General features: G+C 37.4%; 9 protein-coding genes and 5 long non-coding RNA genes across 15 annotated transcripts; 4 read left to right on the top strand and 10 right to left on the bottom strand.

The window, feature by feature from the left end:
• Positions 1 to 9695: 9695 nt before the first annotated feature.
• Positions 9696 to 10926, bottom strand: LOC136250259 (uncharacterized). Its single transcript, XR_010698472.1, has 3 exons — positions 10825 to 10926; positions 10497 to 10602; positions 9696 to 9817 (listed from the first exon to the last, which is right to left on the bottom strand). It is a non-coding gene; the product is annotated as an uncharacterized lncRNA (long non-coding RNA).
• Positions 10927 to 11048: 122 nt separating this feature from the next.
• On the bottom strand, positions 11049 to 12132 carry LOC136264557 (contactin-5-like). The gene is made up of 2 exons (XM_066059327.1): positions 11954 to 12132; positions 11049 to 11855 (listed from the first exon to the last, which is right to left on the bottom strand). The coding sequence occupies exons 1-2, from the start codon at positions 12090 to 12092 to the stop codon at positions 11533 to 11535; spliced, it is 462 nt and encodes a 153-aa protein (XP_065915399.1). The 5' UTR covers positions 12093 to 12132; the 3' UTR covers positions 11049 to 11532.
• Positions 12133 to 12135: 3 nt separating this feature from the next.
• On the bottom strand, positions 12136 to 13696 carry LOC136264565 (uncharacterized). The gene is made up of 3 exons (XR_010705198.1): positions 13571 to 13696; positions 13384 to 13510; positions 12136 to 12177 (listed from the first exon to the last, which is right to left on the bottom strand). It is a non-coding gene; the product is annotated as an uncharacterized lncRNA (long non-coding RNA).
• A 9791-nt stretch (positions 13697 to 23487) lies between these two features.
• LOC136241910 (uncharacterized) lies at positions 23488 to 28410 on the bottom strand. The gene is made up of 6 exons (XM_066033302.1): positions 28265 to 28410; positions 25135 to 25240; positions 24753 to 25078; positions 24463 to 24610; positions 24014 to 24218; positions 23488 to 23955 (listed from the first exon to the last, which is right to left on the bottom strand). Exons 1-6 carry the CDS (start codon positions 28408 to 28410, stop codon positions 23633 to 23635), a joined length of 1254 nt encoding a protein of 417 aa, XP_065889374.1. The 3' UTR covers positions 23488 to 23632.
• A 1647-nt stretch (positions 28411 to 30057) lies between these two features.
• Positions 30058 to 32430, bottom strand: LOC136250253 (uncharacterized). The gene is made up of 3 exons (XR_010698467.1): positions 32326 to 32430; positions 30308 to 30402; positions 30058 to 30245 (listed from the first exon to the last, which is right to left on the bottom strand). It is a non-coding gene; the product is annotated as an uncharacterized lncRNA (long non-coding RNA).
• Positions 32431 to 32705: 275 nt separating this feature from the next.
• On the bottom strand, positions 32706 to 37730 carry LOC136264516 (uncharacterized). 2 transcript variants are annotated; one of them, XM_066059287.1, is made up of 3 exons: positions 36702 to 37730; positions 33348 to 33870; positions 32706 to 33252 (listed from the first exon to the last, which is right to left on the bottom strand). In XM_066059287.1, the coding sequence occupies exons 2-3, from the start codon at positions 33823 to 33825 to the stop codon at positions 32780 to 32782; spliced, it is 951 nt and encodes a 316-aa protein (XP_065915359.1). In that variant the 5' UTR covers positions 33826 to 33870; positions 36702 to 37730; the 3' UTR covers positions 32706 to 32779. The 2 variants fall into 2 exon arrangements, with proteins under 2 accessions (XP_065915359.1, XP_065915351.1); XM_066059279.1 differs by lacking the exon at positions 36702 to 37730 and adding an exon at positions 34916 to 35371.
• On the top strand, positions 35137 to 39283 carry LOC136264533 (uncharacterized). Its single transcript, XR_010705163.1, has 3 exons — positions 35137 to 35306; positions 38685 to 38771; positions 39245 to 39283. It is a non-coding gene; the product is annotated as an uncharacterized lncRNA (long non-coding RNA).
• Positions 39284 to 40606: 1323 nt separating this feature from the next.
• On the top strand, positions 40607 to 41582 carry LOC136250245 (uncharacterized). Its single transcript, XR_010698465.1, has 4 exons — positions 40607 to 40643; positions 41137 to 41198; positions 41256 to 41347; positions 41405 to 41582. It is a non-coding gene; the product is annotated as an uncharacterized lncRNA (long non-coding RNA).
• A 16162-nt stretch (positions 41583 to 57744) lies between these two features.
• Positions 57745 to 87661, bottom strand: LOC136264508 (uncharacterized). The gene is made up of 18 exons (XM_066059271.1): positions 87609 to 87661; positions 87372 to 87543; positions 86351 to 86494; positions 85844 to 85882; positions 84576 to 85793; positions 84268 to 84522; positions 83489 to 83604; positions 80755 to 80877; positions 78681 to 78965; positions 71902 to 72127; positions 70746 to 70903; positions 60935 to 61082; positions 60710 to 60879; positions 60525 to 60651; positions 59458 to 59655; positions 58970 to 59359; positions 58334 to 58460; positions 57745 to 58116 (listed from the first exon to the last, which is right to left on the bottom strand). Exons 5-18 carry the CDS (start codon positions 85771 to 85773, stop codon positions 57903 to 57905), a joined length of 3735 nt encoding a protein of 1244 aa, XP_065915343.1. The 5' UTR covers positions 85774 to 85793; positions 85844 to 85882; positions 86351 to 86494; positions 87372 to 87543; positions 87609 to 87661; the 3' UTR covers positions 57745 to 57902.
• LOC136246709 (leishmanolysin-like peptidase) lies at positions 86403 to 112034 on the bottom strand. Its single transcript, XM_066038265.1, has 13 exons — positions 111983 to 112034; positions 96460 to 96537; positions 93936 to 94395; positions 91160 to 91260; positions 90811 to 90908; positions 90670 to 90757; positions 90528 to 90613; positions 90417 to 90473; positions 90251 to 90366; positions 87760 to 87869; positions 87609 to 87701; positions 87372 to 87543; positions 86403 to 86494 (listed from the first exon to the last, which is right to left on the bottom strand). The coding sequence occupies exons 1-13, from the start codon at positions 112007 to 112009 to the stop codon at positions 86403 to 86405; spliced, it is 1578 nt and encodes a 525-aa protein (XP_065894337.1). The 5' UTR covers positions 112010 to 112034.
• A 183-nt stretch (positions 112035 to 112217) lies between these two features.
• On the top strand, positions 112218 to 113207 carry LOC136246703 (uncharacterized). The gene has a single exon (XM_066038255.1). The coding sequence runs from the start codon at positions 112218 to 112220 to the stop codon at positions 113205 to 113207; it is 990 nt and encodes a 329-aa protein (XP_065894327.1).
• Positions 113208 to 113408: 201 nt separating this feature from the next.
• On the bottom strand, positions 113409 to 114481 carry LOC136246695 (uncharacterized). Its single transcript, XM_066038245.1, has 2 exons — positions 113753 to 114481; positions 113409 to 113704 (listed from the first exon to the last, which is right to left on the bottom strand). The coding sequence occupies exons 1-2, from the start codon at positions 114444 to 114446 to the stop codon at positions 113409 to 113411; spliced, it is 990 nt and encodes a 329-aa protein (XP_065894317.1). The 5' UTR covers positions 114447 to 114481.
• Positions 114482 to 118507: 4026 nt separating this feature from the next.
• LOC136246690 (uncharacterized) lies at positions 118508 to 122585 on the top strand. Its single transcript, XM_066038232.1, has 3 exons — positions 118508 to 118637; positions 119916 to 120113; positions 120958 to 122585. The coding sequence occupies exons 1-3, from the start codon at positions 118508 to 118510 to the stop codon at positions 122583 to 122585; spliced, it is 1956 nt and encodes a 651-aa protein (XP_065894304.1).
• Positions 122586 to 133825: 11240 nt separating this feature from the next.
• Positions 133826 to 135973, bottom strand: LOC136250235 (solute carrier family 53 member 1-like). The gene has a single exon (XM_066042418.1). The coding sequence runs from the start codon at positions 135942 to 135944 to the stop codon at positions 133905 to 133907; it is 2040 nt and encodes a 679-aa protein (XP_065898490.1). The 5' UTR covers positions 135945 to 135973; the 3' UTR covers positions 133826 to 133904.
• Positions 135974 to 137088: the final 1115 nt, after the last annotated feature.

The following is a 137088-nucleotide window of genomic DNA, read 5'->3' as shown; positions in this document are numbered from 1 at the left end:
AATACCGAGTCGATATTTTTGCGTACATTTTCTGATGCCGAAGCATTTTTTTGCATGTCTCAAAAAACCCGAGTCGATTTTTATGCATTTTATAAAAAAACCGAGTCAATTTTTTCAAATCTACCCATCAAGAGACATAATTTTGAAACAAACGGCACACCAAACGTATGAGTTGGGTTTTTGCAGAAAATTAGCCCATTAAAAAATAGGCATAATTTTGAAACAAACTGCACACCAAGCAAATGAGTCAGTTTTTGCAGAAAATCGACCCATCAAAATAGGCATAAATTTGAAACAAACAGCACACCATAAGCATGTACCAGACTGCCTGGGTAAGAGAGGTTCCACTGAACAGGGAAAAACAAAATTAATGTATAAAGTTAGTACATAAGAGTGTTTACAAAACATGAAAACCTTTCAACAGATTTAATGTTACAAATTATTGTACGTGTAATTGTGCAATGCATTCAGCAAAAAATGACCAGGAAGGGAACCAGAAACATATAATTAACTTTCAGTTGCTGCTGCAACACTGCTTTCTTATCAACTCCTCAAAAGGGTCACTAAAGCACTCTACTTCAGAGTGCTATGCACTTATGGGCTGCAACACTGGTTTCTTATCAACACTTCAAAAGGGTCAATACAGCACTCTGCTATTTACAGCATCCAAAATGTGAGTAATGGGTGATAAAATTACTATAATTATACTATAAAATGGCCCATATGCACCTATGCACCACAACAATGCTGATACTATGCAAATCTCACAGAAGATCTTGCAATTGCTATAGTGAACCTTGGTATAATATATTTTATGGTCACCAATAAAGGAATACAGGTAAACTCACTATTACTTTACTAACCTGTAGCTAGACTAAAATTGTGTTCGCTATGTACCAATACTTTTATCATACCCAGAGTACTGTATACTATGAGTCAACATATACCATGAAATACTGTACACAACCAGGAAGCCTTATCAACAAAACGTAATTGCTGATAGGACTTTTCGACCATGATCTTTGTAGTGGCTGGCCTCGTCAGCTGGTTTCCACTGTCACTAATCTAAAAATATGCATCATTGTATTTTAACAGCATACTGTATAATAAGTACACAAAGTTTTGATTAGTCTTCAAACTTGTAAAGTCACTAGCAAAAGGGAATTTTTACTTTGTTACATGGCGCAGGATATGCAATGAATCTAATTGACCTGAAATGAATAATAGAAAGCCTGAAACCAGTAAACAGACATCTGCCAAATTTCTTGTGTACAACTAAAGAAGATAACTTATGTTTCTATTTGTAACATACTGTAAATGTTAGTAGAACTGCTTGAAGACATATTCAGTTGTTATTTTATTCCATGTCAATAGGACTCAGTAATTAATTTGTCAAGTATGTGTGCTTAGAAAGTTTGATATTTGATAACAGTATAGTTTTCATAATACTGGTAGATGTACACAGAAGTCCAGTCACTGGAATTGGACTGGAGCCAGACTGCTTTTCAGTTTTCACTGGTGTTCTGCTAAATACTGTGGACCGCTTGAATGTGATCTTTGATCCTCAGAATGCCATGCACATACTGATTATATAACTGATCTGTTCTCTTCAACTTCAGTGCTTGTGTGGAGCCGTTAAAAGACTACCAAAGCCCCACCACCTACGATTTTAACTATGTATATAGCACCATTTGCCCCTCCATGTGTTTGTGCTTGTCATGTAATTGTGATTATACACTCAAGACTGGCTATGGTTATGCTTATCAACCCCCACAAACTATATAGCAACACACATGATATTACACATGAGATTTTGGCGCTAATTGATATTTAAATTGGTGAGAGCCGGAGAAGAAGAGTAACAGTATGGTAGTGAAGCAATTTGATGAAAAAGAGCACTCAAGTTGAGGGCTGTACACGATGAGTTTGTGTCGTAGCTGCAATAATGAGTTAATCACTGCCAGGCAGAGTTGAGAGATAAGGAACCGCAGGACGTCAAGAGGACTAATTACAAAAGGCAGCGGAAAGGGGGGAGGGGGCTAGGGGGCTGAAGTCCCTCCTCAGAATGATATGCTGAAATTATCCTTCTTGGAGTAGGGTGGCTGAAAACCATGATAAAGATCGAAATACTCTAATAGAGCAGTCACTCTAATAAATCAGTCACAGTATTAGAGCAGCTTGTAGCAAGCTGTGTAAGGATTTTTATGTAGTTATCAGCTATAAATGCTTAGCTGGTGAGGTGGGCAGCTATTGTCAGCTGGCTGTGACCTTTTTTTTTTTTTGGTCTCACCTTAAAGACAATGTAGTACCTCAGTTCATTTGACCATAAATCTGGATCCACCCCTTGTCAGCCCCCCTCATATCAACTACTTCCTCCACCACTGCTAGCTACACATAGCTACGTATATCTAAAAGTCGTGATACAAGTATACTGCTTTTCCGTCAGCACTTGTTTGCCATAAAATTGTACCGTGCTGTACTATAGCAAACCAAGCTAACGATATGGCCGGCTAGCTAACTAGATAGCTAACTAGCTACCAACAAATTTGTCCGAAGCCCTGCCAGCTAGCTAGCTCAGTGTATATATAGATTATAACAACGATCACAGGTAAGGAGGGTTATTATTGCTGAACTCAAGTGCAGTTCATGCAAAGTGTTTACAGGTTCACCAGCTGTTGATGTAAACCACAAGTAGCTATATCATTGCAAAGACTTCTTCAGGTCAGTAATATAATTGTCATGAACTTGAGAATGTTTTTTTTAACACTTGTTGGAACTACATACCTATGTGTATAATTTTCCCTTGAAAATCTTAGTTATGCTTTAGAAGCCATATCTATATAAATCAGTTCATTGGATTCTCGTGATCAGTTATCTAAAAGCTGCATATTATCAAAAAGCATAAAATTATAAATATGTCGAATGAATACCATTTGTAATAGTAACTACGTAATCAAAACTTCACTTCACAGCATACAAATTTAGTGTATGTATCATCATCTTTGTTGTTTTTTTGCAGATTGCTTTTGTTAATTTCCTTTCTCATGGATGAAATACGTGGACACATATAGAAAGTGACAGTCACAATTAAGTTATCATTACTGTTATTTTACAGTTTTTCTGGAATGTGTTGTACATTGTGAATAGAACTGAATATCATATGTAAATGTACCAGTGCTCTTAAACATTGAACTCAACACCTAAATAGTGTTGTATGAACACCCAAGAGGGATTTCAAGTGTTATGGAACACTTGATGGAGTGCTGCAGATACACCTTTATAACACCCTAAGGGAAAATTTAAGTGCTATGAAACACTGGTTAGAGTGCTGCAGGTACACCTTAACAACATCCTAAAGAATAAAGAAATCTTAAGTGCTACAAAACACCTGATAGAGCACCTTTAGAGTGCTGTAGGTATAGTGTATGTTTACATGTAGCTACAATAACTTTATATCATTTTTATCTGGCCCTAATGGTACTCCCACACTCATGGTTCTATTTATACTAGGTTATTTTAAGGCTATGTGCAAAAACACATTCCAGGCTCAGTCATTCTATGCAATGAATAATCAGTCAAATAAACAAGATCATGTAAGTATGGCAATTACTGTGCTTTGAAGGCATATGTAACAGATGTTCCCTTGTCATATTCATTATTTTCTGTGGTAAATATTTGTGCTATGGGCGTATTGTCATTGTGGCTATATGGTCAATATTGAAAAGACATGAATCACTTTTTCCTTTAGTAAGATCAGTCCCTGATCAAAGGGTATTCTATACTGTTCAGACCATTATCTAATATATATTTTATTACATCAAAGTGCTTATGATATAATGCAATGGTTTGGATGTCTAGTTGTAAAGCACTAGCTACATCGACATAATATTGTTGTAGTTCTTTAGTCATGTGTGTCATATGCCACTGTGCAAATTCTGTTGGTTGTCATGATCAGATTAGTGAAATAATTATCATGAATCCTATTGAGTGTTTCCAAGAAAAGTGTATATACCTTGAATGACTACTTGTGGTGTCCTTTTCATAACTCTGACCAATTTGTATATTCACAATGTGCACACCTGGTTATCTGGTAAACTCCCACTATCACACTAAGGATTGATGTCTCCACTTCTGATATGAATTTTAACCACCAAAACAGTCTCTCAGAAATAATAATATTGTACAGATCCATTTGTGTCTAGACAGCTGTTGTTCAGTAGATAGCTAAAGAAATATATTTTTTGTCAACAGTATCCATTCTAGTAGGGTAGCTTAGCATCAAATTTTGAAGAAATCAATACTTTTATTTCATTTTATTTTCATTAAGGCTTTACAGTATAAGTGCTGAAGGTCTGTAGGACACCTGGTCCTACAGCCTGTTTAAAGTTGTTACATAAAGTGTGTTTGAAAAGGTGGAGAAAGGAGAAAAAATCCATGACTAGACCTGGGCAGCCTTGAACCTGCAGCCATCCGATCAACGCTTGAACGCCTACAGGAGTCTGCCAGGCGGTCAGGATGTTTTCTCCTTTTCAAGTATAATATTATATATTATTATATCCATAGGAACTCTAGAGAGTGACTTATTACAGTGGAACCTGTCTATAATGGTCACCTTGGCACCAAATATATCTGGCCTTTATATACAGGTGGCTGTTATAGAGAAAACCTGTATAAGGTGGTCAGCCGCATTTGAGTGGCTATGGCCGTTATAAATGAGTGATTATTATTAAGAGGCTCGCGCCAACCGCAATGCAGTAATATTTTTAGTGCAGAAAGGACAAAGTGAGCTTGTTATGCATGTTGGTTATAGCTATTGAATACGTTTAAGCAATGAAGCCTGATAGATTATATAGTATTCATTGAAAGGCGATAATTGTGCATTAATTGAAGCGGTGCCGTGGTGCCAGACAGTTGGCTTAACAAGCCACCATAAAAGGTAGCGACCGCTATATGAAGGAGAAAGTTATGTATGCAGTGATTCATAGGCGAATTCTTGGTTGGCCGGTATACACGTTAGACAGGTGACCGCTTAATGCAGACAACAATGCATACATTTGTATGGGAAAATATTTGGGACCTCCTGTCCATGGTCGTTATGCAGAGGTGACCGCTTAATCCAGGCGACCGTAACACAGGTTCCACTGTACTTCCAACTAACATTAATATGTGACATAATTAAGTTGATGATCTAGAAACCCATCATGCTGGGGAGTCTAGTTTGTTTGAGTTTGTAAAAGTACATTCAGCTACTCCATATCATGGATAGTGTTGAAATTAGTTACAACCTCCTGGAGTTGGTCCACTCTGTTATGACTACACAGAATGCAATTTTACCACCATGCAATTTTAGACGAAACAATAGACTGTCACATGAATAGACAACACACTTAGAAAAATACAATATATCTCAGCAAAGAAATCTACACACCTGGTTGTAATGGAGGTACCTGAAATACAAAGCAGAAAACGGACTGGATTGTCCATGTGATTAATTCAGAGCTTATGATCCTCCTTGCAAACTAGTTTACTACTAGACATTGTATCAAGGCGATCTATTCTAAGGTGATGGTAGCTCTGTGGTGGCTTAATATGCCACACAGCATGCAGATATCTATACTAGGCATGAGGCTATTATGCTCCAAAAATTGAGCATTATGCTTTTAAGCAGTGCTCAAAAAATCACCTATTGTGCTTTTGAGAATTGCCCATTATTCCCAAATTATGCCACCATTATTGGTTGATAATGCCAGTTTATTGCTGTATCTTACCATTTTCATTGATATTTAAGCTTCAAATAGTCTTGAATTCTTTAGCTGGTTGCTGTATTAGAGTATTTCATTTCAATGTGACTGCTTTATTAGAGTAAATAATAGTCTGTGACTGTTCTATTAGAGTTTCTGACTGCTCTATTAGAGTATCTCGATCTTTTTAACGGAATTGTGCAATCTGCAGATTTTCCTACTGTTAAGGCTTTATATTCACCTCAAATAATTCCTGATTCCCACACATACCTATTATTCCCGAAATTATGCCGGCATAATCGCCGCATCCCTAATCTATACCAGGAAAGTTTGCAAACCCAATGCAAAGCCAATGCTTGTAATACCATAGTCATCTTATCATAGTATAGTGTATCAAATGAGCTATGGCTCAAACATTGATATAATATATTATTAGTTTGTTTAGGCGCTGGTGCTGAATGCATTTTGAACTAGTTTGTCATAAAGACAATACTAAATCTTTCATATTGGTGGAAACTTTAAAGGTGCTGAGAAAGATGTATAAAACCTAATTATGTGTGGGGTGAAAACACAATGACATCAAGTAATCCCATATAGTACACTTACAGTATATCATACACTTGAATATGCAGTGAAATGCCCAATATGTACATACTTGTCAAGTGCATCAGTGTGCTGTAAGTTAACTTTTTCATGTATGCAATTTCAGTAGTCTTCTGTATGGATCTAACATTAACAGTCATTACAAAACTGCATGGTGTGTATTATGAGCTATAGCTTGAGCAAAAATTGTGTATTATTAACTAGTCCAAATGCCTGTTGATGCATTAACCAAAGTGCGGTTATGAACACGCATCTTAAACATTGGTAGTAACTGGTCTAAGAAGATGACTCAATGCTCAAAAGCATAATGGGTAAAATTTTGGGCATAATAGGCCGGAGCCTAGTACTTATGCATGTATGCAATTTGCTCAAAAATTAAGCCTATTATGCTTAAAATTATGCTTTCAATCAAGTTTATGCTCTATAACTGACTGTTTTATTAGAGTATATCAGCCTTTTCTGACTGCTGTATTAGAGTAAGTGACTGCTCTATTAGTCTAAGAGTATCTTGATCTTATTTCTGCAAAGTGTGAATAACCAACAAAGAAACAGTTTAATACATTATATTACATGTTTTTAAATATGACATACACTAATAATACTATTGGCAGTGACTATTTGCTTCCTTTCAGGCATGTGTATTGCACATTTTAATTAATTTTTCAAATATTGTCCCTATTATGCTGGCATTATGCTTGATGCTTTTGGTCACCTATTATGTTTTAAATTATGCCAGCATAATCGACCGGTGCCTAAAAGTACCATTTAATAATTCATTTGACATGTCTGTATATGACGTATTGAATGCAAAATATAATTCAGGAAAACAATATACGTAAGGGTATTTCACTCCATATTCATGTGCATGATATATCGTGAATGTACTATATTGGGGATACTTGATGGCCATTGTTTTCAGCCCACACATAATTAGGTTTGGTGGGCACCCCTTCTAATATTGATAAGTACACCATAAAGAACTTGTATACCAAAAATGGTGCTTTTATCCATCCTGTAACAATAATTTTGCTAAGCTACCTCATTAATTATGTAAAGTATATTGTGTATATAGAACTGAGAATGATTAACTGTCCTATTATGTTGGTGTCCAAAAGTTCGACAAAGTTACACAATATTGTTGCCACCAATTAGGGTATGTGCAATGCACTGTTTTTAGTAGCACTAGTAAATGTTACATATGCATGTCATGGTTATTGGAATTTGCTAGACCATAATTTCTTGTGAAGACATTAAAGGAATACATTTTAACCTAGAAATACAGGCACAGCTATATATTATCAGTAATGTGTTATGTATAATAATTATTATGAATGTGAACCACTCAGCAAAATCTTACTTGTTTGCCTAATTATTTTGCAGTAAAATGCATTGAAATACATTAAGCAAACAAGCAAAAAAATATAAAACTTTTAGCTATGTTGTAATTACTCCATTACCTATACTTAAAAAGGTTAACATATATACCTGTATAGTCTGTTTAGTCTATATACCTGTATATACCTCATATTTGTCTGTTCACAGTAATAAATAAAATTTCACTTTTAACAGTGTAATTGGCTATAATCAAGACACACGTTAGTGTTGTGTGGCCAAGAAGCTGGTACTATACATCACAATAATGTGTTATTGACAGGAAGAACAGTAAAGCAATTTTAATTTCACACATACGTAGCTCTGTGCTGCTTTATGAAACCAATCAATTTTGCTATGAATTATTAGTAGCCTACATACCACAGTGGCGGATCTAGATGGGTTTCTGTCAAACCCCCCTTTTTAAATTTAGCTCAGTGGAAGTCTAAATACATAAACACTGTTGTACTGACAATTTGTCATATCAAACAACTATATACCACTGTATTTCAGTAGCATGCATGCAGCTGCACTTAATTGACCCCATTTATAACTATTAAATCCTCAGCAGTGCTTCACTTTTCATCTCCCACTGCATTAACAGTGATCAAGATACTCTACTAGAGCAGTCAAGTAACTACTCTAATAGAGTGATCAAAGCTACAGCTTGCAATCACCATCTTTGCCCTATAGTTAGCTATAGTATTCACATTGGATTTATTGTAATTACTAAAAGTAGCCTAAATGCAATCTCAGAGTTTCAAAATTTTCTGGAGAAATGTCATCACTTATTAATACCATAATTGATTGTAGTAGGTGAGCACACCCAGTGTATGAAATAACTTTTCAGACATGTGCTGACACACTGTCAGGACAACGTAAAAGTTGAGTGGACATCAAGTGATTTAGTGGACATTTTGACTCTCTCCTTTCCTGCATGTATTTTTTCCAACTTGACTAATTGGATGTTTGTGTACTGTACAATATATTACTACTCAATCACTCACTAACAAACGCAAAATACTGCAGTGTTTTAAATGATGGTTATAATCAGTGGTCACATATAAGGGATTCTACAAAATCAATTATTACTTTGTTACAGGGTCTTTTGTTGGAAAAGAGTCACAGAACTTCTGAACAATTATGTGAACAATTTAATTCTTTTCATTTCATTCTGCTGGTGGTTACTAAAACTATACGCTTATAGTTATCAGTAGCCACACCTCCCTTTCATCCTTCTCCATTATGTCAATTGTCTCCCCAATTAAAGGAAACTAAACTACTGTGCATCCAATTTGCATTTGCAGCCTACAACTAGCTAAGGTCACATAAACTTAATTATTAGTTGTTGTTTTTTTAAAATTATTATTATTATAATTACTATGTACCATTGGTGGCTGAATGCTGCCTTTTAAAGTTGGTAACTAGCTATGAAAATTGTATTCAAAGTTATGAATTCTGCAATCTAGCTAATACAAAATAAAACCCGCTTGCCAGCATTGCTATTTTAAGTATGGATGATGGGAAAGTAATAATTAAGATGTGGTCTAATGTAAGAAAAAACTTACATACAAGGCCACCCAGAGAAATTAAGGGGCCCAGAGCAGAGTTAAAGTGGGGCCCCAGGAGCAAGGAGGTTTCCATTCTGAATCACAACTTCACCCAAGCTGTAGGTTGAAGACGAAAAAAAAAAGGTCATCGCATGCTGACAATGACAATAACCACTCCTCACTGACCATATCTCCTTATTCATAAGCTTGCTACACTGCTCCTCTGAAGAATACTGTGACTGCTCTATTAGAGTATTTAGATCTGACTGCTCTATTAGATTATATCGATCTTTTAAACAGGTATTCAAGGGGCCCTTCGTGGGTCAGGCTGGATCCCAGGGAAAAATTTCCCAATCCCCCCGTGGGCAGCCCTGAAATTTACATACAGTAGCTAACAAAAATCTAACTACTACTACTACTACTACTACTGTTGTCTTTGCTAAAATAGCCCTTACAAAATATCACCTAAAGTCAGTCAAACATGCTATCCTATTTTGTTTATGTCTCTAGTTCCACCATAGAAGTTATTTCACCATGGCTGGTAGCTACAGCCTGTGAAGAAGGTGTACTAATATCACACACACACACACACACACACACACACACACACACACACACACACACACACACACACACACACACACACACACACACACACACACACACACACACACACACACACACACACACACACACACACACACACACACACACACACACACACACACACACACACACACACACACACACACACACACACACACACACACACACACACACACACACACACACACACACACACACACACACACACACACACACACACACACACACACACACACACACACACACACACACACACACACACACACACACACACACACACACACACACACACACACACACACACACACACACACACACACACACACACACACACACACACACACACACACACACACACACACACACACACACACACACACACACACACACACACACACACACACACACACACACACACACACACACACACACACACACACACACACACACACACACACACACACACACACACACACACACACACACACACACACACACACACACACACACACACACACACACACACACACACACACACACACACACACACACACACACACACACACACACACACACACACACACACACACACACACACACACACACACACATCCTTTATGTTGACCTGTTGGTCTTGTCCTTCATCATCATCACTATCATTATCATCATCATCAGTCATTGGAGGGGTGGTCCCATATCCATTAGATGATTGTGACCTTTTTCTCTGTGACCTTGTGTGTATGTACAAAACAATAAAAGTAATAGCTGCTAAAATTCAATCTCAAAAATTTATTGTATAACTAATATTATTACTGGAAAAAAGAAATGCATTTAACATTATATAAAAACTGACTAATTTATGCATCCTGTTCAGGGTTAATTTTGCTATTATTTTGTTCTCAATAATAAGTAATGACACTCATTGCCATGTGTAGAGTACATGTACAACTCACCTACAGTAACACACCACCAGGATTACAACAGTTATCAGAATTACTATAACTACTAGTCCACCAACACCTCCACCAACCAGAACAATAATATTAGTAGTGTCCTAGTGTCCCCATCATCATTAGTGATCAGTGAAACTGTGAAGAGCAAGTTATGATGCAACATAACATTATTGTAATGGAGCAGACCCAAAAAAGAGAGTTGGCCATGGGTAACTTTGGGCAACAAAAGTTATACTGTGTATGGCATAAATATCATTCTGGAATGTCTTGGGGCATGCACCCAGAAAATCAATCAAGTTCTGAGATAGTAATAAATAACTACAGTATTTAACAGATATCAAAATAACCATTCTATTAAAGTAGTTGGCTGCTCTATAAAGCACTCTGTATTAAGGACACTCAATACCAACAAAAAGTGTCCTGATTTTCCAGATCAAAAGGATACTTTGGGACCATTACCAAGTGTCTACATTATGCAGGTGTCCTTATTTTCAAGTGGGGACTCATGGCCCCTCTGCACCTCCCTTCACTCAGTCTCCACTACTACCTCTGGTGTTTAACAGTCTTTTCTTTTACAGGTATATATACTGTAACACTTGTATAACACTTATTAAAGACCTGCAGGTTTATAAGCATGTGTATACACCTTACCATTTAAGGGATGACTATCCATGAAAGAAGATGATCCACCAGTTTTCACTCCAACTGCTACAGAGTACAAGTGTGACTGACCAAGTTAGTGAAGACAGAAAAACTATTATTAGTTATCACAGTGTTAGTATCAAGCTGTCTCCTCTGCTGAGACAATTGAGAGAGTACTACTTTATACTGTGGAAACCCTCGAGCTTCTATAAGACTCAATGGAGTCCAAGTGATGTTAACTCTTGTTGAGCTCAACTGGGTAGCTTGTAAATTCTCTGGTGCTTTAGTTGGTGCTAGTTCGCCACTGAAGAATACCACATACTCACCCAAAACTCCCATACCAACACTTGTGAATGCCACTATTCTCACTTGATAAGGAGTACCTGGGTCTGGAAGGAGACAATAAATAATGCTGACTATGTATACATTCTGTGAAAGTTGCATTAAACCCATACAGTCATATTACTGTACATTTTCATACACTTACCTAAATTCTTAATGGTATAACTCCTATCAATACTCTCCAGCCTAGTGTGTACTGCAGTAGAGTAATCACGTTCATATATTTGATACATCACTTCATATGATGTGATAACTCCATTAGGTTGTAGGGATGGTCTCCACATAACTATCACCTCAGTGTTGTTTAATGTAGTCTGTATGTGAAACTGTTTAATGTAGTCTGTATGTGAAACTGTACTATTCCAGGAGCTACATAATATGAAGAAATGTGTACATTATTATACACAGTACACACAGTGTACACTCTACCTATACTAGTGGTTCTATCAACTATGCATATAACTGAGATGACACCATCAGAAAGGTACCACATATCAGGGGCAGCGGAACCGTGTAGGCAGGGTAGGCAACTACCCAAATTTTAGTGGTAGCTATTGAGCCATGTTCCAAGAAAGCAGTCTGGTCGCTCTGGTTTTCCAGGATCACTTTTGAATATTGTCACTCAAGATACTCTAATAGAACAGTCAGTGATACCCCAATAGAGCAGTCAGTTACTACCAGTATTTATTCCATTAGAGTATATTTTTAGCAGTTAATAGTCATATTATTTTTATAAATGTGAAATTGTCTCCAGATTCAACTCAGAAAACAATCTTTTGAAAAATTTTTTGCTAAGCATGTGCCAAATGTTGCACAACTATGATGCTGGTGCTGGTCATAAAAGTATATGACTATGATCTTACAGTTGCCTATCCACCTTATAGATGCTTCCTCCACCCCTGCATATTAATTTAGCTGCAGAGCTTTACAATTGCAAAGTTAGCTTTTTTAAGTGGTGTAAAATGTTGGCTAACAAATAGTCTGATGAAAGAAATTTTAGAATATTGCCCATTCCAATCCTTGAGTACATATTTCTTATGCTGTAATTTTCACTCCTACTTATCACTGGTCGTCCCTTCCTGATAACTAGCCAAATTATGATACATGTAGGCTTGAACCAATTATGCTTTGAAAATAGCATATTTTGTTCTCAAAAATCCAGCCTAAATAGTATGCTTTCAAAATCAAGATTATGCTCTAGAGGTGGCTGTTTTGTAGAGTTACTGTTTTTTGTAGACTTACTGTATATATATATATCAGCCTTCCTGACTGCTCTATTAGAGTATCTCATTTTCTGGCAAAGTGTGATGGTGCATTCATGTTTTGCTGTATTCTTGGCACACTTTGGACATTTTAAGTAAAATTTTGAAAATCGTTCTATTATGCTGGCATAATGCTTGATGCTTTTGCTAGCCTATTATGCTCGAAATTATGCTGGTATGATTGGTAGGCACATATGCTTGAGGACAACTGTGCAAAATCTTTCAGGGATGTAAACTTGCACCAATACTTTCATGGCCTGTCAACCACAAGCAACCATCAAGCTGCCTACAAACAAGCTTTACCATACAATACCTGCTTCTCTTGTTCTGTTCATCATCGCATTACTGTTCCCACTTGTTCCTCCTCCATCATTAGTAGCAGTGATGGTCACTGTGACTAACTGATATGGAGCCAGTCCAGTAATATCATAAGATTGTACCTATAACACATGTAAAAGGTTTTAACATGATCGTAACAAATAGACTCATTAGAAACTTACCGTTCTACCATTATATTGAACATCAGTTATTACATTACTGCCATGATCAATGTTATATGTGAGAGTGTAACTGATCAATACTCCATTAGGTTGTGTTAGTGCTCCCAGGTTACATGAACTGAATAACTATCAATTGTAGTGACTGATAATAACACTGGAGGATTGGGAGATGTGAGGAATTGTCAGCATTTAGAATTTTGCAGTAGATCAAGTACACATTGTACCTTTATAATCAGTTGTTACAGTGATGGGATCACTCACTGGTCCATCAGATCCACTAACAGCATATATTGTACAAGTGTATGTGGTGTGTGGAGTTAGTCCAGTAACTGTTCCTTGTGTAGCAGTACCAGTGATGTTAGCATGATATTGCTGTATATAAAATTATTGGATAATTTGTTATACAGACATGTGTAGTGCACGCTATGTGTCATATAAGGACTTTGTGTGATACTAGTAACTGTCAACTAATAATTGCAGTTATTCAAATACATAAAATTATTGTATACCTGCAAATATTACAGTAAGAATTATTCTGTAGTTGGTTATGGAAATTACACTTCACCGTGCATGAATAGGATATTAAGCTGAAGCATTGATAATTGGATAGCTAGTGAGTGCTGGTGGGGTTTAATTAGTTTCATATACAATGCTTCATTCAATAAGCAACAAAATCTATATAGCTCAATTTTCAGAGCACTTCCATCATTGTGTTCTATAGTATGTTCACATTGAGCTGATATGCAGCAAAGAAAGAAAAGTGTTATTATTTTTCTCCAGAGAAATGACATTTCAGCCATCTAGATGATTAGTGATGACAAAGAGCAGACATGTCCAGTTTAGCTTCATTAAACATTTGGGAAACTCCTGTACCAGACAATGAATTTTAAGGCTTCCCATTGGTGAAAACTTTGATTGGTCATATACAAAAGGTTAGACATTCAAATGAAATGTATGGAACAGGTCCCATGTTTTGCTTTAGTTTTGTGTAAAAACTATTTTTGTATGATTTTCAGTGAACTAAATTTAAGTTACTGCTTACTAAGGCATCTCGATCTTCTGGTAGGTACAGGTATAGCCATGGTCTCTGAGGCTTAATACATTTTATCTGATAATCAATAGCTACAGTATTAAGACAGCAAGCTTCACAGTTGATGCCTGAAAATTTTGGCCAGTATCTCAAAGATATAACTGCACAGCAAAATCCACTTTTGTATATTTTTGCATCTGAAAATTATTTTACAATAAAAATAAAGCAAAATTTGGTACTACAAATGAAAATCCATCCATTGGTTATTTTTCAAGATCAGCAAAAACCTACCATTATGATATAGGTTATTATGTGTACTTTGAAACATTTCTTACATTTCATGTTTACTTGGCTGTCCATGAAATTTCCATCCATAAAATTGTGCAATTTAGTTATGCCATAATAGCATAAGCAGTATGTGTGTGAGGGGGAGGGATGGTTCCATGACTTTCCTCCATGAGACCTGGATGGTCCTCCTGTGCATTAGTAGTCCTGTCCCAAGAGGATTTGCCTGTACTAGATTCAAGTGTGCACAGACATGCCAGTGCTGGCTCACTGAGCAGCAATACTGTAGCTGTGTTTTGCATGGCTACTTGCTTTGTGTGTATCTCTGTGTGTGCTCACAAATGTGTGGGGGTGTATCCAGGATTTTTCCAAGGGGGAGTGATCATGAGTTATAGGTGCATGAGTCTGGGGCACAGTCCCTAGCCACTGGTGCATTTTGAACCTTAAAAGTTTTCAAATTTCACTAGATTTGTGATTTCGTGGATAGTACACTGTAAATACTATTTTCAATAAATTAAGTTCTTTGCTTGCTTTCATTTAAGTCCTAAAATTATTGTTTTATGGCTGGTGGGGATTTGTAGTGATCCTTCAATTGAAATGAAAATCTCAAGATTTAGCTGCTAAATCATTCTTTAATCACAAGTTAGTCTAACATCTAAATTATTTTTATATCCATTTTAACATTGTGTTCCATTATGTACATTCTATTAGAGTGCTCTATTTCGACTTTTATAAAGAATTTTCAACACATAACCTTAATCCACGTTTTAGGAATCGGTGTGTCCTGTAAGTTTCCTGTCTATGCTGTCCTACCATATTTCTGTACTAAGATAGTCTGGTGTTACTGCTGCAGGCCTACAAATTAAAATTTTATAAGGGGTTTCTGGAACCCCCTAAATACATCCCTGATGTGTGTGCATGGTCGTGTATGTGTGTGTGTGTGTGTGTGTGTGTGTGTGTGTGTGTGTGTGTGTGTGTGTGTGTGTGTGTGTTCCATTTCATTCCTTACCACAAAGCTACTATGTTTCATAACATGTGATGATGTACCATCTTACTACTCCATTAGCTTCCTCGTTACTCAAAGCATTCCACCTGAAATTAACGGATGTTGACTTAATGGAAATAGCTCTGAATCTCCTAGGAGCCACCACTGGAGCTCTCTAAGTGCTAAATAATAGTAGTATAAAATGGCGCATTAATGGAAACATTATGATGTCTGGTATTAATATTTATCTGATTTGTCAAAAAAACAGAATGGCACCAAAGGCAAAGCCTGTACAAATGTGCTTCCCAAAACACAAAACACAACAAAATACAAAATATCAACAGTACAGTTACAGTTACACAAATTACAATTATTGAACAGGTTACGATTACTGAAGTTAACAATGACAAAACAATAGATACACAACAGGACGAAAATAGGGATATGGTAGGGATCACTACATGAATAAGTGATTAAACAAGGAAGATGAAGTGAAAATTTAATCTCTGCTTTAGCCCAAACTAGCTATAATAATAAGCAAAGTGATTAGTTAAATGTGTTCTGCCAATTACACAGAATACGTGAAGCTAGCCTAATGTTTACTTAAATTGCTGGAGACATAGTAATAGTGTATTCTTTGCACCAAAAATATACTATATATACAGCACTATTTAATGTATACGAATACTACACATGGTGTGTTAAGCACCTCGAATAATTACATGGCATCTAAATACATGTACACTCTTTCAGTAAAGTGTTGATACTGATGTTAATGCCTTGTTGTGGTCTCCTGGCATGAAGTAGAAGATGAAAATTTGATTGAAGATAAAAGGAATGGCAAAGCACAGAGGGCAGGCAGGCATTCATACAGTAGGAATCATAAAAGGCACATTCCACCTGAAAGTTTGTTGTAAAATGGTATATAGCTGTGCACTGCTTTATTTGGTCTCCAGCCTTGTGCCTGTAGTCAAACAGTGAGGCAGTGAGGAAGGGACAAAATACATTGTTTTTACCTGGCCATTTTCTTGTTTGAATGCTGTAAGACTATTCTGTAAAGTTATCATCGCATTATTATGGTTTTTAGATGTGGCAATTTTATTGGCATCCATCACTTTAGGGGGAACTCTACTAAACAGCACTACCATACTGTTTGATAACATCATATATGTACCTGTGCTAACTTCAAACATCCACACACCAGGATCACCCACGTGCACATTACTGGTCTCAGTGATACTGAGAATATTTTGATTGAGATAGTGATCCAGGAATGGTGATGAAATTGATACCATCACCAGCATTAATTCCAGCCACAGCTTCACCACCACCCCACTGTAAGTCCTCGTACAGGAATATCACAAAAGATTTAGTTCCACTGGTAGCAAGCACACATTGAAAGGTGTCAACCTACATGTAGTAGTAGTACAATGAAACACAATATCATTTAAAGTGTAGAAAATAGAGCACCTGTGTATGAGAATTTAGAAAATATTAAATGTTGTGAAAAACTTTTTGGTGGAGTGGTAATTGTTCTATTAGGATAGGTCAGAGTATTGGGTATAGCATTTCCAGCACTTTAAATGGTGAAGCTATATTACCCCTAAGACCATTAATGTCATGATATTGACCAGTGATGAACACGAGCTATTTGTATAACAAGTAATACCAGATTCTGATTATTAGGCATATATTGTCAGTTGGGTGTACATGGAAACTTGTGGTATACACCTGTTGTTAAGCATATATAAATATACAGAGGAATCTCTTTTGGATTTCTATTATCAGGGGACCTCCATCGTCTGCACAACCCAAAGTAGTCATGTGGTTAAACATGTGCACTCCTGTGGGTACATATAAGGCACTTCTAGTAACATGAGCTTCAAAATACGGTGTGTTAATTAGAAGGTGGTGATTGATGAGAATCAAAATAAGACTACAGACTAAGAATTAATTGCCATGGATGATGTTTAGCTGAAAGAAGACAGAATGGATGCTACAAATACCATACACTTCAATATGTAGCTGTACTTATATATGTAACAGTAGTCAGTAGTATGTACATGCACTGTAGCTAACTGGTATTAGGTGTTTAATGACGATTCTACTGTTTTTGCCAATTCCACCGTTTCCACCATTCTACTAAATTTCCTTTCCCGAAGCCTAAAGGTTGCTGTTTAACTGTTAGGTGGCTTGTCTATTTTACTATTAATAATCACCACTTAGTTGCTAGGTGATAATACAATTTTACAGCCCAGGGGAGTGACCATGACTACTCAGTAGTAACTTCCTCCTCTGGCCATTAAACTTTATAGCACTAACTGATTGCAATAATAACATTACTTGTATTTAAAACAGTTACTTTAGCTTATCATACAGTATGGTAGTGCTGTATATTAGGGATCATGGAGGTTTGGCCAAAACACCAACTTCACAATACCAACCTGGCACCTCGGAAGTATGGTTTGGTATAACCAAGCCCAAAAGTATCTTCAGTATGACCCTGATAAATTGTTACAAAATTTTAAAGAATTTTATTCAATGGAATTTTCTACTGAATGACTAAATTCTTGCCTGCCAATCTGCCTGCCTATCTGCCTGCCTGCCTATCTGCCTGCCTGCCTGCTTCCTGCATACCTGATGGATGCAGGGATCTTTCCGCCATCCAAATACTATATCTATGCAAAGCATAAAACTTTAGCGCTTGGCGCGCTGCGCGCGCCAAGCGCTAAAGTTTTATGCTTTGCATAGATATAGTATTTGGAAGTTGGAATTAATGAATTCCAATTTGCAAAGTTTATATTTTTAAGTGCTTCCAGCTTTTAATGCGATGGTTACGGTGGTTGCTGTGGCTTATAGGCGATAATTGAAGCCATTGTATACAGACATTACTGTAAGATTTACTCTCTACGATATGGTTTCCTTGTGGCTATTGCTTTAAGGAAGCATGCTAAATGTATTATCTACATTATATATCTATATTATACAGGTAGCCCTTGCTAAAGATCGAACTACCCTAATAGAACAGTCGGTATATTCGTAAATGACCAGTCACTGAGTTTAATGATTTAACTATAACTTGCATGATCTAATTGCAGAAGTGGTCACTAAATGAGGTCTCAGTGTACTGTATAGTAGTGACTCCCTAAAGTAACACCCCACCACCCCCCTTCCAAATGGACATCCCCTTAAAACTACACCATAGAAGCATCTTACAAAATTTTTATCTACAAGCCTCTATATGATCACAACAAGGCTAGAATTTAAACAACACAGTATATGGTCACCGTATTCTGCCTGTGGGATATACCTTCCAGCCCTGCATATATATATTTATAATGCTGAATATTTAGCTTCGGTAACAAAGCCTTACTGTGTTCAATATTAAGATTGCCACTACATTATTTATGCACACGCAGTATGCCTCAGAACTTGTGAATCTTGTATCAACCAGCTAGGAGCAAGATGACCACATCTTTTGATAATCAATTAATGCTTACGCAGCACAATCACAAGTTGACCTCATCTCCTTGGCATTGGTGACTGGTAAGAATAAAGAGACACAGAGAAACCCCACTCCATGTAATGATGTACAGATCAGTTGTGTAAGGTCCACTTGAAATACACTGACAATCAGTCACCCTATTTACCCAATTGCAACAGTCAAGCATGCATAGTATCCTAATAGAACACTCACCATATAGCTATATAAAGAAAGTAAAGAAATTGAAGTAGTATTTTGGTAGTATGTAGGATACAAGTGATAAAAGTTTCTAGTAAAAGCAAGTGATATTCTTGGGACATTCCTTGGACCAAGACAAGTCCGTCACCTCATTTGAACACAGTAACTTATTCATTCCGAATTCTGGGATGAAGACCAGCTTGACTTCCATATCGTACAATGGAGACCAAGAACAATCCAACAGGTCATTCATTTTTTAACATATATTATTATATTAAAGTAGCTACATGTATAAGTTAGGAACTATGACTTTTTATAAACTATTCACGGATGTAATTATCACATTGTATGACCAACTGTTGGTATAATCCATGGACCATACGAACATCCTGAACATCCTTAAATCACTATAGAAGGCAAAATTGTATCTATGAATGTGGCAATGATAAGAGGACTTGAAGAGATAGCTGAATGGACAGTACAGAACCCCTGCCGAAGTGCTGATGATGACAAATACTTGCTAATCCAACTCTCTCTATTCTATTATTTTGTCTACAATAATTGAACTAGGCTCTGTATAAGTATGGGTCACGGCTACTTTTGAGATGATGAGATATGGATTCGAAGCCTGTTAGGCCTACTAAATTCTAATAAAGATGCAAAGATTAAATGCATTTCTATAATTATTCTTTTTTTATAACCTAATCCCGAGTAGTGGGCCCCAAGTGCACAGTGTTCTATTGTTATTTTTATAATACCAATCGTCCATTGTTTTCCCAGTTATTTTCGGTCTAAAAGTAGTTCAGTGTCCCAAGTACAGTTTAGGTTACGTTATGTAGCTAAGGATGTAGAATATTTTGCAGTCAGACCTTCAGTGCTGGCCAATGTAAAGTATACTAACAAACAAATTTTGTTTTCTGGAGGGAGTACACAGAAGGTAGAGCCTGTACGAAGTATTTACCCATAGCCCAGGCGCCTAAGTGAAAATCTTAGAGCTAAATCACTTTAAGTGAAAAGGGACAAATATCTCAGAAGGGGTGTAAAAAAACCAACCAAATCTCCACACCATGCACCCAGAGAATTAATTTGTCTGAAGTACTCTGTATCTTCTGCAATTAGATGCAATTGTACAAGGTAATGACAGATGGTAAATCATTACCGTCCATTATATGCTTCCATATATATAGTACACCAGAATTAAAGGCAGACGCGTATAGTCCATAGAAACACACTGGGGTGTGTTGTTTAAGTATGAATGGAACCATGCATGCAGTTTGATAAGAAGCATTGATTCCTAAATAGTTCTAACAACAGGTGATAATTTAGAATGCCATTTAATGTTTACAAGAATGTAGATATCAGCACTTTTATGTAATTTTTTTTCCGGCCCACCATGTATATACAAACCGTGTTAAACTTTACAAGCTCCATGTAATAGTATGCACAATGTAACCAAACTACACTCAACATTTGCAATACTAGTTGTAGGAACTCTGTAATTAGAACATGAACAATGAAAATCATAGATGCACACACATTTGTAAACGTATTCATATTGTATGTACTTTCACATGATTCATTGATATGCTCTGTGTCGTTCTTACATGATGCTGCAAGCAGGGTAATGTCGTTCATACACTTGTAATCACAGAACTTAATAAAATGACATTGTTGTGATATTGGACCAGCAATCGTCTTTGAATTATGCATGTACACCTTGCAGTTGGATGTTGGCAGTTCATGATTCCCTCCTTAAAACCCCATATATGGCGGACGTCAAATTTATTAAATCACATGTACAGGGGGTCAATATTTATCTAAAGTTTTTAAAGGTGTGAATAACGTCAATATCACTATTGTATTGTACATATGTGTGTATTAATCACACAGCCCTGCATAACCATATTCATGTCATTATAAAGCACACGTACAGTTTCAATTAAGATCACTCCTGCAGGCATTACTATTAAGGCTGTGGGTTGTCACCATCACAATTATAGTATTTCACTATACGTTATGTTCACTATACGTTATGTTCACTATACGTTATATACATACGTTAGTTTGGTACTCCACATATACGTATACTCCATTAAGGTAAATACAGGTATATACTCTCTAATACAACATTCTTACAGATGATGCCACTTTTAATACAATTATCACTAGATGTTAATTTCTGTGACATTCGTTCGGTAACAATCAGTATGTGCATGTGTGTGTGTGTGTGTGAGTGTGTCTTAATACGTCCTTGTGGTCGCAGTTTGTGGAGGAAGAGTAGACATCGCAACTTTTGTGGAGCTACCAATTTGTCACTGCTTCAGGAGGAATCATAGAACTCTGCTATAGCAGTGCACTGTACAGCAGGCAGCTACCAAGTACCAAGTGTCTTAATACGTCCTTGTAACTGCAGACTGCATGCAGTGAGGAATTGCATGGAGGCTTGTTGATCAGATTATGAATCACATCACTCGTGTCACCCTAGCTGAATTAATTCCCACACTTTACTGGCAAATCCATTAGCTGCATGTGTTATTGAGTGTATCATCATTACCCTCTGCATTCCACTTTATGTATGTTATGTTGGTGTGGTTTGTGGTCAAGCTGTTAAAACCCCAAACTTTCCAAAAAAAAATTTATTATATGCCTGTGTATACTGTTCTTTAAAATCCATGTATAGTCATGGCATGCTGCTTTAACATACTACTGTATGTTAATGTTGGACAAGTTTTGCATACCCCATTAGCAACAATATTCCCTATAGTGTATAGGCAATATTATGCGTAAATACATATTCTCACATTCACGAAGGTAGTTTTCACTTTAGCTCTTCTAGATCTAAACTAGAGTTTGATATCCAAGGATTTGTCATTTCAAATCACTAGCTATAGCCTCCCCCTTAATAGTGAAGATAAACACATTACATAACAGAGTGACAGACATGCACAGATGGATGGTCTGATGTTCATGTAATAAAAAAAAGGGGGCACACACTATAACAAAATATCCCATATATATGTGCCTATACCTTTATTTAATATGCCCCCAACCACTCCAATAAAATCATTCCAATACAATATTTATTTTGTCGCGTTCTACACTGTATATACAATTTGTTATTTTGTCAATGTTGGTGAGTTCACAGCAGGGGTTATGCTTTAGCAGTTAGCTATCAACCGTCAATCAATTCACAACACATTTAAATGTAACTGTGACAATAGCTCATCTCATATTGCTTAAAATCAGTACACACCCTCCACCCACTCCCACAACAGACTTTAGAGTACACCAGCACTGTCTGGTCACCAGACTATCTAAATAATATCCAGAGAAGATCAGCTAGGTTTACTGTTAACTGCTACTAGATATACGAGTGTGTTACAAGCATCTTACAACAGCTAGATTGCATTTGGCCCATTTTATATTGAAGAAGAGATAAGATGAAACTGATAATGTTGTACAGAATCATCCATATACTTGCATATAGTCAGCACAATTTACCATTAAACCATAATAACATCTCTCGACGCCATTCATGCAGATTCATTTAGCCAGCTACCAGGCTATAGACTGATACAAATATTAATATTGATTCTCTCTTTCAACCATTCTTACGTGGAATAGCCAGTTACCAAATCAAGCGGCAATACTGTATCATAAACATCCCTCCCATTTATAAGAACAGTTTAAGCGATAATTAAATTAAATTTGTACTTTTATGCTCAATTCTAAGTCTTGTACAGTAACTTCTCATTATATAAATGAAATTATACACCATAATGTTGTATAGTTGGGAACCCAGAAGTAGGATTTATTGTGGAAACTTTGTTATGCTCTTCACCAACATTATTTTGAGGTTTAATCCCTACAACAGAATATTGGTATATCACTTCAAGTGTTTTTTTATGCAAAAAAAAACCTGATAACTAGCCTACTATACAGAGATGGAACCATTTATGCAAGCATCAAACATGCAAAATACAAGTGTCAATAACCATAACATGATATATCTTAGCAACAGATAAATAGAAATGAAGTAAATAAAGTTAACAATAAAATACAATTGCATGTAAAACTCTCTCACAGCTGTGCTGTTAGTTGCATGCTTATATTAATAAAACATAGCAGTCCATCATGGAACATTGTATTGTCACCATTTACAAGTGAATGAAAAATATTGCCAAAGCTTGGCCATTGCTCAGCAAATCGTTCCTTTCTAATGGTTATTAACTCTTGTCTTCCTCTTAAAGGGTCTTGTCCAAACTCATTGAATATAGTTATATGTCCTCCGTTTTCTTCGTACATTCTAACAGCTTCATCTGCTGCTGGAACCAGAGTGTTATCAATTTGCTTGGTCTGATTATTTCGTGCCATCATCACATTCGGGATGCCTTTGTTTGTACCTAAAGTAACGGTGATAAAAATTTCATAAAGTAGCTAGCTATCTATAGTGAAATATACCTGATATGCGATGCTCGTTCCAGGCTGTCACAAACATTGTAGTCCCAACTTGGCTGACGTGTAAAGTGTACCAGGAGACGCAATGTTTAATGTGATCGTCTTCCAGGTTGAAATCGCCATTTTCTTGCATTTCTATTAGAGCGGCCTTTATGGGGTAGTTGACCCTTCCGTTGACCTCTACCCATATCCTTTCGATCACATGATTCTATTACAAGACACCAAAGCAAATCAGTATGAACATCACATGAAATGAAACAACAGTTATTGTATGTGTGTCCCACTCTTATATCATTGTTTTAGAATGTCATCTAGTCAGCATTAATATATTGTTTTTTTTTAATTTGGGGGTTTACCCTGCTTATCCAACTACAATAGCTGCTGCTAAACATCAGTAGTCCACTATAGGTTATTCTTGTTACATCATGATAATGTGACAAATACAATCTCACTTGAGTAGAGGATGTCTGCAGGTGAGGTGGTCCAGAAGGGTTTCGTCTATATCCTGCCAGGTGTTCTTGGATGTACAACATAAGATACCACTCCCTTCCATGGTCAACCCTGATCTGATCCCACATACCATACTGGCATATGGTTTGCCTAAACAATTCAAATGCTAATAATTAAAAGAAATGTGATTCTAACAATACTTCATAGAATTTTAATAATCACTGTTAACGTTATGGATGAATGTGTGGGTAGTAATGCAGTGCTAGTGTAGTTGCTACAAGTAATGAAGTACCTGTACACTGTATCATAAATCACACTGTTGTTTTTAATAGGCATAGTGCTAAATGCCACAATTTTCCGGCTAAAGCCATCCACTGCACACATGTGGGTCACACCAAACATAACATTTTTTTCATTTTGGTCGATGTGTAGTTTGTGACCAAAATAATCTGCCCTGTATGTTGTAGGATTTGTCATCCTGGCAGTGGAGTTTGTACGGGCACGGCAGTACACAGGTGAGACATATCTCAATGATTCGCCAACTCTCTTTTCTCCTGTTCTGATTCCCCTTGATGCCAATACCCCTGTAAATGTTCTGCGTCCATACACAGGACCCACCTATATGTATATAACACATAGTATGGTTTTAAATAAATGGTTATATCATGTTGTACCTCACTGACAGCAGCGGCTACGACCTCATCTAACTCAGGTTTTGTCAGCCGGCTTGTTTTGTGAATGTTCCTTTCACGGCAGAACCTATATATAGGATGAATCAATCTAAGGACTATATTACTTTTGTTTGCTGATTATTCATAAACATATATGCAAACCCTATATGTGACCAGATTTTACAGAACCGATCCAAATCGCACATCAGGCAAAATCAAACTAACACCACCAGTGGATAGCTACACTATCGTACTACAAGTTTTGACCCTCAGCACTACTCAAACTACACGGGGCTGGTTTTTACACACGTCTTTTCTGGGTGGTGTGGAGTGCTCAAATGGCGGTTTCAGGCCTTGTGAAGGACCTGGCTTGGCAAGAGTCAGTGGTTTACTGGTGGACAGCCTTATAATGTTGGCCAGACGTGTTCTCTGTTGATTTTGCTACATATCAGCCACTAAGGAGCCAGCACAGCCCTGTAATCTCGTGTCTGGACTCCAATCGTGGTCTGCCTCCATTTTGAGGTCTAACTTTTGCCCTCCCCGCCACCCCCCAACCTCCACCCCTCAACCTCCACCCCTCAACCTCCACCCCTCAACCTCCACCCCTCAACCTCCACCCCTCAACCTCCACCCCTCAACCTCCACCCCTCAACCTCCACCCCCCAACCTCCACCCCTCAACCTCCACCCCTTTGTGAGCACTTGTGATACTACTTCGCTCGTCCAACTGCTCAGATTTTCTATCTTATTTGGCGGGAAACTGTACAAGCAGCTACAAGTACTGGAAGTGACTTGAAAGGTAACAGATTGATGCATCTTTTGTGTAAATTTCATACGCGTGCTTGCTATCCTTGGAGAGTTATGCTGGCTTCAATTCTTTAAAACCGTTTATCTCGGAACTTCTAATGTGCGATTTGGATCGTTTTTCCAAAATCCAGTCACATATATAGCTACAGTGTAGAGCAGCTCATGTATTTTCGACCCCCATGAGTGTTCGGACGCGATATTTCCTAGACGAACAATGAGAGCCGATCATTTATGGCACTATTATGAAGACCTATCACTATAACCTCCATGTATAAAATTTGAAAGAATTTGGTTATATCGTGTGGCTGCAGTGACCTTCGAAAGCCACTGTCCAAAAAAATGGATGCTCGGACAAAGTAACGTTCGTTCGGACTCCTCCATCTCTACCCTTCCCATGCAGCTTATATGCTATTGTGTGGTAGTGATTGGTAGAGCTATCCTTGAGCTATCCCGTGATATAAGCAGATTAGATATTTATCAGCTACAGTTGCAGCTATCGCCTTTTTCCGAGACGTGGTAACTTGACGAATCGTCGGACACAAAATTGCAATTATAATTCCGGACACAGCAACTTATTGCGATTACTTTGGCATTTTTTGAGTTTAAGTATAGTACTAGCTAAGAAACATTTGAAAACAGCTATTTAGGTACCTGTGTAGAGTGATTTTTTATCAATTCGAGATGGAAATAATAGCTACCTCATTTAGCTACAATACATTAGGTCTAGAATAGCTACATAAAATTGCTCAAACTTAATAATTTTATATATTTGAACTTACTTGAGACAAGGGAGATAAGAAATAAACCACAACAATACACAGGAGGTCACCACTGCTTTATAGCCTTAGTGACTGTTCTATTAGAGTATATTAAATGCTATATTAATTAAACTTCGTTAATTGCATCCATAGTATAATTTTATGCACATGCAGACTATCTAAGGGTGAATTAGTGCGAAAACCAGCTTAAAAACTGCGTTAAATTAATATACTCTAATAGAACAGTCACTAAGGCGATAAAGCAGTAGCGACCTTCTGTGCATTGTTGTGGTTTATTTCTTACCTCCCTTGTCTCAAGTAAGTTCAAATATATAAATTATTCTAAGTTTGAGCATTTTTATGTATCTATTCTAGGCCTAATGTATTGTAGCTAAATGAAGTAGCTACTATTTCCATCTCGAATTGATAAAAAATCACTCTACACAGGTACCTAAATGGCTGCTTTCAAATGTTTCTTAGCTAGTACTATACTTAAACTCAAAAAATGCCAAAGTAATCGCAATAAGTTGCTGTGTCCGGAATTATAATTGCAATTTTGTGTCCGACGATTCGTCAAGCTACCACGTCTCGGGAAAAGGCGATAGCTGCAACTGTAGCTGATAAATATCTAATCTGCTTATATCACGGGATAGCTCAAGGATAGCTCTACCAATCACTACCACACAATAGCATATAAGCTGCATGGGAAGGGTAGAGATGGAGGAGTCCGAAAGAACGTTATTTTGTCCGAGCATCCATTTTTTTGGACAGTGGCTTTCGAAGGTCACTGCAGCCACACGATATAACCAAATCCTTTCAAATTTTATACATGGAGGTTATCGTGATAGGTCTTCATAATAGTGCCATAAATGATCGGCTCTCATTGCTCTTCTAGGAAATATCGCGTCCGAAAACTCATGGGGGTCGAAAATACATGAGCTGCTCTACATTGAATGAAGCCTACATTTGGGTCTCTAAAATTTTGCCATGCATTATATAGCAATGTAGCTATACTATTAAATAAACTGGTAGTGAATTACTACACATATATGATTCTCAGTCTTAAATTACTTAGCCAGTAATAATTGGAATCAGTGCATGTATTAGTTAGACTATTCATGATCATAATAATGGTGATCGTCTGGTCTGGTATACAATATAGTACCTAATGTTTGCGCTTCAATGTGGGGCTAGACTGGTGATATTCACTGTAGAGCATGCATGCATGTATACATACAAGCTACACAAACACATGTGGACAAGTAGGTAAAAAAAAATTACTAGCTACTTACGCGTAATCTAGCTTGTTAGCCCGTCTCAATCAAACATGATGCAATTAATTATTGTTGAAAACTGAATGCACGGACCCTTTATATAGCTAGTTATATTATCTATAGTTATATACCCATAGCTATTACCTACGTATGCAGCACTAGTGAGCTCTTTTTGCAACTGTAAGTAACTATATATATAATACAGTTCTGACTCTGCAACGGGCTTGCAGCTGTTTGTAGCTATATACAGTAGGTTCATGTACCAAGCTACTTAGCTAGCTATATGTATACAAACCTCTCCAATGAGCGAACACTCAGTCCTTTCCTGCTAGGATATTTGTATTGCAGGTGAAGACTCATACGTTTGTGGGTCCATCGCTCCTTCTCTATTTTCTCCCTTATGAACTCTTCCAACTCATCCAGCAAGCGTATCCCAGCCATGGCTATATATTCGAGGCTATATACCTGTAGCTACTTATTTGCATGGTGCCAACCAATTAGCTATTGTTGAACTGCGCCTCTCGCGTCTATACAATGAGTGTAAGCGGCTGGCCCTGAGGCTAACTAAGGCCAATGAAACTTGATTAGCAGTTTCGCGTCACCGCCCACATCCCTTCACTAGCACCCGCATGGAATTTCATTATTGGCAATTTAGATCGAAATACTCTAATAGAGCAGTCACTTTTACTCTAATAAAGAAGTCACTTTATTATAGGCATGCCAGGAGTACTACAGGTTTTTGCAATTGAATTCGTCGCCTTTGCGATTGAATTCGTCCCGTTTGCAATTGAATTCGTCGGTATTGCAATTGAATTCGTCCCGTTTGCAATTGAATTCGTCGGTTTTGCAATTGAATTCGTCGGTTTTGCAGTTGAATTAGTCGGTTTTGCAATGGAATTCGTCGCGTTTGCATTACAATTCGTCATAAACAAAACGGCTCCAAGAAACCAACCCGTTCATTAAGAGATGAACTATTTATGCCTTGGAGAGTTACACTTGAGACACTAGAAGGTAATTGAAGCTGGTAGTACGCGAAGTTGATAGCTGTCTGACAAGTTAATTAACTTGCTCGCGAGTGACCACACCCATCGCGAATGGCGTAGTAGAGTTTGGAATGTTGCTGGATAGGCTGTAGTGGAAGAATTATTGCCTTATAAAGAGTTGTTTACTACCGTTGTACTTGAACAAGTTCTTGTAGCAGCTGCTACATCATGTTTTCGTGTTTGCTCCAGCTGCCATTCTTGTTACGGACGAATTTAACTGCAAAAGCGACGAATTCAATTGCAAAAGCGACGAATTCAATTGCAAACGGGACGAATTCAATTGCAACAGCGACGAACTCAATTACAAACGGGACGGATTCAATTGCAACAGCGACGAATTCAATTGCAAACGGGACGAATTCAATTGCAAAGTCGCCGAATTCAATTGCAAAAACCTGTAATATTCTTTTTATTCAAATGAGAAGTGTTATCCATGCAATTTTACAGCACTTTAGTGACAATATGAAGGTTTCTGATCTCAGCACACCCTGAGTAGGCAATAATGAATAATGAATAAAAACCGCCCGCCCGCATCAAAATTTCAAAAATCTGAGCGAGAAACTAGTAATCAAGTTTCATTGGCCTAACTATCTGTACATTATAATTAGCGCATCCCCTCTAGTTGAGATTAATTAACAAGCAATGATAGCTAGCTAGATAAGATCTAATCTTCACATAACAATAGAGCTAAGTAGCTAATTGCAGTTAGTATAATTATATTGCTAGTGGAGGCCTGCACTGAGCATTTCAATACTTGCTACATCAGTACTGAATCACGTAATCATGCACTGACCTATCAATGTCAATCCCACTCCCACCAAGCCAGTACGGGATATGTGGGGGTTGGGCAGCACAAGTACTTTTTTGTGTCAAATCCCCTTCGTCACATGGTGCATGGGACTATATGTGGGATTTGACCTAATAATTATATAATTCGTCCCAGCTAGGTAGGAGAATTTGACTTTCCACTTCATCAAATCCCCACTATATCCACCCTACTGGGGGTGGGGCTTGACATTTATAGGTGCAACAAAAAATACACTTCAATTAGCTTCTTATGTAGCTACAGTGAAACTGTATACATCTGTACACACACATATGTACACATACACACACATACACACACAACAAAAAAATGGTAATATTTTTAACATCATTAGCTATATATAATTATAACTACAGTTAATTGCATCCATGTGAGTTAATTGTATCCATGTGTTTTAGGCCAGTAGCCTGTAACAACAGCAAGCATAAGCAAATAAAACACAGCCCGTATGCTAATCACTACTACTCACTTTGGTCTCCTTCTGTACAGCTACACTTTAATTTTCTCTTGATACAATGTAAAGCAATCCATGAGCAGGTTGTAATCTTATGGTTAATTAGCTATCTATAAAAAAAATAAAGTAATATTGTTAATTCATCTAGAAGAATAAAACAAATATAATGTAATGTTTAATTATGTCTACAGGGAATCTATAGTTACATGGTGCTATAGAGTATCAGTGCAAAGGCACTCTGGGAATACTGAGTGCCTGGGTCATGTTACATAAACTACCAATGCCTCCTCCCCAATGCCCAGGGTTATAGTCATATTGGCTAGTGAGGTGTCATGTGCCCCTATTATTTGTCTAGCAGCTACATGATCATGATACACACACACACACACACACACACACACACATGCACACACACACACACACACACACACATACACACACACGCACGCACGCACACACACACACACACACACATGATACATGGCACAATCACACTGCAATTGTTAAACAATCGAAATTAAATAAAATATATATGTACCACATGGATTGCAGAATGAAAATAGAAGGGTGGTCATAGTATAGTTCAGTCCAGTGGTTCGATGCACACATATGGTAATCCCAAATGAAACAAAACCACACTGGTTAAATGGTACAATGGTTGGTTGAACAATAGAAGTTATATTTATGTACCACATGGATTGCATAATAGAAAAAGGAGTGGTTTTTTTTGTGTGTGTGTCTGGCTGTTTAATTTAGAAGCCAATGTGGTAGCAATGGTTATAATTAGCACTGGTCACTTCCATTGTTTGAGGCTTGGTCTAATTGTTTTGCATGTCTTCCATCTAAAAAAAAAAGTATCCTGCCTGCTTTAATTTCGACTGAGACAACATGCACGACTTGTACATTTCATCTACACCACAATCTAGCTATCTATATATCAACTGCATGTATTGTTAGCTTGTAGCTGTACCATAACTGTCAAATCGATAAATTTTTTTTTAAACAAAAAAATGAATAAACAAAAATAAATCAACTGGCTAATAACTATATAGCAGACGATATACTGGGGAAGACAAAGGAAAATTATTTTTAAATTAATTAATAAAAGTATCATATAATTGTCATATGGTCTGGCTGTATAGCTACACTGACTACAAGCCTGGCTAGATTTGAAATTGTTTGGACGTATGAAGCGATATGATTGTAAAACGATCATATAATTATAGCCATAAAGTGGTTGTATGCACCTTTTGATGCACTGCACAAACTATATATCCTCTCCTCCACCGGTACTTTACTTGTGCTAGTCATGATTCCCCCCTCCCCCCCCCTTTTTCACACACTCTCCACATGTTTGCCGTACTTGCACGCACACACACACACACACACACACACACACACACACACACACACACACACACACACACACACACATGATACATGGCACTATCACACTGCAATTGTTAAACAATCGAAATAAAATAAAATATATATGTACCACATGGATTGCAGAATGGAAATAGAAGGGTGGTCATAGTATAGTTCAGTCCAGTGGTTCGATGCACACATATGGTAATCCCAAATGAAACAAAACCACACTGGTTAAATGGTACAATGGTTGGTTGAACAATAGAAGTTATATTTATGTACCACATGGATTGCATAATAGAAAAAGGAGTGGTTTTTTGTTGTTGTTGTTGTTGTTCTGGCAATTTATTTTAGAAGTCAATGTGGTAGCACTGGTTATAATTAGCACTGGTCACTTCCATTGTTTGAGGTCTGGTCTAATTGTTTTGAATGTCTTCCATCTAAAATATTTTTTCCACTTGTTTTTTTACTTTACGTAGCCTTTCTCCCTTGACACTAGGGGATTTGACAAATAAATTCACATTTGTACTTAGCTAGCTAGCTATAGATACACATGACACGGCAACTGAGCTCTGCAGCCTTCAGTCCTGGTTGGTTAGCTAGCTACGTAGCTTGGGAACATGCGTGCATGTATATGCATATACTGTAGAATACGGAACACTTACTAGTGTATTTCATAGCCCATGGTCCATGTCTGTTGCAAATCTTCACTGCTTCTTCTCCAGTCATGCCGGATCACTCGTGAAAACCGCTATAATTTTGAATTTGTCACGTGATCGTGAGACTTGGTTGATCATGCGCGTTGCTACGTAACCTGTATTATAAGCACTTTCATGTCAACAGTCATATACAGCCAGATATCATCTAGTTTTATTTTAGTTTCTCTAAACCCCATCCCCATCCTCTCCTTGACTTTCAACTTGTTTGTTTTAAATTTAATGTCAATTTAAAGATTGCATGTGATCACTTACAATACAAATAATAAATAATATGAGCAATGTAGCTAGATAGCTACAATGACTACAATAACAAATATTAATTCAAGTGAAATATACCTGTAATTATAATAATGAAGAAGGTTACAACAAACTACTAGCTAGCTATACAGTTTAACTTTGGTCAACTCTCATCTCCAGCAGTGTCAGTCTCATCTTCTAAGTAACTGCTTACAGCAGTAATCAAGCCATCAAGACCGAGAACTTTGACAGTCTCAAAGTCCGTGTCCCTGCACAGCGGGCAATTTGCTGAATGACTGGTTGCCAGCAACTGCTGAACACATTGTTCACATCCTACGATTGACTTGCAGCACATTGATACAACCATCGGTGGCCTTATCGGGACCACCTGACATATACAACATTTTAATATATCTTTCAATTTGTCCCTTAATGAGATTGGCAATGTCCTTTCAATGATTGATCTTAAGCCTCTAAACTCATCCCTCATATCCCTCAGTTCATTTTTGATCCTTTTGGCAGCACGAGGTGCCAGCTCTTCGTCAATGTCATCGTCAGCATCATCTTGAATCATATTGAGATCCCTCTGTGTCATGACATATAATTTCCTTCTGGGTGCCTTCCAGAAAGCTAACCCTGAAAATGATAAAGTTATACATACGGTAAACCACAAGTCCTGTATTGTTACTGTGTACAGTATATGCACATTGCTTTTACATACAGCTAGCTACCTTGAGTGGCAGATGAATTTTCAATTTTTAGGCCATTATTTGTCACAATAACGTGATCCGATCCCCACTTTTGTTGTATCGCAGCCAATATAAACTCAGTGTGAGCTGTAGATTCTGTGATATTCACAAATATCTGGGCTTTATCATGAAACCTTATTGTCCTGCCGTTCTTTGTTAGCTTGGCTTGCACCAGTTTCACAGTGGAAGATGGTGGAGGACGCCTTGCCACCACCGATCTGAACATAGAGTTAGATGACCCCTGGTAGGGAGTGGACGATGCAAGTACATGTACAGGTGGATTGGTCCCGGGTATACTGCTGTTGCTGCTGTTTAAAGACTGGACATGGAAAGATGGGGTCCCAGTTGGGGTCCTGGTACGGCCCTCTGTCCAGTTCCTGCCTTCCACCAGTAGAGTTGAAAAGGGCATCACACCTTCTTGAGACAGGTTAAAGGTCCCATTCTCACTTGGAAAATACATCGATTCGTCAATACTGTCCTTCAAGAAGACAACTGAAGGGTCAACCTGTATGTGAAAGGAAAAAAATGCAATCTATGAAGTACTTAGCTATAGCTAGTTTAAAACAAAAAAAATATATAAAAAATAAAAAACACCATTATACACTGTACGTATAGCTATGATATAGCTAGCCATAGCAATCCTGCAAGGTAGATCCACGTCCCTCTGTTAGCTAGCTATAGCTAACCTGAAACAAGCGGCGGAGATTTTCAGTAGTCACTTGATGCATGAACACATCAGCTTGCTGTTCTCCCTTCTGCAGGGTAATTCGATCGGATTGAGTAACCCTATCAGCCATATGGTTACGCAAATGCAGTTTATCTGATGCCTGTCACAGCACGTAGGCTATTTATACCTTGTGTGCAGTAGCTACTAGCTACCTCTACTAGACCTCAAACCATACTTTCAAATACAATACACATTATGCTCCTTCTTTGTTCGACCTGCAGCATTCTTTATTAGATACTAGATTTGACACGTAGTTAGCTAGCTACTCTGACATAGAGGTTTAGCTAGGTAATTAAGAACTATATGGCTGCTTGCCAGTTTAGTTCTTTCTTCTAGTACCCACTAACCACAAGTTTCTATACTGTGCCGGAATATATAGCTAAGCATACTTAAGTGTCAAATCCAGTAACTAACAAAGAATGTTACAGGTTGAACAAAGAAGGAGCATAATGTGTATTGTATTTGAAAGTATGGTTTGAGGTCTAGTAGAGGTCTATTAGCTACTGCACACAAGGTATAAATAGCCTACGTGCTGTGACAGGCATCAGATAAACTGCATTTGCTTAACCATATGGCTGATAGGGCTACTGAATCCGATCGAATTACCCTGCAGAGGGCGTTACCGGAAATCCTAGGTCATGAGCTATTTAAAAAAATCGATGGCCAAAGTATAGGCACCCATTGGGGAACTTTCCATACGCGAGGGTTACACCTTTGGGTCTGGGTGTAGGACCTAAAGCACACCGTATATACCATACTTCTGCATAAAGTGTAGCGATTACGAGGGGTTAACACCTGGCTATGAATTTTAAAAAAAACATACCATTTTGGCTTGAAGTTGCTGGTAGATCCACCTGGTGACGTCAAATCTATTCGAGTCTGGGTTTAAACAAATCATTATCACAGCAGAGGTGTTTATCGGTGATTTACTTTCAGCTGACAATGAAACACGACTGGCTTTTCCTTAGTAAAGTTTCAGCATTCTCTCAACGCCATCTTATTTTTGTTCCATCGATCGATTTAAAATGTTTTATCAAACGACAATCCGCCCTTTTTTCATGCCAGGCGCTTACATTGGGGTGTACTTTGTGACAACAGTGGACGAGAGGTTGCTGTCAGAGGAGTATATAGTGGCGAATGGTGATAAGACATGTATTTGCGTACGCTAACGGGAGAAAAGAAGCGCGTGCTACATTTTGACTGGAACGCGAAAGGTATGGGGATGATACACGGCTGTCCTAGCACTGGCAAGCTGGGTAGTCGGTAGTCTATTTAACAATGGGGAGGGATGGCACAGAACACTATGTGATGGTCCCAGAATATGTCTAGCTGACCATTCTTATGAAGAATGTCAATTGTGACCTGCCTAATGTAGCCACCTGCTGAATTAAATGTGTCAATTATACATAAAGTATAAGGTCAGGAAATTTTTTCTTGATTAAATGCTGTACCATCACACTTGAACAGTGCCACAATAGACCGTATTCCAAATGACGTCACAAAATAACATGGCTGTGGCTATTTGGGGTATTCTAACCATTTCGAGTGAGAGTTCCAATGGGGCTTAATAATATTCAAATCGCTATTCAACCCTGGAAGAAGATATTGACCTAAAACTAACAGGTACAATTATAAGGGTATAAAATCTATTCTCTAATGCCAGGTTAAAAATTTTCAGCTGGTTTTCAAAGTTTAGAAGAAAAACTATTGTTTCTTTGCTGTAATAACCAAACCTGGTAATTTCGCCTCGATATCTAGTTTGTTAGCTTCTATATCAATCTTTGAAATCTCGATCGCCATTGGTGATAATACTCGAAAATATAAGAATCCCCCAAATAGAAAATCCGTGTGACATCATTTAGAATACGGTCTATTCATTCTACAATATTACAAGTAACACTACCTTGATATTTTGATCTACTAAAACACCACTGCAAATTAGTGGAGAATACTTATAAATGTTTGAATAACCACTGCATCAAGTGACAGGTAGCTAAGATGCAATATGATGTTTTAAGACAGCACTCTTGTGCTTAACTTGAAAGATAGTGTCACACAGATTTGTTGGAGAGTGTTTTCGTAATACTAAAACACCTTCGTGCCTAGTTATATATATATATAAACAGTGAGGGGGTGCCACACCAACATATCCTGTACTCCTATGTTCATCCTCAGTCAAAGTGGTCAACCTCAAAAAATATGCTTTGACTTCTGACTTTCACTAAAAGTTGCACTTGACTCTTGAATTTAGTACATTTTTGTAAAGTACATTTAAATTGTTCTAAATGTATCAATAGTTGTATATAACTTTTGAGCTGAGAGCTTGTCCTTACTAAGCATACTGTTTAAATGTGTACTGTTAGGTTTTATTGTAAGCATCATCAGGGGCGTAGCCAGGATTTTTTTGAAGGAGGTTCGGATTTAAAGTGGAATGTCTTAAGAGGAAGGCCTGGGTGCTTCCCCTAGACCATGTTACTAAAATAGTGCATACACAAAATATGCCCTTAGGCAGTAAGATTAAAAGGTGCTGTTTGTGCATCTAACTAGCTAAAACCTACACACTGCTGTTTATGCAGCTATAGAAACTATAAGCCTATTGTAAAACTAACTTATCTTTACTTCCAGACAGCATACTGACAGCCAACTTCAATTTCCTAGTGCACGGAAGCCCTCCACACTCGAGTCCCTTAGTTGGCAATACTTTTTTCCAGCTAAACATTATTCTCAGCTCTCAGCTGATCCAGCTGTTGATGGTCAGTAACTTCAGACATGGCTTGTACTCCAGTATGTTGGAGACATCATGTGCCCACAACATTTACCAAATAAACAAATCATTCATCAGGTAAATATACATCAACAATTCACAGTTTGTGCTAACCTGACACATGTATAACACGACCACTCAAGTTCTGCCTTGTAATAAACCATAGAACAGTCCTTCGCCATTTCACTAACGCCATTTCAACCATGCATCACGTACACAATTGATCATGTGATGCAATAGATATGGTTCAGCATTAATGTGATGTGACCCTCAAGAGTAGTACAAAGGAGCACCAGTGGGCAAATAGCTACCGGAGAGCTACAGGGCTGTAAGATTTGGTGTGATTTTTAATTTTTAAGAAATTCTGCTTCTGAAAGGGGGGTTCATCCGAACCCCCCACTGCCTACACCCTTGATCGTAACAAAGTTCTATAGCTTTAGCAATAAATTAATTTTAGCCTTGACAGGCCTATATCAAGGTGGCACTCCAATATATCCTGTACTCTAGTGTTCATCCTTGGTCAAGGCGAAAATCAAAGTGAAGCTAGAATTTTGCAATCAGCCAAAGATAATTGCATTGCAGAAAATGCATTTGCAAACATTATTTGTTGCACTTAAACATGTCTGTTTTGGTGACGATCTGATAGCGATATGCAAAAATGCGGACGATATATGGTTTGCCAATAACCAGTCAGATTTTTTATGTAACACTACTAGTTAAAATAGACACGTTTCACACTGCACTAAATTAATGCCACTTTGCAATGGCCACATAATACATCATAGAAATTTTCTACGGCTTGGCCTAGTGGACATGCATGCAACCATAAAGTACTCAATAAAACACAGTAGTACCATATGATTTTGTGTATATGTCTCCCACCCCTTAGTTGTGAAGCTATGATACCCCTCCCCTCACTATGTTACGCTATTGTATTATTGTGCGTCGTGATGCCCCTCCCCTCACTATGTTACGCTATTGTATTATTGTGCGTCGTGATGCCCCTCCCCTCACTATGTTACACTATTGTATTATTGTGCGTCGTGATGCCCCTACCCTCACTATGTTACACTATTGTATTATTGTGCGTCGTGATGCCCCTACCCTCACTATGTTACACTATTGTATTATTGTCTGTCGTAATGCCCCTACCCTCACTATGTTACACTATTGTATTATTTTGTGTTGTGATGCCCCTGCCCTCACTATGTTACACTATTGTATTATTGTGTGTTGTGATGCCCCTGCCCTCACTATGTTACACTATTGTATTATTGTGTGTTGTGATACACTATTGTATTATTGTCTATTGTATTACTGTGTGTCGTGATGCCCCTACCCTCACTATGTTACACTATTATATTATTGTGTGTCATGATGCCCCTACCCTCACTATGTTACACTATTGTATTATTGTGTTTTGTGATGCCCCTACCCTCACTATGTTACTCTATTGTATTATTGTCTGTCGTGATGCCCCTACCCTCACTATGTTACACTATTGTATTATTGTGTGTCGTGATGCCCCTGCCCTCACTATGTTACACTATTGTATTATTGTGTGTCGTGATGCCCCTACCCTCACTATGTTACAATATTGTATTATTATGTGTTGTGATGCCCCTACCCTCACTATGTTACACTACTGTATTACTGTGTGTTGTGATGCCCCTCCCCTTACTATGTTACACTATCGTAATATTGTGTGTTGTGATGCCCCTACCCTCACTATGTTATTGTGTGTCGTGATGCCCTTCCCCTCACTATATCACACTATTGTGTTATTGTGTGTCAGGATTTCACGTGGCTTTGTCACTCCTTATTACAGATTCATTGCTGTAAAAAAAAATTATCTGATAAATATGTGTATGTCTGACAGTGCTACAATGATTTCAAGCAGCAACTATATTGAAAGGTACATATATTATTGTAACATATAACATACATGTTAGAATACAGTGTATGAGCTATTGTAAAATATAATTTTTGGTACACATTAATATCTAGAGACACTTGCATGTACACATACTACAGACACAAATTCATGCATACATACTGTATACACACTTACATGACCCAACACACACCACACCACATCACACGCACATAACACACACCCAACTAGAAAGACACACATATTACACACACGCACACTATACATGTACATGTACACATACACACTACACACACACACACACACACACACACACACACACACACACACACACACACACACACACACACACACACACATGCACTACACATACCACACTACATTCACGCATGCACACACACACTACACACATGCGCACACATATCTACACACACACAACACACACATGCATACACTCCAGTGGACTATATTATTTATATCTCTTTTACTTACAGATGAGATTCATCACTTAGGGTTGCTTGTTACAAGCATGTCGTTGCTTCTGAATGTATTCCATATACGTAGCAACGAAATGTTGGTATCAACCAAGCCTTTTTTGTATCTACCACTTCTCCATGACACAATGATTGAGTGTGCTATTGAGTGGATGTGCTATCGTACATAGTGAGTCCCTCTTTTACACTTACTTGTTTTACCTAATCCGTTGCACACTAAATAACTTTGAAGTAGTGTCTCTTCGATGGAGGTGTATTGATGCAGTGGTCGTGCCAAGTTTGTCATCACCAGATCTGTTCATTATCAATATTGTGACATAATAGTGTAGTGATGCATAATACATTCGTACGTACTTCTTATAATATTAAGTGATTAAAAAAAAACAGTACGATGTGCATTATAATACTTAATAGTGATCGATCTACTTGTATATATAATAATCACGATGGTTAATCAAATGAAACTATATGGCTTCACATAAGAAACATACCTTTGTAACATACAATATGCTTGGGTAAATTAAGCTATCATTAAGTGCACCACACAACATTCGTTTCTGTATATATATGTGAAAGGTGTAAAAAAATTGTGTAGTTGCCTCATATGGCTTCCCATAGCATCCAAATAAGGTGGACAGGAGGCCAAGTTCTGCTCTGCTCATAACCAAATAGAACATCACTACTTGCAGTACTTGGAAATGCCGATGGTTATGTTTTGTGACCAGAACCACATAGTAACATGTTGTCAGGTAGTTGGTCGGTGTATGGTGTACATATGTGTTGTGGGAGTGTTCTATTAAAAGGTAACTTGATAGAATGGAAGATCTAGCAATTTTTACGGAAATCGATATCTCAAAATGAAACTCCTCCTTGACCACAATTTTTCACGCATGCGTAGACACACAGTACCTTTACCCATTAAATAAGTTTCAAACATCAGAACTGATATCCAGTCGGAAATAATAGCTGTGAAATCTGCTCCCAATTTCAAGTCCATATTCTGACCACAAGACACACCCACATGTTCTGTTACACATTTTAAAGCTCCTTTGTGACATTTACGACATCTCACACCATTTAAACATGAAAACAATGCTTCAAAGGGGAATTACTGTAAAAATTGACGTAAAACCTATTTTCGCGAGGACCCACCCACCAGGCTCAAAAATTTCATAGAAGGTGTTATTCAAGGTACATTATATTTAAATTGACAAATGACCCTTATACATCACATAATGACCGATATATCAAGCTTTTAGTGATAAAATCCTGCAAAAGTGATGAAACCTATATACATTATCTACAGTAGCTATACCCTATCTTACAAGAGTGCACTTTTGTGAAGGAGTTACACTAATACTTTTAAACTAAAGTGAAGGAGTTGAAGGTCACCGCTCAGGTGAGCATGGGAATATGAAAGGATGGTCAATGACCTGGGACCAGAGGAGGTTGAGCATGCATCTTGAGAGCTGCTTTTGAACTAGTGCAACTTTGTCACCTCATGAAGTTCTAAAAGGATACTTTAAATATTCATATCAGTGTGTCTGAAGTCATTATACTTAGTATCCCGAGATACCTGAGTATATCCCAGGATGTCTCATAGCATGGATCCACTAGATCCTACAATACTAAGTATGCCGAGATACCTGAGTACATCCCAGGATGTCTGATAGTGGGAAGCTTCTAGATCCTATAATACTTAGTATCCCAAGATACCTGGGTACATTCTGGATGTCTGATAGCAGGGTGTCTGACAGCAGGGAGCCTCTAGATCTTGCAATACTTAGTATCCCGTAATGTGCATGAGCATGATCCTCCCACACGAAGTTCTTTATATTATGTATGTATAACATCTTGCCACATACAGTATGAAAAATTCTGTTTCGTGTTAGGTATTACAGTTGGCATTTGGCTACACCAATCTATTTTACTATTTCAACAACCACTTCCATCGGTATGTTATAGCAGTGTGTCAGTATGCACTTTGTGGTAATGTCTTTACTGCATTTAGTTTGTACAAGAACCTTATGCCCAAAGAAAGTTCAAACAAGATTTTCATGGTTATGGTGTCGATCTCAGGACAGCAGTATGGATAAAAAGGAGGTAACACATACAGTGACTATTAATTTTGTGAAACACTTGCTATCATAAATACTCTAGACGAACAGTCAAAGTCACTCTGCTGAAACATTTGTAGGATGACATGCCCACTATTCGTCATCAACTCTCTGCTAGTATGTCAAGTGACAAATAAAAGGCAAGTGCGAGGCAGGGGTCAATAAGAGAAGGAGAGGTCAATGAAGAGGAGACACCACAAGTAGTTATGCCTTACATCTGACCAACTAGTATGTGGGTAAGCAACATAAAACAAGTTTTATGTGTATTCTGATCTTAACGTTTAGGTTTAAAAGATGGAAAACCAGATTTTCACTGACAACTAAAATTAAAGTAACACACACATTAGGATAGTCAATGTGATTGTATACATTTAAATGTTGTAATTGCATATGATGTAATCTTCTATTGATGTAAGTGTGTGTAACTGATTTACAATATATTCTGTATGTGTGCCTGTAATATAATATTTAGAATTTGTACATGTTATGGCTCTGTGTTAACTATCTATTCATACATCTTGTTCGTTAACTTAAAATGTAACAAATGGCGAGGAGTAGTTTAGTTGGTTTGCAACAATTGCAAGCGCTTTCGCACAGACCACATTGCTAAAGCTGGCAGAAGCAAAGCTCCTGGAAAGAGGAGGACACAGCAGAGTCACAACAGTCATAAGAAAGAGTCCTCAGAAACAAAGTCTGGCAAATGCAATGGATGGAGTGGATCACATTAACAATGATGACCTCCGACAGCTGAACACTGAGCCTTCAGATGAAGATTCCACTGCCGACATAATCCACGTACATTCAGTCTCATCAACAGTTCCTGAAAGCTACAAAGTGCCTGTTTAATAACTGAATGGCAATCACCTAGTGATGGAACTTGACACAGGAGCAGCAGTATATATCTTTGGTCAGTGAGAAGACATGGTCCAATAAATTGAACAGTCCTACATGTACACTGAAAACTACCTCGCTTAAATTGCATAGTTATCCTGACAGGAAGCTGCAAGTGTTGGGCTACTGCAAGCAATGTAGCGCTGATTAGATGACTAGTCTCTGTCTTCACATCTTGCAATTGCAAGCCTTCATGATCATGCTTCCAAACATATTATTTTGTGGTTATAGCTATAGCCAAATCATTAATCACAATGACTTCATTTTTATGAATAATTGTACTGACTGTTCTATTAGGATAGTTCGACGTTTAGCAGGAGCTAGTGCTGCAGCTCAAAGCCTGTATCTTGTAGCTGTGTAATGTAGATAATGCATTTAGCATGCTTCCTTTAAACAATACCCACACAGAAAACCTAGAAAATCTTACAGTAAGGTCTGTATACAATGGCTTCAATTATCGCCTATAAGCCACAGCAACCACCGTAACCATCGCATTAAAAACTGGAAGCACTTAAAAATATAAACTTTGCAAATTGGAATTCATTAATTCCAACTTCCAAATACTATATCTATGCAAAGCATAAAACTTTAGCGCTTGGCGCGCTGCGCGCGCCAAGCGCTAAAGTTTTATGCTTTGCATAGATATAGTATTTGGATGGCGGAGTGATCCCTGCATCCTGATGCCTTCAGACAAGCATAATTCAATAATGGCTAGACTTCAACATCATTTCGTCTTGAGATGTACCTTTTGGCATACTGAAGTACGTACAATGCATGCATCTTGGACTTACCTTTGTCCTTATTTGTTTCCCATTTCTTTTTGCCGACTGCCCAAGGTGTCAATTCACAGTAGTGTGATGCATGGCTTCTCAACCTTTGTAAATGAGAATCATCCATATTTTCCATGGTGACTGGATTGATTGCAGAGGCACTTCTGATACTGTCCATTATTTGTATCACTGTATAACAGGCTGAAAATAGGTGAAAGCAAAGCGTAATGACCACTTACTTTCCAGTCAGTAGTTGATGGTTTGGGTGCACGAATCATCTGTATATTTGTGGTGACTGGATTTATTGCAGAGGCGCTTCTCCTACTGTTCTTTGTTTGTAGCACTGTGTAACGGACTGAAAATAGCTGAAAGAGAAGCATATTGACTAACTCACTTTTGGGTTAGTAATTGATAGCTGGGGCACGTGTTCAGTATCTCTGGCACCATCTTTTCATAATCATGTTACTTATAGAACCTTGCATGGGTGATATCAATGGAAAAAGTGTACTTTAAATTTCATAAAGTACACTCTAGGGCAAACAGTGCTTTATTGCCCACAAAGAGTGCTTTATTGCACTGCAAAGTGTGCTTTAATCATACAATAAATCACTCTTTGCGGTGCAATAAAGCACTCTTAGTGGGCAATAAATCACAGTTGCCCACATGCTTTAATGCAGGCTAATAGCCCGTGGCACTCCTGCCAGCATGACTAATCACCCAAGCCAGTGAAGGCTGAAGCCCTCACCGTGCTGAGATGTCAATCACCCCAGCCAATACAACGTTCTACCACTGGATTGCTTTTATAGACATAATGTCTAAATGCTTTGATGATGGGTGGTAGAAGGTAACGTTGCTGTTACGTTTGTTAATGTAAATGGACAAGTCCTGGAGATATATCACGGCAATATTTCACCATGTGTCACAATAGAATCAATTGTGGGTTTTGACCAAAACCTGCCAAAATACACAATGAACGTCTACTACATGTATGCCAAACTATGGTGAATTACGCATGAGTTACTTTGTTAAACTAGTTTTGGCTCATCCAGGTTGCTAATAATTCAAGCAATGCGTGTTAATTATGAGTCCTAGCAAGAGTTCATAATAAATATATTTAGGAGAGTATCCAACACTGTACTACCCATTCAAAATGCACTGGTAATGATGTTACACAATAGTCGTTATCGCCAAAGGTGTTAACTTGCTTCAAGAGCTATAAGGGCCTTGAAGTGCTTGCAGGTCTTCGCTTTGGTATATCAACGCCTATCAACAAGTCTTTCAAGGCGAAGCCATGTGTTAGAGTTTACTGAAATTATACTAAAATATTCAGATATGCTACACAATGTTGCACAATTATTACACAGTGCGTTTTGAAGGGGCAATACAGGCGTTGGATACTCTCCTAAATATGTGAAGGGGCATAGGAAAAGGAACCTACGTATAGTGGTTAACATGGAATTTGAGTTATGCTAATCAAAGAATTCTACAACTCACCAGCTATTCATATTTCAAGTCAATGCTCAATTGTTTCACATAGTTATGAAGAATTTAAATGCAAGTGTGATTTCCCAATGTATGTAATTTACTATAATTACCTAATAATAAACGGAAATTTACTGTCTTTTACTCAAAAGTTAAAAAGTCTCTATAGGTACCTTTTCCTATGCCCCCTCACACATATATATTATGAACTCTTGGTCCTAGTGAGCTACATGACTAGAAAGTTCCATAAATCATTCAAAACATTGCCTTGCTTGTGCTATATGAAAATAAAACACTTGGCGCTTGGCCTTGACACTAATAAAGCACTTGGCTTTGCCTCGTGTTTACGTATTACCATCTCAGCTGTGTGCCTCGTGCTTTATTTTTCATATAGCACTCGCGGCAATGCTTTAACATTATTATACAAAAAGGTAAACAAGCAAGTATAAGGAAAAATTTGGAATTTTAAGTTTAGTTAGGGATCACAGAAGGATTGACTGAAGTAGGGATTAAATGTTCACTAGTACATCTGCAGGTGTAGGCAACCTCCCTTGTTTCTCTACTTTTTTATATGATCCCTAATCAAACTTTTAAAAAAAATTCTTATACTTGTTAGCATGTATTTCTTAGTTAAGGACATTTCTGAGATACGGACAGTGCTATGTACCACACTGCCTGGATAAGAGAGGTTCCACTGTATACATAATTATACAAAATTGAATCGATACTGCAACCTAGTGCTATGTAAATAAAATGGCAGAAAAAGACTGATAGAACAAACTATAAGTGTCACAATACACTTGATTCCTTTATGTGTCTAGCAGATGCTACTATATGTAACAACAATCATAAGCACAGGTGCCTAAATAATGTGCATGGTATCAATTTTTTTATTTGATTTCAGAAACTGACCCAAACCGCACGTTAGCAGTTTCAAGGTAAAGATTTCAAGCCATTATCATCACACAGGATAGTAAGCAAAATTTTCACAAAAGACATAAATTTATTACATTTCATATACAATAAAATAATGTCTGTTGAGTTTAAAATGTTGAGAGTAGTGTACTATAATCTGGTCTAATCACAAGAGCTCCCATAAGGGAGGATGAGAAGGGTGTTGAGGCTGGCAAAAATTAGGTTCAAAGGACAATGATTGAAGGCTAGAGATAAATAATGCAGCAAAATCAACATGCCAGCTGTATAAGGCCATCCACCTGCAGACCACTGTTTCCGATCAAGCCAGGTCCTTTCCAAAATCAGAAATCAAGTTTGTCATACTATTCAGAAGGGAAATTCTGTTAAGTTTGAAGAACATTGAGGCATAAAACCAATATGTTGGCACTAGTTAAATTTGTCCAATGTGTATGCAGTTTTATAAAAATCCGGTTATAATTATTTGCTAACCTATTATGGAAATCATGTCTAAAGGTGTATATAAAGACATTAGAGCTGGGCGATATACCGGTATTGTTAGAAATCTGTAATATTTAAGTGATACTGGTTGTGATATCACTTGCTTTTTTAATACCGCTTTACCGTCTGGGCACTATGGCCTCCCTGTGGGCTTGTTTCATCCCATATTTAGAAGGTAACCAGATATGTGGCAAATGTTTGTAGGCAGGTGCTGATGTAGTCAGCTAACCAAACTATGTAAACAAGTTTGTCTGTGGTAATTTGTACCTGAGATTTGCTGAGCTACCATGGGTATTTGGTGCTTCTGTTGAAGTAAAGTGGCAGTTACTTCAATATCAATGGCTTTTACATTGATACCATGATATTTAGTAATACCGTGATACTTTTTATGGAAGGTATATCATTTGCTATTTTTTAATACCGCCCAGTACTAAAAAACATCTTACCTTATTGGTTCCTTCAGGAAAATAACCAACTCTATCCCATGTTGCAACTAATAAGTTTTCAACTGATACAACTTGAGAACTAGGAAAAGCTGTTCTTATTTGTTCAGTTGCTCTAACAAGGAGATCATCATCAGTGGTTTGACGATAGTAAATATCTCCAGTTCCTCTAGTGTCAACATCAGCCCAATATGGTGCAATGATCTTATCAGTTCCAGTCAGTGGTTTGTTTGCAGCTGAATTCTCTACATGATGGTTTCTTTGTAGTTGGACTCTCTACAAGGTAACTTCTTCTAGCTGATCTCTCAACAGGGTGATTTGTTTGTAGCTGAACTCTCTACAGGTGATTTGTTGGTAGCTGAACTCTCTACAAGGCGATACTTCTAGGTGATCTCTCTACAGGATGACTTGTTTCTAACTGAACTCTCAACAGGGTGATCTGTTCATAGCTGAACTTTCTACTGGGTGATTTGTTTGCAGCTGAACTCTCTAAATGGTGATTTGTTTGTAGCTGAACTCTCTACAGGGTGATCTGTTCGTAGCTGAACTCCCTACATAGTAACTTCTTCTAGCTAATCTTTCTACAGGGCGATTTGTTTGTAGTTGAGTTCTCTACAGGGTGATTTGTTTGCAGCTGAACTCTCTACATGGTAGTTTCTTTGTAGCTGAACTCTCTACAAGGTAACTTCTTCTAGCTGATCTTTTTACACTGCATATTTGTTTGTAGCTGAGTTCTCTACAGGGTGATTTGTTTGAAGCTGAACTCTCTGAGGTATGTTCCTGACCCATTGTTGGCAGGTTTTGATAAACCTACTTTTTGCCATTTTTGGCAACTTTCAAAGCTGCCAAAATTGGCAACTTCAGCAGAAGCTGCCAAAATTGGCAACTTCAGAAGCTGCCAAAATTGGCAACTTCAGAAGCTGCCAAAACTGGCAACTTCACAAGCTGCCAAAATTGGTACCTTTCAAAGCTGCCAAAACTGGCAACTTCAGAAGCTGCCAAAATTGGCAACTTCAGAAGCTGCCAAAATTGGCAACTTCAGAAGCTGCCAAAATTGGCAACTTCAGAAGCTGCCAAAATTGGCAACTTCAGAAGCTGCCAAAAGTGGCAACTTCAAAAGCTGCCAAAACTGGCAACTTCATAAGCTGCCAAAACTGGTAACTTTTAGAGCTGCTTCAAAAATGTATCACTAGCAGCTCTATGATATTTCCAAAAGTGGCATAAATTCCATGTCCTTTTATAGTTGCAAAGGTATTGTTTAATTGTGAGATTGAATTTCAGTTTGGGGTTTCAAAATTGGAAGCTTTTATAGCTACCAAAGTTGGCAAGATTATAAATGTAAGCTTATAAAATATCCAAAATGGGCAAGTTCTGTAATAACCAAAATTGGCAAGTTTGAATTTCCAAAATTGGCAAGTTTGAATTTCCAAAATTGGCAAGTTTGAATATCCAAAATTGGCAAGTTTGAATTTCCAAAATTGGCAAGTTTGATTTTCCAAAATTGGCAAGTTAGAATTTCCAAGATTCCATTATTGGCATGAAGTAGGCATGTACTTGGCAATAAAAAAACATCTTATTTCTTGCCAAAAATGGAAACTCAAACCCACAATCAATGATTACACACAGCACTATATAAGTAAAACCTGATACCTTCCAATTTTGGAATAACTGTTAAGATGCTTGTGAGAGAAATTGAAGCACTTACTGGTTCCATGACAAAGTGGTGTATACTCTCCTTAGCTTGCCAAGGAAAATATGTTGCTCTATTGTTTTGCAATAATTCAGATCCCACATAATGCCAATGTTGGCAATAATGGGGGGTCACAAATTATTGCCAAATTTGACAAAAATGGTCCTGCCAAATTTGGGCTTAAAAGAGCCAGTTTTGGAAGCTCAGTAACTTTTACATTAATTATGTTGTTGTCACTACTTTGAAGTTGCATTTCGTAAATTGCCAACAATGGCAAAATAAAATTCTTTACATTGCCAGACTTTGCTTTTAAGGCTGTTCCAACTTTGGCAATAACCCAATAGCTGCAAAATATGGAACCCAATAGATTGACAAAAATGGCAACATGTTGGATCTACATTTGGCAAAGTATGGACAATGCTGAATTTGCCAACATCTGGGATAAACCTAATTATGCCACAATTGGCAAAAATATGATACTGAATGTTGCCAAAACTGGCAAAAAGCAGGTTTATCAAAACCTGCCAAAATTGGCTGTTGAACATACCTGACTCTCTACATGGGAGTTTCATTGTAGCTGAACTCTCTACAATGTGACTTCTTCTAGCTGAACTCTCTACAGGGTGACTTGTTTTTAGCTGATCTCTCTACAGGGTGACTTGTTTCTAGCTGAACTCTCTACAGGTAATTTGTTTGCAGCTGAACTCTCTACATGGTGGTTTCTTTGTAGCTGAACACTCTACAAGGTAACTTCTTCTAGCTGATCTTTCTACAGGATGATTTGTTTGTAGCTGAATTCTCTACAGGTTGATTTATTTGCAGCTGAACTCTCTACAAGGTGACTTCTTCTAGCTGAACTCTCTACAGAGTGATTGATTTTTTTGCAGCTGAACTCTCTACATGGTGGTTTCTTTGTAACTGAACTCTCTACAGGGTGATTTGTTTGTAGCTGAACTCTCTACAGGGTGATCTGTTCGTAGCTGAACTCCCTACATAGTAACTTCTTCTAGCTAATCTTTCTACAGGGCGATTTGTTTGTAGTTGAATTCTCTACAGGGTGATTTGTTTGCAGCTGAACTCTCTACATGGTAGTTTCTTTGTAGCTGAACTCTCTACAATGTGATTTCTTCTAGCTGAACTCTCTACAAGGTGACTTGTTTCTAGCTGATCTCTCTACAGGGTGACTTGTTTCTAGCTGAACTCTCTACAGGTGATTTGTTTGCAGCTGAACTCTCTACATGGTGGTTTCTTTGTAACTGAACTCCCTGCAAGGTGACTTCTTCTAGCTGATCTCTCTACAGGACGATTTGTTTGTAGCTGAACTCTCTACATGATGGTTTCTTTGTAGCTGAACTCTCTACAAGGTGATTTCTTCAATAGCTGATCTTTCTACAGGGTGATTTGTTTGTAGCTGAACTCTCTACATGATGGTTTCTTTGTAGCTGAACTCTCTACAAGCTGATTTCTTCTATAGCTGATCTTTCTACAGGGTGATTTGTTTGTAGCTGAACTCTCTGCATGATGGTTTCTTTGTAGTTGAACTCTCTACAAGGTAACTTCTTCTAGCTGATCTCTTTACAGGGTGAATTGTTTGTAGCTGAACTCTCTACACGTGATTTGTTTGCAGCTGAATTCTCTACATGATGGTTTCTTTGTAGCTGAACTCTCTACAAGGAAACCTCTTTTAACTGAGCTCTGTACAGGGTGAATTGTTTGTAGCTGAACTATCTACAAGGTAACTTCTTCTAGCTGATCTCTCTACAGGATGATTTGTTTGTAGCTGAACTATCTACAAGGCAACTTCTTCTAGCTGATCTCTCTACAGGGTGATTTGTTTGTAGCTGAATTCTGTATAGGTGATTTGTTTGCAGCTGAGCTCTTTACAGAATGGTTTCTTTGTAGCTGAACTCTCTACAAGGTAACTTCTTCTAGCTGATGTATCTACAGGGTCACTAGTTTGTAGCTGAATTCTCTACATGGTGGTTTCTTTGTAACTGAACTATCTACAAGGTGACATCTTCTAGCTGATCTTTCAACAGGGTGATTTGTTTGTAACTGAACTCTCTACAAGAAAACTTCTTCTAACTGATGTCTGAACAGGGTGAATTGTTTGTAGCTGAACTCTCTACAGGGTAACTTGTTTGTAGCTGATCTCTATACAGGTTACTTATTTCTAAGTGATCTCTTGAATTCTGTTCAGGGTGACTGCTCTATTAGGATGACTGCTCTATTAGAGTATCTCGATCTCGCACTTGCTACACCAAGTTGGATTTCGTGTTATAACTCCGTGGCTTTAAGTCTGATTCTTCTACACCATTGAAGAGCTTTTCTAAGATGATTACTCCATCTGTACAGTGAATTTCAAAGCATTACCCCAAGCGGTTTATCTGGTAGGCGTGGCAAGTATTCGTTTTTTATTAGCTAATCTTGATTGCATAATTGTTACACACTGTTGGTTTTGTTGTTGTATCTTCCTGGTTTTTAGCTCGATTTCTTTCAAACCACAAAAGGTTTGAGGTTCAATAGTTAACCTATTCTCCCTCCAATTTTCAGCTTCTTCCCATACGCGGTTTACCCTGTAGGCGTGACAACATATTGGTGTTATTTTTCGTGCATAATCGCTCATAACTCTTTGCCTGTTTATGGTATTCCAGCCAAAGTTGGTACCGAGATGCGCCTTTATACCCCCCTTCTGTGTGCCAAATTGCAAGGCAATCGGATAACGCGTTCGCGTTTTATAGCAGTTTTTGTAAGTGTGCGAAAAGAGGAAGAAAAATAAGAAGAAAAAAAAAAAAACGAAGAAACTAAGCCAATTTTTGAAGTCGCATATCTCAGGAATGCCTGAAGCGATTTCGCTCAAATTTGGAATGTGGAGTACTGAAGTTGGAGGGAATGTACACAGCAAAATTTGTCTTGTTTCATCAAGGCAGCACAGAGCTACGGAGGTGCGAAAATTGCGTTTTCTTTCTTCCTGTCAATATACTCAAGGGGTTGCGCGCCGGCTTCTTGGGCCGCACGACACACTACCATGTGTCTTGATTAGGAGTGAGGTCACGATGTACTATTGGAGGGTTCCTGCTGTGGAGGTACCTTAGACCAAGACATACATCATCCAAAATTGACAACTTAACATTAACTGGTATACCAGCATGCTCCTCTACTAAACCCCTCAAGCTGCACTTCATCTTCTCCATCACCATAACAGGTAGGATATTTTGATCTTGATAGTACACACCTGCAAATATAGCAAATAATATAAGTAGCTACAGCTGTAGACATTTAGATAAGGCAAAAGAATAATGTGACACATGTACAATTCCAGGCAGGTGTAGCTAGGTCATAAATCATACTACAGTACGATAGTAGCGTATAGTAGGGACCACAAAGAAGTAGGCATGGCCCACGAAATAAAATCCCCCCAAAAAGCCTCAATTTTCCCTGACAACGATGAGGCAGTATTGATTAGGTAAAACTAAGCCCAAAAAAGCTTTCAGATCGACCCAAAACGCTTTCAACAAGTTACTACAGAATTTAAAAAATTGTTTATTTAATGGAATTTTCTAGTGACTGACTGACCGCTTGATACCTTCAGACAAGTGTAACTCGATAACGGCTAAGACTACAGGCTTGATTTTTTCACTGTTCGACATCGCTTCGGCCCGAGAGGTGCCTTTTGGCATACCGCAGTACGTACAATGCATTCTTCATGGACTTTCCAGTGTCCTCCTTTGTGTCCCATTCATCTTGCTGACAGCGAAAAGTGTCAATTTTGCAGTAGCACATGATGGCTTCCCTTAGTAATGGAAATTGTCCGTACTTTTCAAAGTGGCTATTTTGATTGCAGAAGTGCTTTTCGAACAGTTCTTGATTCGAACTGCTGTGTAATGGGTTGAAAATAGCCAACAATGAAGCGTAATGGATACTCACTTTTCAGATGATAATTGATATAACTGTGGCGCGCGGCACCATTTCTTCTTTAGCTATGCATGGATTGCAGGGGCGCTTTTCGAACAGTTCTTGATCCAAAATGCTGTGTAATGGGTTCAACTTAGGATCATAGCTGACAACAAAGCATAATGGTTCTCAGACAATAATTTATATAGCTGGGGTGCGTGGCCTCATTTCAGATGCGGTATGTGTGGGTTCACCAGTCATAATAATTATTTACAAAAAAGGTTAACAAACAAGTACACAGAAAATTTTTGAATTTATAACTAGAGTAGGGACCATAGCACATTGATAAAAAGTACTGAAACAAGCTGGAGTAGTGTACGATATTAAATCACAGTAAAACAATAATGCACCTATCAATGTATTGCCCCACCACCCCCCACCCCCTCAGGCATTTGTGGGGATATGACACAGCCAAATGCCCCATAGTAGGGCAAACCTATTGTGTCAAATCCCCACTGTTGGCCCCAGTTGCAACACAGGGATTTACTCGGGATTTGACTTACCATAGAAAGTTACAACAAAAAAAATACTTGGGCAATTAATGAACGACTGCCAAATGCCCCATAGTGGGGCAGCAGTTTCATGTCAATTTCCCCTGTAAAGCCCCACTTACGCCCGAGGGGATGGGGGGAGGAGGGATGGTGGGGCAACACACTGTTAGGTGCATAGTTAAGACTTGAACTGTTATATCCCTACTGTGCCAAGATACCATCATGGAAATGCACAGTAGGGATTACACTTCTTATTATTTTACTGTGATTTAATATCGTGCACTACTCCAGCTTGTTTCAGTACTTTTTGTCGATGTGCTATGGTCCCTACTCTAGTTGAAAATTCCAAATTTTTCTGTGTACTGGTTATTAATGTCTCACCTAGAAACTGAACAATGTATAGGGGTGGCGAATGGTACTCCATATTTGGCATTCATTGAGAAAGTCGGTTATGATCTTGTGCAGTTCGTCGCCTTGTGAATATTGCAACAATAGTGCGTGTACCTCTTTGGCAGCACACAGTGTTCCTTGATAGTCGACTTCAAAGACTCTCCCATAAGCACCGCGACCAATATCGCCATTTGCGGTTGGATTCACATCTTTGAGAATAAGGTTATCGGATATTGTGCCAGCCATGTCTGTGTTTGTTTGCACTCTTACAATGCGTAGGGGTAGCTATCGGGAGGCATGGGAGGGGAGGGGAAAACCGAGACTATACTAGGAACCAGAGATCACGCGATTTCCGGAGAATGATAATCAGATCTATCATGAAGCAGCTGCAAAGGTAGTTTAATAGCAGTAGACTGTACAAATGAAACACAACAATTTACACAGCAACAAATCAATACATTCACCTCTCAAAGATGGATCTACGTAGTAGGAATGAGCCTTATGCATGAAAATGATGTGATTTGGGTTGAGGCTTTTATTATGTATAGATTGAGAACATAGGCGATTTTAAGGGGGCCATGCTGAAAAATAACTTTTAAAAAGCTTCTGCATGGGGTGGTTGCAGTATAGATTGGCATTGTTTTCTTTGATGTTTCAATAAGATTAATACGTGAAATTATCACAATTAATAATTACTCTAATAGAGCATTCTATAAGGATCGAAATACCCTACAGAATAGAACATTCCAACATGCAGACCATATTGATAGATTACTTAATTTGGGTTTGCATGATAAACCCTAAATGCAAGCAGTTAGCTATAAATCACAAGAAATCATGAAGTGATTCTAGTACCCGCAATGTACCTATGTAGTTGTCTAGTCGTTTGCCAGGAGGAACAGGAGTTATAACTATTAGACTTTAGCTACTATACAGTGTATAATTTTTCATCAAATGTACAATCTGTTGAACTTTAGACCAAAAAACATTTAAGTGACCATGCATTTGTATATCTCAGCACTGTTGTTACATGGTGAAATCCTGGCTACACCCTTGTATAACTATGTCTAAGTCTGTCACACAATAGGGAAATATACTGTAGTTTGCATGGAGCATGCATGTGACTGTACACATGTACTCAACTGTAAAACTGAAATTGCTCTTGTAATATAATTATAGCAATATATGATTATAAGCCAATAAAATGTTTGGCTCAAATTTGAATTTGGTTTAAATCACAGTTACGTATCATGCACCAATGAATTAATTAGCAGATCAATTAAATCAGTGTAAAAAAGTTACATTTCTCGAGGTAGGATATATGATCTGTAATACTATTGGGTTATCTGTCACACCAAATAAAGCAGTTACAGAATTTCTTTAGGAAATTTCATAATTCCCGTACACACCATTCAATCTCGGCTACTGACAATGTCATAATTCCTATATACCTGACAGAGCAACTTTCCATCACAGCAAGAAAGATTGTTGCAGGAAACACCATACAGGTCACACTATTTAGTTTAGGCCTGTGTCAAGTATATAATAAATTATGCCAGCTTAAAAAAGCACAATAGACTGGAGTGCTATATGTTAGGTGGAATTTCAAACTATGAATAATTCCATAAAATAAATTGATACACTTCCTAATAGAGCAGTCAGTTCAGACTGCAATAGAGCACTGTAATTCATTAGATTGATACTCTCTAATAGAACAGTCACTTTGTAGTGAAATACTCTACACTGATTAAAGTGTTCCAAGATGATTATTAGAATGCTGCTAACCTAGGAGCATAATGTGAACATAATGGGAACACCTGAAGAACATATTATAATTATATTATAAATATATAGGTGAATTTTGAGAAGTATTGTGAAACTTTTGAGCATAATTGACTCAGCTTAGTTTATTCTACTGAAAATATCATAATATTATGTATGTATGTACTATATATAGCCTATCCATTATAATAGAACAACAATTTTTTGGCATATGTAGCAAGACTGTTGTAGGAAACATCACATTCTCTGTTTTACAGGTCATATATATACCATTTGATTTATTCTACAGGAAGTATCAATATGTCTTACAGTGAAACCTGTGACACCTTGGGACTGACTAAAAGTGTCCTGATTATCAAGTACATAGGTCTGAGTCAAATATGCTCAAAGGTAATCTTTGTCCAAAATACTTTCAGGAATGTTCCAAAATTTTCTCCTATTATGCTCTTCATTGTTCCCATTGTGCTTGTATTATGTTCCTAGGTTAGCAACATTTCTTACTATGGGTTGGAACATTTTAATCAGTGAATGCTCTATTAGAGTATTTCACTACAAAGCTACTGTTCTATTAAGAGTTTCCACTGACTGCTCTATTAGGTAGTATTGATTTATTTTCATGGAAGTAAACTCCATAGTTTGAATTATCCACCCTAATAAGCTAGCATTATGCTGGCATAACACTCCAGCCTATTATTCTTTTTACTGTATGCTGGCATATTTGATGCAGGCCTATTATAAAGGTGTCCTGACTTTCCAGGTTGGTTTTGCACTAAGAGATAATTTAAGACCATTACCAAGTGTCCAGGTGTTCTCATTTTCAAGCATCCTGATTAACAGATTCTACTAAGCCATTAAGACACACCGACACAGCAGTTTTCCAGCATAGCAAGACTGTTGTAGTAAACACCATAATTATATATTCTCAGGTCATACTGCTTGATCTATTCTGCAGTTAATTATGTCTTATAGCATGTTCTTCATAATAGGACACATGCAATGTTCTGCATAGCAACACGTGTACAGTTACAGGAAGCACCATATTCTGCGGAATTACTGGCCAGGAATAGGACACAGCAACATGCCAGCATAGGTATATTTTATATGCATAAACACCATTATTATTGTGTTATTGACCAGTTTACCAAAATCAATTTGCCAGTCATGTATGAACATCAAAACAAGTAGCTATGTCACAATTGAAATTAGCTGTTATATAGAATGCATTGTAAAAATAAAGTCATGATTCCTATACATATACCTGGAAAATGAGTAGGATTACATCACCAACACAACTTTGGTGATCCATTGTTTTTATTCACATCTACATTCAGTATAGCTATTACAATATTTTATGATTCTCATGCAGTCAATTAATTGTGTGCATATATAGTATGTAAATTTCAAAGATACAAACAAGAGGACAACAATGTGATAATTTTAATATATAGAGAACATGCATGCTATGCAATAAACCAAGTCATGTGTTAGAGGTGCTGAATTGAGCATACTCAGCAATGATAATGGATGTTTGTACATAAAATGCAGTGGCAGATCCAGCCCCCCTTCCTTAAAAAAATAACACACAAGATCGAGATACTCTAATAGAGCAGTCAATCACTCCAATAAAGCAGTCCAGTGCTCATGAGGCAATGTAGCTTAACTATGAAGCTGTGAATAAGGATCTGAATAAGAATTTTTATATACTTTATAGTATATACATTTGGTAAAGGACAGCCATTATTGCTGTGACCTTTTTTTTTTTGGTCTTTAACTTTTTTCAGCAAAGTGCATCCCCCCCATTCAAACTCTGGATCCGCCCCTGGAATAGTTACTGTGTGAATTATGCTTGATGTTTCAGGGACCTTTTAAGCTCAACAATTAAATTAGTATATAGGATGGTACCGAACTGGTCAAAGCAGCCGCAACAGCCAGGATCTGGAACACCTCAGTATTAGCACAAGTTGCTGTCAGACCTTCAATGCTGGTCACTTTAAGTGTTAATAATAATAATAACAAAGAGCACTGAATTCTTACGGTTTGATAATAAATGCCATTCCACCACCCAGTGACTGTGAGAAAGTTTATGAAGCTGGCTAGTGAGTTGATAACAAAACTCAAAATCTTTCCATTTATAGCTATGTTATATGTAGAAATGATGTGGAACTCTTTCTGCATAATATACCCTAAGCAACATCATGTAAACAAAGAATTTTATTATCCATTGTACAATTACAGAACCAGGACATCCTTTTAAATAAGCATAGCATTATACTATAACTGACTGTAGTAGGTGCAACAGGTCAAGAATGCACCCAGTGTGCAAAGTAACTTTTCAGACATGTGCTGTCAGGACAGTGTGAAACTTGAGTAAATATCAAGTAATTTAGCCGGACAGTTTACCTATCTCCTTTCCTGCATGTATTTTTTGCCAACTTGATAACTGGATGTTTGATTCAAGCATTATAAGATCATGTACTTTACAATAGATCACTACTCACTAATGAATACAAAATACTGCAAAGTTTTAAATGGTGGTTATACTCAGTAGTCACATAATTTTAAGGGATTCTATATAATAATATGAAATCAATTATAATTGTTCTGTTACAGAGTCTTTTGTTGGAAAGAGTTACAGAACTTCTGTCAAGCTTTTTATGAAATTAGACCTTATCTTAGTAGTAGCTATGTGAACAATTCAATTCTTTTCATTTCATTCTGCTGGAATGGTCACAATTGTTACTAAAACTATACACATACAGTTATCAGTAGCCACACCTCACTTTCACCCTTCTCCATTATGTCGATTGTCTCCCTCCCAATTGATTGCAACTAAAATAAATGCTAGCTTGTGTGTATCCAATTTGCAATTAGCAGTCTACAACTAGCAGTCTACAACTAGCTAAGGTTACATAAACTTACTTATCAGTTGCCTTCATTACCATTGGTTTTTCAAATTAATTATATTATTATTATGTACCATTGGTAACTAGTTATGAAAATTGTATTCAAAGCTATGAATTCTGCAATCTAGCTAATAAAAATAAAATCCGCTTGCCAGTATTGCTACTTTGAGTATGAAGGATGGGAAGCTAATAATTAAGATGTGACCTAACGTAAGAAAAAAATTACATACAATAGCTAACTGAAATCAAACTACTACTACTGTTGTCTTGCTAAAATACTCCTCACTAAATATCACCTATAATCAGTCAAACATGCTATTGACCTATTTTGATTATGTCTCTAGTTCCACCATAGAAGCTATTTCACTATGGCTGGTAGCTACAGGCTGTGAAGAAGGTGTACTAATATCACACACATCCTTCATGTTGACCTGTTGGTCTTGTCCTTCATCATCATCATCATCATCACTATCATTATCATCATCATCAGTCATGAGAGGGGTGGTCCCATATCCATTAGATGATTGTGACCTTTTTCTCTGTGACCTTGTGTGTATGTACAAAATAATACAAGTAATAGCTGCCAAAGTTCAATCTCAAAACTTATTGTATAACAAATATTCTTACTGAAAAAAAGAAATGCATTTAACATTATATGTAAAAGCTAACAAATTTATCCTATTCAGGTTCATTTTGCTATATTTTGTTCTCAATAATATGTAATGACACTCAATGCCATGTGTAGAGTACATGTACAACTCACCTACAGTAACACACCATCAGGATTATAACAGTTATCAGAATTACTATAACTACTAGTCCACCAACACCTCCACCAACTAGTACAATAATATTAGTAGTGTCACCATCATCATTAGTGATCAGCGAAACTGTGAAGAGCAAGTTATGATGCAACATAACATTATTGCAATGGAGCAGGCCCAACAAAGAGAGTTGGGTAACTTTGGCAACAAAAGTTATACTGTGTATGACATAAATATCATCCAGGAATGCCTTGGGGCATGCACCCAGAAAATCAATCAAGCTCTGAGATAGTAATAAGTAACTACAGTATTTAACAGATATAAAAATAACCATTCTATTAAAGTAGTTGGCTGCTCTATAAAGCACTCTGTATTAAGGACACTTAATACCAACAAAAGGTGTCCTGATTTTCCAGATCAAAAGGATACTTTGGGACCATTACCAAGTGTCTACATTATGCAGGTGTCCTTATTTTCAAGTGGGGACTCATGGCCCCTCTGCACCTCGCTTCACTCAGTCTCCACTACTACCTCTGGTGTTTAACAGTCTTTTCTTATACAGGTATATATACTGTAACACTTGTACAACACTTATTAAAGACCTGCAGGTTTATAAGCATGTATATACAACTTACCATTTAAGGGATGACTATCCATGAAAGAAGATGATCCACCAGTTTTCACTCCAACTACTACAGAGTACAAAGTGTGACTGACCAAGTTAGTGAAGACAGAAAAACTATTATTAGTTATCACAGTGTTAGTATCAAGCTGTCTCCTCTGCTGACTATATGTAGACAATTGAGAGAGTACTACTTTATACTGTGGAAATCCTTGAGCTTCTATAAGACTCAATGGAGTCCAAGTGATGTTAACTCTTGTTGAGCTCAACTGGGTAGCTTGTAAATTCTCTGGTGGTTTAGTTGGTGCTAGTTCTTCACTGAAGAATACCACATACTCACCCAAAACTCCCATACCAATGCTTGTGAATGCCACTACTCTCACTTGATAAGGAGTACCTGGGTCTGTAAGGAGACAATAAATAATGCTGACTATGTATACATTCTGTGAAAGTTACATTAAACCCATACAGTCATATTACTGTACATTTTCATACACTTACCTAAATTCTTAATGGTATAACTCCTATCAGTACTCTCCAGCCTAGTGTGTACTGCAGTAGTGTAATCATGTTCATATATTTGATACATCACTTCATATGATGTGATAACTCCATTAGGTTGTAGGGGTGGTCTCCACATAACTATCACCTCAGTGTTGTTTAATGTAGTCTGTATGTGAAACTGTACTATTCCAGGAGCTACATAATATGAAGAAATGTGTACATTATTATACACAGTACACACAGTGTACACTCTACCTATACTAGTGGTTCTATCAACTATGCATATAACTGAGATGACACCATCAGAAAGGTACCACATAATTGAGCATATTCATTTATTAATGTAGCTGCAGAGCTTTACAATTACAAAGTTAGCTTTTTAAAATGGTGTAAAATGTTGGCTAATAAATAGTCTGATGAGAGAAATTTTAGAATATTGTCCATTCCAATCCTTGAGAACATATTTCTTATGCTGTTATTTTCACTCCTACTGTATTACTGGTTGTCCCTTCCTGATAACTAGCCAAATCATGACACATATAGGCTTGAACCAATTATGCTTTGAAAATAGTCTATTTTGTTCTCAAAAATCCAGCCTATTATGCTCAAAAGTATGCTTTCAAAATCAAGGTTATACTCTAGAGGTGGCATTTTGTAGAGTTACTGTATATATATCAGCCTTCCTGACTGCTGTATTAGAGTAAATGACTGCTCTATTAGAGTATCTCAATTTCTGCGAAGTGTGATGTGTGAATAATCAGCCAAAAAATGTTGAAAATACTCACGAAATGCAGGTGTGGTATGTTCCTGTTTTGCTGTATTCTTGGTGTGCTTTGTGCATTTCAATTAAAATCTTGAAAACTGTCCTATTATGCTGATGTAATGCTTGATGCTTTTGCTGGCCTATTATGCTCAAAATTATGCCGGTATAATTGGTAGGCACATATGCTTGAGGACAACTGTGCAAAAACTTTCAGGGATGTAAACTTGCACCAATACTTTCATGGCCTGTCAACCACATGCAGCCATCAAGCTGCCTACAAACAAGCTGTACCATACAATACCTGCTTCACTTGTTCTGTTCATCTTCACGTTACTGTTCCCACTTGTTCCTCCTCCATCATTAGTAGCAGTGATGGTCACCGTGACTAACTGATATGGAACCAGTCCAGTAATATCATAAGATTGTACCTATAACTCCAAGACACATGTAACACGATCGTAGCAAATAGACTTGTTAGAAACTAACCGTTCTACCATTATATTGAACATCAATTATTACATTACTGCCATGATCAATGTTATATGTGATAGTGTAACTGATCAATACTCCATTAGGTTGTGTTGGTGTTCTCCAGGTTACATGAACTGAATGACTATCAATTGTAGTGACTGATAATAACACTGGAGGATTGAGAGCTGTGAGGAATTGTCAGCATTTAGAATTTCTCAATAGATTAAGTACACATTGTACCTTTATAATCAGTTGTTATAGAGTTGGGATCACTCACTGGTCCATCAGATCCACTAACAGCATATATTGTACAAGTGTATGTGGTGTGTGGAGTTAGTCCAGTAACTGTTCCTTGTGTAGCAGTACCAGTGATGTTAGCATGATATTGCTGTATATAAAATTATTGGATAATTTGTTATACAGACATGTGTAGTGCACAGTATGTGCCATATGAGGACTTTGTGTGATACTAGTAACTGTCAGCTAATAATTACAGTTATTCAAATATGTAAAATTATTGTGTACCTGCAAATATTACAGTAACAATATTCTGTAGTTGATTATGGAAATTACACTTCACCATGCACAAATAGGATATTAAGCTGAAGCATTGATAACTGAATAGCTAGTGAGTTTAATTAGGTGGGGTTTAATTAGTTTCATATACAATGCTTCATTCTTCATTCAATAAGCAACAAAATCTATATATCTCAATTTTCAGAGCACTTCCATCATTGTGTTCTATAGTATGTTCACATTGAGCTGATATGCAGCAAAGAAATAAGTGTTATTATTTCCTCCAGAGAAATGACATTTCAGCCATCTAGGTGATTAGTGATGACAAAGAGCAGACATGTCCAGTTTAGCTTTATTACACATTTGGGAGAATACTGTACCAGACAATGACTTTTAAGGCCATGGTGAAAACTTTGATTGGTCATATACAAAAGGTTAGACATTCAAATGAAATGATTATGGAACAGGTCCCATGTTTTGCTTTAGTCTTGTGTAAAAACTATTTTTGTATGATTTACAGTGAATTAAATTTAAGTTACTGCTTATTAAGGCATCTCGATCTTCTGGTAGGTACAGGTATAGCCATGTTCTCTGAGGCTTAATACATTTTATCTGATAACCAATAGCTACAGTATTAAGACAGCAAGCTTCACATGTACAGTTGATGCCTGAAAATTTTGGCCAGTATCTCAAAGATATAACTGCACAGAGAAATTCATTTTTGTAAAAGTTTTGCATCTGAAAATTATTTAACAATGAAGGTAAAGCAAATAATTATCTAATCCAAAACAGCCAAGCTGTAAAAAAAGAGTGCAGCCCTCAAAAAGGCTATGGTGAAAAAAGATGTGAAATCCAAGGTGGCGGCCAAGAAATGGCTGTGATGGTAGGTTAATGGTAAAAATTTTAATAACGACAATTCAGGTGAATTTTGTGCCAATTGACCAAGCGGCACCAAAATTCACCTGAATTGTTGTTATTAAAATTTTTACCATTAACCTACCATCACAGCCATTTCTTGGCCGCCACCTTGGATTTCACATCTTTTTCACCATAGCCTTTTTGAGGGCCACACTCTTTTTTTACAGCTTGGCTGTTTTGGATTAGATTTCATTTCTTTCTGTATTTGTATACCCGCCGGCTTTGAGACTTTTTTAGCCTATCTTTTTTTCTTTCCACAGGAAGAAGAAAAGATGAAGTAGATGTACTTTAAATATTTTATCAGTAAATGTACAAATTATATATATATATATAATACATATATTGATTACAGAAATGGTTTCTTTGTAACTGAATACTCTACAAGGTGACTTCTTCTAGATGCTCTCTGTACAGGGTGAATTGTTTGTAGCTCAATTCTGTACAAGTGATTTGTCTGCAGCTGAGCTCTTTACAGAATGGTTTCTTTGTAGTTGAACTCTCTACAAGGTAACTTCTTCTAACTGATCTTTCTACAGGGCAATTTGTTTGTGGCTGAATTTTCTACAGGGTGATTTCTTTGCAGCTGAACTCTCTACAAGGTAATTTCTTCTATAGCTGATCTCTCTACGGGGAGATTTGTTTGTAGCTGAACTATCTACTGGGTAAATTCTTCTAGCTGATCTCTCTACAGGGTGATTTGTTCGTAGCTGAATTCTGTACAGGTGATTTGTTTGCAGCTGAGTTCTTTACAAGATGGTTTCTTTGTAGCTGAACTCTCTACAAGGTAACTTCTTCTATCTGATCTTTCTACAGGGAGATTTGTTTGTAGCTGAACTATCTACAAGGTAACTTCTTCTAGCTGATCTCTGATTTGTTTGTAGCTGAATTCTGTGCAGGTGGTTTGTTTGCAGCTGAGCTCTTTACAGAATGGTTTCTTTGTAGCTGAACTCTCTACAAGGTAACTTTTCTAGCTGATGTCTCTACAAGGTCACTAGTTTGTAGCTGAACTGTCTACATGGTGGTTTCTTTGTAACTGAACTTTCTACAAGGTGGCTTCTTCCAGCTGATCTCTCTACAGGGTGATTTGTTAGTAGCTGAATTCTGTGCAGGTGATTTGTTTGCAGCTGAGGTCTTTACAGAATGATTTCTTTGTAGCTGAACTCTCTACAAGGTAACTTCTTCTAACTGATCTTTCTACGGGGCAATTTGTTTGTGGCTGAATTTTCTACAGGGTGATTTCTTTGCAGCTGAACTCTCTACATGGTGGTTTCTTTATAGCTGTACTCTCTACAAGGTAATTTGTTTTAGCTGATCTCTCTACAGGGAGATTTGTTTGTAGCTGAACTCTCTACAGGTGATTTGTTTGCAGCTGAACTCTCTACATGATGGTTTCTTTGTAGCTGAACTCTCTACAGGGTAACTTCTTCTCTATAGGGTGAATTGTTTGTAGCTGAACAATCTACAAGGTAACTTCTTCTAGCTGATCTCTTTACAGGGTGATTTGTTTGTAGCTGAACTATCTACAAGGTAACTTCTTCTAGCTAATCTCTCTACAGGGTGATTTGTTAGTAGCTGAATTGTGTGCAGGTGATTTGTTTGCAGCTGAGGTCTTTACAGAATGGTTTCTTTGTAGCTGAACTCTCTACAAGGTAACTTTTTCTAACTGATCTTTCTACAGGGCAATTTGTTTGTGGCTGAATTTTCTACAGGGTAATTTCTTTGCAGCCTAACTCTCTACATAGTGGTTTCTTTATAGCTGTACTCTCTACAAGGTAATTTCTTTTAGCTGATCTCTCTACAGAAAGATTTGTTTGTAGCTGAACTCTCTACAGGTGATTTGTTTGCAGCTGAACTCTCTACATGATGGTTTCTTTATAGCTGAACTCTCTACAAGGTAATTTCTTCTAGCTGATCTCTCAACAGGGAGATTTCTTTGTAGCTGAACTCTCTACAGGTGATTTGTTTGCAGCTGAACTCTCCACATGATGGTTTCTTTGTAGCTGAACTCTCTACCAGTTAACTTCTTCTAGCTGATCTCTCTACAGGGAGATTTGTTTGTAGCTGAACTCTCTACAAGGTATCTTCTTCTAGTTGATATTTCTACAGGGTGATTTGTTTGTAGCTGAACTCTCTACAAGGTAACTTCTTCTAGCTGATCTCTCTACATGGAGATTTGTTTGTAGCTAAACTCTCTACAGATGATTTACTTGAAGCTGAACTCTCTAAATGATGGTTTCTTTGTAGCTGAACTCTCTACATGTTAACGTTTTCTAGCTGATCTCTCTACAGGATGATTTGTTTGTAGCTGAACTATCTAAAGGTGATTTGCTTGAAGCTGAACTCTCTAAATGATGGCTTCTTTGTAGCTGAACTCTCTACAAGATAACTTCTTCTAGCTGATCTCTCCAAAAGGAGATTTGTTTGTAGCTGAATTCTGTACAGGTGATTTGTTTGCAGATAAACTCTTTACAGAATGGTTTCTTTTTAGCTGAACTCTCTACAAGGTAACTTCTTCTAGTTGATGTCTCTACAGGGTCACTAGTTTGTAGCTGAATTCTCTACATGGTGGTTTCTTTGTAACTGAACTCTCTACAAGGTGACTTCTTCTAGCTGATCTTTCTACAGGGTGATTTGTTTGAAGCTGAACTCTCTACAGGGAAACTTCTTCTTGCTGATCTCTCTACAGGGAGATTTGTTTGTAGCTGAACCCTCTACAGGTGATTTGTTTGTAGCTGAACTCTCTACATGATGGTTTCTTTGTAGCTGAACTCTCTACAAGGTAACTTCTTCTATTGATCTCTCTACAAGGCTATTTATTTGTAGCTGAACTCTACAAGGTGATTTCTTCTAGCTGAACTATCTCTTTCCATAGTTGCATGAACTCCCTACAAGGTAACTTCTTCTAGCTGATCTCTCTACAAGGTGAATTGTTTGTAGCTGATCTCTCTACAGGGTGACTTGTTTGTAGCTGATCTCTATACAGGTTACTTGTTTCCAGCTGATCTCTTGAATTCTCTTCAAAGTGACTGCTCTATTAGGATGACTGCTCTATTAGAGTATCTCGATCTCGCACTTGCTGCACCAAGTTGGATTTCGTGCTATAACTCCGTGGCTTTAAGTAGGGTCCGCAACGCGAAAAATCGATATCCTCCAATCAACTACCTAACTATTGTCATGTGTTAGGCTAAGTGTAACTTGAATAACACCAGCGTGGCAGCCAAGTTTGTCACTTTCTTCTGGTAGAAAACGATACAAATGTCTTAAAATCACGTGAGTTTTCGTTCCAGCAGTTCGTAGGGTTCTTCGTATGCCACGATATTCACTCTCAACATTGTTCAAGTAGTCTATCATCAACTCAAAGTATTGGTGGTTTGATTTTATTGGTCAGTTTCCGGTGGCAGCACGATCTGTGCAGCTTTTTGGCGACAGACAAAATGTTTCTTGCTCTGGAGCACAGGAAGAGCAGAGCAGCAACTGCGCCGTGGGTCAGCAATGACCAGTACTAGGTAAAGTACCTGCATGCGGAGTATGGTTATAATTGAAGCTTGTTAGCCATCTGGCTGAGCAATCTATATGCTGAAATTCGGCCAAAATGACGCGATTTTTACAAACAAATACCAGAATGGTTGATACATCAGTGAGACAGTCTCCAACAACAAGGATACGAAGCTTATAAACACCTAACAATACGGCTATCTCGCCCAGTAAACGCATAGAGCAATCCAATGCATGAAATAGGCACTCACGTGATCTAAATTCAAATCTCGGAAAATACAATCATAATGACATTAAAATCACTTGGAATCAAGTAACAATCAGTTTGTGTGCATTAGGTTCAACATCTCGATTAGCCCAGCAGTCTGAGACTCTCCCTATGATGCCATCACAGCATAAAACACACCCGCACTGGCCCAGATCACGCCTGAGTGAACAATTAACACAAATATTTACAAAAGGAGCACACTGCATGGTTCCTATTCAGAAATGAAAGTGATTTCATCGGTATTTTAGCGATTTGAATGTCGATCACGTGAGAGCCTATTTCATGCATTGGATTGCTCTATGCGTTTACTGGGCGAGATAGCCGTATTGTTAGGTGTTTATAAGCTTCGTATCCTTGCTGCTGGAGACTGTCTCACTGATGTATCAACCATTCTGGTATTTGTTTGCAAAAATCGCGTCATTTTGGCCGAATTTCAGTATATAGATGGCTCAGCCAGATGGCTAACAAGCTCCAATTATAACCATACTCCGCATGCAGGTACTTTACCTAGTACTGGTCATTGCTGACCCACGGCGCAGTTGCTGCTCTGCTTGTCCTGTGCTCCAGAGCAAGAAACATTTTGTCTGTCGCCAAGAAGCTGCACAGATCGTGCTGCCACCGGAAACTGACCAATAAAATCAAACCACCAATACTTTGAGTTGATGATAGACTACTTGAACAATGTTGAGAGTGAATATCGTGGCATACGAAGAACCCTACGAACTGCTGGAACGAAAACTCACGTGATTTTAAGACATTTGTGTCGTTTTCTACCAGAAGAAAGTGACAAACTTGGCTGCCACGCTGGTGTTATTCAAGTTACACTTAGTCTAACACATGACAATAGTTAGATAGTTGATTGGAGGATATCGGTTTTTCGCGTTGCGGACCCTACTTTAAGTCTGATTCTTCTACACCATTGATGAGCCTTTCTAGATGATTACTCCATCTGTACAACGATTTTCAAAGCATTACCCCAAGCGGTTTATCTGGTAGGCGTGGCAAGCAGTCGTTTCTTTATTAGCTAATCTCGATTGCGTAATTGTTACACACTGTTGGTTTTTTCGATGTATCTTCCTGGTTTTAAGTTCGATTTCTTTCAAACCACAAAAGGTTTGAGGTTTAATAGTTAACCTACTCACCCACCGATTTTCAGCTTCTTCCCATGAGCGGTTTACCCTTTAGGCGTGACAATATATTGGTGTTATTTTTCGTGAATGATCGCTCATACCTCTTTGCCTGTTTATCGTGTTCCAGCCAAAGTTGGTACCGAGATGCGCCATTATACCCCCCTTCAGTGTGCCACATTTCAAGGCAATCGGATAAGGCGTTCGCGTTTTATAGCAGTTTTTGTAAGTGTGCGAAAAGAGGAAGAAAAATAAGAAGAAAAAAAACGAAGAAACTAAGCCAATTTTTGAAGTCGCATATCTCGGGAACGCTTGAAGCGATTTCGCTCAAATTTGGAATGTCGAGTTCTGTAGGTGGTGGGCATGTCCACAGCAAAAATCATCTTGTTTCATCAAGGAAGCACAGAGCTACGGAGGTGCGAAAATTGCGTTTTCTTTCTTCCTGTCAATATACTCACGGGTGCTACGCGCCGGCTTCTTGGGCCGCACGACACACTACCGTGTGTCTTGATTGGTACTACAAATGAACCAAATTTCAAGATCTTGTGAAAATCCATCCATTGGTTATTTTTCAAAATCAGCAAAAACCTACCATATAAATTGTTGATGTGTACTTTGAAACATTTCTTACATTTCATGCTTACTTGGCTGTTCATGAAATTTCCATCCATAAAATTGTGCAATTTAGTTATGCCATAATAGCATATGTAACACTTTGAGTGGGCAGATCAAAGGAATTTTGCAGTGTACATATTTGATACTACTCTGCAGCCAGGGAATTATTCTTATAATGCCCTGACCACAGGGCATTTGTATAATGCCCTCACCACAGATAATACACTTTACTATGTTATTAGTGACCAATTGTACTTAAAACCATATCATTGACTAAAAATTGTACTTGTGGGATTAATTTTTTTAAAATGAAATCATATAATTATCCTAAATCAAATGTTATTGTTTTAAAGCAACTACTGTCAATCTTTAATTGTCAAAGACATCATCAATGTTGATATCTGTAAGTGTCTTTTCAAAAATTTTCTGCTCATCAATAGTCTTCAGTGGAGCTTGATTCATTGCTTGCCCAGACAAAGTAACTGAACAGCCAGTAAAAGTACAATTGCTCAATAAAATTGTCACACTGTCATTCTTTGGCACCGGCAGTTGTGGAACACCTAGTTTGGTAGAAGGTTTGTTTGCACTACTTGCATCTTTCTTGACATTGGTACTAGGTAGTTTACCACCATGAGTCATGACATTTGAGATATCTAACAGCTGAGACTCAGAAGTACGTTTGTATTGACGAAGAGCTTCTAGTGATCGGTGACCAGTTTTTTGTTGAATGAGCTTCTCAGGAACATTAGCATGAAACAAAGTAGCGGTTCCGAATACCCGAAGACTGTGATTGATATATCCACCACTAATACCAGCACGCTCACACATTTTCTTAATAGTCACAGCTAGGGTATTTTTTCCAACTGGTGTTCTCTTAAACCAGGGCATAGATGACCCACTGGAAAACTCACTATTTCAATTGGTTGCATATAAAATGCATCATTCTCCAGTGCTGTGTCACGACGCAATACTTCCAAATACTTGTCCAATATCTTTACATGGCATCACTCTGAATCAGTTTCGTACTGTTTAACAGTTTTATTTCTTTGGTTAAGGGACGCAAGCCCTCCTTGGTTATTCTTGGACCCATATTCAGTGTACACATAGCACAAAATTTCTTTCCCATCTATAATATTAGTTTCTCTGGAAAGCTGAGACACCCTTAACTTCCTATGCTCTGCTCCACCTCTTAGGCAAAAGTTTTTGCCATTATAAAAAAACACTGCATTGGACAGACCTGTGGGATTATCCAAACTAAGAATTCCCCTTTCCCAAAGTATATCTTCTTCGTTCTTTGATAACAGTGGAGTAGCTTTTGTGTCCACTCCAATACCTTTGCTGTGCAGCCGTTTGTACACTGCATCACACACATTTCTTAGAGGACGAAATACAATATCTTGCGAAAAATTGATCTCCTCAGTAGGTCGCATCTTTCTTATATGTTGCTGCACTCCTGACAGCAGCAAATATATGCTACGTGGTGTGTATTGGCCCCCATCAGCTTTACGCACTTCGGTAATAAACTTACACAGCCAATTGCATAATTCTTGGTGATCATCACTCGCTAGAAAATTAGCAGGACATTGATCAAACAAATATTTTAGGTTTCTTGCTGCCCTCCATTGTTCAACTGTCCGTACAGCCCATTCAGTATTCTTAGCTGTGTTAGCAGGGCAACTTCCTTCTTTAAATGTATCGAGTTCTTCCAATGTCGTATCAAAATCAAAACGATCTGCGTCGATGTCACCTTTAGAGTTCTCTAGAGATTTAGACTCAGTGGAATCTTTCGTTTTCTTACTTGCTTGTGCCAAATGATCACAATTGGCACAAGGCCGCTTTAGCTTAAGTGACTTTGCCGGTTTATCGTCAGATTTATCCATACAGCAAGGGCACCACTCTGGTAATCCTAGACAAAATCGTTGATTGGGAACGAAAGACTTTGGAGGACGAGCAATGAGAGACTTGCTTACAACTTCCATGCAGTTGCCGACTCATCGCATTCCAAAAAGGCGTCAAAATACCACAACTACAGGTGGTACAGCAACGTAGCCTAAACGTACATGTTTAATGTCACAATCATAAGTCGAGATCTCTCATTTAAATAAAATTGCTGCTACAGCAGTAAGAAGTGTTACTGTAATATTTGTAACATGGACACTTGTGGTCTGCCTGATATGTCTACCTTCAGCCCTCGGGCCTGCATGGCCCTCGGACTTTAGGTAGACATATCAGGCAGACCACTCGTGCCCATGTTACAACTATAAAAAGTAGTATGTGTGTGTGCGTGCTTGGGGGGGAGGGATAGTTCCACGACTTTCCTCCATGAGACCTGGATGATGCTCCTGTGCGTTAGTAGTCCTGTCCCAAGGGGATTTTCCTGCACTAGATTCAAGTGTGCAAGTGCTGGCTCACTGGGCAGCAATAGCTGTGTTTCGCATGGCTACTTGCTTTGTGTGTATCTGTGTGTGTGCTTGCAAATGTGTGGGGGTGTATCCAGGATTTTTCAAAGGAAGGGTGATCATGAGTTATAGGCGCACGAGTCTGGGGCACAGTCCCTAGCTACTAGTGCATTTTGAGCCTTAAACATTTTTAAACTTCACTAGATTTGTGATTTCATGGATAGTACACTATAAATATTGTTTTCAATAAATTAAATTCTTTGCTTGCTTTCATTTAAGTCCTAAAATTATTGTTTTATGGCTGGTGGGGATTTGTAGCGATCCTCCAATTGAAATGAAAATCTCAAGATTTAGCTGCTAAATCATTCTTCAATCACAAGTTAGTCTAACATCTAAATTATTTTTATATCCATTTTAACGTTGTGTTCCATTATGAACATTCTATTAGAGTGCTCTATTTCGATCTTTATAAAGAATTTTCAACACATATCCTAGTTCTCCCTTAATCCACATTTTAGGAATCGGTGTGTCCTGTAAGTTTCCTGTCTAGGCTGTCCTACCATATTTCTGTACTAAGATAGTCTGGTGTTACTGCTGCAGGCCTACAAATTAAATTTTTATAAGGGGGTTTCTGGAACCCCCTAAATACATCCCTGATGTGTGTGCATGGTCGTGTATGTGTGCGTGTGCATGTGTTCCATTTCATTCCTTACCACAAAGCTACGATCTGCTTCATAACATGTGATGATGTACCATCTTACTACTCCATTAGCTTCCTCATTATTCAAAGCATTCCAACTGAAATTAATGGATGTTGACTTAGTGGAAATAGCTCTGAATCTCCTAGGAGCCACCACTGGAGCTCTAAGTGCTAAATAATAGTAGTATAAAATGGAGCATTATTGGAAACATTATGATATCTGGTATTAATATTTATCTGATTTGTCAAAAGACAGAGTGGCACCAAAGGCAAAGCCTGTACAAGGATGCTTCCCAAGACACAAAACACAATAAATACAAAATTATCTAAACATCACCAGTACAGTCACAAAAACAAAAACAAATTACAATTCTTAAACAAATTACAATCACTGAAGTTAACAATGACAAAACAACAGATACACAACAGGATGAAAATAAGGATATGGTAGAGATCACTACATGAATAATTGATTAAATGAGGAAGATGAAGTGAAATTTTAATCTCTGCTTTAGCCCAAACTAGCTATAATAATAAGCAAAGTGATTAGCTACATTTGTTCTGCCAATACACAGAGTACGCAAAGCAGCCTAATGCTTACTTAAATTGTTGGAGGCATAGTGATAGTGTATTCTTTGCACCAAAATATACCATATTATACAGTACTATATACTGTATATGAATACGACACATGGTTTGTTAAGCACCTCGAGTAATTTCATGGCAACTAAATACGTGTACACTCTTTCAGTAAAGTGTTGATACAGATGTTAATGCCTTGTTTTGGTCTCCTGGTATGATGTAGAAGATGAAAATTTGTCAATGATTGAAGATAAAAGGAATGGCAAAGCACAGGCATTCATAGGAATCATAAAAGGCACATTCCACCTGTAAGTTTGTTGTAAAAATATGGTGGCCGTGCACTGCTTTATTTGGTCTCCAGCCTTGTGTCTGTGGTCAAACAGTGAGGCAGTGAGGAAAGCAGAAAGGGACAAAATACATTATTTTTACTGGCCATTTTCTTGTTTGAATGCAGTAAGACTATTCTGTAAAGTTATCATCGCATTATGATGGTTTTTAGATGTGGCAATTTTATTGGCACCCATCACTTAAGGGGGAACTCTACTAAACAGCACTACCCATACTGTTTGATAACATCATATATGTACCTGTGCTAACTTCAAACATCCACACACCAGGATCATCCACATTACTGGTCTCAGTGATACTGAGGATATCTTGAGATAGTGATCCAGGAATGGTGATGAAATTGATACCATCACCAGCATTAATTCCAGCTAGAGCTTCATCACCACCCCACTGTAAGTCCTCATACAGGAATATCACAAACGATTTAGTCCCACTACTTGCTAGTACACACTGAAATGTGTTGACCTACATGTTGTGGTAGAACAATGAAACACAGTATTACAACATTAAAAGTATATTTTAATAGAAAATAGAGCACCCATATAATGAGTGTATGAAGAATTTAGTGAATTACCAAAATATTAAATGTTGTGAGAAACTTTTTGTTGGAGTGGTAATTGTTCTATTAGGATAGGTCAGAGTATTGGGTATAACATTTCCAGCCCTTTGAATAACTGTTACGGTGAAGCTATATTACTCCCAAGACCATTAAAATCCCAATATTGACCGGTATTTATGATGGTGATGAACATGAGCTATTTGTATATATAACAATTAATACCAGATTCTGGTTATTAGGCATATATTGTCAGTTGGGTGTACATGGAAACTTGTGGTAGACACCTGTTGTTAAATACGCATTAAATACAGTGGAACCTCCTTTGGACTTCTATTATCAGGGCACCTCCAGCCCAAAGTAGTCATGTGGCTAAACACGTGATAGGTACTAGTCATGGATACCAAACACGTGATAAGAGTATTCTAGAATGTTCTTTAACTTGTGTGACTGATTACCTCATTTTGAATTACAGAATTGGTGTTGAAATAAATGGCCAGGATTAGTCTTGCGAGGCCAGACACTATTTTCTCTTGGTAGCGTTTGTAGATTTTCAATTATAAGCACCCCTTTGAGTACCTATAAGGTGCTTCTAGTAACATGAGCTTCAAAATACGGTGTGTTAATTGGAAGGTGAGGCTCGAGATAAGACTACAGACTAAGAATTAATTTCCATGGATGATGTTTAGCTGCAAGAAGGCAGAATGGATGCTACAAATACCATACACTTAAATTGTAGTGAGTTTTATGTAGCTGTACTTATATGTGTAACAGTAGTCAGTAGTAGCTAACTGGTATCGGGTGATCATAATCTGTAAAATTAATGACGATTCTACTGTTTTGCCATTTCTACCATTTCACTAAATCTACTTTCCTGGAGCCTAGAGGTTGCTGTTTACCTGTTAGGTGGCTTGTCTATTTTACTAATAATGTAACACTTTGAGTGGGCAGATCAAAGGAATTTTGCAATGTACATATTTGATATTACTCTGCAGCCAGGACATTATTCTTATAATGCCCTGACCACAGGGCATTTGTATAATGCCCTCACCACAGATAATACACTTTACTATGTTATTAGTGACCAATTGTTCTTAAAACCATATCATTGACTAAAAATTGTACTTGTGTGATTAATTTTTTTTTAAATGAAATCATACAATTATCCTAAATCAAATGTTATTGTTTTAAAGCAACTACTGTCAATCTTTAATCGTCAAAGACATCATCAATGTTGATATCTGTAAGTGTCTCTTCAAAGATTTTCTGCTCATCAATAGTCTTCTGTGGAGCTTGATTCATTGCTTGCCCAGACAAAGTAACTGAACAGCCAGTAAAAGTACAATTGCTCAATAAAAGTGTCACACTGTCATTCTTTGGCACCGGCAGTTGTGGAACACCTAGTTTGGTAGAAGGTTTGTTTGCACTACTTGCATCTTTCTTGACATTGGTACTAGGTAGTTTACCACCATGAGTCATGACATTTGAGATATCTAACAGCTGAGACTCAGAAGTACGTTCGTATTGACGAAGAGCTTCTAGTGATCAGTGACCAGTTCTTTGTTGAATGAGCTTCTCAAGAACATTAGCATGAAACAAAGTAGCGGTTCCGAATACCCGAAGACTGTGATTGGTATATCCACCACTAATACCAGCATGCTCACACATTTTTTAATCATCACAGCTAGGGTATTTTTTCCAACTGGTGTTTTCTTAAACTAGGGCACAGATGACCCACTGGAAAACTCACTATTTGGTTGCATATAAAATACATCATTCTCCAGTGCTGTGTTACGACGCAATACTTCCAAATACTTGTCCAATATCTTTACATGGCATCACTCTGAATCAGTTTCGTACTGTTTAACAGTTTTATTTCTTTGGTTAAGGGACGCAAGCCCACCTTGGTTATTCTTGGACCCATATTCAGTGTACACATAGCACAAAATTTCTTTGCCATCTATAATATTAGTTTCTCTGGAAAGCTGAGACACCCTTAACTTCCTATGCTCTGCTCCACCTCTTAGACAAAAGTTTTTGCCATTATAAAAAACACTGCATTGAACAGACCTGTGGGATTATCCAAACTAAGAATTCCCCTTTCCCAAAGTATATCTTCTTCGTTCTTTGATAACAGTGGAGTAGCTTTTGTGTCCACTCCAATACCTTTGCTGTGCAGCCGTTTGTACACTGCATCACACACATTTCTTAGAGGATGAAATCAATATCTTGCGAAAAATTGATCTCCTCAGTAGGTCGCATCTTTCTTATATGTTGCTGCACTCCTGACAGCAGCAAATATATGCTACGTGGTGTGTATTGGCCCCCATCAGCTTTACGCACTTCGGTAATAAACTTACACAGCCAATTGCATATTTCTTGGCAATCATCACTCGCTAGAAAATTAGCAGGACATTGATCAGACGAATATTTTAGGTTTCTTGTTGCCCTCCATTGTTCAACTGTCTGTACAGCCCATTCAGTATTCTTAGCTGTGTTAGCAGGGAAACTTCCTTCTTTAAATGTATTGAGTTCTTCCAATGTCGTATTGAAATCAAAACGATCTGCGTCGATGTCACCTTTAGAGTTCTCTAGAGATTTAGACTGAGTGGAATCTTTCGTTTTCTTACTTGCTTGTGCCAAATGATGACATTTGGCACGAGGCCGCTTTAGCTTAAGTGACTTTGCCGGTTTATCATCAGATTTATCCATACAGCAAGGGCACCACTCTGGTAATCCTAGACAAAATCGTCGATTGGGAACGAAAGACTTCGGAGGACGAGCAATGAAAGACTTACTTACAACTTCCATGCAGTTGCCGACTCATCACATTCCAAAATGGCATCAAAATACCACAACTACAGGTGGTACAGCAAGTACATGTTTAATGTACAATCGAAAGTCGAGATCTCTCATTTAAATAAAATTGCTGCTACAGCAGTTAACCCTTAGCAGCTAGCTAAGAAGTGTTACATAATAGTTGTAACATGGGCACTTGTGGTCTGCCTGAAATGTCTACCTTCAGCCCTCGGGCTTTAGGTAGACATATCAGACAGACCAATCGTTCCCATGTTACAACTATAAAATAACTACCACTTGGTTGCTAAGTGATAATACAATTTTGCAGCCCAGGGGAGTGACCATGACTGCTCTGTAGTAACTTCCTCCTCTGGCCATTAAACTTTATAGTACTGATTGATAGCAATAATAACACTGCCTGTATTTAAAACAGTTACTTTAGCATATCATACAGTACGGTAGTACTGTATATTAGGGATCACGAAAGTTTGGGTCTTTCTGGCCAAAATAAATCACCCAAAAACTAACTTCACAATACCATCCTGGCACCTTGGCAGTATGGTTATGTACAACCAAGCCCAAAAATGTCTTCAGTATGACCCTGATAAATTGTTACAAACCTTTTAAAGAACTTTATTCAATGGAATTTTCTACTGAATGACTAAATGCCTGCCTGCCTATCTGCCTGACTGCCTTCTGCCTGCATACCTGATGCCTTCAGACAAGCATAATTCGATGACAGCAAAGGCTATGGGCTTGATGTTTTCAATGTTTGACGTCACTTCGTCTCGAGACGTGCCTTTTGGCATACGGCAGTACATACAATGCATGCATCTTGGACTGACCTTTGTCCTTTGTTGTGTCCCATTCCTTTTAGCTGAATTCCCAGGGTGTCAACTCACAGTAGCATGACGCATGGCTTCCCAACGTTTGTAAACAGGAATCATCCATATTTTCCATGGTGACTGGATTAATTGCAGAGGCACTTCTGATACTATTCTTCATTTGTATCGCTGCATAACACGCTGAAAATAGGTGAAAGCAAAGCGTAATAGCCACTTACCTGTACTTTCCAGTCAGTAATTGATAGTTGGGGTGCACGAATCATCCGTATATTTGTGGTGACTGGATTCATTGCAGAGGTGCTTCTCCTACTCTTCTTTGTTTGTAGCACTGCGTAATGGGCTGAACATAGCTAAAAGAGAAGCGTATTGACCAGCTCATTTTCGGGTCAGTAATTGATAGCTAGTGCACGTGTTCAGTAACTCTGGCGCCATCTTTTCTTTGATGTGATATGTGCAGGTTCACCAGTCATAATAACATTACAAAAAAAAGTAAACAAGCAAGTATAAGGAAAAATTAGAAATTTTAAGTTTGATTAGGGATCATAGAAGGATTGACTGAAGTAGGGATTAAATGTTCACTAGTATATCTGCAGGTGTAGGCGACCTCCCTTGTTTCTATACTTTTAAAAAAAATATGATCCCTAATCAAACTAAAAAAAATCCTTATACTTGTTAGCATGTATTTCTTAGTTAAGAACATTTCTGAGATACGGACAGTGCTATGTACCAGACTGCCTGGATAAGAGAGGTTCCACTGTATACATATACAAAATTGAAATCAATGCTGCAACCTAGTGCTACATACAAAGATTGGCAGAAAAAGACTGATAGAACAAACCATAAGTGTCACAATACACTATGTGTCTGGCAGATGCTACTATATGTAACAACAATTATAAGCACAGATGCCTAAATAATGTGCATAGTATCAATTTTTATTGGATTTCAGAAACTGACTCAAACCACACATTAGCAGTTTCAAGATAAAAATTTCAAGCCATTATCATCACACAGGATAGTAAGCAAAATTTTCACAAAAGACACATCAATTTATTACATTTCATATACAATAAAATAATATCTGTTGAATTTTAAATATTTGAGAGTGGTGTAGTATACCTTAAAGTCAGGTTGTTAAGCGTATGTGCTTATAATTTTCAGAGAAAACTTTTGTAAAAATCATACTATCTGTTAGGCACATATGCCTAATAAATAATTGTGGTGAGTGTAACACGGAATCACCACGTTGAGAGAGTAGTTAATAGTTGCCATGCCAGTGTGTGAGAATATTTGACTCCATTTCTAGGTGAAATCCTTCATGATAAACAAGATTATCACTATCCAGATGGCTGATTTGCTGTATACATAGCAAAGGGAGACCTCAAGGGAGGCGTAAGCCCTTGAGGAGACATTAATTTTCAGTACTCTCAGCTTGTATTGATGTTTCTTGCTGTGTGTAGCTTTATCGTCCATTTTCCCATGTGCACTTATCATCCATGGTTAATTACAAGAAATGTGTATACGCTTAATAAATAATATGCGCTTAACAGATGCATGCGCTTAACAACCCGACTCTACGGTAATCTGGTCTAATCACAAGAGCTCCCATAAGGGAGGACAGCAAGGGTGTTGAGGCTGGCAAAAATTAGGTGCAAAGGACAATGATTGAAGGCTAAAGATGAAATAATGCAGCAAATTCAACATGCCAGCTGTATAAGGCCATCCACCTGCAGACCACTGTTTCCCATCAAGCCAGGTCCTTTCCAAAACCAGAAATCAAGTTTGCCACACCATCCAGAAGGGAATTTCTGTTACGTTTGAAGAACCTTGGGGCACAAAACCAATGTGTTAGTGCTACTTGGATTTTTCCCATTGCAGGGGCGGATCTAGGATTTAATAAAGGGGGGGTGCTAACTCAAGGTACTAATCTCTTAGATAGAGGTGTGTGAAGCACACTTCCCAGCATGCAAAGCATGCTGGAACTAGGGGGGTCTGGGGGCATGCCCCCCCAGGAAAATTTTGAAAAATAGATGCTAAAATACTGCAATTTGGAGACATTTCCACATAAAATTCATAATATTATCTGCCTGTAGATATTTTATATACTGCCTTTAGATTATAGGTATGGCTCTCTGAAGCATTTTGCTAATCGAAAAGTTTACAGACAACCAAGTACATGATGCACCCCTCTCACAATTGCACAACACTGAATAGGTGCATGTTAGAATAAGAATGTTGAAAGTGGAAAATTTTGAAATTTGAACAATACAAGATTGAATCTGAGAGCATTTTCAATGGAAATTGTGTACCTGAATTAAGTATTGCCATACATATTAACTACACAAGTAGATGAATGAAGACGGACCAATGCACTTCATTGCATGTATAGGTGCAGGCAGATTTGGAAAAATTCCATAACAGAACCAACTACATGTTTCCAGTGAATGTTCTATTAGAGTAGCTAGCTGACTATTCTATTAGAGTATCTCGATCTTGTACACCTCCAATGCTGATCCGGGTCCTTGTTGTATAAACTTTAGCATAAATCCACTGATAATACCTTGGAAAGATGTTTATAAGGTGGTTTTATGAGTATTTGTATTATTAGTGATCATATAATTATGCTAAGACAAAATTTCATTATAATACTCAGCATATTGATCAAGTAAAGCCTAAATATGAAGGGCAGGGCTTCAGCCTCCCTCCCAAATCCACCCCTACATTGTGCATGCAGTTTTATAAAAATCTGGCCATAATATTTACTAACTTCTTAATGGTAATTACAGTATGGCTAAAGATGCATATAAAGACATCTTACCTTATCAGTTCCTTCAGGATAGTAGCCAACTCTATCCCATGTTGCAACTAACAAGTTTTCAACTGATACAACTTGAGAATAAGGAAAAGCTGTTCTTATTTGTTCAGTTGCTCTAGCAAGGAGATCATCATCAGTGGTCTGACGATAGTAAATATCTCCAGTTCCTGTAATATCAACATCAGCCCAGTATGGTGCAATGATCTTATCAGTTCCAGTCAGTGGTAATGGACGTACAACAGAGTCATCAAAGTCACTACTTAAACTAATGACTCCATTAGCATTCACCTGTACAACACATGTATGTACATATATCAACTGCCGTATTTTTATTCTAACTATAATGACCATACGATAGATAAAAATATCAGAAACACCATACAAGCAATCTTTTATTTATTATTAAGGCTTTACAGCATAAGTGCTGAAAGTCTGTAGACACCTGGTCCTATACAGCCTTTATATTAAGTATGCTTGAAAAGGTGCAGAAAGGAGAAAACATTTATGACTGGACCTAGGCTGGAGCCATCCGATTAAAATTACAGGAGTCTGCCTGGTGGCCAGGGTGTTTTCTCCTTGTCAATTTCATGTATTTGTATCATACATCGCAATAGTACTGTATAGTAGGGACCACAAAGTGTAGGTGTAGCCCATGAAAAACATTACTCAAACACCAGCCTCACTTTCCCTGACAATGATGCAGATGCCTTCAGGCAAGCATAACTCAATAATGGCTAAGGTCATGGGCTTGATTTTTCACTGTTTGATGTCACTTCAGCCTTTAGGCGTACCACAGGGTGTACCGCAGGGTGTACTGCAGGGTGTACCGCAGGGTGTACAATGCATTCTTCATGGACTTACCAGTGTCCTCCTTTGTGTCCCATTCATCTTTGCTGACAGCCCAAAAGGTATCAATTTAGTAGTAACGTGTGATGCATGGCTTCCCTTCGTAATGGAAATCGTTTGTATTTTTCATAGTAGCTACTTTGATTGCAGAGGTGCTGTTTGAACAGTTCTTGATTTGTAATGCTGTGTAATGGGTTAAGCATAGCTGACAACAAAGCGTAATGGATACTTCACTTTTCAGATGACAATTGATAGCTGGATTGTGCAACACCATTTCTTTCTTTTAAAGTGGTATGCATGGGTTCACCACATAATAATTTTGTTTTACAAAAATAGTTAACAAACAAGTACACAAAAAAATTGGAATTTTCAACTAGAGTAGGGACCATAGCACATAAATAAAAGTAATGAAACAAGTGTGTGATATTAAATCACAGTAAAACAATAAGAAGTATGTCCCTACTGCGCAAGTCCATTATGGTATCTTTAGCACAGTAAGGATGTAACACTTCTTATAGTTTTATTTTTCACGGGAACAGTGCAGAACATTACAGCTGCAGTGTGATATAGGAAACCTACATTGATTTCTCAAAGGTGGATTGATTGGAAAGTAAAACGGTATGTTTTGAAGAAAATTTACACAGATCCATGATATACTCTAATAGAGCAGTCAAAACTACTCTAATAGAACATTCATAATGAAATACTATTTTTAAAATGGTTATTAAAGAATAATGTAAGACAGCAGTAACTTAAATTAATTTAGTAGCTTGCTTTTGTTTTTCATGTCAGCTGTAGAATTTGAGAGTATGCATTTGGTTCACTATGCACTATGCAGTATCTGAGTATCCATAAATCATAATTGACATTTAGGACCTAAAGGGAACCAAGCATGTTATTGAAAATCTAGTAAATTTTGAAGCATTTTAATGTACAAAATCTATCAGTGTCTGAAGTTGTGCCCCCAGCTTCACTGCACCTAAACTCATTACCAAATCTAGAAACAATCCTGGATATACTCCCCTGAGTACACTAGTGTTGTACATCATTATTATAATAATAGTAGTAATTGTCAATCAAAATGTCACTACCTCCAAATTTCAGTATCTAAAAGACAGACTTGTGCTAAGATATTCAGGCCTGATTAAAGTGATCCATTTAAAGGTTGAGTGACACTATACTGTAAGTACTGTAACACAGAATTACAGACACTTTACAATGTATTACATACATATGCACTCCATTCAGAATGGCCGTAAAACTTGAAAGTTGGAGAAAGATATATTGCCGATGAGCTTCCATCATCAGTTGAATATACTCTATCATCACCATGATTATATCCAAATGGGTACAGCTATAAGAGAAATGTATAGGAAAGTTAATACATAAATCATCTGCTAATGGACATTAAGTACATTATGCAATTGGAGTGTTTCATTGCAGGTTTACATATGCTCTACCACACTTCACTCCTTAAAACTTGCAGCTATACTAAGTGGCCATATAATTAATACTTCAGTCATAAACAGAGATAAGTGTGAGCAAGTGTTCATAATATAAAAACTCTTGGTACAAGTACTGTATACAGTGTAACTCTTCTATTTCCTGGACCATTGATAGTATTCATTTTTGAGAAACCACAGATTTTTCTTTGGTCAAAATGTGTGTACAATTATAAAGTGAGATGATAAGCACATATCGTGGCTATTAAGGTGCCTGGGTATCCTTTTTGAAGGTCTGTTGTACCTATGCAGCCATATACATAACTTGAATACTGTGGAGTGGGGCTATGTACAGTACTGTATGTAAACGTACTACAGCAGGATTTGACTTAATAAAATTTAATAAAGTATTTCTGAAGAAATGGTACAACATTCACATATTTTTGGATGCATGGTGATCTCATTTAAAATCCACCTGTCTAATAAGAACTATTTTTGGATTTTCTAGAAAGAGTTGTTGCATTGGTCCTATACATTAATATCCAATTAAAGAAGTATAAATTAAATGCAGCACGTAGGTGGTCTTTCAATGCAGGTGTTCACTAGTACAGATTGCACTGTACCTAGAGACCTTCATTCTGTAAGAAGACAAACTTGGCATGGCCTTGTTGCTAGTGGTTATTGAAGGTATACACTCCCATACAGCAATAATAAGCCCCAAAATTCCACTGCATACCACAGCATAATTCATTTTAGAATATGGCATGCATAGTATGCTTTGAAGTTTGGTCGTTAATGAGGTATTTAAAATTCAATAGATACCTGCGGGTAGGTATCTAAACTGGTTAGATACCTGTGACAAACTTTTTGTCACATGCGTCACGTGTTTTGTTGGATTCCGGTCACAACAGCCATCAGAAATTATCACTGGAGTATGAAGAAAACATCGCTGGATAATAGAGATGATTGTATTCATCTAGGAAGCCTACCAGTGAGTTGTTTTAACACTAATTCGATCAGGAAGCCGCCATTATTGCAGTGATCAGAGCTGGTACGAGCCATAGTCTAAATTGGTTATCACACTAATCGAGGTATCTTCGCTATTTTAGAGACCTGAGGAATGGCACAATAATCACCAAGGGCAAATTTACACATATCTCTTAAGTCCATTGTGATCACACCACAAAAAATTTATTAAACACAGACCATGACCCAATCATTATTTACAAAGGAATCCAAAGAATTTCAAGCAGTTTTTTCAAAATATAAAGAATTAAAGTTTTCAACAAAGTACTTTGAGCCTTAATTAAGTAGATATCCCATAATTTAGGAATCACTGGGTAGGTTGGTCAACAGTCTTCCATCAGAGAAATTTGTGCTTAAAAATAACATTTGCACAGTGTGAAGTTAGTTGATTTCGTAACTTGAGATGGACCAAAATATTCAAAATATTTGTGGTCATAAATCAAAAACTATATATGGAGTGTATGGAGCTAAAACTTTGAATGAATGATAAGCATTAAGGTACTACAAACACACCAAGTGACATGTCATAAGTGCAGCAGTTGGAAAAATAATTGTCTAATGTCAAAGAGATGATCAGATGGTTTTATTTAATTCATATAGGAAAGTTTTAAAGAGTAACCTCCTTTAGAAAATTTTGTACTTCATATGTGACTGGATTTGACAAAACCAAGCTTTCACACACATACAATTCTTTGACTTTAACCGCTCAGTATAGCTAGTGATGTACATTTTTCACACAATTCTTTCACATTGTGCTACAACAGGTCAAAATCAAATTATGGTCCTCTAAAGTCATAAATCTGGATATGTGTGGAAACAAAATCCAGTCATATAATTATAGTGCCTCAAGGAACAAGCATGCACACATTGTTTAAATTGACGTCGGGTCACATTTACAGCTGCTGATAAACAAAATGTAAATGTAATACACTGACACAACACCAGTGCCTTAAACGCCTCTAGGCACTATAACATACAGGTAAGTGGTAACTGCTAGGCCTGCATCAAATGTGCCAGCATAATAAAAAGCATAATAGGCTGGAGTGCTGTGCTACCATAATGCTAGTACACTAGGTGGGTATTTCAAACTATGGAGTTTAGAATACATTGATACTCCCTAATAGAGCAGTCAGTGGAAACTGCAAACTGCAATAGAAAACTCAAATGAATTGTACATAGCTCCTTAGATTAATACTCTCTAACAGAACAGTCACTTTGTAGTGAAATGCCCTAATAGAGCATTCACTGATTAAAATGTTCCTGCAAGAAAATGTTGCTAACTTAGGAGCATAATGAAAGCATAACGGGAACACTGAAAGAGCACAATAGGTGAAAATTTTGGAAAATTTCTGAAAGCATTTGGGCAATATTTTGAGGCATTTTGACTCCAGCCTATACAGTAACTACCCTGTAAGTGAACACATTAAGCAAAAAAAAGTAATGTATGTATGTATGTATGTGTGAGTGACTTCATGATAACCTATAACACCTGCGTACCTTCCGAGCAGACTCACAATAGGTACCAATATATGTATCACTACAACTGCAATGCAATGTTGCACCATAATCTGAACAAGTCCCTCCATTTATACACGGAGATGGATGACAAGGTACTACAGTGGATACAAAGAGTGTTACAGGTGTATATGTATAATACATTTACACACAAGTCTGCACCAGAGGAGGTTGGAAGTGTAATAAGTGCTACAATTTTTTGTGTTTATCGCATTTTTGAGATTGTAAGATGAGGTATAACATTGAAAGAGGGCAGCAATACTGAATGGTGGCCGTCAACATTGAATACCCATTTCTTTGTGGTGACCAATTGTTGCTAGTCATTTGGTGGCTTTCTTCATCTTTCTAGTCTCATGTGATCCCCGACTACAGTGCACACCACTACTATCTCTGTGAAGGATGATGTGACTTCTCGAATGTTTATTCTTACTTTTTCTCAACCGAAACCCTCCCCTCTGTGTCTTTCTAGCTTGTCAAAATAAATTTTTCCCACACTTACTGCATCATGATCTGGCATGATATCTCGTATGATTTATGTGTAGCCCAAGTTTAAAAGCTATAACCTATTAATTTAGTGAAACTTAACAGGGCTTAATGTGCCATTAACATGTACTTGTTGTACTTCATCAATCGGGAGCACCATAGGGAGGTCCAGAATGTTTTTCAATACAAAACCATTGGGCTCATGTGCATGCTTGCATCATTTCTTGGCCACCATGGACAGTATACATGCATGTACATGTTTTAACCAACAACAATACCTTGAGACTTGACATTCTTAAAATCACTTTGACCATACAGATTAACAGCAGCTACAAAAACAAGAGCATCATTGAAGTTGGGTAGTGATATTGTGTGTTGGTTAGCTGGAACATGATGATCAAATTTCCCACTAGAGTTGACTCTCTGTACAATGTACTGGTAAATGATTCCATTAAGAATAACTGAAGGTGTACATGTGACATTGATCATTCCATCAACTAGTGTTAGTACTGCATCTTGAACTGGTGGAGGAGCTGGAGAATAGTGTACAGATAAGATGTAGTGTATATAACAGATTTCAACACACCTTGTGATGGTAGGTCAGTGGCTAGATTAAGTTTCATTCCAGCTGGAAGTGCATATGTATCAGTTCCACTAGGTCCATATATGGTAGCTCCAAATTTAACATCACCTTCTGAGAAGGTTAGTGTGTGTCTACCAGAAGGAAGACTAAGAACAGCATAGTAAGTGTGTGAGTTAACTGTCTCCCAGTTCACAGTTGCAGGATTGTTATCAAGTAATATGGGATTAATGTTAGGGTTAGTTCCCATGACAGTTAATGCAACATGAGTACCACTGTTGTTTGCATTGAAGATATAGTGATCTTCAAACTGTTCAGTTGCTGGTATAATAGTCATGAAGGTGTCTAATGGTGACTGATCGTTATCTTTGAATTGTATTATCAGAATATTCTCATCAGAGTTAACTATGCAGTGATGATGAGTAATGGATAAAATAAGGTGTTGTCTAAAGCCAAGATGGTAGTTGTTACTCTCATAGTTAATTCCATTACTAGTACAGTTAACTGACACACTAGCACCAATATCAGATGATATCAACTTGAACATGTTTCCTATCAACCCACTGACATTGGTGTGTAATATGAAACTGTTCCCCCATGAATTGAATGGAGGAATTTGAGTGATCAAAAGTGGACAACTTTCAATGCCACCAGAGCCACAATAGCGACCAGAATAAAATGATATTGCTTTATTAGCAGTTACTCTAGAACCAGTAAGATCTTCACTACTAGTAACCATCACTGACTCTCCGATATCTAGTGTTGTAATGTACTCTTCTCCAGAAAAAATTTTAAACCTATTAATAATCACATTTGTACTAGGAGCTATCCTAACCTCCACATTGTTAGTTAAAGCAGCAACTCTGAAGAAACTACCATCATTAGACAGTGTAGATACTGCATAATACACAAAAGAGTGACTGGCTTGTGGATTTAACATCAACATAAGACTATAATGTTTAGCTTGTGTTAGTATATTGGTAAACTCTGCGCTGACCACTACTGATCCACTAGTCACTAAGTACATTACACTACCACTGACTACTGTATAAAAGTCTACCAGTAGGGGACCATCACATGTTGTACATCCAAATAGTTGACAGATTGGAATAGTGGCATTAGTATATGTATTGACATGTAACAGGATAGTGATGTCATTGTGGACACTGACTCCTCCAAATGATACCACACTTTGTCTATGCATTCTATTTGTCAAATGTGTCACTACAGTTTCAAAAAAATAAATAACACTTGATATTTGATGATTCACTTACCTGGTAAAACATTCCCAAAAGCACCTAGATCACAACTACCTAAATGAATAACAGGAAACAGTGTGGTTATCACCCACGTTATAAATTTATCTTATTGATATCAGAGGGAATCTTCACTTTCATAATGCTAGCCATAAAAATACCCAAACCAAAAGAAGCCAAACTAAGCTTTCCTTAGAATCTGTCTGTTTGTTAGGCACATATTAATAGAATTCATTAGATGAAATGTTTTATTTTATTGCAACATTCATCATCAGACGTGCACTGACAGAGGCAGACAAGCAAGTGTGTACATATCACGTACATACTTTATGGTAATAACAAATTTTGTAAACATACACAGCCCAGGCTTGCACACAGAAAGTACACACATTCAGGATTTATACAAGGGTCAATTAATACTGCCGAATCATTGACGCTTAAGTCAGTTTAAGTTTTTAGGTAACATGCACATTGAATCTTGACTATCTATATACTTGTACATACAACAGTACTTAATTCTCTTACCAAGTTCTCCAGTAGTTGTTAGTGTAGGTAACTGATTATAAACTAGTGGAGATCATGATACTACTTCATCAGTTGGAGGACATGACATTATCCAGTTATCACCAGTTATCACAGCATGTCCATCTTGACATCCATATAGCTGTCCTACAAAATTGTATGATTGAATAAACTTATCTAAATATTTGTTCTCGGTTTCTTACAAGGATGTATAAACAATTTGCTAGAGCTTTGTAATGATAATACATTTTTTTCAACAACACACATAATTACATAAGCACTACATTACATACTGTAATACATATACATATAATACTGTACTCTAACTGTTTTAGTTGTACGTAGTTGTACTGAGTCATTGTGATAGATATGTTGAATAAGGCTATGACCTATTCCTTATCTAAGTTTGACTACAAGGAAGGGGTCTTCTAAGCTACAGTGGAGGAGATAGAGCAGCATCGAACAGCAAGAAGGCACCAACCTGAGAGAAAGGTCAGGTTTTACTTTTAGCTTGTAGAGACTAGGACTAGAGTTAAGGCTTACCTGACTTTGAAGAGGTAGGGAATAAGGAAAGAGCTTCAAGAAGGATAGAGCAGGGGAAAACCATTACCAGTGCTACCTGTTTTACCAGTATTACTTATACTACAACTACCTTTCGTCTATTGTCTAAGAGAAATAAAAAAACAAAAAAACCAAGTATTGGAACTCCCAACCTCAGCAACTAGGAATGACTCAACAGTCATGATAACTGGAAAGATACAGGAATTAGGTTACGGTCCTGCAAGTGTCCAATTTGTGACCACTAACTCTGAGGTAGGAGAATTGTTGAGTTTACAGGACAGAGTATTCCTACATGTTCCATATTATGTGCATAATGTAGCTAGCTACTTTTACCAAAATCTGCTTTATAGAACATGATAATATCAACATAAAATAATATTATTACATAATTCTTAGTGTTTGATACAGAACAGAAAAAAAATTGTATACTAGATAAAATTTAATTGCTATTTCAAATCCATACCTTCCACATTTAGGACATGTTGTTTATCGCCATTTACACTGTATGAATTTTGTGCCACACAAAGTGGCCACACTGGTTTTCTGATGTAGGTACCACAAGTATAAGAAGACAATAATCTCACTGCATCAACACAAATTGAGCTACTGGTAAAACTTTCTACTGTGGTTGTTGACTACAAAATACAACACACAAAAATATTAACTGCTTGGAACATTGTATCAAAATTATTATTTATACCGTTGCATGCTCCGCTCGACAGTAATCATCAACGTTGTAAGCAATTGCAACTGGACAATGATCAAATCCACCCCATTGTACAAAGCAGTTACCCTATTACAGCAACAATGGTGAATAATATGTGTTTGATGTGGAATAGTTATGTACAGACCTTACTCAAGTGATCGGGTGTACATAATGGCTTGATATCACTTGGATCACACAAATATGGATACACATTCTTGTCAGTACACTGCTCATTCAAAAATGAACATCCTAACCCTGTGCAAAATATACACAAAGGAAACATCTTCTCACATGTTTCTTTTCACTGTGAAATCACTTGTACACAATTGTGCATAGTTGTGGTAAGTTACCATTTATAATACTTTGCAGCAATTATTCTATTCATTCCATTGCAGTATCTATGCATGTAAAGAGCTTTAGGTGCTATAAAGTAGTAAGAGTTTTTGCATGGATGATGAAGCACAATTATCTGCACGTTACAGAACAATTATGATAAGCATGCTTAGTTCTTATGAAAGGTAAAAAATGGTAAGCATAATATCCTTTGATCTTTGGGAGATAATGGGGTCTTTAAAATCACTAAAAGGCCTCTAGAGAGGTTCTCTAAAATGAATAGAGACCTCCTATATAGCAGATAGGTATCTGTATATCTCCAGTTGAGGTAGTCACCACACAACACACCTAACAAATGATCACTGATGTGCAGAGTAGCATTGCAGATCTCACAAATGATCATTGATGTGCTGAGTAGCATTGCAGATCTCACCAATGATCACTGTGTCTTCATGAGGAGGCATAGCAGATCAGTGAGATTTTTATACATAACATTGTAGAAATTGATTTTAAATTTTCTACAAGATATATATGATGACATGATGTTTTACGTAACCCACAATCAATCTATCCACTAGTATAAATACACCCACACCATTTTCTAAGTCAGTTAGAGACTGCTCACTCAGATCTTTGCGGATTCAAAAACCACAAAGATCCTCATGGTAGGTCTCTAACTACAGTATAACTTAATCCAACTACCAACTTCTTATTCTATGATCAGAAACAAGTAAAAGTTTGATGGGCAACAACTTTATGCATAAGATGAATGTTCCGAGAAGTTAGCTAGGAAGGGGTAATGTTAAAACCAGGAACGGAGAAATAGGAAACGAGAAATGGAGAAATGGGTGGAAATGGAATTCCTTCACTGCAGAACACTCTTCATTTGTAATTGAAGGGGTAGGCACAGATTTTCTCACGACTTTGGTGGCCGAAGTAGCAGTGACCGCTGTATTACTGTTTTGCAACTCAATTGCTAAAAAATTATAAGATAGGCATACAACTGTACTAACAGAATGGCAATTGTATAATGTCTTGGTACAATATCAAATCTATCAATTAGATAAAGTACAGAGGAGTGCAGCCCGTGGTATTCATTATGAATTACTTTTCTCATGTTGGACCATCTATCCTGGCCAACTTTAGAACAAAAGAAGAAAATGTCTTAAACTGCTTATGCTCTTTAAATTGATTCACTGTCTTGTTAAAGGCTCATCAATTACTCTAACCCCCTTAACCTCATGTACTTGCGGTCACTCTTGTCGTTATGCTATCAGCACCAATTAGAACTGAAACATATTTACATTCTTTCTTGCCTAAAATTGTGGAATGATCTACCTCAATCACTAATGATGTTGATGATTTTATGCCTCTACTATATAGCTCGCACCCCCTGTATGATTATCTGTGTTTGTAAACTCTTTTAGTAATTATAATACGTAGTCAAATTTCTGTTGGTGGATAATGCATATCACCCTGGCGGTATCCTCAGCAGTATCAGTGGCTTAAGTTGAAGTGACTGCTCTGTCACAGTATGATCAGAGTATTATACAAGTTTAACATCATTACGAGCCTCTGAGAATTTTTAATACGCACATGCCAGCTTGGATTTAAGCCTTAATGTCATAATAGTGGTAGTGCATTTGCTAGCTGACTATAATTATAATCTAACCACTGATACCACCAGGATGAACTGAATTACTATCATCCACCATCGGAAATTTGACCCAAGACATTATACAATTGCCATTCTGTTAGTATGGTTATAATAATTATGCTTATGATTTTTTAGCAATCGAGTTGCAAAACACTCTAATACAGCAGTCACTGCTACTTCAGCCACCATAGTCATGACTCAAAAAATCTGTGCTCTCTGTTAGTCTACCCCTTCAATTACAAATGAAGAGTGTTCTGCAGTGAAAGAATTCCATTTCCACCCATTTCTCCATTTCTTTTTTCCTGTTTCCTATTTCTCCGTTCCTGGTTTTACCACTACCCGCTAGGAAGTACTATCACTTAAAGTGTTTACTTGGTTGGACAAGCAATTATAAGGCACTTGTGATGAAATCTTGAGACTAATACAGCACTCAACTTGCCTCATGCTAGCCTCCCGTTTGTGCTTTATTTCTGTCCAATTTTGTAACACTTCTTCAAGTAGCATAGAATAAAATTATGCAGTTGGATTTTTCAGGCTTGACTGTACAATATTAAGAGTGCAGATATAGTTACCATACCATATCTTTACATTCAGAAGTTACATTCAAGTTCACACAAAGTTGTGTATTTAAACAGCTTTTACCAACCTTTTCCCCATACTAAAGGGACCTGGTTCAGTTCATGTAAAGCAGTATAGTTAGCCTTGTACCATCCACTGTCTTCTAACAAGGCTACAGTGAACTCACTCAACACTTCATAATCACTGTAATAATGAACACTATACAATGACATCATACACTATTGTGAGGTTACTTTGATTTGTATCCATTCATCAGTTCATGGTTGAGTGTCCTCTTCTCCCAATGGGAACTATATAACAGAAATAATAACAAATACACTAAATAAAAAGTCGCCATGCTGTACCTCGATGTGCCTGCCCCTCCCTCATTTTCTAGTAGAGCACCGTCAATGTCTTGACATGAATAATATGATCTTGCAACAGCCACTGTCTGTAATGTAAATACAATTTAACAGCAGAAACATAAGTACATAATATAGCACTAACTTTTGGGCCAGTAAAAATGCTGGTGTCTCCATATGGTCCAACAATGGTCTTACTTGTAGTGTAAGTATTGCCGTGTTGATCAACAAATCTTTTAAACAGATGAAACAGTTAACTACAAACAAGATACTTCTGTAAGCTAACTTGTCAAAGAGACTTGAAGAAAATCCCAATGCATGGATCATTTCATGCATGAGAAGGTCCTTAATTACTCTGTTCTGGCCTTCATAATCATTAAGAGACTAGAGCAGTAAAACACACACAAAATATACATACATGTATTAATACTACTTACAGCGGTTATACATTTACAGTAAAGGTAACACAGTAACAAATTTCATTATGCTGTACATATAAATGACTAAATATTATATGCATTCCTCTAGTGTCAAACACACAGTATAGTGCAATGGGTTAAAGGCGTACAGTATGCACAAATTAGTAAATGTATTACACTATACAAATGTCTCATACACAAACCACAAACTCTTACTAATGGACAAATGTTGATGTATCCAGCCACTGGTCTATTATTACCACTAGTATCGATCATACAGTGTGAAGCATAGGCTAAGGTTCTCTCACCACAATTAGCTAGAAAACAGAACACATTTTCTTAACATAAGTGCCTAAACATACTACATTATTATGTAGTAACACACATTAATTAGAGTAGTACCGATGATGATAATGGGTAGAAGCCGATAATTAGCTGTTTTAACCATAATCAGAAATTGGTTGTAATGGGCTGTGGCCAGCAGATTATTAGTCTCTTCAGCTTCGGCAGCTGCAGTACCACTGGAGGGCTGGTGTCAAAGGCTCTGGTATGTACTTGGGTAATTTGTTTATGTTTTGTGGTAACCACAAAGATAAACAGTGATGTTTCAGGCCCTAGCCCACTTGTCTGACTAGCAACTTTGATTGAGATAAGTGTACAATTTCACAGAATTGGCTTTACTAGCTCTACTTTTAATGGAGTGTGCACAAGTATAATTGTAAAGACCTACAATCGGGTATCAGTTAACTATCGGGTAAAAATATATTGGATATCGGTTTTCCCTAAAAAATGGGAATCGGTACAACTCTAATATTAATGCTCTATGATTTCAAAATTACAGAACACATAAAAATTGATGTACTGTATACCACTACTATGGTGTGGATTGGCCTCTTGTACACTGGGCATGCGTATATTATGTTTAGCTTGGTTTAGTAGATAACTAGGTATTATCGATAAACTGTGATACGTATTGTCAAACTGTGGGGAGATGATATCAAGATAGTATGTCTTGTAGTAGAAACCATGCACAACACATAGTTAACAGGAAGTATGAAAAAACAATGTCCATGCTTTGTATTTGCATGCTCCTTTATATGAATGGAGCAATTTTTATTGCTGAGTTGCTCACCATGTAGAACAGACACCATGCCAAATCACCCCAGCCATTCATGAGATATGCACATACAACAATTTTTTTTAGTAGCTTTGTCTTCATTCTCACACACTTTACAAAACAGAAACACATAATCCAATTGTGCTGAAATTTGGTAGATACATAAATTAAGTCCAAAGGCAAATTTCAGTACCAAATTTTGTTGATAAATATAATGGAGCACTGACTTATTACTGGCATAAAAAACTGATTTGTGTCACACCTAAATTTTGTAATTTGAGGATAATGGTCATGGAATTATAACTATCCTTCATTGTATAACTTTTATTAGAAAATAGAAATGAGCAACAATAGGTAACAGTTGTTGTAGGGTAGTAGGGGAGCAGGAATGTGAGTACATTATATAAGTAGGCCAACATTGTCCTGGTCCAGGACCAGTGCTATGTATACAGTTTAGTAGAATATTAATGCTTAGCTTTTTCTAAGTATACTGATATAGTGAAAGTATAGAATAGTAAAGTTCTACACATAAGGCATCTGTAGGTACCATACTTGAATGCATAACACAAGACAACTCCTGCACCATAGGGAAATATTTTTGTCACTATAGGTCATTAATAAGACAGATATATAATTTACCTGTATGTAATAGACCTGTATATAATTGGCTCCTGTCTGGTACAAGTATGTACATTAGTTTAGCTTTTACTATGCTGTTTACCTTATCAGCATGCAGCTTGCATCATTTGCATAAGGCTCATGCAAAGCATAGGCAGCAGAAGAGGGGGTGCTGGAGCACCCCCAACTATTTTACTGGGGGTGCTGAGCACCCCCAACTTAAAGCTGTATTGTGCAATAGTCATCACGTGAACTCCTGCAAGGTTTCCAGAAACTGGTCAATCACGATCGAGATTCTCTAATAGAGCAGTCACCCCAATAGAGCAGCTACCCTAGTACAATGTATTAAAATAGATAGCATTTTATTGACAGCTAAATCCACCAAAAATGCCCCCAAATTCAATCTCCTGATACCTAATTTTCAAATTTTTCCTGGGGGGGCATGCCCCCAGACCCCCCTAGAGTTAGCTTTCACACACTTACTACTACCAACATAAATTTTGGGCACCCCCAACTCTAGCACCCTTCTGCCTCCTATGCAAAGTGACAACACCATGCATGCTGCGTACATGAATAGTGCTAATATTTCAATTGTAATTTCTAATGACATTAGTTAGTGATATTGTAAGAATTTTCATGTGAAGATGCAGTGGTGGATCTAGGATTTTGAAAAGGGGGTTTATGAAAATTAATAGTTCCAAAATAAGGCATCCAAGAGCATGGCCTGATCGAGAGGCTCTGAGGTTATATTTTAGGCTAATTTAGTTAACAATCATAGTAAATCCAATGATTTTAAACTATGAAATAAGCAAACTAACTGTAGGGAAAAGATTGCTCTATTAGAGTAGTTACTTGACTGCTCTAATAGAGTATCTCGAATCCTCGACCACTTTTAATGTAAAGGCAGGTGGAAATTAGAATGTTGCTGAAATGGATGCTAGTTGTATACATTGTAGTGGTATAACAGTGATGCATATCAATACACCAATACCAAAGCAACCACTGAGCTAAATTCAAAAGGGGGTTTCTGTTGAAGCCTCAGAAACCCACCTACACATAGATCCACCATTGAGGTGGTCCTGCATGTATAGGGAAGGTACCAATACTAGTATCTTAAAAAGTTTAATTCCATATACAATACGCGTACGTACATATATACTCAACACATGATCCCATACTAAGAAATTTTTACATGAGTGCTAGTAATATAACACATGTACAATCCAAGCTGGAAAATACTGTAAACTAACTACTTACATGAAGAAGTGGCAGATACAAACAGCAGATAATCAGCATTGCGTAGTCCTGAGCCATTCGGCCCTTCCAAACTACAAGATCCATAAGATGTTGGGCAGACTTCTATGGTACCAATGTATGATGATGGAATTGTAGCAAATTCTCCACATTCATAGTAACTCTCATATGGTAATAATGAGCATTTTCCTTCATTGGAATCATAGAACCATGTGACATCACACATTGGGGGTATGATCAGGTTCCCCTGTACTGGGTGGACCATTAGAATACTCTCAAGAGTCTTAATACTGTCAGATAATACACTGTTAGGTCCTCGTACATATGAGTCAGCACTAGAGTCTACATTGGTATATTCCACATGTATCCTGATGTTGGAATAGTCCACTGAAGATTGTCTTTTGTTTATCTTTCTTCTTGTCTGACTAACAAGATCCACCATGTGTGGGTGTCTCTCTGCTATCTGGAGAATTAAAACAAACAATCTTGAAAGTCTGAAAACCATTTTTAATCTGCAGCAAATATCTACATCAAGTCTTTTTGGTAATAAAACAAGAAAGTACATATGTGACCCACTGAGCAAAAACCCGACTTATTTGCATACTGAATTCAGTTTAGAGACAAATCCCATTGAAATACATTGGGTAAAAACGCGTGCTATATAATTTTATGCAGTGCTTTAATCGCTTCAGTAAACAGTGAAGGAAGACTCGAATGGAATAATCTAGTATAATAGCAGTCAATTTGCCTCTTCATGGAGAGTAGGAATATTTTTGTTTCTTTTCTGTACCATGGAGCAAACGTGAGTTGCGTGTGTTTGTTTATGTTGTGGTAAAACATAACTTTATTGTCACCATTTTTAAGCTTGAACAGCTTTCTTGCTTGATAGCATGGGAGTATTTAGAAACTATACCTTGATGAATGCCTCAGTTCATGGTGGCTAGAATGGGACAAGTCCCAACTCCATAGCCCATTGCACTCGAGAGTTATGATTGATTAAACAAGTGCCTGTACATTTTTCCATATAAACACTACAAATTGAATCAGATTGTTTTGCTCTTCTTGATGTGTATTGCTATAACACCAAAACCACTTACCAGAAATGGCTGAAACTTTAACAGTCCATTGGTTCTTCCCAAAAATGTCATAAAATGAGATCCAAGGAAAATGCATACAAGTTGGGTTTTCGTTCAGCGGGTCACATTTGGTCTGTTCATGAGCCCCTGAAAAACTAGCAAACAGCCATATACCACATAATATCACTTGAGATATGTAGCATACACTGGATAGGAGATGCTTCATCTATCTACAGTCTTCAACAGCTTATTATTCAACAGATAAGCTTAACAGTATCGAGTGTGGTATTATTAAGTCATACAACTGTTACTGTCAGACATACAAGTTAATTATGTGCATCGTATGTGAGAGAAGAGAGGGATTTGAATGACATATAATCCACAATAGTTCACTACCTAGTGATAAAATAATTTAAAATTAATACTGATGTGATAATCAATTGCTTTTCTAAGTATCCAAAGGATAAAATCAAGTTTTCTTCTCCAAGTTGAACAACTTTTCATAAGCCAGGCATTGTTATGGTATCTTGGTAAGCACTAACTAAAATTTGTACAGAATCTACTAAACTTTAAATACAAATCCTCAAAAAAACAGATTAGCTTATAGCTGTGCTTTAATTAAAGCAAGGTATGGGTGACCAATATTTTGAACAACAACATTTTCTATTGTCAGTGACTTGATATATGATCAGGAAACTATACTATAACTATAATGTAGTCAGGTTAGCTAAGATGTTATTACAAGGGTATTTTTACATGAAGTCTGCTATTTCTCATGTGTCTTACATACCACAACATTCATTGAGGAAATGCTTTACAACACATTGAGTGGAATTCACAGACTACAGTACACTTCATTATGTCAGTCAGACACAGAGAAAACAATTATTAGTATAATCATTTCCAAAAATTTCTTGTTTCCTATCCTCTTCCCATGTAAATGTATTAATAGCATGTGGTATGGCAAGCCGGTTATAACAATTACATATTTAGCAGCTACTTTGAATAAATTAGCAGCTTGCAATACTAACTAACATCAGTGTAGACAAACTCATAACATACTCACCCCACCTAGTGTGCTTATAATAACCAAATTTGTACTTTAATTTCAAACACAATTCAAGGAATAATAATTTGTAATTCATTATACTACACGTATAGTAGTAGTACATGTGAAAGATCAGAACCAATGGAGTATTGTAATTCTGGTAGTGGACAGGAAATATTTACAGTGGTCTATGAATGAGCATATGCTACAAAATAATGCATTGACCAACTGTCTGACCACATTGTTAAAGTTTTGAATATTGGTAGGTAAGAATTACATATAGAGATAATATTATTGCAAATTAAATTCCTGTATTTCTAGAACAGAAATATGTACATCACCATATACAAAGTACTGTATATATATATAAGTATACTGGCTGTTACTGCAACACAAATATCACCTTGTCATGAATACATGGTGGTCTGTGACTAATCACCTCTCCATTATATAGAACAAGTTCAACAACAAGAAGTAATAGCTGTGAAGACACAATAAAGGAAAACATATTTTAGATCTATAGCAATGCCACCATTAATAAGTTTAATACCGGCGAAGGATCTGGTCAGTGTACAGCTGATTATTGGAATATGGTAGACCTAATATATCTACCATATAGCGGGATTTCTTAAAGGGAGAATTTTTTTGCAAATTTCCACTATCCAAAAATTTGAGGGGGAAATCTTCACTTCTAAAGGATCTTTATGCATTTATAATACTCGAATAATGCAAGTTGAAGGAGGGAAATTTTTTTCCTAGCTTCCAATCTGTAAAAAATATCCCCCCTTGAAAAAACTGCCAGGTCATGCAGAAGTATAGCCAACTGCATGTATGACAAATTCCCTACCCTTTGGGACAATTTTTTGCCACAATTTCCACTATAGCCACCTATATACTTGTTGCAAATGTAAAGTTACATACTGTACTCTTATGACAACTTTAGTGCTCCCCATACTGCCTGACCTGGGATAGGTGGTGGGGGGGAGGAACATTGATAGGTGCATAACCATACCCTCAGACCCTGGAGTATGATAACAAGCTTTCTTATCTAGCTACAATCTGTACTTTGTCTTCCAGGAAGCTTGCATGAAAATAAACAACAAAACAAACAAACAGACATGTTGCTAATGGTTTATACATGTGAGCACTGTATTCAACTACTGCAAAGTGGCACTTGATCACATGGTTGAAAATCCGTCAAGTATGCAAGTTTTCGTCTCAAGTCAACTTGATTCTTATTTGCTCCTTACTTCTTATATCTTCAACCTATGTTTTGCAACAATTTGTAATGAGTCATTTTCTTCAGTCCGTTATTCAAGTCCTGTGTTGCATTTGCCAACCAGTGACATAGTAGCCTGATTTAATGCATACATTAACAGCATGTTCACTATTATACACATCTGGGGAAAGCAATAACAGCTGCTGTAGCTATCTACCCTTCTCTGTCCCGCAGTGTAAAGTGTCTCCAGTGTTAGGGGTAACGCGTTGCATATTATTACTTCTGTGGTAACGAAGTAATATAACGTAAAAACAAGTAATATAACTCAAGTTATTTACTTGCAAATGTAATGCCTTACCTAATGAAGTTACTGTAACGAGTCTAATATTACGTAATATTATTACTTTAAGTAACAAAGTTACTAATTTTGTTAGTAATCCACTGAGTAACGCCTAGCCACTACGAAGTTACGAAGCCTACTGAATGAAGCTTATTCACCAGCTTCTTGCTTATAACCAAGATTTGCACATTGTCCAACAACGCAATCATGTCACGTGATAAAGTGGTAGTTTCACACGTGACAACTTAAGGCTGTGGACACAAAGTAATATAATAATAATTATGTAATATTATTGTAGTTACTTTATTATATGGGTAATATGTAACTGTAACTAAATACACTGCTTGAAGTATCTTAGTTTACTACAGTGGTATATCCCCAGTATATGGAACAGTTAATTGTTTGTTATTTTAGTAGTTTTTCAGTAAACCCGCATCACTGATGTTTTACTGAGAGTTTAAAACTTAGTAAAATAATTATGTTCCATATACTTAGGTTTACTGACACTTTACTATCAGTATAACTACAGTAAGGCATCTTAACAAATTAGTAAACTAAGAACCTTCAAGCAGTGATAGTTCAGTTGTAAAATAATATCTAATCCAAAACAGCCAAGCTGTAAAAAAAGGGTGCGGCCCTGAGAAAGGCTTTGGTGAAAAAAGATGTGAAATCCAAGGTGGCGGCCAAGAAATAGCTGTGATGGTAGGTTAATGGTAAAAATTTTAATAACGACAATTCAGGTGAATTTTGTGCCAAGACCAAGCGGCACCAAATTCACCTGAATTGTTGTTATTAAAACTTTTACCATTAACCTACCATCACAGCCATTTCTTGGCCGCCACCTTGGATTTCACATCTTTTTTCACCATAGCATTTCTCAGGGCAGCACTCTTTTTTTACAGCTTGGCTGTTTTGGATTAGATTTCACTTCTTTTTGTATTTGTATACCCCAAAGCCGGATTTTTAACCTGTCATTTTTTCTTTACTACAGGAAGAAGAAAAGATGAAGCAGGGTGATTTCTTTGTAGCTAACCTCACTGCAAGGTGATCCTTCTAGCTGATCTCTCTACCGGATGACTTGTTTGTAGCTGAACTCTCTACAGGGTGATTTGTTTGTAGCTGAACTCTCTACAGGGTGATTTGTTTCTAGCTAAACTCTCTACAAGGTAACTTCTTCTAGCTGATCTTTCTACAGGGTGATTTATTTGTAGCTGAATTCTCTACAGGGCAATTTGTTTGCAGCTGAACTCTCTACATGGTAGTTTCTTTGTAGCTGAACTCTCTACAATGTGACTTCTTCTAGCTGAACTCTCTACAGGGTGACTTGTTTCTAGCTGATCTCTCTACAGGGTGACTTGTTTCTAGCTGAACTCTATACAGGTGATGTGTTTGCAGCTGAACTTTCTACATGGTGGTTTCTTTGTAGCTGAACTCTCTACAAGGTAACTTCTTCTAGATGATCTTTCTACAGGGTGATTTGTTTGTAGCTGAATTCTCTACAAGTGATTTATTTGCAGCTGAACTCTCTACAAGGTGACTTCTTCTAGCTGAACTCTCTACAGAGTGATTGATTTTTTTGCAGCTGAACTCTCTACATGGTGGTTTCTTTGTAACTGAACTCTCTACATGGTGATTTGGTTGTAGCTGAACTCTCTACAGGGTGATCTGTTCGTAGCTGAACTCTCTACAAGGTAACTTCTTCTACCTGATCTTTCTACAGGGCATATTTGTTTGTAGCTGAGTACTCTACAGGGTGATTTGTTTGCAGCTGAACTCTCTACATGGTAGTTTCTTTGTAGCTGAACTCTCTACAATGTGACTTCTTCTAGCTGAACTCTCTACAGGGTTACTTGTTTCTAGCTGATCTCTCTACAGGGTGACTTGTTTCTAGCTGAACTCTCTACAGGTGATTTGTTTGCAGCTGAACTCTCTACATGGTGGTTTCTTTGTAGCTGAACTCTCTACAAGGTAACTTCTTCTAGCTGATCTTTCTACAGGGCATATTTGTTTGTAGCTGAGTTCTCTACAGGGTGATTTGTTTGCAGCTGAGTTCTCTACATGGTAGTTTCTTTGTAGCTGAACTCTCTACAATGTGACTACTTCTAGCTGATCTCTCTACAAGATGACTTGTTTCTAACTGAACTCTCAACAGTGTGGACTGTTCATAGCGGAACTTTCTACTGGGTGATTGTTTGCAGCTGAACTCTTTGCATGATTGTTTCTTTGTAACTGAACTCTCTACAAGGTAACTTCTTCTAGCTGATCTCTCTACAGGGCAATTTGTTTGAGCTGAACTCTCTACATGATGGCTTCTTTGTAGCTGAACTCTCTATTAGGTACCTTCTTCTGGCTGATCTGACTACCACTGCTTGAAATGTCTTTGTTTATAGAATGGTATATCCCCAGTATATGGAACAGTTAATTGTTTAGTATTTTAGTAGTTTTTCAGTAAACCTGCATTCACTGATGTTTTACTGAGAGTTTAAAACTTGGTAAAACAATTATGTTCCATATACTAAAAGTTACTGACACTTTACTATGGGTACAGCTACAGTAAAGCAACTTAACAAATCAGTAAACTAAGAACCTTCAAGCAGTATACAGCGTGACTTGTTTGTAGCTGAATTCCCTACAGAATAAATTGCAATGTAATATAATTGAGTAAATTATAAATGCAGCTGAATACTTTATTAGGGTGACTGTTCTATTAGGGTATCTCGATCTCGCATTTGTTACACGTAGTTGTCTTTCGAATCATAACTCAGTGGTTTGTAATCCGATTCTTCTGTACTACTGCAAGGACTTTCTATGATGATTATTCCAGCTACATACTGATTTTCAGCTCGTTGCTCTAAGCGGTTTGCCTGGTAGACACGAAAAGTAATAGTTTTTTTTATTCATAAAAATCGATCGCGTAATTTTGACACAGGTCGGGTTTTGTGTCATATCTCCGTGGTCTTTATCCCGATTCCTTTCAAACCACAAAAAGGCACTCCTACGATGGTTGCTCCATCTACATATCAATTTTTAACTGACTCCTCAAAGGAGATTACCCTGTAGGCGTGACAGACCTTTGACCTTATTTTACGCAATCGATCATAACTCCGTGAATGTTCATCGGATTCCTACCAAAGTTGGTACGGAGATCCGCCTTAATGAGCCCTTTAAGTGAGCCAAATTTCAGCCCGATCCGAGCACGCATTCGTGTTTATGGCGGATTTTGCGAAGTGTGCGAAATGAAGAAGTAGAAGAAAAAAACGAAGAAATTAAAACGAAATTTTGTTCGCTCGTATCTCGGAAATGGCTTGAGCGATTTTCTTCAAATTTGGTGTGTAGACTCCCCTTGCTGGCCAGCATCCCTCTAGCAAATTTGGTTCCAATCGGATAAGGGATCACAGAGCTACATAGATGTGAAAATTGCGTTTTCTTTCTTCCTGCTAATATACTCACGGGTGGCACGCCGGCTTCTTGGGCCGCACGACACACTACCGTGTGTCTTGATGTAATATGTAACGAGTTAGCTACATTTTAAAAAGTAACTGTCCCAACACTGAGTGTCTCACTGCTTTTTCTTTATCAAGACACACGGTAGTGTGTCGTGCGGCCCAAGAAGCCGACGCGCCACACCGTGAGTATATTTACAAGAAGAAAGAAGACTTAATTTTCACACCTTTTTAGCTCAGTGATCCCTTATCCGATTGAAACCAAATTTGCTACAGAAGTGCCGGCTAGGTAGAGGAGTCCACATTCCAAATTTGAAGAAAATCTCTCAAGCTATTTCCAAGATACGAGCGGCCAAAGTTTGGGTTTTTTTCTACGTTTATTTCTTCTTCTGCTTCTTCTTTTCGCACGCTTTACAAAATCTGCCATAAAATGCAAACGCGTACTCCTATCAAGCTGAAGTTTGGCACACTTGAAGGGCTCGTTAAGGCGGATCTCAGTACCAACCTTGGTAGGAATCCGAAGAACATTCACAGAGTTATGACCGATTATTTGCGTTAAAAAGGTCGAAGGTCTGTCACGCCCACAGGGTAAACCCCTTGAAGGAATGAGTTGGAAATTGCTATGTAGATGGAGTAACTATCGTAGGAGTGCCGTTTTGTGGTTTGAAAGGATTCTAGATAAAGGCCATCGAGATACGACACAAAACCCAACCTGTGTCAGAATTACGCGATCGAATTTTATGAATAAAAGAACTATTAGTTTTCACTCCTACCAGGCAAACCGCTTAGAGCAACGAGCTGAAAATCGGTGTGTAGCTGGAATAATCATCATAGAAAGTCCTTGCAGTAGTATAGAAGAATCGAATTACAAACCACCGAGTTATGATTCCAAAGCCAACTACGTGTAGCAAATGGAAGATCGAGATACTCTAATAGAACAGTCACCCTAATAGAGCATTCAGCTACGTTTATAACTTACTCCATTATAGAATCGTATTACATTGCAAGTTATTCTATAGGGAGTTTAGCTACAAAAAGTTAATTTTATACACAATTCAGCTACAAATATATCGCTGTAGAGATTCAGAACATTACAAGTCACACCGAAGAGAGTTCAGCTATAAATAAGTCACCCTGTAGAGAGTTCAGCTAAAAAGAAACTACCCAGTAGAGAGTTCATCTAGATAAACAAGTTAGCTACCCTATAGACATCAACTACAATGTTCAGGTACAAGTAAGTCAGTCTGTAAAGAGTTCAGCTACAAACAAGTCACTCTGTGGTACAAACAAGTCACCGCGTACAAAGTTCAGCAACCAATCAAAAAACCGCTTTGTAAAGAGTTCAGCTATACAAACAAGTTATATCTCTATAGAGAGATCAGCTAGAAACAAGAGAGAGTTCAGCTATAAACTTAACAGATCACACTCTAGAGATTTCAGCTAGAACAAGTCACCCTGTAGATAGATCAGCTAGAAACAAGTCATCCAGCAGAAAGATAAGCTAGAAGACATCACCTTGTAGAGAGTTCAGCTACAAACAAATCACCCTGTAGAGGGATCAGCTAGAAGAAGTCACCTTGTAGAGAGTTTGGCTACAAAGAAACCACCATGTAGAGAGTTCAGCTGCAAACAAGTCACCCTGTAGAGAGATCAGCATCTTGCAGAGAATTCAGCTATAAACAAATCACCCTGTAGAGAGTTCAATTACAAACATACAACCCTATAGAGAGTTCAGCTAGAAATAAGTCACCCTGTAGAGAAATCAGCTAGAAACAAGTCATCCAGAGATCAGCTAGAAACAAGTCACCCCTGTAGAGAGATCAGCTAGAAGAAGTTACCTTGTAGAGAGTTCAGCTACAAAGAAACCATCATGTAGAGAGTTCAGCTGCAAACAAATCACCCTGTAGAAAGTTCAACTACGAATAGATCACCCTGTAGAGAGTTCAGTTAGAATGAAGTCATCCTGTAGAGAGATCAGCTAGAAGGATCACTTTGTAGAGAATTTAGCTACAAACAAATCACCCTGCAGATAGTTCAGCTACACACAAGTCACCTTGTAGAGAGATCAGATAGAAGAAGTTACCTTGTAGAGAGTTCAGCTACAAAGAAACCATCATGTAGAGAGTTCAGCTGCAAACAAATCACCCTGTAGAGAATTCAGCTACAAACAAATTGCCCTGTAGAAAGATCAGTTAGAAGAAGTTACCTTGTAGAGAGTTCAGCTACAAAGAATCCATCACGTAGAGAGTTCAGCTTCACCCTGTAGAGAGATCAGCTAGAAGAAGTTACCTTGTAGAGAGCTCAGCTACAACATGTAGAGAGTTCAGCTGCAAACAAATCACCTTGTAGAGAGTTTAGCTATGAATAGATCACCATGTAGAGTTCAGTTAGAAACAAGTCACCTTGCAGAGATCAACTAGAAGAAGTTACCTTGTAGAGAGTTCAGCTACAAATAAACCATCATGCAGAGAGTTCAGCTGCAAGCAAATCACCCTGTAGAGAGTTCAGCTACGAACAGACCACCCTGTATAGAGATCAGCTAGAAGAAGTCATCCTGTATATAGGGAGATCAGCTAGAAGAAGTTACCTTGTAGAGAGTTCAGCTACAAAGAAATCACCATGTAGAGAGTTTAGCTACAAACAAATCACCCTGTAGAGAATTCAGCTACAAACAAATCACCCTGTAGAAAGATCAGCTAGAAGAAGTTACCTTGTAGAAAGTTTAGCTACAAAGAAACCATCATGTAGAGAGTTCAGCTGCAATCAAATCACCCTGTAAATAGTTCAGCTACGAACAGATCACCTTGTTGAGAGTTCAGCTACAAACAATTTTCCCTGTAGAGAGATCAGCTAGAATAAGTTACCTTGTAGAAAGTTCAGCTACAAAGAAACCATCATGTAGAGAGTTCAGCTGCAAGCAAATCACCCTGAAGAGAGTTCAGCTATGAAAGGATCACCCTGTAGAGAGTTTAACTAGAAGAAATCAACTTGTAGATAGTTCAGCTACAAAGAAACCACCATGTAGAGAGTTCAGTTGCAAACAAATCACCCTGTAGAGTATTCAGCTACAAACAATCACCCTGTACAGAGATCAGCTACAAACAAGTCACCCTGTAGAGATATCAGCTAGATCCTATAGGGATCAACTGCAAACAAATCACCCTGTAGAAATATGTGTTGGAAACAAATCACCATGTAGAGAGTTCAGCTAGAAACAAGTCACTCTGAAAAGAGTTCAGCTACAAACAATGAGAGTTTCAGCTACAGTTCAGTTATGTATAAGAAGTCACCTTATTACCTACAGTATGTGATTATCATGCATTGTTAAATATACAAATATTTTTAATCAGACAAAAAGCTGTACACAAAATTTCTTCCTTTGTTCCACAATTCCGATCCTGCAGAAAAGAAAAAAACAAGCACCAAAGCCAGTTTATGGCTGGCTTTGTGGCTTGCAATACAAAAAGAAGTGATATCTAATCAAAAACAGCCAAGCTGTAAAAAAAGGTGCAGCCCCTAAAAAGGTTATGGTGAAAAAAGATGTGAAATCCAGGGTGGCGGCCAAGAAATGGCTGTGATGGTAGGTTAATGGCAAAAATTTTAATTACGACAATTCAGGTTAATTTGGTGCTGAATCCTAATGGAGGAGGCAACGCAAATCAAGGGGCCACTCATGCTCAGAATCGCGTACGAAATTTGAAATTTTTCTGATTTTCGTAAAAATTTCAAGGTTTGAGCTTGAAATTTCAAAATTTGAAATTAATTTCTGAAATTTCAAATAAACTTAATACTACCTTTTTGTGTTGCAATTATGTAAATCCAGGCAGTAAAAGATAACAATGCATGTAGGAAAGTAACAAACAGCATTAGCTATATATAGCTAGTACAATACATTATTGTCTACATTGTTCACAGAACCAGTCAGCATCTTCTTTAACTTCATCATTAAATTTGGAGATATGCATTTGTCTTGGTGGAACCGTTCTTGACATTGTTCACAAGACACCATTGTTCCTCCATTGTCTGGTTGTAAACATACCGGACATAATTATAGATAACTTCACCTGTGTTCTCATATTACTCGTCAATCTTCTTTTTCTAACCACTGGAAACTCAGTCAAAATTCTATTTTCTAGGCATGATATTAAATATGCTGTACACCCTGGTCATCCCCTTGTACTTTTAGACCACCCAGAGTTAACTACTGCAGGACTAAAATTAATATTAAATTTTATACACTACTTGCATGCATACACAAAGGTATCACAGTACCATTAAATTAATGAAAACACCAATACATATCCAACAATTAAGCGACTTTTAATAAAAAAATTTTTATTGGCAAGATACACGCGTCTACACTGGAAGCAGGTTTTCAAGGCTCTGTTATGGAGCGTCAGATAACTTTTAAACCCTTTCCAGGTTCTAGCAGGAATGGCCAGCATGACATCTACTTTCACGTAAAATGTAACAGCTTAATACGGCCTTCTTCATGGTACAAAGTAGGGGGTTTAACATTACACATAGAACCATTGGCCATGAAAATATTGGCTCACCTCAACAATCCAGACGCAAACTTTTTAACGATTCCAGGTTATACCAGGCTAGATCTATCCTTTCTTGAATACTTCAGCTAGCTATACCGTTCGTGACGAACGTTTTACACGGTACAAATAATTTTATAAAAATCACTATCTCAATCCAATAGTCGCATACCCTGGCTGAGCACTGATTATTAATGACGCGCGCTATATTGCGTGGGCGAGTTGCAATGGAGAAGTATTACGTTCTTGAATGTTTAATTCATCAACTTTTCAATGGTCAATAGTCCTTGTACATCATGCTAATAACTTTTTTAGATCACGTGATACATCTTTGTATTTTGTACATGTAATCAAATAAATATTTTGAAAAATGGTCATTATAAAAATTTCAAGTTACTTGTTTGCAGTTCTCCAACGTATAAACCTGTGGAAAAAACAGTCACATTTAAATTGGTGAATTTAAAAAATCTTTATCACGCACACACTACACACACACACACACTACACACACACACACACACAAACACACACTACACACACTACACACACACTACACACACACACACACACAAACACTACACACACACACACACACACTACACACACACACACACACACTACACACACACACACACACACTAAACACACACACACACACACACACACACACACACACTACACACTACACACACACACTACACACACACACTTCACTACATATTCACATAAAAATAAAACACTACAAGGTATGGTAATGGTTGTTTACATTGGTTAATTTTGTGGTGTGCCACATATAGCAACAAGGGAAATGTGTATCTGTGATCAAGAATTTAATTTAGTTTGTAATATCAATCTTTGTCAACTAGAGATGAACTGGCTATTGGTAAAAAGCGAGGGGTAGCCAATGCCTTGGGAATCTTGTATGCTATGTGAGAAATCCAATCAGAAATACACAAATATATTAGAAACCAAATCCTAAATCCTAAATCATGTAAAAATAAAGGAGAAAGTGAGTTTAACAAAGTAGACAATGATCGATCATGAATAACTAGAACAAGATGTAGATCAACAACTGTACAGGTAGTTACTAGTTAGCAATATCACTATATGGCTTTTAAAAATACATAAAGATTGGGAGTCTCGTATACGCCAGTTGGGTGCTTTGCTTGGGCATTGACAACCCCATTTCTGTGTTTTGCGTGGGCGTTGGCTACCCCTCGGGAAAAATAAAATAATGAAAGACTATACAGAAGCTGATCTGTACAGAAGATGAGCCCTGCACAGCTACGTGGGCTTCTTTTTACAAAGCATACGCTCACCTTATTTGCACATTGCCCAATCATCATCATGGACGCTTCCACCTCCCACCGTGCACTAAAGTAATAGAAACAAACATCATTAAATAATATAAGCATTAATATTATTATAGCATAACACAGCAGCACAATATTACAGCATGATAAACAAACCAAAGTATTTATACAGAAAACTATGTCATAGACATTTAATCGTCTTTGAGTAAGGCCATTTTAACGAAGGCGCAAATTGGGCGTGGGCGGGCAATTCATTACATTCTTTTCGCCGTTTATAACTATCACTGGCAAACTAATGCATATACTATATCAAAGAACGTATATATTTAAACAGTTGTATGATACTTATAGACTGTTTTTTCACTGTCAACCACTTCTTGCGCGTGGGCGGCCCACCACCCCTCCCCTCCGCACCCTCCCACCCACCCACCCCGTATATGATATACGTGCTATACAGCTGAGCATATAAAAGTTGCTAAAATTAACAGGTTTTTGTAGAATCAGTTTTATTTTAAAATTCTAATTGAACAAACAGTACATTTTCATACTGTAGCTGAATGACATTTAAATACATTGAATTGTCTGATATGATATACCCTAGCTACAGTATAGGTACCTTAGTTGGCACATACAGTATACGTACGTATGTATAGAGCCATAAATGTGGTTATATGTGACAGAATTTTGGAAAATCACCCATATGGGCGTGCATGATATAATTAGAATTTTCGTGTTTAATGGGTTGCTAACAAGAGCAGAGCACAGTTTTTAAAATATTTCAAGAATTTTCTTGTAATTTAAGTCATTGAGAATAGCTTACAACCATTAACAAGTAGATTTTTGCTATAAAGTTTGTGATTTGATTATTACATATTTTAGTTGTCAAATGCGCCCATATGGGTGATTTTCCAAAATTCGGTCACATATACTGCCTAATAATTATCGTAAATCATAATAACAACCACAAAATTAAGCCTATTCTCGTTATATAATTATAAAGACATGCTGCTTATGTCAGCGCAGAGTGGTATGACTGTCAAAAGTTCATCCTCAGTGCTGGATGTAAAATAAAGAGAATTCTACACAGCTAGCTTCAGTTTTTTTTCAATTTCACATTTATAAATAGCCAATTTAAGCTAACAGCCCATGCACTTCTCTAGGTGAAAGCTACCACACACAGATACAAAATCCAGTACTGATAGTCAAATTTATATAGCTTGCATACCTCTTGAATGAATATTAGCTACTAAAGCTGCAAACAAATCAGTTGCTCCTTGTGAGGTCCACTAAAATCTGCTATGCCTATAAAGACTGAAATCTGAGTTGTAAATTTCACTGAAGCAGTAACAAATGAAGACACTACAAAATTGTGGTTTATAAGATGGCTTATATGTACAACACTTAAATGATTTCTATTATATATGTAATAGCTTGAATAGACATGGGGAGTACAGGTGATGTTACGATAACAGGGCGCGCGCTAATGAAAAAGTCCGTGCCAAAAATTTCTGATCTCACTCCAAATTTCAAATTTCGAAATTACTATCTGTGTGGTTGTACGAAATCTCATAGCGTGAGTGGCCCCTTGACGCAAATTCACCTGAATTGTCGTAAATAAAATTTTTGCTATTAACCTACCATCACAGCCATTTCTTGGCCGCCACCTTGGATTTCACATCTTTTTTCATCATAACCTTTTTAGGGGCCGCACCTTTTTTTACAGCTTGGCTGTTTTTTGATTAGATATTATTAGCTGATTATACGTTTAAAGTCCTTGTTATGTCTCAGCCCTATCAAAGAACAGTCCCGGAGTCAATTATTCCGATGACACAGTTAGGGTCCGCAACGTGAAAAATGAAGTTGCAAGAAACAAATCCCCGACTATCGTAGTATGTTACCCTTAGTGCCCCATCACTAATACCACCCATGGTTTGGAACTGCGTTCCCTCGTTGGAGAGACACGCGGATTTTAATATCTCACGTGATTGATCTTTATTTCGTGCGCTCTAAAGAAGACGTCCAGAGCTTCCAGATTCTGAGTGTGATTTCAAGTATTGTTAGCCTACCAAACCATACATAGAAGTGAGTAAAAATTTGCCCGTGTTTTCCACAAAGGCTGATTTTCTGCTGATGGGTCGAGAAAAATTTTCGTTTGAGGCGCTCTACCAGCCAAGAGAAGAGAAGCCAATCCTATCACATAAGATGGTAATGAAGTTGGATGTATAAATATTCTACACACCAAGTTTGAAAGAGCTGCGACCTTTCTAACCATCTGGCTGGCAGACATGATATTTTCAGTGCAATGATCTTCGATGATTTTGGTGGGTTGCCTCCTTCCTACTGTTACACACTGTCTTCCTAGGAGCTTTAAATCAGGGAAAGAACCAGAAGAACATCTGAGGTTTCTAAGAAGTGGTCAAATCCTTGACTTTTAAAGTTAAAAGGTCATTGGAAACTACTACTCTAATATAACATTCAGTATTTTATTAGAATAACCTGGCGTGTAGTCACTACACTTACCATCTGCTTTTGGTTGTGTCAATTGAATAGCTGTATAGATTGCTGGTGAGTGTGCATTTTATGGACATTTAAATCTTGATAATTATTTTAACCTTGTGATGATGCATTCCAGTTCCTACATCCATTTCCCACATCCTATTAAGCTATATAGTGAGGCATACCATATATACTTGTACATTAACCTACTCGCATACTAGGTCACTTCAAGAACAAATTGTGTGATTAGTCTATTACATTACACACATATAGTTTACAGATAGCATGACCATATGCTTAAATAAATTATATAGGTCACATAAACTCAATCATCTTTCATCCATCAATACCATTGCACAAGCTTATAGCAAATTATTTCTTTACAGACTAGTTAGCTGAATTGATACTGATTTGTAATGTTACTTTTTAATCTGCCCTAGCCATGCATTTATTAACTTTGATGATGGCTTCTTACAGCTGCACTTGACAATCAAACAATCAATGGACCAATAAATCATTGATATTGTAAGGGAAACAATGACATAGGCAGAGATGCAAAATTAATAAATCTAGATGAACAGAAATTTGGCTTTATTAAAGCAGATAACATTGCAGATTGATGAGTATTTTCAAGATAAGTTTGTTGTTATGAGGGTGTTGTTACACAGAGCAGTCCAATGCATATGAACCTGTGACAAGCAGAAATCAATACAACATGCAGGTTAAATGTATTCTTTGGACAATATACAGGGTGTATGCACTAATGTGTTCAAGGAATACGCATATCCTTAAATATCAAGTACTTGTAATTGAATGTAAAAAGTTACACTCTAATTAGCCCATACAGGCACAGATTCCATCTGGATGCATGCCCCAGGGATCTGAGACAGTACTTTGGGTGGCCATTTTCACTTCAAAAATTAAGCAGCTACTAACACTGGTGATTGCTCTATTAGAATGATTAAGAGCACGTTGATCTTTTGCTACAAGAATTGACCACCAAAACTGGCAATGGAGACCATGGCCTTGTGATTCCCTGCCCTATTTTCACTACCCGTGCAAAACATGATAAAAGACCACTGTAAAAAAAGTGTAGGTATATACTACACCTATAAAGTGATAAACTACTCTAATAGAATGATCACATTGACAGATAAAACTGTGAAGCTTTTCCTCTACCCTAGTCATGAATCAATAATTTCACAAACTCATAGGACATATACACAGCAGAATTAGGGTATTATGGCTATATTGCATTACTAAGTTGTTATTTATTTAGGCAGTTGCACAAGATACATAGCCAATTATTTTAGTTAATTTTCATATAGAAAACCAGGTATGTAAAATGTGAGGCTACGAGCTGGTCCTACAATAGAGTGCTCCAGCTGATACAAAATGATTACTTCATAGCAAATGAATGGATTTCAAATACTATTATACTCTCCAGCATCCTGGACACTGCATTGCTTGCATCATCACAAGGTTAAAATATCAAGATTTAAATGTCCATAAAATGCACACTTGCCAGCAATCTATACAACTGTTCAATTGACACAACCAAAAGCAGATGGTAAGTGTATAGTGACTACACGCCAGGTTATTCTAATAAAATACTGAATGTTCTATTAGAGTAGTAGTTTCCAATGACCTTTTAACTTTAAAAGTCAAGAATTTGACCACTTCTTAGAAACCTCAGATGTTCTTCTGTATCTTCCCCTGATTTAAAGCTCCTAGGAAGATAGTGTGTAACAGTAGGAAGGAGGCAATCCGCCAAAATCATTTAAGATCATTGCACTGAAAATTTCATGTCTGCCAGACAGATGGTTAGAAAGGTCACAGCTCTTTCAAACTTGGTGTGTACAACACTTGTACATCCAACTTCATTACCATCTTATGTGATAGGATTGGCTTCTCTTCTCTTGGCTGGTAGAGCGCCTCAAACGAAAATTTTTCTCGACCCATCAGCAGAAAATCAGCCTTTGTGGAAAACACGGGCAAATTTTTACTCACTTCTATGCATGGTTTGGTAGGCCAACAATACTTGAAATCACAATCAGAATCTGGGAGCTCTGGACGTCTTCTTTAGAGCGCACGAAATAAAGATCAATCACGTGAGATATTAAAATCCGCGTGTCTCTCCAACAAGGGAACGCAGTTCCAAACCAAGGGTGGTATTAGTGATGGGGCACTAAGGGTAACATACTACGATAGTCGGGGATTTGTTTCTTGCAACTTCATTTTTCACGTTGCGGACCCTAACACAGTAGGCCAGAACATTAGGTCCTCAGTGCATGGCTATACGAGAAGACAAATTAGCTAGAAGGTTCAGCCAGTGAACATGAACGGACAATATTCACCATAACAGTAGCTATAATCTGCAACTTCTCAGCATTTTTTGTAGATGTCGCGAGAGATGTCGAGTAGCTAGCTAGCTAACTACCGTATGCCGTTGAATGGGGGTGTGCACTTGTGAAAACCGGCGAGAGATATAGTTATATAAACTTTCACACATCAAATGAAGCACAAAATTAGCTACGTAGCTACGTATATAGCTAACACAATTTTACATACCTGTAGCAAACCACTGGTGCTAATCATGATCGTAACTAACCAGCCAGTTTCACACCAATCTCGTTATGTACAGACTTGCTCAACCACAAAGTTACGTAATACAGGAAACTGGTTGATCACGTGATCACCGCACATACAGACGATTGCGGAATCTACAGGGATTTTACGGAATCTTGCAATAAACTTAAAAACGAAAACCAAGTTACCAAGGAAACATTTGAATTGTCACGTGATAATGTCTATTGAAAGAAGCAGGTGCTCTGCTTACTCGGATGATCTACGATGGAGGATCGTGTGGCATAAGTTGGCTTTAGGGATGGATGATAAATCCACCGCTTCCAATCTCTGCGTAGACCCTTCAACTGTGTTTAGAATCATGAAACGGTTCAATGCAAGTGGCGGTAGTGTAAGTAAGAAAGAATATCCAAAGGACTGCCGAGTGTTAAAGCTAACCAAGCCTGTGGAAGCAGTTATATTAAACATGTTGATGCATAAGCCAGGTGCGTATTTGAGGGAAGTACAGGAAGAATTAAGTCGTGTGTATGGTGTCAATGTACACCAGTCTACGTTGTGTCAGTTTTTAAAGAAGAGTGGATTTACCAGACAGAAAATGAAGATTGTAGCTGCCAGGCAAGATAAACATTTAAGGGAAACATTTGCAGTAGATGTAAGTTTGTATGATTCAAGTATGTTGGTGTTTGTGGATGAAACTGGTACAGATATGAGGGATAGTTTAAGGAAATATGGATACAGTGTCAGGGGTAAACCGATCACTTCACACAAACTTACATGTCGTGGTCAACGTGTATCAGCCATTGTAGCGATGACGACCACTGGTATTCTGGATTACAAACTTACTAAGGACACAGTAGATTCCGATGAATTCAAGGACTTCATTGAAGGTTTACTTCCGATGCTGATGAATTTCAATGGAACAAATCCAAATAGCATTGTTATTATGGATAATTGTGCAATTCACCATTGTAGTGATGTTACAGGATTGTTGAGAGAAGTTGGGGTTATGGTACACTTTCTGCCACCATATTCTCCTGACTATAACCCCATAGAAGAGGCTTTCTCTAAAGTCAAGACCGTTTTGAAATGTATGGAGAGTACATTGCATAGTGGTGTTGTTGACCTAGAGACATGCATAGCTGCAGCTATTGCTTCTGTCACTCCTGATGATTGTCAACAATATGTACATCATTGCCAGATTTATGGATAACTGATTTTTTAATCATAGTTAGATAAGGCATTGTATTTAGTATCTAGCTAAGTTTTTGAAATAACTTTTGTTGAAAAGTAAGTGCAACACCATTATAACACAAAACTAATAGTAACAAACAGTATACAGCTAACTAATGGTTGCTGTTCATGACAAGTAGAAGTGAATCGAAATTTATAATCTGATCAGTATAATGTAAGTCTACAATAACCTCAATGAGTCCATAATCTTCCCTTTCTGCTCTAGGAATTCTTCCTCACTTAGAATACCATCATCAAACATCTTGTGTAAATACCGTAATTGCTCATAGTGCTTCATTCTGACATCTGCCAATCGAGATGGGGAAATTGCGGCTACAGATGTGGCGGTGGAAATGGTCACTGTTGGTTGAGTGGCAGCTGTGGTACATGCCGCAACAGATGAATTATGTACAGCAACATGCTGTGATGTTGAAGGCGATCCTGTGAATGCCTGTGCCATTGCTTTAGCAGCGTCTACTACAACATCATGTAATGACTCTCGCTTTGCACGTTTGGGCACTGTACCTGTGATCATTGGTACATTAGGTGGCTCCTCTGTTGACTCGTGGACACCATTAGCAATCATTCTTGCCCATAACCTCAGTTTTGGCAGTTCCATTTCCTTGTGCTTCATCTTCAAATCTTCAAAAATATCGCTCACTTCCTCTTCATGTCGATCTCTCTTAGATGGTACACGTTTGTTATTATTGTTACCTGTTGACTCCTTAACCACCGACCTTTCACACCACAACTGTATCTCACAATTAGCACCAGTAAACACTTTGTACATCATTTGTACGTCAATATCATCGCATAACCATCGCTTCTGCTTTCCTTCGAAATAGCCAACTGCACTGATTTCGCTGACAGAATGTACATCTGTACAGAATGTCGTAATTATCTTCGTCTTTACCGCAGCTAAATCGACAAATTTCTCTTGAAAATTATGTAGTTGACGAACTATGAATTTTGGAGACTCAGCTGCTGAAGAGGCTGGATTAAAAATCTTCACATTATACTTGTACGTAGCTGTTGCTCTAGGCACAGGACTCTCGGCTTGACGTGAAGCTACTGAACCACCACCATTTAAATTGAAGGTCAGCTGGTTTCCGAGGCTCTGGTTATTTAGGAGTGGCAACAGTTGAAGCGCATTTAAACCCAGAAGATTTGGGAATCCAACTCCCGCACTCCCTGCTTTACCACTGGCTTCTTTCGACATGTTTCGCGCCAATTTCCACGTGATTTTTAAAGGTTACCTTGGCAACTTAGTATTGAGTTTTCGATATCATTGCAAGATTCCGTAAAACCCCTGTATGCAACACAGGAAGTCAATGGAAACGTGAGCTTGTTACGTAATTCGGCATCTTTTCAAAGCAAATGGATCACGTTTTCGGTTTTCGCTTGACGGTTTTTGTTGCAAAGATCGCGCAATCGTCTGTAGCTGTTATTGTCAACCATGTTTACTGCGTAACAAATGACAAGTGAGTGACCTTTATAAAGGAGATAAACTGGTGACTCTGTTATAAATATGGAAGGCGCCTTGATGGAAGGTACGGTAACTCAACCCTGTGTTAAACTAAATTTGCAGTAACTTGTGCATGCACACATTGAGCGAGTGAATCACTATTAATTTTTGCCTCGAGCTTGTAACTTTTACTGAACATAATGTATCGCATTGCTATCAGGTGGTTACCAATGTGCCTGACAACGTCATGCATATTTTAAACTGTAAGCTGACCGGTTAATATGTACACATGGGGCCTATACAGGTTGAGATTTGAACTCAACTATGACGAGTACGAATCTCTGCTTTGTACTGTTGCTTTCACAGTAAATTCTTACAGGTGAAACATAAGCAAACGTTTGGAACAGTGGCTTGGTATGCCCCATGATGTTGGCCGGTTCATGCTGTTGCAGTTGCTTGCACTACTTACCATGACGATTAACAGGTTATTATGGCAACTTTGAGCTCCACAGCTTCTATCCGTGTTGACCTCCTGCAAGTTACTAGTGTTGTCCAAGGTGGATTTTCCCGCACATACTCAAGTGCTTAGGATACTTTCCTCACCAGATTCAAACCTAATAGAGCTCATTCTTAACAAAATGCTGCTCATTTGATACCCAGCTTTTATTTCTCTTGTAATACTGTGTACCCCCAGACACTCAACAAGACTACGGGACCGGCCATAATTGACGCAATAAGATACTAAATATTCGTGAATTATAGTTTAGCTTTTTTCATTGTACCAATGATAGACATGATATCATGCACTCATATTTTCTATAAACGCAAACTGAGTATGTATGCAACAAAATTTAATATTTTATCTTTAAATGTTTAGTGAAACACTTGTTCGTATTCTCCCTATTGTGTTGTGCGTATTGTCAATCTTGCTTTATTTTACAGATTATTAAAACAAGATGCCACAGAACTTGCCAGCTTGAGCAGTCCTAACGTAAGTGTATTTTGTTTGTGATTTTACAATAGATCTTATGCAATCTTGGGGGCATGGTTTTGTAGTATTGATGCAAGAATATTATAGGGATGGGCAATTATCCAATTATCGTGATAATCATGATTATTTAGTTGGCATCGTCTTTTCATTAACTAGTGATAATTAAACTTGGCAATTATCATGTAATAATTGAAATGATAAATTCATGTTAAATAGTTTTGTTAGTAGAATATTTTAGTGTTTTTTGTTACAGTGGTTAAGTGTACAACAATCGTGATAATTGTGATAATGGCTCATGACAATAATCGTATGACAGAAATGTCAATACCTCCCATCCCTAGAATACTATAGTCTAACTTCTCGGATGTTCCCGTAAGGTATTTGTAGCTACAAATACAGATTATTGTACACACGTCAGTACTAATATAATTCCCTACCCTGAGAAATAACCAAGGACCTGCAAGGATCCAGAAATTTTATATATTTCCCTGTGTTACACATTCTATAATTGTATTAGATGCCTCTGCAAGTCAGTGTCTCATCTTACATAGTCATAGCACTTCTGCACCATCGAAGTACCTCACATGACGTCTATCGTCAGGTCTGGACTGGCTGCTCACTGGTTACAGCTGGCATTCTGTATAACAAGCACACTTGTATTGCTTAACTGGAGAAATTTTGTGCAACAATTTTTTCCAGGAAAGATTTTCAGTGAAAGGGTGACAGCTGGCAAGAGCTGCTGGTTACACAAGCAGTTTGACAAATAGCCTTGTGTGCTTCATGTGGTACATGAGAAGTTAAACCTTCTAGTATTTATTAATATTGGTGCATAGTTGGAGGTGTGAAAATGAGCACCCATCAGAATGGACATTGCTAAGCAGTCCAAACCCTCTTTCAGAGTAGGCACTAAATGCTACGGATTATGTGAGGCACAATGATATAGAATATAAGTGATCTGGCCATGCAAGGCAGGATGTTGTGACTTGTAGAGGTAACAGGCATGAATATTGTGAAGTACCAATTGAGTTCTTTGTTTCCAGGTCCACTGCTTATACCACCTCATATTATTTACACATTACCTATCACAATAATAATTATTATTGTTTAATTTATTGTTAGCATTTATATTCCAGGAAGTGAGTAGTCTACGTGATAGATGATGATGGTCTGTTAGTCAGTCAACTTGCTTCAGCACTGATAAACCCCCTGCCTATATTATGGTGAAGAGCCTTAGATGATCTGTAGATGTCCTTATACCAAGAAGCTTAAGGTGGCAATCAAACTACAGCAATTGGTGACTTAATTGTAGATTAGTCAATTACGACATGTAACCGACAATTCCTTTATAGCATATCTAAGTGTGTATTACATGTGTTTATGTACAATGTACTGTAATGATACAATGTAAGGAGTAAAAAACATAATGAAGTGTCCATTTATATGTTGGTATTATTCTTCACTTGTACTGTACAGAGGTGTTTGTGGAGCAGACTAGGGACTAGTTTGCAACACACACTTGAATGTTGCAGTAATATTTACAGTCAGAAGATTTGTGTTCCAAGCATGAAGCTGGCACATCTGGTTGATGTACATGTACTGATAGTACATTTGATAAAATTGTCTCATCACTATTATGTTTACTGTGTTGCAAGCCTTGATTATTGCAAGTGCATCATTTTGAAAGAACCATTGCACCACAGCAGTGAGTGTTATGAAGATGATGTTGACTATAGAGCTGAAACAAACATTCTGTATACTAGTGTGTGGCAATGACCATAATACAACAAGACATCGAGATTGGGAGAATGGGCTGGAGCGCTGTAGCCTTGTGACCTGCTGTCACCTGACCCTCCAAGATTGGGTCATGGTAAATGTGTACCCCAACATCTATGATAAAGCTCAGGCTAGTATATTTGGTAGTATGCTAATTTACTCCATACCAGATGCCCTATATGATCCCTCCTAACTGATATGCTACAGCACAGCCCGTGTCCCACTAACCAGCCATAGTTTGGTACTACAAGTTAGTGGAAAGAAAGAGATGGGGAGGGACCGACCTTTGGTGGGATAAAACGTTTCCAGCACTGCAAACAATTAGTGATACTGCTGTTCCTTTGCTGCCCTGCTATAGCATAGAATGATCCAGGCTGCTACATATGGTACTACCCCAAAACCTGTTGTTGGTTGATACCTTTTAATGAATACCACATGCATAGTGATTAAACTAACCCTATTTAGCTATTTACTGAATAGTGCATAGTGCTCAACACTAGTTCCCATCGACTAATGTTGTTATGGCCACCTTCTAGTAAACCTTCAATTAAACTTGTAATATGCAACAGGTCTGAACAAGTGATAAAAATATACACAACTCAATTGATATGACAAACAAACTTTAATTAGTTATGGAATAAGTTAGAATACACACTATTATAAACCAATTGCATATATTGTGTGTGGTGTCTTCCCATAATCTCCAGAACACCTATCAAGATGACAATTGCTAATAATCATAGAAATAAAAGACCACTAAACACATTACAGAAATTGGACAATCAAAAGTAGCTCCACTAATGACTGCACCAAATTAAAGCAATAAATGCATGTTCCTCACTGTTTTTACATTAGTAGGAACTTTGGCAGTGCATTTCATAAGTCACTGTGTTTCAGGGGCGTAGCTATACCTGATTCTATAATAATATTTGACTAAATTTGTTTGGTTGAGAGTCAAAACATGTGCTGTAATTAATTTGGTGAAACTGCTCAGTACTGGATGTGAAAAGTAATTGATTTATTAGATGTTTAATTTTTTTCCCCGGGATAGATGGACAATGGTAGACTGATGAAAGACAAACAAAAGCTAATTCCTACTGTAGGCCATGGTGCCTGTCTTATACTGCCAGGAGGCAGGAATATTTTAGGAGGATCGTTGTTTACTCAATTTCTCAATGCTGGTTATGAAGTATGCTAAAACGCTCAGTATGTGCAAGTAGAAGAGACAAAAGAGTGAAAACGAAGTACAACATTGGGGCTGGAGGCTAAGTTAGTCCATCTAAGCTTCTGTACTATTCCAGCAGTAGTATCCTAGTCTAATAAGCCGTACAAACAGCAGTGTAGCAGTTACGTTGCTAGGCATAATTTCTTTTAAAGCAAATGTGTAATAAAGAGTCCACAGAGATGGGCTAGCGTTGCTTGTTAAATGGTTTGCATGGGGACAGCCAGACCTTGTGCCAGGGTAATTCAGAAAGCTAGCTACACCCGGCTGTGTTTTGTTGCATATCTCTACACAGTGACATAGCTAACAATGGCTGTAGGCAGGAAAAATACTTGGATAATTAAAGGACTATTTGCCAAACAAATTCACCTATGTATTACACTGCCAAAGTTCTCTACTGTACAGTAGCTTTCAGACCTTTCCCCCCTAGGATTGTGATAATCTCTGTGACAGTTTAGGCCTTGCTCAAAGGGTGGTACTTCACACCTTCCCCCCCTCTAGGATTGTGATGACCTCTGTGACAGTTTAGGCCTTGCTCAAAGGGTGGAATATAATATGTTGGTGGTGGGGGTTGGGTAGGGGGCTTAAATCATTGTCCTTACTGACAAACAAAATACACTTACATCAGGATGAAAATGGAACAAATTACCAGACCACATTACAAACTTAAATTGTACTTATTAAACCATGTACAGTAATGGTAAATAATAAATAATATGTACATTAGGTCAGTTGAACACTTAGTGCTGCATGCAGGGACTAGATATCATACCTTGTATGCATAAAGGACTGCCACATGTGTGTATGGAAATACAGCACCAGGGTGTGATGCACTAGGTGAAGCTGAGTGCTGTATTAGATCTCACAAACCAATCATTAGTAGCCATATAGTGATCAGCTATCCAAACATTCACAAGAAATCCTTTCCCTTAATTTTGCCATTCAAAATGTTATGTTATTTCAACTGATCATCCTTACATATGCATGGATGCATGCATACACATGAGCATGTATATCTCCACTTGGGTGTACTGTAAATGGCAAAAGTTTGGCGAATCAGCATGTGGAGCTGGTTGGTAAATAAAAGTTTGGAAAAATTTACTGTACGGCCAGTATTGAACAGTATTTAAAATAGACTGGGAGAATAAAGTTTGGCAAATTTCCTTTGTTCGCCACATTCGCCAAACTTAAGTCATCACACCAAACTTTCATCGTTTACGGTAATAATTTCTATTAGATGAGAATACTGCAAACAGTAGCAGTGATAGTGAAGATGATCAGCAGACCTCACCAACATTTGAAGCAGACTGTTTTGAAGTAAGCTTGGACTCTACTCAGCCTTCACCAATGACCTGTCCACCTACAGTGCCTTGCCTCCCTGAGCACAATGAGGTGCTCACAGCTAGTGAAAATGAATCATCTGCTGCTGAGTCAGGTTTATTTCAACCAGTTTTACGTTTAAATAAATGGATTTCTGTTTTACTGATCAAAGTAAAAGTCAAGTACAAGCTAAGCGATAGTGTTCTTACAACATTACTCTCAATTCTACAATTGATTTTCACTTTGATATCCCACCCATTACAATACTGCTTTCCAAAAACTGTACAGAATCTTTTTGCATGTGCAGGTGTAAACCAAGTTCCTGAGTTTAAACGATATGCTGTATGTCCAGACTCCAGGTGTTGCAACCTATATGATTGTACATTGTTATCAGAAGCTACTAACATACCAATCTGTGCACGGCAAACTTATAATTCTCACTGCACAGAACATCTTTGCTATGAAAAATTCCTATCTTTTGGGAAAAGCCGACTTGTTCCTTATAAAACCTTTATTTACTTATCACCTATTGTTTGGCTTAAAAAATTTTATTGCACCAAAATATTTGAAGAGCTTCTCAACATTCAACAGAGGTATACATCAGACTGCGGAATCATAAATGATGTGTGGGATGGCAGAGTTTGGAAGTCATTTAATAGAGAAAGTAACCCTGGAGATTACTTTTTTAAGAATGCACATAATATTGCTTTTATTCTCCATGTTGATTGGTTTAAGCCCTTTAAGAATTCTGAATATAAGGTTGGTGGGATTTATATGAACATTTTGAATTTGCCAAGGACAGAACGATACAAGACCAAGTGGACTATGTTGATTGGATTGATTCCTGGACCCAGTGAGCCTAAAGAAAACATTAATTCTTTCCTGGAACCACTTGTTAATGACTTGACTGAATTGTGGGATGGTGTCCAAATACATTATACATTCTGGTGCATCCGTAGTGGTAAGAGGAGCTCTCATTACAGTTTCATGTGACATACCAGCAGCACGAAAAGTTAGCCAGTTCCTTGGTCATAAGGCGAACAAAGGATGCTCACGTTGTGAGTTTGAAGGTGAAAGGGAAAATCCACGGGATGTAACTAGCAGAATGAGTTACTTCACTGTGGTAGAAATAGTGCCTCGGCTAAATGATACTGTTAGGTCACAGGCTGTTGAATTTTTGGGTGCAACAAATGCAACTGAGGTGAAGAAAATACAAAAGAAAAATGGTGTTCGATGGAGTCAGTTGTTAAAATTGACTTACTTTGATATTGTCACAATGACAATGGTTGATCCAATGCACACAGTGTTTTTGGGGATGATAAGGCATGAAACAGATCTGATTTTTCAAGACCCCCTGTTTTGTAAAGAGTCTCAAAGAGTGTTTAGCAGTAGACTAAAATGCTTACGTGTGCCATATGATGTTGGCAGATTGCCTAGTTCATTGGGAGAAAAGTTAGAATTTTCCAACTTGACAGCTGATCAGTGGAAGAACTTTGCTTTGATTTATGCTAAGCCTTGTTTATGGGACTTGTTGCCACCAGACTCATATGAGAGCATCTGTATGCTATGTGATATTGTCCAGCTTATTGTTCAGCCATCACTTACAGATGCAGATATTTCTAGACTTGATTATTTACTTAAATCTCACCATCGGTACTTTGAAAACATTTATGGCAGATTTCAAGTTTCAGTAAATTACCACGTGGCACTTCATATCCCAGACATGATAAGAGATTTTGGGCCCCCTCATGCATTTTGGTACTTTAGTTTTGAAAGAATGAATGGTGTACTGTCTGGTCTTCCAAATAGCAATCGCTACGTTGAATTGGAATTGTTTACCAAGTTTCTGCAAGACATTGATATTGAATCTGTGCTGCCACATGACCCATTGGTAACTAGTTGGCCACACCTGGATGATATTCTGCCGGTTGCAAGGGAGATGTCATCTTCAGTAATACATCCTTCACTGTTAAATATCCGTGTGAAATCTATGTTTGCCACTTCTACACAGGACATGTATGACTTACAACTGTCCATTGATAAAGGAGACACAAATATGTTTGGATTTGAATGGAAAGTTGAATATTTACCCCCTACTAGGTTGGATTTGCAAGTTACCAAAGACTTTTATCTCAAGTTACTCTGCTTCTATGAGCACTTATATGAAGGAAATTCAATAACTGTCATACCACGTATAGATAAGCATGCTCGTTGTTCAGTGAATGGTTTGTCACTCACTTCTGATCTTCACTCGTCAGATCGTAGCAGCAGAGTTAAGGCATACTTTGCTGTTGTTGATTCAGAGCCTGGGTATCCATATTTTGGAATTGTAAGATTCTTTTTCAAATCATTGGTGATAATAAAAGGAAACAGTTTTAATCCCACTGAAACCACAAAATCTCATGATTTGGCTTACGTACAATGGTTTCAGTTCTACAATGGCTCTGATGACCCTTTCTTTCAAATAACAGATGAATTTTATGATGGTGATGAAATTATAAGTCCTAGAAGACTTGTATCTAGATGTGTACTGCTCAAAGCATACAGTAACAGTCCTTACAAGTTTGTTGTTGAATTTCCAGCATAATTGCTATTTATATTTATCACTTACTGAAGTGTACAGAGTTCAGCCACCCTGTAGAGAGTTCAGCTAGAACAAGTCACCTTGTAGAGAGTTCAACTACAAAGAAACCACCATGTAGAGAATTCAGCTGCAAACAAATCACCTGTAGAGAGTTCGGCTAGAAACAAATCATCCTGTAGAGAGTTCAGCTAGAAACAAATCACCCTGAAAAGAGTTCAGCTACAAAAAATGAGAGTTTCAGCTACAGTTCAGTTATGTAAGAAGTCACCTTATGTAAGAAGTCACCTTATTAACTACTATCATTCAGTGTTAAATATACAAATAATTTAAAAAAATTATTTAAATAGACAAAAGCTATACACACAATTACTTCCTTTGTTCCACAATTCCTGCAGTAAAGAAAGAAAAAAAAAGTTAAACGGAAGCACCAAAGCCAGCTTTGTGACTTGCAATACAAGAAGAAGTGATATCTAAGCCAAAACAGCCAAGCTATAAATAAAGAGTGCGGCCCCCCAAAAGGCCAAGGTGAAAAAAGATGTGAAATCCAAGGTGGCGGCCAAGAAATGGCTGTGATGGTAGGTTAATGGCAAAAGTTTTAATTATGACAATTCAGGTGAATTTGGTGCCGAATCCTAAGGAGGAGGCAATGCAAATTCACCTGAATTGTCGTAATTAAAACTTTTGCCATTGACCTACCATCACAGCCATTTCTTGGCCGCCACCTTGGATTTCACATCTTTTTTCACCTTGGCCTTTTGGGGGGCCACACTCTTTTTTTACAGCTTGGCTGTTTTGGTTTAGATTATAATTACAATAAGTTTAAAGTATACTTACATAAAACCTAAAATAGAGTAGCTACTGTATGTCAGTCCATGCATGATAAAGACCAAACACGTTGTGGTGTATAATTATGATATTATAAAAATACTTCAAAAGGTTTCTATTGATATTGTTGAAGCAATTTCTTAGAACTTCCTGATTGAAACCTATATTTTTGTGAACAAATGTAATTAGACAAGACAAATTGCCACAAAATTTATGTGATGATAACATATGTAACCATAACAAAATTATGTATATGACACCATTGTACTGTACAACAGTGGCAAATCCAGGAGAGGTCAGTCCCCAGTGGTGGATCTATAGGATTTTAAAAGGGGGATTTTAAAAGGGGGTTTCTAAAAGTTGATATATATTAATAGCTGAAGATATCTGATGGCATTTCTGCAGAAAATTTTGAGCTCTGAGATCCAACAGTAAATCCAATGTATTAAACTGCAAACACTATGCATTAGAATAGCTCTTTTAAAGTAACTCAATCATTTTAATGTAGTGGGAGATGAACAGTAAAGTGTTGCTGAGGGTTTAATAGCTATAAGTGGTGTAAGGTAAGTGCAATTATATGCATGTTACTGAAATATAGTGGTATATAGTTGTTTGCTATGAAAATTTGTCAACACTACAATAATGTAGCTAGTTAGACTGCCACTGAGCTAAATTTAAAAGGAGGTTCCTGTCAAAACCACAGAAAACCACCTAGATCCTACACTGGTTCCAACGGTTACCATGATGTCCCAGGAAAAACCAGTAATCAATGATGATATCTGTTATCTGGCCACCATCAGCATTTACCAGGCGACAAACACTGGTTTTAAATATTCAGGAATGTATAGCTACTTATAAATTTTACATTTTTAAACCAATTCCCTACCTCTCAGAACATTTGCTATCCGCTATACCCAAGTAGTTATTCCTGCCACTCGAGATTGACAGTATCAGGTGAGCTCCAGATATAAAACCAATGACAGTATAATATATACATATATGATGGACCAAACACACATGACTATCATGTACATGAAGGCAAATCAGTCCCACACTAAAGTTATTAATACTTCAGTTAAGGCTTCAGTTAAAGGATGAGATTAATAGGAATAATACAGTGTTAGCATTTGGAATACTGTGTTCAAAATGATTATTCTATGTCAAGTATGCATGAATGACTTTATTAACTATGGTATGTATATAACAACAATCTACTTTAGATGTGTTCTTGATACACATGTACAGTAACACCTGGACACAGAAGGGTGTAAAAGCAAAACCTGTTTGAGATGTATTTATATAGTACATACATGTAAAATTTGTGCATACATCGAGGCTGTTTCTTAAGCCTGTACAGTCATCAAAAACAACAAATAATGAACATCATTAGTGACTTCACTACCACTACAACCCTTTAAACATGTGTTTACAGAATGGGTAAGGATGAATTAGTACAATTTATGGCCTACACATATACAGGAATTTTATGTTTCTATGAACTTTTGCAATGGCTTTAAAATGATGTCAACTACATGATGTTTTGTCTGATATTAGATCAATATAATTTTTCACTGTCATACCATAATTGCTCTGAACACTATCGGTGATGAACCAAGCAGAAAAATTTTACTACCACATGAATTATAACTGATTATGAAACTCATCTGTACAATATTAGGAGCTTCTTAGTGTCTATATACAGGGTGTTTATCACAAGTTAAGAGTCACTAAGAAACTGATCATGTGTATTTGTTAAGTGTTTGTATTTTCAAAGAAAACAATAATTGTGACCTTGCCTGTGAAAACAGGGTATGTGGGCACAAACTACAACCCCATCACACTAAAGGTCATCATACCTCAGTGATGGAATAGAATATTTGCATTCAATGACTTGCATTACAAAGCCAATTAAATGCTTCCTACGAGCTGAAAATTGCAGTGCCATAGCATAATGTATAAAAAGTTATGAAAGACAGAAGTATGAAAATCATGTGCCCACATGGCATATGCCCTATTTTCACAGGCCCCAGTCACAATTTATGAAGTTGATATTACAATTAATAATGACGATAAATTTAAAGTAGACTTACATAAAACCTTAAGAGTAGCTAGTATATTACTTTATGTCAGTCCATGATAAAGAACAAACATATTGTGGCATTGTGATACTATAAAAATAATTTGAAAGGTTTCTGATGATGTTGACATTGTTGAAGCAGTTTCTTAGAACTTCCTGATTGAAACTTATTATGTGAACAAGCATAATTGAACAAGACAAGTTGCCACAAAATTTATGTAATGATAACATAAATATGACACAATTATGCTGCACAACAGTGGCAGATGCAGGGGAGTTCAGTTCCCAGTGGCAGCTGCAGATCTAGGATTATTAAAGGGATATCCTAAAGTTGATATACATAGCTGAAGATAATGAGGGGATTTCTCCAGAAAAATTCAAGCTCTATAAGATCTGATTTTAAGCTACATACTTTTAGTTAACAATTATTGTAACAGTATATCCAATGCATTAAACTGTAAACACTATAGGACAAAAGTTGTGGCGGATTGCTGTATTAGAGTAGTTATTGACTGCTCTATTAGAGTAACTCAATCATTTTTAATGTAGTGGGAGGTGAACAGTGAAGTGTTGCTGAGGGTTTAATAGCTATAAATGGTGTTAGTTAAGTACAATTGCATTCATGCTATTAAAATACAGTGCTATATAGTTGTTTACTATGACAAATTGTCAACACAACAATAATGTAGCTAGTTAGACTGCCACTGAGCTAAATTTAAAAGGGAGTTTCTGTTGAAGCCACAGAAAACCACCTAGATCCTTTACTGGTTACAAAGGTTACCATGATGTCCAAGGAATAGCCAGTATTCAGTGACGGTACCTGTTATCGGGCCATTATTGGCATTTACCAGTTGTGAGAAACACTGGTTTGAAGTATTCAGAGTGTTATAGATCCCAAGAATGTGTAGCTACTTAATTTTTACATTTAAAACCAATTCCCTACCTTCCAGAACATCTACTATACACAAGTAGCAAACAGATATGATTCCTGCCACTCGAGGATGACAGTATCAGGTGAGCTCCAGTTATAAAAACAATGACAGCATGATGGATATTTCAGGACCAGACACACATAGTATTTGAAATACTGTGTTTAAATAATAATGATTCTGAGTCAAGCATGCACGAATGACTTTATCAACTATGGTATGTATATAACAATCCACTTTAGATGTGTTCTTGATATATATATATATATATATATCAAGAATTGTATGTATTATGAAGCATTTTCAAGTAGACTCCTTTGCATCTAATCTCTAGGCTGTATTTGTTATCACCTTAACCAGTAAAGAAGTGGACACAGAAAAGTAAAAAAGCAAAACCTGTATTAATGTGGCACACACATACAAATTTTGTGCATACAAGTAAGCCTGTTATAATACAGTTATCAAAAAACAGCAAAGTTAATAATAAACATCAGTGACTTCACTACCACTACAAACCTTTAAACGTGTGTTAATGAAAGGAAAGAGGAGTGAGTAGGGATGAATTATGACAATTTATGAGCCTACACATTTACAGGAATTTCTTCTATGAACTTTTACAATGGCTTTAAAATGATGTCAACTACATGATGTTTTGTCTGATTAGATCAGTATAATTTTTCACTAACAGGCCATAATTGCTTTGAACACGATTGGTGATAAACCAAACAGAAAAATTGTACTACCACAGGAATTATAACTGAATATGCAACTTGATTTGTACAATATTACCAGTTTCTTAGTGTCTATATACAAGGTGTTTATCACAAGTTAAGAGTCACTAAAAAAAACAGATCATGTGTATTTGTTAAGTGTTTGTATTTTCAAAGAAAACAATAATTTGTAAAGTTGACGGTACGATTATAATTATGATAAGTTTAAAGTAAACCTAAAATAGAGTAGCTAGTATGTTGGTCCATGATAAAGAGCAAACACATTGTGGTGTTAGAAAGGTTTCTGATATTGCTGAAGCAGTTTCTTAGAACTTCCTGTCTGAAACCAAGAGTTCATAAAAAGAACTATTGGTTTCAGAGTTATGGCCTGTACAAACACACTGCTGCAAGTTCACTTTTGATCATATGTACACCTCTAGCCTGATTCTACTGATGACAAAGAACTGTTGACAGGTGATGATTGGTGTTGATAAGGTCAAGCCTTTCTTCTAAGAGAAGCCTGAGGTGTTATAATTACTTGCAGCAGTGTGTTTGCAGAATGTACTCCAGTTAGACACTCTCCCCCATACAAATATTTTGAACTCTTGCTGAAACTAACAAGAATAATTGAATTGTCACAAATTCCCTGTTGATAACATAATGTATGTCACATTATGTGACACTATACTGTACAATAGTGGCAGATAAAGGTTGCAATGTTCCAGGAAAAGCCAGTAGCAAGTAATGGTATCTGTCACCAGGTCAACAGTATTTACCAGTATTGAGAAACAATATTTCAAGGATCCAGTGTTGTAGGTCACCGATAGTATGTGTAACAAATTTTCACACATTTTACACCAATTTCTTACTTTCCAGAACATCTACTATACTCAAGTAGTCAACATGTTTGTTTCCTGCCACTCAAAGTTGACAGTATCAGGTGAGCTCCAGATACAAAACCAATGACAATATGATGGATATTTCAGTACCAGACACACATGACTGTCATGAAAGCAAAATTAATACTACGAGGGCAAAAAATTGTAAATTTAAACAAGTATATAGAATAGGGATCGAAAATGCCAAAATAGGAATCTTAAATTCAACAAGTACACAGAAAAATTTGGAATTTTCAACTAGAGTAGGGACCATAACACATCGATAAAAAGTACTGAAATAAGCTGGAGTAGTGCATGATATTAAATCACAGTAAAACGACAATAACACTTCTTATTGTTTTACTGTGATTTAATATCGTGCACTACTCCAGCTTGGTTCAATACTTTTTATTGATGTGTTATGGTCCCTACTTTAGTTGAAAATTCCATGTGTACTTGTTTGTTAACTTTTTTTTGTAAATAATTATTATGACTGGTGAACCCACACATACTGTATCTGAAATGGCGCCGTGCCCCAATTATCATCTGAAAAGTATCCATTACGCGTCCATTACACAGCATTTCGAACCCATGCATGCCGCATCTTAAATAGCGATGCGTGCCCAAATTATTGTCTGAAGAGTGCAGTGTCCATTACACTTTTTGTCAGCTATGTTCAACCTGTTACACAGCATTTCGAATCAAGAACTGTTCGAAAGTACCTCTGCAATGCACGCATACCGAAAGAAATGGTGCCGCACGCCCCAGTTATAACAATTATCGTCTGAAAAGTGAAATATCTATTACGCTTCGTTGTTGGCTATGTTCAACCCTTTACACAGCAGTAGGAATCAAGAACTATTTGAAAAGTACCTCTGATATCAAAATAGCTACTATGACAAATGCGGACGATTTCCGTTATGAAAGGAAGCCATCATGTCCTATCACCAAATTGACACTTTTCGCTGTCAGCAAAGATGAATGGGACACAAAGGAGGACACTGGTAAGTCCATTAAGAATGCATTGTATGTGTGACGGTATGCCAAAAGGCACCTGTTGGGCCAAAGCAACGTCAAACAGTGAAAAAATCAAGCCCGTAGCCTTAGCCGTTATCGCATTATGCTTGTTTGAAGGCATCAGTTAGTTATTTACTTCCTCAGTCAGTAGAAAATTCCGTTAAATAAACAATTTTTAAAATTCCGTAGAACTTGTTGAAAGCATTTCAGGTTGATCTGAAAGCTTGTTTGGACTTAGTGTTACCTAATCAATACTGCCTGATTGTTGTTAGGGGAATTGAGGCTGTTTTTAGGGTGATATTATTTCGTGGGCCACGTCTAGTCCTTTGTAGTCCCTATTATACACTACTATCGTAGTGTATGGTACTGCGTCATCATCGTTGGGGGAAATTGAGGCTGTTTTGGGTGGTATTATTTCATGGGCCACGCCTATTCCTTTGTGGTCCCTACTATACAGTACTATTGTACTGTATAATGTACACAAATCAAGCTGTTTGGCTTGTATTGATGTATTAAGCAGTATTGTGAATCACCATCCCTATTACTTCTTGTTTACGCAGTTTTTTTTCAGAATCACAACTTCAATCCCTATTCTATATACTTGTTTAAATTTACAATTCTTTGCCCCCTTATAATATAGGGTGTTAGGAGTCATTAAGAAACACATGTGTATTTGTTCAGTATTTATCTAAACCAAAACAGCCAAGCTGTAAAAAAGAGTGCAGCCCCCCAAAAGGCCAGGGTGAAAAAAGATGTGAAATCCAAGGTGGTGGCCAAGAAATGGCTGTGATGGTAGGTTAATAGCAATTTTTTTTAAAAATGACAATTCAGCTGAATTTGCATTGCCTCTTCCACTTTTCACTAGGATTTGGCACCAAATTCATCGCAATTGTCGTTATTAAAATTTTTGCCATTAACCTACCATCACAGCCATTTCTTGGCCACCACCTTGGATTCATATCTTTTTTCACCCTGGCCTTTTTGGGGGCCACACTCTTTTTTACAGCTTGGCTGTTTTGGATTAGATAATATTATACAGTATATATACTTAGCTACACTAATTACTATACAAAATCAAATACCCAGTAAGCAATTACTGTAATGTCTGTCCAGTGGTGAATTAACAGAAGGGGAACAACAATAGATTTGGGTAATGAATTCCAGTCATTGATTAGTATTCTGTTACTATAAAAATTATATCTTTATTACAACAATACAGATAACTATACGATTATCAACACAATGCTATACAGTTTAGCGTTCAGATTTATTTTTCTAATTTTCCATTTTGTGAAGTTTAGCTGCAAAACTTATGGTCCAGTGAGTCACCCTCACCACAGCTCTATGGTGATGACTTACAGTGTTGACCTGATATTGTGATCCACAACACTGCTACTTCCACTATTGCACTGCACTTCTTGGGTTGACATTCTCTGCTTAGGTGGATCTAGGAGACACTACATGTTGGGGTTGGGTGGGGGGATGGACAGGAGACCTGATCATGAGGAGTGGTAAAGATAAAACAGTGCTTATACTCCACTAGAAGGAGAACAATGGAACTCCATGGTATAAAAGCTAATTTCTTTTCTCATAACTTGCTTGTTGAATGAAGAATACTTACATTCTAAGACTCTAGCATTTTTAAAACTACGTAATCTATTTGATAAGTCTAAGTGTATGCTTAGGTTAACTTACCTGGAATAGTAATTTTCTGAGATAGAACCTGTTAGTGTACTCAGTGCTTATACTGCTACAAATCACAATTAATTTATCAATTGAATATTCTATTAGAGTATCTCAACCTTGACACACCAATGTCAAACTTATTTTAATATCCCAATTTCTTCATAGCATATACATGTAAAGAGCATAATTGGGTGTCTCTGTACTTCAATACGGTGTGAATAGTCTTCAGCTTGTTTTTAATATGAATATGTAGTTAATTCGTAGATATACAAACCCCAGGTACGTATATCTATGGTTAACGTATAACCTATTTATGATGGTTTCAATATACTCATTTTGGGATCAAGGATCACATATTTTCCTCCTTGCACTGCATGATTTAAATGATGATCAGGCATACATGCAAGGAAAAATAGAAATACTTTAATAGAGCAGTAATATGTAAACTACTCTAATAGAACAGTCGATAGGTAACTAGTTACTTTTAAAACTAAGTTACACTAAGGTAACTACACAATCTAATAGTGTGTGTGTTTTGTAACTTGTACATGGATACCATTATTGGTGATCTGGGGTTACAAATTTTCATCTTTTAGAGGTTCTTTGGTAGTGTTTTATGTTGTTACAGACACTTGTTTGGATTAATGCATACCATTTTCTAATGGAAATGAATTTTTAATACCTATATACTTCAGTCTATAAACCATGACTGACTTAGGGATTAAATGTAGTTTTTATTTCTGTGATCCCTAATCAAACTTACAATTCTTAATTTTTCCTTATACTTGTTTGTTTACTTTTTATAACAATATTATGAAAATATTTTGTAAATGAAGATTATTGACAGCTGGTCACTACATTTTATAAAGCAGTTATGATAATTTAAATGTCTGAAAAGTAGCTAGCTAGTTAAATTAGCAACAGGTTACAATAGTTACATAGTGACTAGTATATAATCATACTTTAAAAGCAAAAACACTCTTCAATTGTTTGCATCAGACATGCTACAGTAATATTCTGTGTACTATTTCTTGAGCAACAAACAAAACAATATTTTGAAACTGAGCTGAAATTTCCACAGAATTATTGCTTCATGAATATACGTAGTAGAGTAGCTACTCTTCTTCTTCCCTTGCTATAAGGCGTGTAATTATCTGAGCATAATAATAATGAAAACATGTTACAGAAGTTAACATACAAGTATATGAAAGCAACTGGTAATTAAAGTATTTACAAAAGTAACTGTAACTAAATTACATTATATACGAGTAACTAGTTACTTTTCTGGAGTAACTACCCCAACTCTATCTAACACTGATATACTCATAAGATAGATACACAGTTAAAAGTGTTGAAGATAAAACTAGCAGGGAAGGCTTAGCTTTCCAAAGATCATGAGAGGTACTCAAAATAACATTAGGCAAAATTAAACGAAATACTCTAATAGAACAGTCAACAACTCTATAGCTAATAATGGACCCCATGCATTAATGTGCTAGTCAATAGACTAGTGTGTAAGGTGGATCCTTTGTGTTGACTTCTGCTCTGTTACCTCACCATTGTGTTAAACATACTACCATACCAAAGTTGAAACTCTAATATTATTTCCATGCACTGGTCCATAATAAGATACAACTTTCTATAACTACATTGGTACTTTGTCTGAACAACTTCTTGTGGCTAAACAGTAAATACTTTCAGTTTCAACTAGAAACCTTGATGTTTGCATGATCATGGGTTAATATTCCATTTATAAAGAATGCCTTCTACAATGCTACGTAATTCAAATGAAAATTAACCACTAGTAAAACAACAAAGCTACAGTGTTGGGGAACTGCGTCTCTCAGACACAAAGGATTTCAAACTCAAACAAAAAAATATCCTTTTTCGCAAACATGATTTAGGAGGGAGCCTGACATGTATGTACAGTATCTCATTTATTTCTTGGATTATAGAATTCAGCACCACCCTGTTGTGAAATCCTAGATGTGCTTCAGAGGAAGACCAGGCCTACAAAGATCAGGCAAAGGGCACAAACATATACTCCTCATCACTTATAATACTATACAGCTCTCAGTACCAAAATAGAATTTACAACATCTGCTCACATCCTGTAACTTTCAATAAAGTAGGAACGTAAACTGCATGGCCATAGTCTAAACATTGTTTAAGTTATTAAGTTTTAAAATATACCACAAGCACAAATTTTGACTACAGAGATCATGTTCATCTTGTACAGTTTGTAAGCATTTCCTCGCAATTCTAATTTATATGCAGTATAATGCAGGAATGTGTCTTATATATAACAATTCAAGAAATTGCATTTACATTTGTATTAACTATATTCACAACCTTGAAATACAGTACTGTTGTTGATGACAAATCTGCAGTGAATTAACTTTGCATTTCCTAACTAAAGGTATGCTGCTAGCTATAGATCTGGTTGATTTGTTACAAACTGAAAATTTAAATAAGTGAATTGAAGCTTTCTATCTTTACCAATGCCCAAACCATTGTTAGCATAACAATTGCATTTCAAAATAACACTCTTCAAAATTTTCTTCATACATGTAGCACACAATGGTCTATACTAACTGACAAGAGTACACAATATTCTCTCCTCTAATATGATGTACTCTTGCTGATAAGACAAACAAAACTCATGAACCAGAATGCAGTGACCATCCCTAATCACCTGTACAAGAAGCTGGAAATTTGTATAAATACTTGTCAACATTCCTTTTGTATGCAGCATTGTAGGTTTACTAAGAGAACAGGAGAAAATATGTACTGTCATGTTGTGTTCAATAGTAAACATAACCTTGATGGCTCCATGAAGGTACTAAATCTCCTGGACTTACAAAAAGTTTGGCAATGTTTTGGCTACATGAATGTTTGTCAAATTTGCTACTAGCAACAGATTTATGCTAGATATGAGTTTGGTGAAATGCTGCTCATTGGCCAAATTCTCCTAGCCTCCACGCCATGCTTTATGTTATTAACTAGCTCTTTTATACATGTACCTTATAGCAAGACATGCAGTATACACACCTGTACCTGCAAAAAACACTATACAAGTACCTGGTATGTAACAATCTGCTGTTCGGAATTGGTATAATACTTTACAAAATAACAAGTTATAAAACAGTACACAAACACACATTATTCCAGCACCATTTACTTTTCCAACTATTCCATGACTAGTTAATGGAATGTTCCGGTAATAACATTTCCCTGTCCTCATCTTTATCTTCCCCACAAGTTGACAATGCAATGAGTTTCACATGTTCATATTCTACTCGGAAGAAATTCCACACAAACCGACGCAGTATTTCAAGTGAGGCTAACAGTGTGTAGAACAGGTTGTACCGAGCACTTAGATGAAGACCAAGAGACAGCTTCAGACACCAGGCAAATCGTAGAATAAGATTCTCAATTATTGCCAAGTAATAGAGTGTTCTCCATCTGTAAATAAGCTTCTCGCGTAGCAAATTTTTATAATGAAGGAGACCCCAATCCATGTAGATATCCCAGATGAAATTAAAGACAGCATGTATCACTGATGACACCAACCAAGCAATGAAGATGTAACCTTCTGATGACTCCAACTTGAAGTGTTCAGTCAGGCGAGGATGATCTTCAGAAAACAGCACAAATAAAATGACCACTGGAAAGGTTGTAGAGGCCTTTACTGCATCAATTATGTAAACGTAATTCTTAGTGTCATGAAAGCACCTCAGACATTGCATCAGCCGCAAAAAAGCTGGCAAGCATGATATGATGGGTCTCACAGCATAACCATTATCATTACAAACTCTGCCATCTTCTTCCTTATCTAATGGCCACACATACGCACAGAAACAAATCAAAAACTCAAAATCCAGAAAGATTACAATGGTACTGTTAAGATTATTAAGTAACCAGTAATCTCCAAAATGTACTTGGTAGAATGGAGTTAACAAAACCCTCCAAAATACTTTGACTACTTTCCAGCGTCCCTTTCGGATGAACCACTTGAATGGGTTCAACAAAAACAGTATAGTAATTATCCACATTGTTAATGGTAGAATTCTCTCTGGAGTTTCTGTTGTCTCTAAATGCTCAACAAGGAGTAGTGCCGATACGAACATAGCAAAAGTTAAACTCAAAACACCAGCAATGTTAAAGATAACATATGGAGTGGGAGTCTCTTCAGCACTTGAAAAATTGAATATGTCTATATACCTCACTTTAGCGGTTGCCCATCCTACTAGATTCAAACTATACAAATAAAGGCACAATATGATAAACATTGGACCACGGAATAGATAGAACAAACCAACATAGCGATCGTCTCCTCCACCAAACCAACACAGCACTGCAACTGATAACAGAAATATAATAAAATGAGCAAATGCAAAAAATGTTAACTGTTTACGTTCTGGTATCATCAAGTCCTTCCAACTCACAACAGTTAGTCGAGCCTCAGCATAACTTTTGTGTTCAGTCACGTTACCTTTACACTGTTCTAGATCACTAGTCAAATCACTAATAGTTTGTCGTTGTGATATTTCAAACTCCACAATGGCATTTCTGTCATCTGGAAAAGTTGTACTATAACACTCCAATATTCCGTACAATTGTTGTAGGTTTAACATCAAGCAGTCTTTAAGTCGTCGTACATGTTCCAAAGCTGTGTCACAAAATGCTACATTTTCTCTCAAATCTTTCTTGCTCAGTTCCCTCTTGGTTGGGCCACCAACAGAAAACGACTGTGACAAACTAGCATAGTGGTCATTTGATACCAACAAACGGTCACACTTTCCAACTTCAAGACGTCTCTCGATCCCTTCAATACTTCTGTCTATGAATGCAAATAGCCTGGAAAACTGTAACTCACACTCAGCGAGAAACTTATCAGTATCAGCTGAGCGAGCAACTGAGGCATGCAAGGCATGTGAAGGTTTGTCACTTGAAAGACTTCTGTTTTCACGACCATCGTTTCGTGCTTGGTCTCCTGAAGTAGTAGCAGGGAAAGTTAAGTCCACCGTTGTGTTCTCATGGGAAAGGAAACTAACATCGCTGTCACTTTTATTGACTCGAGTGCTGACTGGTAGAAATTTTCGTAGTTTGGTGAAGTCAACTCCTGTTTGAAGCAGCGGTAAGTCTGCCTGTACTCTGGAGTCACCATCATGACCAAAAAATGTCCCGTACGCAACTGGCTGAAGCTCCTTCTCGAGCTCAGTAGAAGACAGTGCCATCACATTCCTAGAATCACAAAAAATATATATCTGCGATGTGCGTTAATTTGAATAAACAATCAACTCGAACGTACAGTTGTAGTAGTCCACTGAAAACTGTTTTGTTATGTTCGCTTCGTCCTTATTTACAAAAACATGCTTAGAAGGTGAGGTTTATGCACTCGAATTCACAGGTGTGTGATGGGTGTGGCTACTTAGCCTTGTTTTGACACTGGGTTGTATTGTGCTACTCATACAAGTGCACAACTAGTTACACATAGCATGAAGGCCTGGAAGCAGTTTGGCAGGGGTGAGGGAGTTTGATCTAAATCCTTCAAAATGTTTCATCCAAACAATTTCAATGTTTCTTCTATTATGTATTGAACATCTATCGATATGTCGCCCCACCATGCACGCTTCCTGGGTGTATGTGGGGCTTTACAGGGTGGATTTATGCAAAACCGTTGCCCCACCTTGGAACATTTTGACAACTGTTAAACATACATCTATACAGCATGTGTTGCAAGTTGGGACATGACATGCTATGTTTGCCCCGCTGTGGAGTATTTGTCATTCGGGTATGTCTAATTTCCACCAGGGCCCTGGGGGGGATACAGTGATAGGTGAATGGATCACCGGTGAACAAACACACAAACGTACAATAATCGTGAGCTTTGTACCAGTGATTGAAATGGTCATTAAACATCGTCTTCCAACAAGCCTTCCAATTAGCACACCATATATGAAGTGCATGCTACTAGAAGTGCCCTATAGCTAGTTACCAAACACATGATAAGAGCATTCTAGATTGTTCTTTAACTGGTGTTGAATGGTCAAGCTTAGTTTTAGGTGGCCATACTCTATTTTCTCCAGGTGGCTTTTACAGATTTTCAATTACAAATGTCCCCCTTGAAGGCGCTTCTAGTAACATGCACTTCATACTATTATAGCTATGGTGTGTGAGCAGCTAGGTGTAGAGCAAGACGATTGGTGTTTAAGGCTGTCCATAACTGTTAGCTACGATTCTGCTGTTTCCGCCATTCCGCTAAATATACCATCCCAATCATGTTATGACCTCAAACCTTACTCGTTAGCCACATCTTACATGTACATGCCCAAAGTCAGCCACTGGGGCCTTTTGAGGGTACCCACCAAATTTAGCATA

This window comes from Dysidea avara, chromosome 1, assembly GCF_963678975.1.
Source record: "Dysidea avara chromosome 1, odDysAvar1.4, whole genome shotgun sequence".
Taxonomy (NCBI): domain Eukaryota; kingdom Metazoa; phylum Porifera; class Demospongiae; order Dictyoceratida; family Dysideidae; genus Dysidea; species Dysidea avara.
Note: the sequence above shows the minus strand (reverse complement) of the source record. Positions and strands in the feature narration are given on the sequence as shown.

Coding starts and splice junctions, on each gene's coding strand:
- LOC136246690 (XM_066038232.1), top strand. CDS start 118,508: ATGGACAATGGTAGACTGATGAAAGACAAACAAAAGCTAATTCCTACT. Junction 118,638..119,915: donor TACTCAATTTCTCAATGCTG/GTTATGAAGTAT, acceptor AATTTCTATTAG/ATGAGAATACTGCAAACAGT. Junction 120,114..120,957: donor ATCATCTGCTGCTGAGTCAG/GTTTATTTCAAC, acceptor GTGCATCCGTAG/TGGTAAGAGGAGCTCTCATT.
- LOC136246709 (XM_066038265.1), bottom strand. CDS start 112,009: ATGATTAGCACCAGTGGTTTGCTACAG. Junction 90,474..90,527: donor GGAGGGGCAGGCACATCGAG/GTACAGCATGGC, acceptor TCTGTTATATAG/TTCCCATTGGGAGAAGAGGA. Junction 87,702..87,759: donor CACCCGATCACTTGAGTAAG/GTCTGTACATAA, acceptor TTGCTGTAATAG/GGTAACTGCTTTGTACAATG.
- LOC136241910 (XM_066033302.1), bottom strand. CDS start 28,410: ATGGCTGGGATACGCTTGCTGGATGAGTTGGAAGAGTTCATAAGGGAG. Junction 25,079..25,134: donor TAGCCGCTGCTGTCAGTGAG/GTACAACATGAT, acceptor ATATACATATAG/GTGGGTCCTGTGTATGGACG. Junction 24,611..24,752: donor ATTTATGATACAGTGTACAG/GTACTTCATTAC, acceptor TGAATTGTTTAG/GCAAACCATATGCCAGTATG.
- LOC136246695 (XM_066038245.1), bottom strand. CDS start 114,446: ATGTCGAAAGAAGCCAGTGGTAAAGCAGGGAGTGCGGGAGTTGGATTC. Junction 113,705..113,752: donor TAATGTACCAATGATCACAG/GTACAGTGCCCA, acceptor ATGATGTTGTAG/TAGACGCTGCTAAAGCAATG.
- LOC136250235 (XM_066042418.1), bottom strand. CDS start 135,944: ATGGCACTGTCTTCTACTGAGCTCGAGAAGGAGCTTCAGCCAGTTGCG.
- LOC136264557 (XM_066059327.1), bottom strand. CDS start 12,092: ATGTGGAGACCATCCCTACAACCTAATGGAGTTATCACATCATATGAA. Junction 11,856..11,953: donor TTATACCATTAAGAATTTAG/GTAAGTGTATGA, acceptor GTCTCCTTCCAG/ACCCAGGTACTCCTTATCAA.
- LOC136246703 (XM_066038255.1), top strand. CDS start 112,218: ATGTCTATTGAAAGAAGCAGGTGCTCTGCTTACTCGGATGATCTACGA.
- LOC136264516 (XM_066059279.1), bottom strand. CDS start 34,990: ATGATTTGTTTAAACCCAGACTCGAATAGATTTGACGTCACCAGGTGG. Junction 33,871..34,915: donor AGCAACTTCAAGCCAAAATG/GTATGTTTTTTT, acceptor TTTCACATACAG/GTTGACCCTTCAGTTGTCTT. Junction 33,253..33,347: donor AAATTCATCTGCCACTCAAG/GTAGCTAGCTGT, acceptor TATCATTTTCAG/GGTTAGCTTTCTGGAAGGCA.
- LOC136264508 (XM_066059271.1), bottom strand. CDS start 85,773: ATGCATAGACAAAGTGTGGTATCATTTGGAGGAGTCAGTGTCCACAAT. Junction 83,605..84,267: donor TAAGAATGTCAAGTCTCAAG/GTATTGTTGTTG, acceptor TATCCACTGTAG/TACCTTGTCATCCATCTCCG. Junction 72,128..78,680: donor ATCCTGAAGGAACTGATAAG/GTAAGATGTCTT, acceptor CACAACATGTAG/GTCAACACATTTCAGTGTGT.